The sequence below is a fragment of the Chiloscyllium punctatum genome, chromosome 17 (genome assembly GCF_047496795.1).
Source record: "Chiloscyllium punctatum isolate Juve2018m chromosome 17, sChiPun1.3, whole genome shotgun sequence".
Lineage (NCBI taxonomy): Eukaryota > Metazoa > Chordata > Chondrichthyes > Orectolobiformes > Hemiscylliidae > Chiloscyllium > Chiloscyllium punctatum.
The window spans coordinates 79139064-79283242 of record NC_092755.1 but is presented as its reverse complement, the minus strand read 5'-3'; the positions used below and the strand labels follow the sequence as shown (position 1 = coordinate 79283242).

At 49.1% G+C, this 144179-nt stretch overlaps 1 protein-coding gene across 1 annotated transcript; it reads left to right on the top strand.

The window, feature by feature from the left end:
* Nucleotides 1-36537: 36537 nt before the first annotated feature.
* On the top strand, nucleotides 36538-106776 carry stx2b (syntaxin 2b). Its single transcript, XM_072587671.1, has 10 exons — nucleotides 36538-36695; nucleotides 53575-53649; nucleotides 54221-54320; nucleotides 75872-75946; nucleotides 78369-78442; nucleotides 81831-81939; nucleotides 87927-88000; nucleotides 89936-90073; nucleotides 97182-97292; nucleotides 106572-106776. The coding sequence occupies exons 1-10, from the start codon at nucleotides 36666-36668 to the stop codon at nucleotides 106650-106652; spliced, it is 867 nt and encodes a 288-aa protein (XP_072443772.1). The 5' UTR covers nucleotides 36538-36665; the 3' UTR covers nucleotides 106653-106776.
* The last annotated feature ends 37403 nt before the right edge of the window (nucleotides 106777-144179 follow it).

Here is a 144179-nt window from a genome sequence, read left to right as displayed (position 1 = left end):
CTTTGACATGTCGGAGAAAGCAAGAGACTTTGTGGACAAATTAACTTGATCTGAACAATTCAGTCTGTACAATATAGTTATGTTGTTTGGGTATGTCTCTTTTCTCTTTCAAAAGAGAAAGTTGGTCAAGGCTTTCTTTTCCTTTCTTTTATTGCTAAAAATCGGGTCTAAACTATGTTCAGGAGAGGTTGGGATGTGTCCTTTCAATTTCTAAGTTAAGTTATAGAACAAAGAAGAAAGAAAATTTACAGCCTCAGGAACAGATCCTTCGGCCCTCCAAGCCTGAGCCGATCCAAATCTACTGTCTAAACCTGTCGTCCAATTCCTAAGCATCTGTATCCCTCAGCTCCCCACCTACTCATGCATCTATCCAGACGCACCTTAAATGAATCTACCGGGCCTGACTCTGCTGGCAACGCCATCCAGGCACCCACCACCCTCTGTGTTATACCGAATGGGTGGGGTACTTACCCTTTCTTTTCAAAATTCCATTGTTCAAGTTGTTACCAAATGGTGTATGTTGTTTCTTTTCTGCTTGTGTTTGCAATGCAGCTCTAGCGAGGAGGAGGGAAAATGGTTGGGATGGCTCGGTGACTACTTCCGGACAGTTTATGTCCAGTTCAGGTATTTAAATGCCCGGGCTACAGTATTGGCAGTGGGATGGGAAGTTGGGTTCTGGGATATGTCGATGCCTCCTTTGGGCACGGGGTGAATTCCCCTATTCAGCATTATTGGCATTTTATATGTGGGGCTTTTTTTTGGTTTTTGTTGTATATAATCTTTGATAGTTTTGTTGGTTTGTTAACTGTAGTGGGTTTAGTTTATGTAGGTTTTACATTCGATGGATCTTGTGACACTAAGGCTCAGTGATTTGTGGTTTGAGTCCCTCCTCTCTGGAATCTAAATGTTACTGCAGAAGGTTATGGCTAATGACTTGATTAAATATGTAACTGGAACATCAAGGGGAGTCACTCACCAATTAAGGGGAAGAAGGTACTTTTGAGTCTTAGAAAGGAAAAGGTAAATATTGCTTTATTACAGGAGACATACTTGGATGACAAGAAGCATCTGAAATTACAGCAGAATGGCTTTGATTGGGTTTACTTTTCATCTTTTAATACCAGAAATAGGGGAGTGGCTGTATTGTTAGGAGGAATCTCCCATTTAATTTACTAGAGTGTGTTAAAGACACACACAGGAGGTTTATAATTCTCAAAGCCCTGATAAATGGGAAGAATATAGTGTTTTAAATATTTATTGCCCTCCAGCTGAACCCCTCAAATTTCTAGTAGATGCATTCTCTAAACTAATCAGTCTTGAGTCCCGGCATATCATTATAGGGAGAGATTTTAACTGTCTCATGGATCCAACAGTAGACACGTTGCCCAAAGGTCCCTCGATACCCTCTGTACAAACTAAACAGTTAGTGGGTCTGTGTGGGGAGTTAGGGTTGGTGGACGTCTGGAGGCATTTCCACCCTACAGGCAGGGATTTTATGTTTTTCCCCAATCTGCACAGATGTCACACCAGGATTCGTTTTTTTTCTGCCCCCTGTGGTAACCCTGGATATGGTGACAACTTGTACGATCGGTAATATTACCATCTCTGATCAAGCTCCAGTGTACCTGTTGGTTAAGATTAAGGACGTTACAGTGGGTTTGAGGTACTGGCAAATGGATCCCTTTATCCTCAAGGATAATAAGTTTGTGGAGTACTTCTCTATGGAATTTCGGGCATTCCTAGACATTAACTCAGGCTTGGCTAGGAGCCCATCCGTCCTTTGGGAAACTGCCAAAGCCTATGCTGAGGGTGAGTTATTTCCTACTCTGCCAGCAGGAAGCGGCAGAAGGGTGAGCAACAACGTGTCCTCGAAGCCACGGTTGAAGGCAGCCGAGAAGGCTTACTTTAACAGGCCCTCATTGGTTGAGCCACAGAGGGTTACGACACTGAGGTCTGCATTGAATTCCATGGTCACGCAGACGGCAAAGAAGGAGCTGGCATTTGCAAAGCAAAGGTTATATGAACATGGTGTCAAGCCAGACAAATACTTAGTATACCTTGCCAAGAAAAGGAGAGCCCCTCAAGCCATTATGGTGATTAGGGAAGGGTCTGGAAACCTACCATGTGATTCCAAAAAGATTAATGTGGTGTTGCAGAGATGTTACCCTGAATTATACCAAGCTGTGGGTGGTGAGGAAGAGTGGGCCAAGATGGAGTCCTTTTTTAAGGATCTGGAGCTGCCAGGCGTGACCCCTGAACCAAAGTCTTTTCTCAATGCCCCCTTATCAGAGCAAGAGGTACAGGAGGCTGGGAAGCAGCTTCAGAGTGGAAAGTTGCCAGGTCCTGATGGACTTCCCAGCGAATTCTCTAAGGAATTTATAAACATATTGTCAGGCCCGATGTTCAACATGTTCAATGCCTCATACAGTTATGATCATCTCCCGCCATCTCTAAGAGATGCCAATATTTCACTTATCCTTAAAAAAAGGGAAGGTCACGGGGGATTATGCTTCATACAGGCTCATTTCACTCTTAAATGGTGACTTTAAAATCCTCTCTAAGACTCTTGTGTTAAGTCTGGAGACTGTGTTACCTTCTATTGTTAAAGAGGACCAGACGGGCTTCATAAAGGGAGGTAGATCCTCCAATAATGTTAGGAAGCTGCTCAATGTAATTCAAGTGTATCAACAACACTCAATACAGGGATTGGTGATTTCTCCAGATGCAGGGAAGGCATTTGGCCGAGTTGAGTGGCCGTTACTTTTCTATACTCTGGAGGGGTTTGGCTTGAGCGAAGTCTTTATAAGATGGGCAAAGTTTCTCTACAGTGACCCTCTCACTGCGGTCATCACCAATGGGGTATGATCAAACAATTTTGGCTGCCCCTTTCACCATTGTTTCTTACGTTGGTGATTGAACCGTTGGTGGAGGCCATTCATGGGGATTCGAATATACCAGCTCCAGAAGTGGGGTCAAAATTTACATCAGATTTTGTTGTATGTGGACGATGTCCTAATTTTTTTGTCAAATCCAGCAGTTTCAGTACCTCGCCTGATTCATTGCTTCTTGGTGTTTGGCACCTTTTTCAGGGTACAAGATTAATTTTGCAATATCAGAGGCTATGCCAATGGATAGTCTTACGAAGGTGCTAGGTCTTGAGGGCAAATCTTGATTCCCGTTTAAGTGGTCATGGGGGGGTTATATGTATTCGGGCATATTCATTACTCCAGTTCTTGATTGGTTGTTTAAAGCTAATTTTGTTCAATTATTAAACAAAATCAAACAACGATGGGAGGTGCTTCTGGTCTCATGGTTAGGTAGGAAAGCACCTATTAAGATGAATATTCTCCTCCCTTGGTTGTACCTTATACCGATCCTCCCCCTGATTTTCAATAAGCAAACACTCAGGAGGCTGAACAGCTGGTTCAGCTCCTTTATTTGGCTTCGTAAGTGGTCCCTTATTAAATTAGCTAAACTGCAATTGCCTCACAGATTGGGAAGAGTGGTTCCCCTGGATATTAAAAATTATCAACTAAGCTCGCTTTTATCTTACACAAGTGATTGGGCCTGTGGTTCGATATCGAAACCTCTCCGGCAGGGTGACCCCTTACAAGATTGCTGTTTTTGTACAAAATGAGGACAGTACGGGAATATTACCATAACCCAATAGTTATCAATACTGTTAAAGTATGGAGGGCAATTCGACAGAGGGAAGGCAATATCTTTTTTTACACATTTTGCTAGATTTTCAACCAGGGATGATAGATTCAGGATTCAAACATTGGGCAGCGAGGGGTGTGTCTTGCCTGGGCAGTTTATTTGAGGGAGACACAATGATGTCCTTTGATCAGTTGGCACAGAAATACGAGCTATCCAACAGGGACCTCTTTTTTTTTCAACTTAGGGATCTTATTAAAGAAAACTACACTTTTGACTGATCCCTACAAATCCAAGAAAGAGAGGAGGGTGCTCAGTGCTAAGAGTACACTTTCTGTCTGCACTTTATATCATCAGTTGGGCAGTGCCTCCTCAGATGAGTTTGATCGACACTGCGGGGTGTGAGAGAGAGAGAGTTAGGTGTTGAAGTCTCCTCAGAGGGATGGGAGGATATTTGGGAAAACGCAAGAAAGACATCAATTTGCAGTAGGAGCCGTGCCTTATAGTTGAAGATTCTCCACAGGGTCCACTTGGCTCTGGATTGTTTGTCAAAATTTAAACCAGGAGTATCTTCAACACGTCCCGAGTGTGAGGTTAGTGTGGACACTCATACCCATCGTCTCTGGTCCTGTGGGAGGCTTCAAACATACTGGAGCAGTATGGCTGGTGCAATGGAGGGGACTTTGGCTGTGAGGGTGGAAAGGGACCTGATCTCTCTTCTTCTGGGCCTGCCCAGTGTGTTCCCTGCAGATGCGCATAAGAAAAAAACTTTTCAATATCCTCACTTTCTGCGCAAGAAAGAATATCTTGCAAGGTTGGGTATCTGAAAAACCCCGGGTCTGTCGGGTTGGCAGAAGAGTGTTGTGGAGCATGGCCCCCTTGGATTTTCTCACAAATGTGATACGCCACAAAACTGAGAATTTCTATAAGACATGGCAGGCCTTTTTGGATTACCTGGACACAGATTTATCTGCCACACTAACAAGGGCTTTTATATAGCCATAACAAACTGTGCTTTGTGAGTCCAATAACCAGAGACGGGGAACTGTGAACGTATGAATAGGTAAAAGTTAATGCTCTCAATATTTGAAACTGACTGTTTTGTTTGGCTGCACTGTATTATTATTTATTAGTAGTTGGTGTTTTTATTATACATATTTTTATATACGTATTTATGCATTTGTACATGAGGGCGGATTGGGTTTCTTACATTTATTTTTGGTGTTCTTTCTTGGTATTGTTTTGAATTATTTTGTTTTGTATTTGTTGTAATATTTAAAAATCTATTTTTCAATAAAAATATATTTTAAAAAAGATAGTGGTAGTAATCTTCCAGATTTCCTTAGGTTTAGGAACATTCTCAGAGGATGGAAAACTGCCGTGTAAAACCTTTTATAATAAAAGGGAAGGAGACAATAAACATGTGAGAAACATCGGCCTGTGTTTGGGAAAGGAACATGTACAAAGAGGAAGCAGGGATCAGTGCTGGGGCCCCAATTATTTACAATATATATTAATGACTTGGATGAGGAAAGAGAATGTACTGAAGCAAAGTTTGCTCATGACACAGAAATAGGTGGGAAAGCAACTGGCAAAGAGGCTGCAGAACACAGCAGGAGGCTATTCAGCCCCTCGAATCTGTTCCACAAATTCAATGAGACCATGACCAATCTGTGGTCCTAGACCATATCATAGAATCTCTACAGTGTAGAAACAGGCCATTCAACCCAACAGATCCACACCGACCTTCCAAAGAGCGTTGCATCCAGACTCACTCCCCATCCCTTTAATGCTGCATTTCCAGTGGCTAATCCACCTAACCCTCCACATCCCTGAACACTACGGGCAATTCAGCATGGCCCATCCACCCTGACCTGACTGTGGGAGGAAACTGGAGATAATGTGCAAAGACAGTCACTTGAGGTTGGAATTGAACCTGGGTCCCCAGCGCTGTGAGGCAGCAGTGCTAACCACTGAGCCACAGTGCCACCCCAGCTCACAGCTATGGGCCCAAAGCCCTTAATACCTTAACAAAGATGTATCTATTTCAGATGTAAAATTAACACTTGATTCAGCATCCACTGCAGTTTGTGGAAGAGAGTTCCAAACCTCTCCCACCTTCTGTGTGTAGAAGTGCTTCCTAACATCTCTCCTGAACCCTCTGGCCCTCATTCCCAGACTTTAAGCCCTAGCTCTCGAATCTCCAACTAGTGGAAACAGTTTATGCTAATCTACCCTGTCTTTTCCTGTTAATATCTTGAAGACTTTGATCAGATCACACTTTAACCTTCTAAATTCTAGAAACAAAACAACCTAATTTGTACAATCACTCTTCATAACTTAAACCCTGAAGTCCAGGATATAGATAAGCTAAGCAAGTGGCTTGGAAGATGGAATATAATGAGGGAAGATGTGAGGTTATGCACTTTGGCAGGAAGAATAGAGGAGCTGAAGATTATTTAATAAAAGTAAAACTGCAGGAAGCTACAGAATGGAAGGATTTGGGATTCCTCACCAATGAATCACAAATAATCTAGTGTCCAAGTACAGCAGGTAATAAAGGGGAAAAATGGGATGTTGGCCTTTGCTTCAAAGGGAATGAAGTCTCCAGGGCACTGGTCAGACCCCAGTGGGGATATTGTGAATGGAGTTTGGAGACAGTACAGAGAAGGTCCACTCAGCTGATCCCAGGGACGGGGGGACTGTCGATGAGGAAAGGTTCATTCGGTTGGGCCTGTACTCATTGGAGTTTGGAAGAATTAGAGGTGACCTTATTGAAACATATAAGATTCTTAGGAGGTTTGACAGGGCGAATGCTAAGATTCATTCGCATTATGGAAGGGTCTAGCATCGGAGGACATCATCTTAGTGTCAGGAGTTGCATATTAAAGACAGAGATGAGGAGGAATTTCTTCTCTCAGAGAGGAATGAACTGTGGAATGTTTTATCACAGATGGCTACCATAGGCTAGGTCTTTGAGTATACTTAAGGCTGACATAGACAGGTTTTTAATCATAGAATCATACAGCTCAGAACCAGACCCTTCGGCCCAACTAAACCAGGTTTCCTAAACTGAACTTGCCAGATCTGTGTTTGACTCATATCCCTCCAAACCCTTCCTATTCATATACCCATCCAGATGCCTTTTAAACGCTGTAATTGTACCAGCCTCCACCACATCCTCTGGCAGCTCATTCCATACACGTACCACCCCCTGGGTGTAAAAGTTGCCCCTTAGGTCCCTTTTAAATCTTTCCCCTCTCACCCTAAACCTATGTCCTCTATTTTTGGACTCCCTTACCAGAGGGAAACCAGTTTTGCTGTTCACCTTATCTGGACTCCTCGTTAGTTTATAAACCTCTCTAAGGTCACTCCTCAGCCTCAGAAAATAGCCCCAGCCTATCCTTATAACTCAAACCCTCCAGTCTCAGGAACATCCTTGTAAATCTTTGTTGGACCTTTACTAGTTTTATAACATCCTCATAACAGCAGGGCAACCAGAATTGTACACAGGACTGTAATTTGGCCTTACCAATGTCTTATACATGCCGTAACATGATGTCCCAACTCCTACACTCAGTGCTCTGACTGATGGAGGCAAGCGTGCCAAATGCCTTCTTCACCATCCTGTCTGGGAGGAAGTGAGGACTGCAGTTGCTGGAGAGTCAGGGTCAAAGAGTGTAGCATTGGGAAAGCACAGCCAGTCAGGCAGCATCTGAGGAGCAGGAGAGTCGACGTTTCCGATAAAAACTCTTCATTGACTCTCCTGCTCCTCAGATGCTGCCTGACAGGCTGTGCTTTCCCAGTGCGTCACTTTTTGACTCTGTACTCATCACAGGTTCCGAGGTGCTCTGGAGAAAATTAACCTGCTGCAGTCCATTGTCCTGGACGCAATAACTGGACAAGTAATATTGGATTTAGTAACAATTTTAATTTGTGGTTTAATTAGGAATCTTAATCGAGCATGAACAATTTCAAATAATGATCATAACATCAACAATTCATTGTAATGTTTAAGAATGAAGGACATGACTCAACTGCGAGGTCAGGCTGACTTTAATAAAATGAGATAAGACAGAGATTGTCCACAGTAGACTGAGAAATCTGCTAAAGGGTAAGACAACTGAAAATCAACGGAAGATATTTAAAGAAACATTTAATACAATATAGAGCCAGTTTATCCCCATGAGAGAGAAGCTCTACAGTAAAAACAGCCAACATCGGACAACTACAGAGACGGTATAAAATTAAAAGGGCTTTCAAAAATGCAAAAAAGCTAGCACAGATCCTGATGAATGTCAAAGGTACAAACACCAGCAAGGGGTCACCAAGCAGCTGGTGAAAGGAGGACTGCCCAAGCTTATTAAAACCAACGAGAATATATGTAATGGTTACAGAAAGGAAAGTCGGATGGTCAGGGGGGGCGATGGAAAGGGGGGAATTGTCAATAATTCTGGGGAAAAGCAGACATGTCAAATAATTACTTTGCATCAGTCTTTAGAAAAGGAGAACAGTTTGCCACCAATGCCAAGGATGTTAACAGGGACCGAATAAAGTTAATGTGAGTAAAACATCAGTATTGAAGAAACTGAAGGAAACAGAGAGTGCCAACACCGTGGTCCTCATGGTTTCCACCCGAGGGTGTTGAAGGATGGAGGGGAGCACATTGTAGATGTCGTAACTATAATTTTTCAGAGTTCCACCAACACTGGAGTTGTCCCTCTGGACTGGAAAATTACACATCACTCAGCTTTTTAAGAATGGAGAAAGAGAAAATGGTCGAGAATCACAGAGCAGCTCACCTGACATCTGTGAAGGGGAAATTGTTGGAGTCTATAATTAAGGGTGGGGTAACTGAACACCTTGAAAATTTTCCAGGCAAAGCCAGCATGGAGTCAGGACAGATAGGCCATACCTGACAAATGTCATAATTGTTTGAAGAGGTGATTAAAGTAATGGACAGGGGAATGTTCATGGGTATTGTTTGTATGGATTTGCAGAAGGCATTTGATAAAATCTCACGATAAAAGACTGTTATCTTAAGGTAGAAGCGCACAGAATTGAGGGCAATTCCTGACATGGCTGTGAATGTTGAGTGGCAGGTGACAGAAAGTAGAGGCAGTGGGTGGATACACAAACTGGCAGGATGTGTCCACAGGGATCTGACTTAGAGCCTCAATTATTCACATTATTCATTAACAACTTGGATTATGACATGGAAAGTCAAATTTCCAAATTTGCTGATGACGTAAAGCGAGGCAGTCTTGCAGACAATGTGGATGATAGCATAACATTTCAAAGGGAGATTGATAAACTTGGTGAATTGGCAAAACTGGCAGATGGAGGAAGCAAGTGTGAGGTTATCAATTGTGAACTGAAAGAGGATGGACCAGGGTATGAAGTGAAATACAGTGAATATCCAAAGAGACTGTATTCTGATGAAACGTTAACTCTGCTTTCTCCCTGTGGATACTGCCAGACCTGCTGAGTTTCTCCAGCAATTTCTGTTTCTGTCTCATTTAACATTGCCCCACTCAACATGATTTAGTTTTAACATGTTCATTCTTTGAGGCGTCTTTATTCCCTTTGCATCACAGTTCTGTTTTATCATTATTTGCATCCTCTGCCGCTATTGTAAATCACCATCCAGTACCATGCTGCCTACATTCCCAGGGCTCTTGCTTCTGGCTTAGCTTTGTTTCCAACTCAATGTCACCGTGGACTTTATTCCCAATTCTGTTGTCTCCCCCATCAGGCCACATCTCCCCCACCCAGATCTAACGTCCTCCCCCTGGGTCCTCACTTCCCTCCTGATCTCAAACTCAGACCCTGAGCTCCATCTAGGGGCAGAGGTCAGTCAGTGCAGGTAGTCCTGCACAATTCAGTGTCTTGCCACAGGATGGAGTCCGATGAATTTAACAGCACTGTGGCATATTACATTTTCCTTTTAAATTTATGACATTTGTTTCATTTGTTAACGAAGGAATTTAGCCATTTAAAACATAGGTGGCACTGTATTAAATTGGGTACAAGTTTATTTTGTTTTCTCTGCTAAGAAAAGCCCTATGGAACCTAACTCCAATTTTAACACCGGTGTCAGTGGGAATCAATGTTTCCCTGAAAGTCTTTTCACTTAAAGTTGCAACCTTCCAGAACTCAATTCTAACTTTAAATGAGGACATCCCACATTTACAAGTTTTCTGATGATATAAAGTGAGATGAAAATGGGAAGAGGATGTGAAAAGAATTCTCAAGGATTTTGATAAGTTGAGCGAGTGGGCAAGAACATAACAGATGGAATAAAGTGTGGAAAAATGTGAAGTTTTACCCTTTGTAGGGAAAACCAGAACTGCATGGTATTTCTTAAATGGTGAGAGATTGGGAAATATTGATGCCCAAAGGGATCTGGCTATAGAACATAGAACATAGAAAAATACAGCACAGTACAGGCCCTTCGGCCCTCGATGTTGTGCCAATCCAAGCCCACCTAACCTACACTAGCCCACTATCCTCCATATGCCTATCCAATGCCCGTTTAAATGCCCATAAAGAGGGAGAGTCCACCACTGCTACTGGCAGGGCATTCCATGAACTCACAACCCACTGAGTAAAGAATCTACCCCTAACATCTGTCCTATACCTACCACCCCTTAATTTAAAGCTGTGTCCCCTAGTAACAGCTGACTCCATACGCGGATAAAGGTTCTCACTGTCAACCCTATCTAAACCCCTAATCATCTTGTGCACCTCTATCAAATCGCCCCTAAACCTTCTTTTCTCCAATGAGAACAGTCCCAGGTGCCTCAGCCTTTCCTCATACGATCTTCCTACCATGCCAGGCAACATCCTGGTAAACCTCTTCTGGACCCATTCCAGTGCCTCCACATCCTTCCTATAGTATGGCGACCAAAACTCCAGATACTCCAGATAAGGCCGCACCAGAGTCTTATACAACTGCAACATGACCTCAGGACTCCGGAATTCAATTCCTCTACCAATAAAGCCCAGTACGCCATATGCCTTCTTCACAGCACTATTTACCTGGGTGGCAACTTTCAGAGATCTGTGTACATGGACACCAAGATCCCTCTGCTCATCCACACTACCAAGTAGTCTACCATTAGCCCAGTAATCCATCTTCTTGTTACTCCTACCAAAGTGAATGACTTCACACATTGAATTCCATTTGCCACCTTACTGCCCAGCTCTGCAACTTATCTATATCGCGCTGTAACCTGCCACATCCTTCTTCGCTGTCCACAACTCCACCGACTTTCGTGTCATCCGCAAACGTGCTCACCCAGCCTTCAAGCCCCTCCTTCAGGTCATTTATAAAAATGACAAACAGCAATGGTCCCAAAACAGATCCTTGTGGAACACCGCTAGTAACTGCATTCCAAGATGAACCTATACCATCAACTACTACCCTCTGTCTCCTTCCAGCCAGCCGATTCCTAATCCAAACCTCTAATGCACCCTCAATGCCATACCTCCGTAGTTTTTGCATTAGCCTGCCATGGGGTACCTTATCGAACACCTTGTTAAAATCCATATACACCGCATCTACTGCTTTACCCTCGTCCACTTCCTTGGTCACCTTCTCAAAGAATTCAATAAGGTTTGTGAGGCACGACCTGCCCTTCACAAAACCATGCTGACTATCCTTGATCACATTATTCCGATCCAGATGTTCATAAATCCTATCCCTTACAATTCTCTCTAAGACTTTGCCCACAACAGAAGTGAGACTCACTGGCCTATAGTTACTAGGGTTATCCCTACTCCTCTTCTTGAACAAGGGAACCACATTTGCTATCCTCCAGTCTTCTGGCACTATTCCCGTAGACAACGACGACATAAAAATCAAGGCCAATGGCTCCGCTATCTCCTCCCTTGCTTCCCAGAGGATCCTAGGATAAATGCCATCAGGCCCAGGGGACTTATCTATTTTCATCCTTTCCAGAATTTCCAACACCTCTTCCCTACATACCTCAAAGCCATCCATTCTAATTAATTGTGACTCAGTATTCACATCGGCAACAATGTCCTGTTCCTGAGTGAATACTGACGAAAATACTGACTTTCTAGCCTTGGTCAGAAATCACCAAAAACTAACATGCAAGTGCAACAAGTAACTAGGAAAGCAAACAGTATGCTGGCATTCATTACAAAAGAATCTGAATAGAGGACTAATAATAGAGGACTGGAGTTGTATCGAGTTGTACCTTGGTGAGACCATATTTTGAGTATTGTGTACAGTTATGGACTCTAGAAGACAAAAATGAGGACTGCAGATGCTGGAGATTAGAGTCGAGAGTGTGGTGCTGGAAAAGCACAGCAGGTCAGGCAGCATCCGAGGAGCAGGAGAGTTGATAGGATTTGAGCAGAGGGAGTGGAGGGCTGTGCGTTGTGAGGGTGAGAGGTTGGAGTGGGGGAGGGAGGTAGACAGTTTGAGGTGGTTAACGTCTCGCTGGCAGTTGGAAATGAAGAGGTCGAGGGCAGGCAATAGGCCAGCGCGGGGTGTCCAGGTGGATGGAGTGTGTTGGAGGTGGATTTCCTGCTCCTCGGATGCTGCCTGACCTGCTGCGCTTTTCCAGCACCACTCTAATCTAGAATTTGGACTCTAGAAGACATTTACTTATTACCCCAGCTGATGGCAATATGGGGCAACTCAGATGCCAGAGTAAAACCTGACTTGATGGATCATAAGTTTTACTTTACAGTCTGAAATTGAGCTCTCTGTGTCTGTCCTGGTAAGTTCAAGACAAAAAAAAAAATCCCTCACCAACTTCTCTCCCTCTCTCTCCAGCAACAGTAAGGAGGTTATGCTGAAACTGTTCAAAACATTGATAGTTTTATTTTTGCAATTTGGTTACCGTGGCAGTCAGCCACTAAGAATATTTACAGGAGGCTATAAAAAAAGAACAGCAAATTTTATTACACATAAAGGAGATGAGAAAGAACCATTCGATACAATACAATTGAAATGGGCTTATGACAGCCGTCAGAAATAAAGTATGAATTCTTTTGCCCTCGATAACAATCTAATCGCAAGTGAAGCCTCAGCATAGGGCCTCCCTGCTCTGGGTTCAGATGGTACTTTGCATTCGGCTTTTTTCTGACCAAGTTCTGCAATCACTTGATGCCAGCTTCCTCAGACAATGTCTCTTCATGAGATCCTTGAACAGACTGCTAACACAGCTCACTTATTTTTTAACATGGATTCCTTAATATCTTCTCCCATAGCCTTCTGTTTCTGGAGCTTTCTCTTACTCACATTCACCATCGAGACTTCTTTTCTTGTGGTTTGACTGTTCTGGAAACTGCTGAACTACACTGCTGCTCTTTCAGTCTCCCCTGCTACCATCTGACAGAAATCTGCAAGCTCTCTGTCCTTCTAGATGGTCTTTCTAAAGGAACTGGCTTCTGCCTCTGCCTCTCTGTGTCACAGGACAACTTGGTGCGAAGCAGCAGCCAAATATTTCTCTCTTCCACTTATTGTTTTATAAAGCACTGAACTATTCATCTCAAAAATGCATGCAAACACATTACCGGACACCCGGAGGCCACACACACACACACAACTCAAAGAGAAACAAAGTTCTCCCCTACCTCACCAACACCACAAAAAGATCAAAGTCGGTGTCCATTTTCAAACAGGTGTTACCAAATAAGGATAATGGGTGGCAAGGTGGTACAGTGGTTAGCACTGTTGCCTCACAGCGCCAGAGACCCGGGTTCAATTCCCACCTCAGGCGACTGACTGTGTGGAGTTTGCACATTCTCCCCGTGTCTGCGTGGGTTTCCTCTGGGTGCTCCGGTTTCCTCCCACAATCCAAAAAATGTGCAGGTCAGGTGAATTGGCCATGCTAAATTGTCCATAGTGTTAGGTGAAGGGGTAAATGTAGGGGAATGGATCTGGGTGGGTCACGCTTTGGCGGGTCGGTGTGGACTTGTTGGGCCGAAGGGCCTGTTTCCACACTGTAAGTAATCTAAAAAATCTAAAACAAACCTATTGCCCCACACAGACTGACCCCTGGGATGGCGGGATAGTTCTTTCAGGGGAGATTGGGTCTGCGTTCTGTCGAGTTTTGAAAAATGAGAGGTATCTCAGTGAACCTTATCGGTAAAAACAATGACTGCAGATGCTGGAAACCGATTCTGGATTAGCGTGGTGCTGGAAAAACACAGCAGGTCAGGCAGCATCCGAGGAGCAGGAAAATCAACGTTTCAGGCAAAAGCTCTTCATCAGGATTTTCCTGCTCCTCAGATGCTGCCTGACCTGCTGTGCTTTTCCAGCACCACTCTAATCCAGTGAACCTTACAACCTTCTTTCAGGATCAATGGAAGAGGATGTTTTCCCAAGCTTGTGCTGAGGGAATGGGTGAGGAGAGGGGAATTGGGGGGAGAGGGGTCTAGAATCAGGAGACACCATACTCAGAGATGAAGGGAAAGAGAGATTTCTTCACTCAGTGAGGCGGGAGATGTTGACTTACTGCTCTATACACAGTGAGCCTCCCAGATATTGGAGTCGTCAAAGGATGTTGAGATTGCTTGGGAAAATGGCCTTGAGGGATCTGAGCAGCCATGGTCTAGCTCAATGGGGGGGTGCATGATCGAGAGACAGAATGGCCTCTATCTGTTCCAGTTTCCAATGTCGTGAATATGCGAGATCCTTCCTGCTGACCCTGACCGGGCCACTCGTGGCTGTGGACATTTCCACTGAACCGAATCCCAATTTTGGTTGCTCGACAAAGGAGCACAGTCCCAGCTTTTCAGCTCTATCCATCTTCCTGAATTCCCTTGTCCCTCATTTCCCAGAGCAAACCCACACCGACACGGGGAGAGTGTACGCACTCCACACAGACACGGGGAGAGTGTACACACTCCGCACCGACACGGGGAGAGCGTACACACTCCACACCGACACGGGGAGAGTATACACACTCCACACAGACACGGGGAGAGTGTACACACTCCACACCGACACGGGGGGAGTGTACACAATCCACACCGACACGGGGAGAGTGTACACACTCCGCACCGACACGGGGGGAGTGTACACAATCCACACCGACACGGGGAGAGTGTACACACTCCGCACCGACACGGGGAGAGTGTACACACTCCGCACCGACACGGGGAGAGTGTACACACTCCACACCGACACGGGGGGAGTGTACACACTCCACACCGAAACGGGGGGAGTGTACACACTCCACACCGAAACGGGGGGAGTGTACACACTCCACACCGAAACGGGGGGAGTGTACACACTCCACACCGAAACGGGGGGAGTGTACACACTCCACACTGACACGGGGAGAGTGTACACACTCCACACTGACACGGGGAGAGTGTACACACTCCACACCGACACGGGGGGAGTGTACACACTCCACACCGACACGGGGGGAGTGTACACAATCCGTACCGACACGGGGAGAGTGTACACACTCCGCACAGACACGGGGAGAGTGTACACACTCCACACCGACACGGGGGAGAGTGTACACACTCCGCACAGACACGGGGAGAGTGTACGCACTCCACACAGACACGGGGAGAGTGTACGCACTCCACACAGACACAGGGAGGGTGTACACACTCCGCACCGACACGGGGAGAGCGTACACACTCCACACCGACACGGGGAGAGCATACACACTCCACACAGACACGGGGAGAGTGTACACAATCCACACCGACACGGGGAGAGTGTACACACTCCACACCGACACGGGGGGAGTGTACACAATCCACACCGACACGGGGAGAGTGTACACACTCCGCACCGACACGGGGAGAGTGTACACACTCCACACCGACACGGGGGGAGTGTACACACTCCACACCGACACGGGGGGAGTGTACACACTCCACACTGACACGGGGGGAGTGTACACACTCCACACCGACACGGGGGGAGTGTACACACTCCACACCGACACGGGGGGAGTGTACACACTCCACACCGACACGGGGGGAGTGTACACAATCCGTACCGACACGGGGAGAGTGTACACACTCCGCACAGACACGGGGAGAGTGTACACACTCCACACCGACACGGGGGAGAGTGTACACACTCCGCACAGACACGGGGAGAGTGTACGCACTCCACACAGACACGGGGAGAGTGTACGCACTCCACACAGACACAGGGAGGGTGTACACACTCCGCACCGACACGGGGAGAGCGTACACACTCCACACCGACACGGGGAGAGCATACACACTCCACACAGACACGGGGAGAGTGTACACTCTCCACACCGACACGGGGGAGAGTGTACACACTCCGCACCGACACGGGGAGAGTGTACACACTCCGCACCGACACGGGGAGAGTGTACACACTCCGCACCGACACGGGGGAGAGTGTACACACTCCGCACCGACACGGGGGAGAGTGTACACACTCCACACCGACACGGGGGAGAGTGTACACTCTACACACAGACACGGGGAGAGTGTACACTCTCCACACAGACACGGGGAGAGTGTACACACTCCGCACCGACACGGGGAGAGTGTACACACTCCGCACCGACACGGGGAGAGTGTACACACTCCGCACCGACACGGGGGAGAGTGTACACACTCCACACAGACACGGGGGGAGTGTACACACTCCGCACCGACACGGGGTGTGTGTACACACTCCACCTGGACACAGGGAGAGTGTACACCCCCCACACTGACCATCTCTCCAAGCTAGTATGATGTGAGTGTCTCTGGTGTTATGAGGCTGCAGTGTTAATCACTGAGCCACCGCGCCCCTTTATTCTGAGACTGTGCCCTCTGGTCCTAGACCCTTCCATGAGGAGAAGCATCCTCTCAGCGTTGACCCTGTCAAGCCCCTTAACAACCCAATACCTTTCAGTGTGATCACCTCTCATTCTTCTAACCTCCCAGCCTGTTTAGCCTTTCCACAGAAGATATTCCCTCCAGGCCCGGGATCATCCCAGTGAACCTTCTCTGAGCTGTATCCAATAAAGTTATATCTTTTCCTAAACAGAAGACCAAAACTGCTCCCAGTGCTCCCGATGTGGTCTCCCCAGCGCCTTGTCCAGTTGCAGTAAGACTTCTCTACTCTTATACTCGAGCCCCTTGAAATAGAGCCCGAAATTCCATGGCCCTTCCTGATTACCTGTTGCCCCTGTGTGCTAGCTTCCTGTATTCTGTGTACAAGTCCTCCCCCACCCCCACACCCCCCCACCCCCCGAGTCCCTTTGTGTTGCAGCTTACTGCAGCTTTTCTGACAAGTGGAAAGTGGAGATTAGCCATTAGGGTAGCATTGATCGCGAGACTTCCTTGATGTTTAACATCAAAAAGTTAACAAAGACTGTTGCCGATTCGCTGTTTAGGAGAATATAGAGTGACTTTGGAAAGCAGCAGCCAACAAAGTTCTAAAGAAAAGGCGGGGTGGATTTTTATTGCTTTAATTGCAGGGAAAACAGACCTGAAAATGGCGAGTTTTGAGAAGCTTTGTAGCTCAGGTTGAGGTTCTGGATGCAGGTTTGCTCGCTGAGCTGGAGGGTTTGTTTTCAGACGTTTTGTCACCGTACTAGGTAACATCTTCAGGGGGCCTCTGATGAAGCACTGGTGGCATGGTCTGCTTTCTCTTTGTGCGTTTAGGTTTCCTTGGGTCGGTGACGCCAGTTCCATATGGAACTCTATCAACAGACACATTGACTCGGATCCCATTTACCACCCCCTGAGAAAAAGAACAGGAAATGATGTCACCACCAGAAATGACATCATGACCCCAAGGAAACTTAAACACATAAGTAGAAAGCAGGCCTCACCACTAGTGCTTCATCCGGTGGCTCACTGATGATGTTACCCAGTATGGTGACGAAACGTCTGAAAACAAACCTTCCAGCTCAGTGAGCAAACTTACATCCAGACCTGAAAATCCTGGTGGATCTATGCTGCTGTGGTATAATAACAGCCTCTGCACAGAGGGAATGGGTGTTTTTTTTTCCCATACCTTCCTGAAGTGGTGGAGGCTGGTACAATTGCAACATTTAAGAGGCATTTGGATGGGTATATGAATAGGAAGGGTTTGGAGGGATATGGGCCGGGTGCTGGCAGGTGGGACTAGATTTGGTTGGGATAAATGGTCGGTATGGACGGGTTGGACCGAAGGGTCTGTTTCCGTGCTGTACATCTCTATGACTCTATAAGATCTAAGAAAGCCAATCTATTATCTGTACATCTCTATGACTCTAAGATGTGGGCAGATGCTGGAGCCATTTGTGTCATTGCCGTACTGTTTCTCTCAGGCAGTAAGAGTCAGAAGTTGGAACTAAAAGTAGCACTTTCTGTATCTCTCTCAATGACTGTTTCTCATCTGAATCTGAAAAACGATCTGAGGGTTTCCTGTCATTCTGTGATCAATAATCTCATAAACTCAGTGATAGGAACCTGAAGGAACTGTAAAAAAGGCACTACATTCCATCCTTTTAGGTTGAACACAGAGTTTTCCACAATTTTCCATTTATCGCGTGACTCTCTGTGTGTGTGTGTGTGTGTGTGTGTGTGTGCGCGCGTGTGCTTGTGCATGTATGTATGTGTGTGTGTGCGTGTGTGAGAGAGAGAGAAAGAGTGAGATGACAGAGGGACTTAGAGCATATAACTAAATTTGCATTGTCGTTTAATTGATAAGCAGTTTGCCAGGTATTTGAAAAATAAATTTACCTGTAAACAACATATCATTTTGAGTTTCTCCAAAAGCCTGATGAACATCCTTCTGTTCTGTTTAACAGAAATAAAGTGAGACAAAGTGACCATTTTTGGTAATTGAATAAGACTTACACTTTCAGTCCAGTTGATGGTGAAGTGGGACTTGATTTCCAGTAAACACCCTCCTGAAGAGTCCTTCCATAGCAAACATTATCACAACTGTAAAACCTTCATTGTAAATTACCTTTGGAATTTTCATCTGCTTATCATTTCAATGAATGTCATACTCACCCGATTGAAATTCCCTAGTTTAGATTAAAGAGAAACAGGAACTGTTCATGAATCAATCATTTCCCTCCTTTCCTGCTATGTGGCACTTGGTTTTTTTTATCTGGAATATTCTGAACCTATATATTCATTCCTTGAACTTGTCTAACTCTTGCCACTGTCTCCACGTAACCTTATCTTTCTGGGGAACAACTTGTGTCTTCCACAGTGACTAGAGGCTAAAGCAGCTAGAGAGAAGAGCCCCCTCCTTCCCCCGAATTCCAACATGAACCAAATTCCCAGCCACACACTCTGTCTGTGTTTCACTCAGATGTAGTCTCCTTACCCGTTATTCTTCCCGATATATTTGGTCAGGGAATGTGTTTGGTGGGGGATATATTTGGTCAGGGAATGTGTTTGGTGGGGGATATAGTTGGTCAGGGAATGTGTTTGGTGGGGGATATATTTGGTCAGGGAATGTGTTTGGTGGGGGATATAGTTGGTCAGGGAATGTGTTTGGTGGGGGATATAGTTGGTCAGGAACGTGTTTGGTGGGGGATATATTTGGTCAGGGAATATGTTTGGTGGGGGATATATTTGATCAGGGAATGTGTTTGGTGGGGGATATATTTGGTCAGGGAATATGTTTGGTGGGGGATATATTTGATCAGGGAATGTGTTTGGTGTGGGATATATTTGGTCAGGGAATGTGTTTGGTGAGGGATATATTTGGTCAGGGAATGTGTTTGGTGAGGGATATATTTGGTCAGGGAATGTGTTTGTTGGGGGATATATTTGGTCAGGGAATGTGTTTGGTGGGGGATATATTTGGTCAGGGAATGTGTTTGTTGGGGGATATATTTGGTCAGGGAATGTGTTTGGTGGCATAGAAGTTGAGAGCAGAAGTCGACCATTTGCCCTCTGGGGTCAGCTCTTACATTTAATTAGATCAGGGCTGATCTGTTTGAGTTTTGAATTCCAAGGTTCTATCTAAGCCAACAACTCTTATATCACAGCTGAGGAAACTCCCGTGTCTGCCTTTAAAGTATTCAATCACCATCTCCTCTGCTTTCTGAGTTCCAAAGACAGGTTCTCAAGTTACACAAACGTCTCAGAGATTTCTCCTCGTCTCTGTCTTAAAACAGCAACTTTAATCTTTAATCACTGCCCCGGATTCTAAACTAACCCGGTGGAGGAAACATCCTTTCGATGTCCACCTTATCAAGACCATTCAGGATCTTATTCAACTCAGTCCTCACTATTCCAAATACCAGGGGAAACAAGCCCTGTCTCTCTAATGCTGTGTAAAGACAACCTACTCATTCCAGCAATCAATCGAATGAACCACTGCTCACTGTCTCCAACACATTTACAGTCTTCATTAAATACAGAGACTAAAACCGCACACAGTATTTGAGATGTGGTCTCACCAATACTCTGGACAGGTCATTCTAAAATAATGCACGTTTTGTCAACACAGATTGGCCATAATGTGATTAACACATTATGGACACTGCTTGGATAATTGCAAACTTTCTACTAAACGGGCAGAGTGATTTCCCACAGCACGAGGTTGCAGAGGAACGCAGCTGTCTTAGTATTTCAGAATGACCTGGAGAACTGAAGCATAACATCCTTACTTTTATGTTCATTTCCTCTCATAATACAGGACAGTATTCCATTATCCTTCCCGATTACCCGCTGTACCTGCTCACTAACCTCCCGATTACCCGCTGGACCTGCTCACTAACCTCCCGATTACCCGCTGGACCTGCTCACTAACCTCCCGATTACCCGCTGGACCTGCTCACTAACCTCCCGATTACCCACTGTACCTGCACACTAACCTCCGGATTACCCACTGTACCTGCTCACTAACCTCCCGATTACCCGCTGTACCTGCTCACTAACCTCCGGATTACCCACTGTACCTGCTCACTAACCTCCGGATTACCCGCTGTCCCTGCTCATTAACCTCCAGATTACCCGCTGTACCTGCTCACTAACCTCCCGATTACCCGTTGTACCTGCACACTAACCTCCGGATTACCCGTTGTACCTGCTCACTAACCTCCCGATTACCCGTTGTACCTGCACACTAACCTCCGGATTACCCGTTGTCCCTGCTCATTAACCTCCCGATTACCCGTTGTACCTGCTCACTAACCTCCCGATTACCCGTTGTACCTGCACACTAACCTCCGGATTACCCGCTGTACCTGCTCACTAACCTCTGGATTACCAGCTGTACCTGCTCACTAACCTCCCGATTACCCGCTCTACCTGCTCACTAACCTCCCGATTACCCGCTGGACCTGCTCACTAACCTCCCGATTACCCGCTGGACCTGCTCACTAACCTCCGGATTACCCGCTGTACCTGCTCACTAACCTCCCGATTACCCGTTGTCCCTGCTCACTAACCTCCAGATTACCCGCTGGACCTGCTCACTAACCTCCCGATTACCCGTTGTACCTGCTCACTAACCTCCCGATTACCCGTTGTCCCTGCTCACTAACCTCCCGATTACCCGCTCGACCTGCTCATTAACCTTTTGTACCTCCTGCAGTAGGATACCCAGATCCCTCTGCGCTGTGGAATCCTGCAGACCCTGTTTTAGTAAAACTCTGCGTTGTTCATTCTTCCTGCCAAAGTGAACAACTTCATATTTTTCCATATTATGCTCCATCTGATTGTTTTTTTGCCCACTCACCCAACCTATTAATAGCTTTACTGGAGAGGAGACTTTGGGAAATTTTGACCATAACATGATAGAATTTTAGGTAAAGTTAGAATGTGATGTCATTCATTCTAAAAAATAATCTCTTCGTTCTGAACAAAGGAAACTATATGGGAATGAGGGGCAAGTTGGCTCAGGTAGATTGGGAATCTAAGCTGAAAAAAGCAAAAAAAGGTCTTTGCTAGCTAGACCATACTTGTGGATCATTTGCTCAAAGGACAACGTTATTTCACTTGCGAATAAATCACCCAAAAAGGAGATTCACTGAGCTGCTCAGAGCTTTAATCCGGGCACCATTGTCCCCAGCGGAAAACCCAGCACATCCGCTCTCGGGGTAAGGAAGGAGTTTTGGACGTATTACCCTCCCTCTGCCGCATTACCCTCCATGCCTTAACAGTATTAATAATTATCGGATTACGGCAAAATTCCATGACCGTCTTCATTTTATCCAAGAATAGCAGACTAATGAGGAGACATTTTGTCGGGAGGCCTGTGTATGTAGCCACATTGACACCAGGTCCTTATAAGCCCAATCACTAACAAAAGATAGAAGGGAACTCAATCAGTATCTTTTAATATCTGGGAAGACCACTCCCCCCAATCCATGAGGCAACTGTAATTTAGACATCTCGATAAGAGGCGGTGCCAAATAAAGGAAGCAAACCATCCAATAACTCTCTGGAATGTTTGCCTTGGGAAAATCAAAGGGAGCCCCCAACTGTGAGAAACAAAACTCACTCACAGTTCAGTCGGAGACAAAGCCTTGGAAGCAAGAACATTTTAATCTGTATGGTCTTGCAAGAACGGGCGCTCGCGTGAGCAAGCAAGCGCACACTACAAAGCATGTACACACTCTTATTCAGTTTGCAAGTTGTGGAATCACACCTCCCTTTTTCCCATTAGTCTAGTCTCATCCTATCATAAGTCGATTACCTCACTTGTTTTTCTCTAATTTTCCTTATCTAGCTATCCTGCTGTCCTTGTCCTTGTTTGTTACAGCCTTCCTGTTATTTTATCCAGTTCCCCTTATCGTACCATAATGCCCTTACTGCTTCTTTTGTGGTCAGCTACAACACTTTCAAGTTATTTCTTAGTTTAAAACTATTTCTTCAAAAAACCTTCTATATTTGTTAAAATCTTAGCCTTAAGTATGCTGCAAGAATCCTGCAACTGTTTGTGTAATGTCCCCCACCCCCCTTCCCCCACAACACCCCACCGCCCATCGGCAAAAATAACATCTCTAACCACCACCACCTGCAGAAAACTACATTTCTAACCTCCCACAATTCCCCCTTTTTCTTTTTCTCTAACTGTTGTTTCTGCATTTGTTAAGTCTCCTTTAATTCATTTTCTTATGTTCTGCCCTCTTACGCCTTTTGGCGATGAAGTTCACAATCTTATACACGGTATCATTTTACGTTTGTGTTTTTCATCTCTTGAACTCTAGAAGCATTCTTTGACTTTCCCTTTGGTGCATATCACCTGCTGATTGTAAAAACATCTGATGATGTATTTGTTCCTTCCCCAAGGGATGTCATCAGTCGGCTCATTATCCATTTTAGGATATTGACCCCTACCACCAGACCCACTAATATCAATAATCCACAGATAGCTAGATTGACTAACCACCTTCCCCAACCACCCAACCAGTCAATCCCAATTCCCCCATTCCCAACCCTTTTCATTCCGGTACCGATTACCGGCCTTCTTTACTTTGGCGATTTTGTCTCGCACGTGTTTAGAGATTTCAGTAATGTTAGAGGAGACCTCAGGTATGTAAGTACAACACTCCTCCCCAATTAGTGCACAGGTACTACCTTTCTCTGCCAGAATATAATCCAGAGCCATCCTGTTCTGAAGGGCCGTTAGCCTAGTGGTAATCATTTCGGTCGTTGTGGCTGCTACATGGGATTGGGTTTCGGCCAACGCATCAGCAGTATTGTTGGCCAACTCTTCCAGGGAAGCCGCCAACTTTTGTATTTCTCCTCCTGCTCGAGTGGTCCCATACATAGGTATCAAAGTCCAGAGGAGGCGATCTCCTTCGGTTACTTTCCGGGTTACTCGCCTTCCTCCCTGTTTATTCCAAGGTATTTCTGGGGCTCTCTTTAACAGCCTCAAGTGGGGAATTATATCGGCAAGGTAGCAGCAGCCACTCCAACCTTTCCGTTTTTGGGGTAGTGTCTGAACTGGATGGTCCCAGGGAGGAGAGAGTCCATGCAACACCTACAATTGTCTTGGGATAGAGTTTTTAACCATTACTTAATAGTCTCTTACCTCAGTTCATTCTTATTGCTCAGCTTGACTTTCAGAGGGTTGTCTGTAGGATCGGCTTGCCACTCTGCCGAAGGGGAAGGAGCGTCCACGGGGCCCTGAACACAAGTGTGATGACTCCACCCTTTTTCAGCAGTTCGGACGGCTGTTCCAGTAGTCAGGAGGGTTAGGAATGGTCCCTCCCAGCTTGGGTGCAGTTTGGTATCTTTCCAGATTTTGATCAGGACCCAATCACCCGGTCATATCCGATGTACTGCGAACTCAAGTGGAGGTGTCTGGGTCATCAGACCCTTCTTCCTAAGGACAGACAAAGAAGAGCCGAGCGCCACAATATAGTTCTTTAAAAACTTATCATTGAACTCTACAGTTGGTAATTCCCCTCTTCCACCCAAGAAAGGTAATCCAAACATCATCTCATAAGGAGAGAGGCCTATATCACGTCTAGACGCAGTCCTAATGCGTAGCAACGCGATAGGTAAACATTTTGTCCATGGTAATCAAGTCTCGAGGACTAGCTTAGACAATTGCTTCTTTAAGGTTTGATTCATTAGTTCCACCCGTCCAGAGGAAGGCGGGTGCCAGGAGTGTGGAATTCTCAAGAGATTTCTAATCCCATTACTTCTTGTAGGATCTTACAATGGCTACCTTGGTCTGAATCTATACTTTCCACCACTCCATTCTAAAAGAGCTTTCACTACTCCCTTCGAGGTGGCTGAGGACATTGGAAATGCCTCCATCCACCCAGTTAGGTGATCCATTAGGACTAATAAGTACTTTTGTTTCCCTACTGGGGGTAATTCTGTGTAGTCTACCTGTATGCTTTGAAAAGGTCTTACCCAAGGGTTTCTTCCACCTCTTGGCCCCCCTCTCGTTACTTTCTTATTAATCTTTTGGCAAATCGGGCATCCTGCGCGTACCTGCTTGGCTCACATGTATATCCCTTTACATCCGTACTTCCTTAACACTATGTCATACATAGCCTGGGAGCCCCAATGACTGCCTTGGTGCAAGGTGGTTAGGATGTTTCTCATGACTGGTTTACTTAATAACTCCCTTCCATCCGGGAGGATCCATCTTCCTTCGGTTGTCTTAGTGGCCCCTATTTCCTGGAATTCTTTTTCCTCTTTTTCCGTGTACACAGGGTTCACAGAAGAAGACTCCACTAGGGGTGTGAAAACCCATATTTTTGTTACTGTAATGTTCATCGCTTGTCTGCTAGCCTATTCCCTCTTGCTTCCAGGGTGTTTCCCTTCTGATGCCCAGGTACATGGACTATAGCTATTTCCCGGGGTAATTCCAAACTTTTCAACACTTGTCCGATCAACTCTTCGTGTATTCATTCCTTTCCCCGGCTATTGATTAGTCCACATTCTTGCCATATTTTTCCGAAGGTACGTACCACCCCATAGGCATACTTAGAGTTGGTGTAAATTGTCCCATCTCGGTTCTCTCATTGTTTTAAAGCTTGGTTTAATGGATACAACTCACAGGTTTGGGCCGACCATGTGTTAGGCAACCAGTCAGCCTCAACCATTCAGTTCTCGTTACCGTCCACTACTGCATAGCCATTGTGTCTTTTTCCTTGTACTACTCTTGATGACCCGTCTATAAACAGTCTGTCCCCGTCATGTAAGGGAATATCCTTGAGGTCCTGTCTAACTTTGGTTTGATACTCTAGGATATCCAGACAGTCATGTTCTAATTCCCGTTTGTCCAGAGGTTCTCCCTTCCATAGGAAGGTAGCCTGGGTTTAGACAGGTGTCTGTTGCTAACACAAGGTCATCTCTCTCCATCAGGATGGCTTCGTATTTCAAGATTCGCGAGTCTGCCAACCATCTCCGTCCCCTTTGGTTTAGCACAGTTCTGACTTGATGGGGGGGGGGGGGGAGCTGTTACTAACAACTAAGGCCCCTCCAAAAGTAAGTTTACGGTTTTCCTCTAGCAGTATGGTAGTGGCTGCCACTGCCTGTATACATTCAGGCCATCCTCTCGAGACAGGGTCTGAGATCTTGGACAGGAAGGCTATGGGCTGTCTCTTTCCCCCTCCTTTCTGAGTTAACACTCCTAAGGCTGCTCCATCATTTACTGTCACAAAAAGGTGAAATGGTTTCTCTAGGGAGGGAAGGGCCAACACCGGAGCTCATATTAGACTACGCTTCAACTCATGTAACCCTTCCTTTTCCTCTTCTGTCCAGTGTGGTCTTTCATGTTCAGATTCTGTCAATTTGTAATATAACCCCTTCGTTTTCTGGGCGTATGCTTCTATCCATAATCTACAATAGCCCACCAGCCCCAAGAACTTCCATAATTCTCGTTTGGTGGTTTGGAGGGGCAGTTCTACTATCCCTTTAATTCTCTCGGGGTTAATGAGCTAGTGCCCTCACTAATAAGGTGTCCTACATATTTCACCTCTTTCTCTACATATTGCAATTTATTCCTAGATACTCTTAAACCCTGTTGCCCTAGGAAATTTAACAGCCTATTGGTGGCCAAACTCACGTCATCTCTCTTTTGTCCTGACACAAGTAGATCGTCCACATATTGTAACAGTGATGTCCCTCGAGGCATTTTATGTTGTTCCAGGACCTGTTCCAGTACTTGCCCGAGTAGATTAGGTGATTCTGTGAATCCCTGGGGAAGTACCATCCATCGGAACTGTTGCTTTCTACCAGTGTATGGGTTTTCCCACTCAAAAGCAAACATGTTGCGGCTTTCTGGGGCCAGAGGACAAGCCCAGAATGCATCTTTTATCTATTACACTAAACCAGCGGTGGTCACATGGTATTTTACCTAGCAAAGTATATGGATTGGGGACCACCGGGTGTCGTGCCCTAAGATCCTGCACCAATCGATAGGTTCCATCTGGTTTGCGGACGGGCAGTATTGGGGTATTAAAGGGCGACATACATGGTTCTAACAGTCCAGTTTTTACCAAAGAATCTATAACTGGTTGCAGACCTTTACAACCTTCCAGTGATATGGGGTATTGTCTAACCCGAACTATCTTATCTTCTTGAGGCAACGTAATTACCATCGGAGTAATAGTTAGATGCCCTGTATTACCCGGTCTTGCCCACACATCAGGGCTGATTTGTTCTTCTTCACTCGGTGTTAACATAGCCATCGTCACGGTCACTGCACTATTCTCCACCCTAATTTTTAAGCCTAATCAAATCCCTGCCTAATAGATTCCTTCCAATGTCAGGAATATACAGTAATTGTCCTGTCACTTCCCCATCATTTCCTCTAATTAGGGTTGGCTCAAAAATAGGCACCAAGAATTCTTCGCCTTTTACTCCGGAAACTCTGAGACTCTTGTTAGTCAATTTAACAACTTAGGGATGACCGTGCCGCTCCCATATCCACCAAAAACACTGCCTCCTCCCCTTCAGGTTCCACCTTTAGATTTATCAAGGGTTCCCAGTGGGTCTCAGGAGGAAGGAACCCCTGACTCCCCTAGTCCTCATCGAAGGTCATTAGGGAAACAGTTTCCCTTTCTCGTGCTAATCCCGGGCATTCCTGTTTAAAATGCCCCACTTTCCCACAATGGTAACACCCTGCCTGTTGCCTCCTTCCCCGGATGTCTGACCTTTGTCTTTCGTGCCCTCTTCTACCCTTCCTGTTATCCCCTGATCCCATTCTCCTTTTTGTTATTTCTTCTACTGCCACCACCATCACTTTGGCCTTCCGTTTCTGCTTCTCGTCTTCCCTTTTCACATACACTTTGTGCCACACATTAACAGCTCTTCCATCTGTCTTTCACTCCATCCACCTAATTTCTGTAATTCCTTTTGTATGTCCGGCCATGATTTAGTCACAAACTGGACCTTTAAGAGTCCCTGAGCTACCGGATCATCGGGATCCATTCCCGAATATTTCCTTGTGGCCTCCTTGAGCCTTTTGAGAAATGCAGAAGGGGTTTCATCCTTCTCTTGTCGTACTTCGAAAACCTTAACAAAGTTTTGTGATCTAGGCGTCGCCTCTTTAATTCCCAATATTACTATTTCCCTTAGATCCCACATTGATTCTCTATCGCGTGTTCGATTATTATCCCAGTGAGGATCGGTATTCGGGAATTTCTGATCTGCCGGGACTACATTTAGTCCAGCCGGATGCCTCTTTTCCCATTCCCGTAAGGCCGCTCTCCTGATCATACCTCATTCTTCCCCTGAAAATAGGGTTCCCAGAATTGTCATCAGTTCTCCCCAGGTATATAAATTGGGTCCTAGGAATTGATCTAACTGTTCGGCCAGTCCTACCAGATCCTCGATCAGACTTTTCATTTCCTTCTTAAAGACCCTAACTTCACTGCTAGTTAAGGGAGCGATTACATATCCGATTTCACCATCCCCAATCAGGACCTCTCTTAAGGGACATAATTTTATATTTTCCATTATCTCTGCCCCTCCTTTATGTGTGGTGGCTCGAGTGACTCTGGCCCCCCCCCCCCCCCCCCCCCCCCCACCAGGTTCTGCATCTTTTAGCTCAGAGTCCGTTTCTCTTTCAGTTACTGAAGTTGCTTCTGGTTCTGGGGCCGTAGGCTGGCTGTAGAGAGGGGATAGACATGTCTCTGGAGGAGGGTATGGGGGCGGTAAACAGGTTAAGGGCTCCCATGTTCATTCTTTCTTGCTCTTTCCCTGATTCTTCCGCCTTCATGGGATATAATTTTACCCCCGCACCCCTTATCCAACAAGCCGCATATTCTGACTCTTTTTGACTGTATGTTTCTTTCCGATTGACGTATATATATCGATCTTGGCACAGCCAATCCTCATCGGACCCATATTTGGGCCAAAAAATACCAGGCTCCTTAATGCTTTCTTGAGTCCAGACAAAACAACAATAGTTTATCATTACAGCCTTATCTCTTCCCCGCATCCGGGAGTTGTGTTCCCAATTTCCCAACATTCTCCCCAAAGGACTGTTGGATGGAATATATTGGAATATAATGTTATTTACAGGTCGATCGTTACACAGGCAACTCCCCGTGCCTCCCATTGTTGCTAATTTAATTAATCTTAACGAGGTCCGGTGTCACCTTCTTCCACACCCCCTTCAGGGTCCTGATTAGACACCTTACTCATCGATTAATCTGGCCAATTATATGCTTTATTTTATATCTTGCCAATTCCCCGTACTTTTCGTACATCCCCGACCACCAAGGCAATACTTAAAGGTCTTTTTCTTACCTTGGCCTGTGCACAGAGTTACCTGGTCGTTTCAGTTTGCCCCGTCCCGCGGCAATACCTGCAGCAACTACCGCTGCCTACCCTGGTCACCCGAATATATCTTTTAAGACCTTTCCTTACCCGGGTCTTGTGCACAAGAGTTACCCGACCAAACCCACCGCGTCTGCCCGTCTTATTTCCAGGGGTCTCCCAGCCTGGATCACGCTTTCCCAAACCATGAATGACAAGCAAGGGAGTTGGAAATCACCGAAATCGTTGAGGTGAACCTTCCCCATCGTCCCAAGAGTGTCGAGTGGTCGGAGTTTCAGATCCCGGACGAGCCCCCCAACTGTGAGAAACAAAACTCACTCACAATTCAATCTGAGACAAAGCCTTGGAAGCAAGAACATTTTAATCTGTACGGTCTTGCAAGAATGGGCGCCTGCGCGAGCAAGCAAGCGCGAACTACAAAGCAGGTACGCATTCTTATTCAGTTTGAAAGTTGTAGAATCACACCTCCCTTTTTCCCATTAGTCTAGTCTCATCCTATCATAAGTCGATTACCTCACTTGTTTTTCTCTAATTTTCCTTATCTAGCTATCCTGCTGTCCTTGTCCTTGTTTGTTACAGCCTTCCTGTTATTTTATCCAGTTCCCCTTATCGTACCATAAGTTTATGGTACGAAATGCCCTTACTGCTTCTTTTGTGGTCAGTTACAACACTTTAAAGTTATTTCTTAGCTTAAAACTATTTCTTAAAAAAACCTTCTATATTTGTTAAAATCTTAGCCTTAAGTATGCTACAAAAATCCCACGACTGTTTGTGTAATGTTCCCCACCCCTTCCCCCACAACACCCCACCGCCCATCGGCAAAAACATCTCTAACCACCATTGCCTGCAGAAACTACATTTCTAACCTCCCACACATTTGGGATAGAGCAAACAGGGAGAACATTCATTTTGACAAGAGATACCCGGCCAAGCCAGGATATTGGATGTGCTGCCCATTGTTGAAGATCTTGCTTGTCAAGCAAACTGCCTTAAACAACTGATCAAAGGCAGGAGTAACAAAGATGCCGAAGTTAAAAAAAAACCCTCTTGTGATCATTTGAAGGGGAACAGTGATTCGGCCTGCACCTCAGATATTCTCCTCAGAGCCCCCATAGGCACAGACTCCGATTTTGAGAAGTTAATCTTATAACCCGAAAAGGAGCCAACTACATTGATGCATTGTATAAGATGGGATACAGTGACCTGTGTGGATTTGACAGAAAAACCAGAACATCATCTGCGGCTAACATGATCCTATGCAATTTTGATCTTACTTTCGGGGTGGCTATAATAGGATCCGTAGGGATTCCCTCTGCCAGCGGCTCAATCACCAATGTGAACAGTAATGGTGAGAGGGGACAGCCTTGCCGACTGCCCCTACAAATAGCAAAGTTACTAGACCTCACACCATTGGTGAGAACTGCTGCCGGGGGTCAGCATAAAGGACCCTCACCCTCTTAATAAAATCCTTCCCCAGTCCAAATTGTTCAAGGGTGTCAAAAAGGTTTGGCCACTCGACCTAATCGAATGCCTTTTCTGCATCTAAGGAGACCACTAATCCCTAAACTGACTGTTGCTGGCACGTCAGGAGTATTCAGCAAACTCCTGACATTAGTACAGGATCTACAGCCTTTTATAAAACCCGTCTGCTCATCCCTAACATTGGAAGGCAGCACAGTCTCCAATCTTAACGCAAGAGTCTTCGACAAAACTTTAAAATCAGAATTCGGAAATGAGATGGGCCTATAGGAAGCACATTCCTCTAGACTCTTTCCCTTCTTAAGAATGAGAGAAATATTAGCCTCTCTCAGGGATGGTGAGAGATTAGATTCCCTACAGTGTGGAAACAGGCCCTTTGGCCCAACAAGTCCACACCGACCCTCCGAAGAGCAACCCACCCAGACCCATTCCCCTACATTTTCCCCTTCACCTAACACTACGGGCTATTTAGCATGGCCAATTCACCTAACCTGCACATTTGTGGACTGTGGGAGGAAACCCACACAGACACGGGGAGGATGTGCAAACTCCACACAGAGGCGTGAATTGAACCCGGGTCTCTGGCACTGTGAGGCAGCAGTGCTAACCACTGTACCACCATGCCGCCCAGATGATCGTGGCTGAACGAATCGTTATACATGTCTAACATTGGTCCTGACAGTATACTTATAAATTCTTTGTAAAACTCATTGTGGAGACCATCAGGCCCATTCTGCATCTGTTTAACAGCTTCCGGCACCTCCTGCACTGTTAAAGGGACATTAAGGATAGACGCCTGTTCAGAAGTGACACTTGGAAGGTCCAAGTTCTCAAAAAAGGATTCTATTTTAGCCCATCCACCCTCACAGTGCTCAGGCTGGTGGAGGTCAAAATAGAACTTCTGAAATGCTGCACTGTCCCGTCCTGAACTGAGGTAATGGGGAGGCTTTCTTTCTTCGAACAAGATAACACTAGAAACCTGCCCGGCACGATACTATATTCAACAGTCATTGTTTCACAAAGGATAGTTCCTTCCTTGCTGTCTGTGTTAGCACGGAATTCACGGGGGACCAAAGGGCCATAACCCACTGCAGCTTAACCAACGATGGCTTGTCAAAATACGCCTTTTCAGCAATCTTTAACTGTGCCTCAAGCAGGCGCTATTGCTCCCTCTTCTGCTTTCTGACTAGCAGGGTAAGTCTTTGCCAACTCCCAACGAGTAGACGGGTTGCTGGCTGTGTCCAAATTGATGGATAAAAATACCTTAAATTCATTGAGAATATATTCAATGAACTTTCTGTCCCTAAGAATAAAGGGATCCATTTGCCAATTCCGAGAGCTTGCAACACTGCCCTTCACCTCAGTCTCTGGATATACTGCAGCATGATCTGAAATAGTGATATCTCTAATTACACAGGATGTTACCAAATTCAAGGATAATGCAGGGGTTAGAAAAAGATCAATCCTGGTATGGCACTTGTGTTGGTTAGAAAAGTAGGTAAAATCTCTACCAGTGGGGTGAAAACATCTCCAAACATTGGGCAATCCCAATTCTGCACCTAAGTCTGTTTCGATTGTGGAGAACATGGTGAGGGGCCTTTAGACATTCTATCCACTGTGTGGTCCATAAGGTCATTATAGTCCCCCCCGATAATAAGCTGCCAGGATGCAACAGCCATCAATTTGGAAAATGTGTGTATCAAAGGTTTAAGAGGGTGTGCTGGGGGAACAATACACATTCAGGATATCATACGCTTCTCCATATACTGAGACCTTAAGAATGACAAAGTGCCATAGTCATCGTGAATCTGTTCTAGCAACTTAAATGGAAGCTTCTTCCTAGTGAGTAGGGGCACTCCCCTGCTGCTGGTATTAAAGGAAGTGGAGTAGCCCTAATCAAACCCACCCTGCTGCAATTTCAGATGTTCTTTATCACCGAGCTGAGCCTCATGCAAAAGGGTAATGTCCACACTCTCCTTTCAAAGACTACAAAGCAGCTTTTTCCTTTTAACTGGTGAATGGATCCCTCTAACATTCCAGGGACACCATTTGAGGGCAGAATTAGCCATGACTCTCTATAACACCATTTAATCGCCAAAAATGAAGAATTTGGTTTACCAACTGCTGAGTATAAACAAACCAAGATTCACAAAGCCAAAAAAACCCTAAGCTAAAACTACTACATTTAACATTTTACTAACCACTACTATGAAGGTATAAGATGTACTGTACCTTTAAGAGAGTTGAAGGACTTAGCAAGCACACAGAGTGCTGGAGAATTTATAATTAACATTTGGTCCAGCAGCTGGTAGCATCTCAGTTGCTATGAGACAAAAACAGATTCAAATTTGTCCAATCAATTTAAATTATGACCAAAAATACTACGCTCCAATCAAACCAATGAAACAATCCAATGTTTTGAGGTATAAAACCGAAAAAAAAAACTGAACAGTTGAGGGAGAACTGCCAAGCCACCAACATATGCAGACTGCCCAGAGAATAGCTCTCTTAAAGGTACCTTTATCTATCAATGACCCATGAAACAGAAATCCCCAAGAAGAAGAAAGAAGACAGAGGAAGATACAAAGAGAAGATTCAACAGCTGGCTGGTTTCAAAATTAAAATTTTTGGTAAATCTTAATTGGAGATTTTATTGGACCAGTATCATGGAAGGGAAAGTAAAAGATAGGTTAGAGAAAGGAGTTGTAAAATAGTTGTGAGTTAATTATTCTCTGTTAGACTTTAAAAAAAAATAAAGTTATTAAATTTTATTTTAATAGTGACCTTTAGGATAGGTTCTTGCCTCTGGAATTTTAATAGATTACAGCACGGGTTAAGTCATTTCTGTGTTGCTGGTTTAAATTAGCAGGGGAGGTTTACCCTGCGTCAGAACACTGCACATACAAAAAAACAAATGAACTAAACCAAATACTAAACACATAACATGGGGCTCTACCCCTTGCTCACAGGGGACACTTACATATCCCAAAAACACCATCATACCTCCTTCCAGTTTGAGCCGCATCCCAGGCTTAGGCCAAAACAAAAGGAGAGATTAAAATAGACATAATCTTAACAAGAAAGTTAAAAAAATGACACTTGACTCATCCCCAAACATACATTACCAGACACTAATATCAGAAAAAAGGTTCAACAACCTGTTCTTAAACAAGCATGGGAGAGAGAAAAAAGGATAAAGAAATGCTATTATCCAGGTCCCTTAAATTATTCTATTTTAAAGTGTCCAAAAACTTATTCACTTTTTCCGAAGAGTCAAAAGAGTGGACAGACCCATCATACATAAAGTGAAGCACCGCCAGGTACCTTAGATGCCAAGGTCTCTCAGTCTTCTCATGGCTTCATCAAAGAGCTTCCTTTTCCAGATTACAGCTTCTAAGAAGTCCTACAAGAACAGAATCTTGGAGCCTTGGTATGTTAAGGCCTGTGGACCTTTTCCCTTTTTTCTAGAGGCTTCGATAATTTTAACTTTGTCCCTACAAGTTGTCCCAAAACGAGGACGTTCTTCGTCCTACATCTGCTCTTGAGGTCATTGACCTGCTTCTGTAAGGTAAGGACCTGCTTCTCCAGTATTCAAGTTGCACTGGAATCACGCGAGCGTGCTGGTCCGAGCTGGGCCTGCACAGTGCAACGCAATGGGATCTTTCAACTTCTACCTGGCCCAATGCAGCCTCCAGGCCCAGAAATCAAGGCAGCCAGCTCACTGGCTGGTCACCCTCTAACCCCCTCCAACATCCCCAAAACGAGGACGTTCTTCGTCCTACATCTGCTCTTGAGGTCATTGACCTGCTTCTGTAAGGTAAGGACCTGCTTCTCCAGTATTCAAGTTCTTTCTTTTGAAGAACTGATCTCTGTTTCTGAAGCCACAATCCTCCTTTCAAGTTCCTCTGTTCTGCATCCTAGGCCTTCCAGCTGCTCTTTTATGTTTGTGAAGCATTGCCCATGATAAGGTCCAGTCTGGTGTGAAACTTCTCTTCAATCGACGACTCGATCATCTCTCTCAGCTTTGCAAACTCCATAGCCAGGGCCTAGTAAGTGAGTGACTCTGATGGTAGAGGGAGCTGAAGCTGTGGCCGTGGAGGCATCTGACCTCTCAGGTGAGTGTGTGTTGGGACTTGGTGGAGCCTGTAACTTTAGTCATGTTTCTTTGATAAAGCAGGCTTTATGAAAGAATTTACTTCAGGTCTGTAAGTTCAAAAGCTCTTTAAAGACCAAATTGCTATGGAAATGATTAAAGTGGGAAGGTAAGAGTGCTACTTTGCCTGGGTTAGGATGCAGAGCTCGGCAAAGCAAACCTCTCAGATCGCTGCCATCGTGGATAGCCCCTTCAATCATGTTTGAGATCTTTCCAAACCCCATCCTCCTGCATAAGCCTTCATCCCTGTACCATTCAAGAATCTATGTCTGTCCTAAACACACTCAGTGACTTGGGCTCCACAACCAGGTGGCTCAGTGGTTAGCAATGCTGCCTCATGGCACCAGGGAACCCGGTTCAATTCCAGCCTCAGTTGATTGTCCCACATTTGCCCCGTGTTTGTGTGGGTTTTCTCTGGGTGCTCCGGTTTCCTCCCACATTCTAAAAAATGTGCAGGTCGAGGTGGATGTGCCATGGATGTGCCCGTAGTGTTAGGTGCATTAGTCAGGGGTAAATGTAGGGGAATGGGTCTAGGAGGGTCAGTGTGGGCCTGCTGCGTGTGCAGGCTGTAGGGAATCCAATCGAAAGGTGAACCTCCTGTGATAATGGGCTCCACAGATTACCCCCCCCACACACCACCCACACACTCCACACCCCACCCCACCACCAACGCCCACCCCACACACCCCACACCACACCACACACCACCCCACACACCACCCACACACCCCCCCACACACCACCCACACCCCACACCCACAACCCACACCCCCCACCCACACACTCCACACCCCCACCCCCACAACCCACACCCCCCACCCACACACTCCACACCCCCACCACCCACACACTCCACACCCCCACCACCCACACACTCCACACCCCCACCCCCACAACCCACACCCCCCACCCACACACTCCACACCCCCACCACCCACACACTCCACACCCCACACACCACCCCACCCCACCACCAACGCCCACCCCACACACCCCACACCCCCACTCCACACCCCACCCCACACCCCCCACACCCCCACACCCCACCCCACCACCAACCCCCACCCCACACACCCCCAAACCCACCCCCACCCCCACTGATCACAGGGTTCTCCCTTCACTCTGGATGCTGCGCCCTCCCACTTTACTGGGCGGGGCTGCAGGCAGTGGGCGTGGTTAAACGGATGGGGCGGGGTTACATTGAGGGGGCGGGGATAGAACCATGGGGTGGGTTTACACGGTGTGGGCGGGGTTGCAGTTAGGGGCGGGGATTGATTTGGTGGGTGGGGTTACGGCGAGTGGGCGTTGGAAACACGCTGAATGGGCGTGGTTGGGGTGAGAGTGAGTGGGCGGGGTGAGTGTGAGTGGGCGGGGTGAGTGCGAGTGGGCGGGGTTACACGGCGAGGGCGGGGGTGGGAGTGAGTGGGCGGGGTGAGTGCGAGTGGGCGGGGTTACACGGCGAGGGCGGGGGTGGGAGTGAGTGGGCGGGGTTACACGGCGAGGGCGGGGTGAGTGCGAGTGGGCGGGGGTAGAGTGTGTGGGCGGGGTTACACGGCGAGGGCGGGTGTGAGAGTGGGCGGGGTGAGAGTGAGGGGGCGGGGTTACACGGTGAGGGCGGGGTTGAGTGTGAGTGGGCGGGATGAGTGTGAGTGGACGGGGTTACACGGTGAGGGCGGGGTTGAGTGTGAGTGGGCGGGGTGAGTGCGAGTGGGCGGGGTTACACGGTGAGGGCGGGGTTGAGTGTGAGTGGGCGGGGTGAGTGCGAGTGGGCGGGGTTACACGGTGAGGGCGGGGTTGAGTGTGAGTGGGCGGGGTGAGTGCGAGTGGGCGGGGTTACACGGTGAGGGCGGGGTTGAGTGTGAGTGGGCGGGGTGAGTGCGTGTGGGCGGGGTTACACGGCGAGGGCGAGGGCGAGGGCGAGGGCGAGGGCGAGGGCGGGGTGAGTGCGAGTGGGCGGGGTTACACGGTGAGGGCGGGGTTGAGTGTGAGTGGGCGGGGTGAGTGCGTGTGGGCGGGGTTACACGGTGAGGGCGGGGTGAGTGCGGGCGGTGACCTGTGCGCATGCCCGGACCCGGCAGCCCCCTCCCCCGGTGGCCGTGCTCGGTACCGGTTCCCCCTGCCCTCCCCGGGGCCGAGTGTTGATCTGGTGGATCCCGGGAGTGAGTCACTGAGCCCGGGCCGTCCCACCATGAAGGACCGACTGGGAGACCTGCACGCGGTAAGTCAGGGGCCGGGGGCCGGGGGCCGGGGGCCGGGTCAGCCCGGGCTGTGGGGGTGGGCTCCGGGACCCGGGACACCCCCGACCCCCCCCGACCCCCCCGACCCCCCCGACCCCCCCGACCCCCCCCACCCCCGTCCCCGCGGGCCCCCTCCCGGAGCCGGTCACGGACTCTCCCCCGGGCCCCGCCTCCTCTCGGGCCGGGACCGTTATCCGGCGTCAGCGGCAGGAGCGCCTCCGTCACCCCCCCCCCTTACACACCCCCCCCTTACACACCCCCCCCCTCACACCCCCCCCCTCACACACCCCCCCCTCTTACACACCCCCCCCCCTTACACACCCCCCCCCTCACACCCCCCCCCTCACACACCCCCCCTCTTACACACCCCCCCCCTTACACACCCCCCCCCTCACACCCCCCCCCTCACACCCCCCCCCCTCACACACCCCCCCTCTTACACACCCCCCCTCTTACACACCCCCCCCCCTTACACACCCCCCCCCTTACACACCCCCCCCCCTCACACCCCCCCCCTCACACACCCCCCCCCTTACACACCCCCCCCCTCACACCCCCCCCCTCACACACCCCCCCTCTTACACACCCCCCCCTTACACACCCCCCCCCTTACACACCCCCCCCTTACACACCCCCCCCCTTACACACCCCCCCTTACACACCCCCCCCTTACACACCCCCCCCTTACACACCCCCCCCTACACACCCCCCCCTACACACCCCCCCCCTTACACACCCCCCCCTTACACACCCCCCCTCTTACACACCCCCCCTCTTACACACCCCCCCCTCTTACACACCCCCCCCTCTTACACACCCCCCCCCTTACACACACCCCCCCCTTACACACACCCCCCCCTTACACACACCCCCCCCTTACACACCCCCCCCCTTACACACCCCCCCCTTACACACCCCCCCCTTACACACCCCCCCCCTTACACACCCCCCCCTTACACACCCCCCCCCTTACACACCCCCCCCCTTACACACCCCCCCCCCCCTTACACACCCCCCCCCCTTACACACCCCCCCCTACACACCCCCCCCCCTTACACACCCCCCCCCCTTACACACCCCCCCCCTTACACACCCCCCCCCTTACACACCCCCCCCTTACACACCCCCCCCTTACACACCCCCCCCCTTACACACCCCCCCCTTACACACCCCCCCCTTACACACCCCCCCCTTACACACCCCCCCCTTACACACCCCCCCTCTTACACACCCCCCCTCTTACACACCCCCCCTCTTACACACCCCCCCTCTTACACACCCCCCCTCTTACACACCCCCCCTCTTACACACCCCCCCTCTTACACCGCCCTGCTCTCACAACCCCCCCACACCCCATCCACACCCCCCCCACCTCACACCTCCCCCCCCCCACACCTCCCCCCCCCCACACCTCCCCCCCCCCCACACCTCCCCCCCCACACCTCCCCCCCCACACCTCCCCCCCCCACACCTCCCCCCCCACACCTCCCCCCCCCACACCTCCCCCCCCCACACCTCCCCCCCCCACACCTCCCCCCCCCCACACCTCCCCCCCCCCACACCTCCCCCCCCCCACACCTCCCCCCCCCACACCTCCCCCCCCCACACCTCCCCCCCCCCACACCTCCCCCCCCCCACACCTCCCCCCCCCCCACACCTCCCCCCCCCCCACACCTCCCCCCCCCCACACCTCCCCCCCCCCCACACCTCCCCCCCCCCCACACCTCCCCCCCCCCACACCTCCCCCCCCCCACACCTCCCCCCCCCACACCTCCCCCCCCCCCACACCTCCCCCCCCCCACACCTCCCCCCCCTCACACCTCCCCCCCCCACACCTCCCCCCCCTCACACCCCCCCCCCTCACACCCCCCCCCTCACACCCCCCCCCTTACACACACCCCCCTTACACACACCCCCCTTACACCCCCCCCTCTTACACCCCCCCCCTCTTACACCCCCCCCCCTCTTACACCCCCCCCCTCTTACACCCCCCCCCTCTTACACCCCCCCCCTCTTACACCCCCCCCCTCTTACACCCCCCCCCTCTTACACCCCCCCCCTCTTACACCCCCCCCCTCTTACACCCCCCCCCTCTTACACCCCCCCCCTCTTACACCCCCCCCCTCTTACACCCCCCCCCTCTTACACCCCCCCCCTCTTACACCCCCCCCCTCTTACACCCCCCCCCTCTTACACCCCCCCCCTCTTACACCCCCCTCCTCTTACACCCCCCTCCTCTTACACCCCCCCCTCTTACACCCCCCCCCTCTTACACCCCCCCCCTCTTACACCCCCCCCCTCTTACACCCCCCCCCTCTTACACCCCCCCCCTCTTACACCCCCCCCCTCTTACACCCCCCCCCTCTTACACCCCCCCCCTCTTACACCCCCCCCCTCTTACACCCCCCCCCTCTTACACCCCCCCCCTCTTACACCCCCCCCCTCTTACACCCCCCCCCTCTTACACCCCCCCCCTCTTACACCCCCCCCCTCTTACACCCCCCCCCTCTTACACCCCCCCCCTCTTACACCCCCCCCCTCTTACACCCCCCCCCTCTTACACCCCCCCCCTCTTACACCCCCCCCCTCTTACACCCCCCCCCTCTTACACCCCCCCCCTCACAAACCATCCACACACCCCCCCCCACCTCACACCCCCCCCACACCCCCACCCACCTCACCCCCCCCCTCACGCGCACCCCCCCCCTCACGCGCACCCCCCCCCCTCACGCGCACCCCCCCCCTCACGCGCACCCCCCCCCCTCACGCGCACCCCCCCCCTCACGCGCACCCCCCCCCTCACGCGCACCCCCCCCCCTCACGCGCACCCCCCTCACGCGCACCCCCCCCCTCACGCGCACCCCCCCCCTCACGCGCACCCCCCCCCTCACGCGCACCCCCCCCCTCACGCGCACCCCCCCCCTCACGCGCACCCCCCCCCCTCACGCGCACCCCCCCCCCTCACGCGCACCCCCCCCCTCACGCGCACCCCCCCCCTCACGCGCACCCCCCCCCCTCACGCGCACCCCCCCCCTCACGCGCACCCCCCCCCTCACGCGCACCCCCCCCCTCACGCGCACCCCCCCCCCTCACGCGCACCCCCCCCCCTCACGCGCACCCCCCCCCCTCACGCGCACCCCCCCCTCACGCGCACCCCCCCCCTCACGCGCACCCCCCCCCTCACGCGCACCCCCCCCTCACGCGCACCCCCCCCCTCACGCGCACCCCCCCCCCTCACGCGCACCCCCCCCTCACGCGCACCCCCCCCCCTCACGCGCACCCCCCCCCCTCACGCTCACCCCCCCCTCACGCTCACCCCCCCCCCTCACGCGCACCCCCCCCCTCACGCGCACCCCCCCCCTCACGCGCACCCCCCCCCTCACGCGCACCCCCCCCCCTCACGCGCACCCCCCCCCCTCACGCGCACCCCCCCCCCTCACGCGCACCCCCCCCCTCACGCGCACCCCCCCCCTCACGCGCACCCCCCCCCTCACGCGCACCCCCCCCCCTCACGCGCACCCCCCCCCCTCACGCGCACCCCCCCCCTCACGCGCACCCCCCCCCCTCACGCGCACCCCCCCCCCCTCACGCGCACCCCCCCCTCACGCGCACCCCCCCCCTCACGCGCACCCCCCCCCTCACGCGCACCCCCCCCCTCACGCGCACCCCCCCCCTCACGCGCATCCCCCCCCTCACGCGCAACCCCCCCCTCACGCGCACCCCCCCCCCTCACGCGCACCCCCCCCCTCACGCGCACCCCCCCCTCACGCGCATCCCCCCCCTCACGCGCAACCCCCCCCTCACGCGCACCCCCCCCCTCACGCGCACCCCCCCCCCTCACGCGCACCCCCCCCTCACGCGCATCCCCCCCCTCACGCGCAACCCCCCCCTCACGCGCACCCCCCCCCCTCACGCGCCCCCGCCCCCCCCCCTCACGCGCCCCCGCCCCCCCCTCACGCCCCCGCCCCCCCCCACATCCCGCCCCCCCCACATCCCGCCCCCACATCTCCTCCCCTCACCAGAACGTCTCTCCTCCCACCCTCCCAATTCTCACATCTCTTCCTAGATTCTGGACATTGCCCCACTCTAAAATACTATCCCCTCTTCACAATATCCTTGCCCGTACCCCGACACTGATCCTCAGGCACCATCCCTACCCCAATCCCTCACCACCTGGGCCATTCACCCCTGCCCTGTCTGGAGCTTTCATCCCAGACACTCTCACATTTAGGAGACTTCAGCCCCACTACAACCACCTCCTGCCCTTACCCCCCCCCAAAGAATTTGCCCGTGAAGCTGGGGAGGGTTCCTGCAGGAAATCTCCTGCAATAGGCAATGATTGGTTTATAAGTCATCTGTTATCTTCAGGTCTGTCTGTTGGGTTAGCCAGTTTTTGTTTGGTGTGTTCTTTCGGATGCTCAGTTCAGTCGTGGTTAACTTGGCACACTAATAGTCAGGAACTGGAGTAATAATTTTGAAATGGTAATCTGAATGATCTAGAGAATTGTAAAAATTAACATTGAAGTTCTGGCGCGAGGGCTGACGGGTGTGTCTGTAGACCGTGTGTAGCAGTGAACTGCGGATGGTGGAAATCAGAAACAAAAACAGAAATTGCTGAAAAGGCTGAGCAAGTCTGGCAGCATCCATGGAAAGAAATCAGCATTATCTTTTCAGGTCCAGTGACCTTTCCTCAGAACTGATGGTGCTGAACCCGAAATGTTAACTTTGATTTCTGTCATCGTAAACTTCGTATTGGAGATTGGATCTGCTTCTAAATGTCTTTAAAACAGAAACAGATGTCTACTGCTGGGCACTTTGGGCAGTCTCAAATAAAAACAAAAGTTGCTACAGGAACTCAGGTCTGGCCTTGTCAATGGTGATAGGAACAGTGTTTTGAGTCTAGTGTCATCCTCTTGTCTGGAGTCAAGGTGCCAGGTCAGAGTTTGTCCAGCGTTTTGATTTTATTTCAGCTTTCTTGCAGTCTCAGTATTTTGTTTTTAGTACGTACTATGAAATCCCCTTGTTGGAAGCAGAGGAGACCACCTGTGCTGAAAGATGTTCAGTTCAGATATTAACATTGTTTTGGAAAATGGGTTTATATGTAACATAGATAAATGTGGTTCTGTTCAATTAAGGTTTTCTTTAAGATCAAGTCAGAAGTCACACAACACTGGGTTACAGTCCAAAAGGTTTATTTGAAATCTCAAGCTTTTGGAGCACTGCTCCTGATCTGACTATGATCTGGTGTTGTGTGACTTTGAACATTGTCCACCCCAGTCCAATACTGGTACCTCCACAACACTTTAAGATAAATCAAGGTCAGAGTCTTCGTGAAAGAGTGACCTCACTGTGGTATTGCTCAGGAAACATGTGGCTGTGGACCCTGTAGTGTTAGTGGAAAATTGTTTGTACTGTAATTTTATTTTGACAGGTGGGTAAACACTTGTTTTCTTTTGTTTCGAAAGCTTAGAGACTGAAGGTTTACAGGGTTTGGAGATATTTGCCTGCTTTTGAAAGCAAGTTTAGTTTCTCTGAAAGAAGTTCAGGACCATGTAAGGAAAAGGCAGTGACTTCAATAGAAAAGTTTAGTTTGTGCAACTTCCAAAACAAGAGAGTTTGGTTCGAAATCTGCAGGTTATTAGAAGCTGAGAAAGTTGAAGCTCTTAGTTTTGAGAGTATATAGGTTTTTTTAAAAACTCCACAGTTGAGAGGAAAGAAACTGTGGGCAAGGCTATAAATAAAAGATTTGATGTTTTTCTCTAAACTTTATGGTGCTGAAAAATAGATTGAAAACATTGTTTTAAGATCTTTCTAAATGGATTTCTGTAGCTAACTGAGATTGTTTTTGTTTTCCTCTTGTGTGATAAAATATCTGTTAAAGAAACTCTGATCTTGTGTAACTCATAAAAGAAAAATCTATCAATCCCGATTTCACTCTGAAATCTCTCTTGTTCCACATCAACTGGGATTAGCATAACCCATAGTCAGACTGGTAGAGGTTCTTACACTGGGAGGTCAGGTAATAGCCGAAAGAGTTTGAGTTGTACAACATTTTTCATGACCTCCTCAAAAAAAAACTCGACAACCCAGAAGTGGTAGAAAGGGTAAATTTTCCATAGTCCCAGAGGGCTGCTATCTCACGAGATGGAAGACTGGTGGTGGTTTAACCGGAGGTCACCACTCCTCTGGTGAAGGGCACGTCTGAGAAGGCAAAACCTCATGGTAACCTCAGCCAGTGCACGGATTGAACCCACACTGTTATCGTCACTCTGCCTCACTAACGAGCTGTCCAGACGACTGAGCTTGATGAAACTTTTAAGCCAGTGCATAAGCAGCAAGCTTCTTCTAAACCACACTGTGGTTTTAAAGGTGTGACATTCAACCAGTTAGACCAACCTGTCTTTTCGTCACGTTAGATTTCTAACCACATGGCACAGTAGCACCATCAGATGTGCCGTTTCATTGGGTATGGCCAGCTGAACTGGGAGATTTCATTGACCTAGAAACATAGGCTATCTCTAACTTTGAACATTCTGTCAATGTTGATTAAAAGTTTAATAGCTTCACATATGATTTCATACTTAATGCAGCAGAATGAAGATTCCTTGGGATTATATTACTTAAGAATTGTGTTAAGAATCTGATTTAATTACAAATTGTTCAACAACAATAGATTGCATTGATATAGCTCCTTGTGTAAGACATCTTCAAGTGCTTCCCAGGAAGGTTAACAGACAAAATTGGACCTCAAACGTGTATTAAAGTACTATGTTTTAAGGAATGTCTTAAAGGGTCAAGGCATAGAGGGTTAGGGAGGGGATTCTCAGACTTGGGGACCAAGTAACTGAAGGCAGGAACACTAAAGGTTGGAATAAAAATCAGAGATGAGCTACACTCCAGAAACAGAAATGATAGAGTGCTCAGAGAAGATGTAAGACTGGAGGAGGACACCAAGATCAGGAGGGGCCCAGGAGGGATTTTAAACACAGATTGCAAGCAAGGTGTTACCAAACTGAGAGCTAGTGTAGGTCAGCCAGCACATGGGCAAAAGGGGTTTGGTACAAGTTTGGACTCAAGTAACAATATCATTTAGATAAAGTTTATTCGATTCAGTGTTTCTGTCAGCTGTGGTATGTGCTATGGGATTCTTTTAATATGAACTGGAATGTGTTAATGCAGATAGGTGGTGTTAATTTTATTTTTGAAAGTACCTTTGTCAAATCTCTCATCCCAAACTGCTGCTGGCTGTCACTTCAACCATCATCAGTCGGGGTGAGTGAGTTAATGAGATTACGTGATCTCGCACAGTCTGTGTTCCAATTTCTCATCTGAAGACTTTAAATAATCATTTATTTGTTCACAAGACTTGAAGTAACTTACATCGTCTCAGTACTTCACAATTAATTAATTATTTTTGAGAAAGAATGATTTTAATGTAGGAAACACAGCAGCCAACTTGCACCCAGGTTGAGCGAGGTTGATCTGTTGGTTTTCATCAAGATACCAGAGCGAATTCCCCTGCTCCTTTTCAAAATAATGCCATCAAATTGCTTACTCCCCCCTGAGATGGATTATAAATGTTTCAATCCAAAAGATAATGCCTTTGACAGTGTAGCATCCCATCAGTCCTGCACTGGGGGTATCAGTTTAGGATTGGTTTTACATGTCTAGAATGGCACTTGAACGCACTAGCTTCTGATTCTGAGGATAGTATTTATTACCCAGTGAGTTAATTCTGTATGTATGATCCTTCCTTTAGGAATTACAGATAGCTTTATTTTTGATTTCTTCCTTTGGGTCAGATCATTCCTCAAGCAGCCTTAGCTCAGGTTAACTGAAAAATGAGATTAGGAACTCAGGTGAGGAGCTTAAATGGTATCTACTTAGCTACAAAACCTACATCCTTTCAATATCTACTGTCTTCTCTGTTTCTGGTTTTTTGTATTTTCCTGATTTTAATCCCTCCACTGTTTGTGGCCATGCCTTCAGCTGTCTAACCCTAAACTTTGGAATTCTCTCCCTAAAGTGCTCTCCTCTCGACACTTGTTTAAACCTATCTTTAACTAAGATTTTGCTCACCTAATAAGGATAATAAGGATTATCTCCTTATGTAGCTGTGTCAATATGGAAGTGTATTTTTTGTTGCTGCACCATTCAAATATTCTTCATCCTCTCATTCAACTGAAAATGAGAATTTAGCACATTGTGGCCTGCTGTTGTGTGCAGCTCTCTCCTTTGTTATAACTTTATGCCAAGTGCAGAACACCCAGTACTGTTCAGAGTAACCGAGGTTGTAAAATCTGTGGCACTGTTCTGTGCTTGTTCTTTTATGTAAACACTGAGTATCAAATCCTAGGAAATACTTGACACCTCTTCACAGCATGTATCTTGTCCTTTCATTCGACTGATCGAGTTGAACTATAGGATTTTGCATACTGGATTAGTGGTGCTGGAAGAGCACAGCAGTTCAGGCAGCATCCAACGAGCAGCGAAATCAACGTTTCGGGCAAAAGCCCTTCAGGAATAAAGGCAGTGAGCCTGAAGCATGGAGAGATAAGCTAGAGGAGGGTGGGGGTGGGGAGAAAGTAGCATAGAGTACAATGGGTGAGTGGGGGAGGAGATGAAGGTGATAGGTCAAGGAGGAGAGGGTGGAGTGGATAGGTGGAAAAGAAGATAGGCAGGTAGGACAAGTCAAGGAGACAGTAACTGAGCTGGAAGCTTGAAACTAGGATGAGGTGGGGGAAGAGGAGATGAGGAAGCTGTTGAAGTCCACATTGATGCCCTGGGGTTGAAGTGTTCCGAGGCGGAAGATGAGGCGTTCTTCCTCCAGGCGTCTGGTGGTGAGGGAGCGGCGGTGAAGGAGGCCCAGGACCTCCATGTCCTCGGCAGAGTGGGAGGGGGGAGTTGAAATGTTGGACCACGGGGCGGTTTGGTTGATTGGTGCGGGTGTCTCGGAGATGAGATCTTCCGCCTCGGAACACTTCAACCCCAGGGCATCAATGTGGACTTCAACAGCTTCCTCATCTCCCCTTCCCCCACCTCATCCTAGTTTCAAGCTTCCAGCTAAGTTACTGTCTCCTTGACTTGTCCTACTTGCCTATCTCCTTTTCCACCTATCCACTCCACCCTCTCCTCCCTGACCTATCACCTTCATCTCCTCCCCCACTCACCCATTGTACTCTATGCTACTCTCTCCCCACCCCCACCCTCCTCTAGCTTATCTCTCCATGCTGCAGGCTCACTGCCTTTATTTCTGATGAAGGGCTTTTGCCCGAAACATTGATTTCGCTGCTCGTTGGATGCTGCCTGAACTGCTGTGCTCTTCCAGCACCACTAATCCAGTATTTGATTTTCAGCATCTGCAGTCATTGTTTTTACCTATAGGATTTTGCAGCCTTCCTGAAATCTGTGCTATTGTGAATGGTGAGCTGTTTGAACTTGGGTGCAGCTTTGTTGCTGACTTTGGATGAATTTGGTCCACACGTTGTGCTGGCACTGGGTTAAGTCTGTTCTACCATTGATTCTCACTACAAATGCAAAACACTTTGGAAGAACATCAAGAAAAAACAAGTGGGTGGGTGGGGGAAGTTGATAAGATCTGGTGGTTTTCACATTCTTTAAACAACACAGCTGTATCACTTTCAAACCACTAAAACTGTTTGTCTGTACCTTGCCTGAATTTGTTTTTACTTTAATGAAAAAAACACTCAAATTCTTGTTTTTCACTGATCTGCATTTTTGCACAGGTCAGTGTGTTGGAAATACACCCTTCCGCCTTGGACTGTCATCAGAGGGAGAAGGAAATGATTTTGCTTTTAGTGTGGCGTCAAGGCTACAGACATAAAATTAAATTTGATTGAAGCACTTTTTTTTTCAATGAACCATCCAGATGACTTGATAGGATTGTGTGTTGCTCTTCCCTAACCGCGCTTCCCCCCCCTCTCCCTGTCATCAGCAAAAGTACCACCCTGTCCCTGCTGTTTTCTGTTCTGACAAAGGGTCACTGGACTGAAACCATGAACTCTGTTTCTTCCTCTACAAATGTTCCACGCCTTCTGAGTTTCTCTAGCACGTTGAGTTTTTGTTTCTGGTTTCCAGCCTCTGCAGTTACAGTACAATACAACAAAACTCAGGAACAGGTCCTTTGTTCACCAGACCTGCACTGATTATAAAAGTTGGCAAGTTATGTTGTAGCTGTACAAAACTTCAGCGACACCACTTTTGGAATATGGACCAAAAGAATTGGATGATTTGCAGAGGGGACAGAGGAGGTTTACTAGGCTGTTGTCTGGTCTGGAGGGTTTTCGTTATAAGGAGAGATTGGATAAACTCGGGTTGTTTTCACTGGAAAAGTGGAGACTGAAAGGAGGTGCAACCTAATAGAGGTCCATAAAATTTGGGAAGGCATAGATAGGGTGGAAAGATCATGGACGTGAGGGCTCAGATTCCGGCTGAGTGGGGAAAGGTTTTCACCCAGACGGTGCTGGGTAGCTGGAACACACTGCCAATGGAGATGGTGGAAGCAGCATGGTAACAACGTTTAAGGTCTGTCTTGATAGACATGTGAACATGAGGCAAACAGAGAGCCAGATACAGCGTATGGGCATTGAATAGTGGGTCTAAATAAGGGCAGGGAATCGATCATTTGTTTTGCTACATTGTTGAATGTGTGTCTGTGGTCTTCATCTCAGGCTGATGTCAAGTTTGTCTTGTATCCCTCACAGTTAGCAAGGTCTTCCTCTCAGTGTGGGATTATATGGAATCGACACAGGATTCTTTCTTAGATCGTCTGCCACAGCCTACTCTTGTCATCTACAGTTGCTCCTTCGAATTGACTTAGAAATTTGGGGATTTTTCAGTTTCATGCACTTCATATCAAAATATGCGAAAATCCAGGAGGGAGAGGAGTCAAACTGTAACCCCCAACTTCCTGGGTAAATCTGAAGCAAATTTAGTACTTTATAAAAATGTAACTTTTAATTACTAAAATACAGGCACAAAAGATCTTTGAACAGTTGCTAGTTTTAGGAATTGGAAGATATGGAATAGATCAGATGTTTTTGGATTGAAAAGGATGCCACGCTGATTTATCAAGAACTGAAGTCAACAATGTTTTGTGTTGTAAGCCTCCAGATGTTTATAGAGAGGAAACTGACTTTGGAGATGACGGACAAAGCTTTCAAGGAAATGAGAGACGCATTTATGGTTCTTAATTACCTGAAGACATCGTTTTGAAATGTCTTGGGTGGCCTTTATGCTAAGGTGGCCCAGCACCCTTTTCTGGATTGAATTTTCTGCTTTACAGACTTGCAAGTCAGTAAGGGAGATACCCAGAATTTCTCAACAGAAGTTTGTGGGAACCTGAGTTTCTAAATACCGATATTACTGGTTATCTCGTAAAATCTGGATAGATGGACTGAGACCAATATCCAAAGACTCAGACCCAGGGTGAATGCAATCCCAACTGAAGTTTTACTATTAGGCTACAGCTTTTCACAATTCCATTTCATTGACTGGAAATCGAGTGGACTATGCAAAGTCGTCAAAATCTGTCCTTTGTTTCCAGACACTTGGCCAACAGTTTTTCTTCGTTGCCTTTTTGTTTAAAATATCACCTTTGCAGAGACTGTCTTTGGTTATCTATAGAGTCGTAGAGACATACAGCACGGAAACAGACCCTTCGGTCCAACCCGTCCATGCCGACCAGATATCCCAACCTAATCTCGTCCCACCTGCCAGCACCCGGCCCATATCCCTCCAAACCCTTCCTATTCATATACCCATCCAAATGCCTCTTAAATGATGCAATTGTACCAGCCTCCACCACTTCCTCTGGCAGCTCATTCCATGCACGTACCACCCTCTGCGTGAAAAAGTTGCCCCTTAGGTCTCTTTTATATCTTTCCCCTCTCACCCTAAACCTATGCCCTCTAGTTCTGGACTCCCCAACCCCAGGGAAAAGACTTTGTCTATTTATCCTATCCATGCCCCTCATAATTTTATAAACCTCTATAAGGTCACCCCTCAGCCTCTGACGCTCCAGGGAAAACAGCCCCAGCCTTTTCAACCTCTCCCTGTAGCTCAACTCCTCCAACCCTGGCAACATCCTTGTAAATCTTTTCTGAACCCTTTCAAGTTTCACAACATCCTTCCATAGGAAGGAGACCAGAATTGCAAGCAATATGCCATTATTTGATGATTTAGATTAGATTCCCTGCAGTGTGGAAACAGGCCCTTCAGCCCAACAAGTCCACACCGACCTTCCGAAGAGCAGCTCACTCAGACTTGCTCCCCTACATTTACCCTTGCACCTAGAACTATGGACAATTTAGCATGGTCAATTCTCCTAATCTGCACATCTTTGGACTGTGGGAGGAAACCCACGCAGACACGGGGAGAACGTGCAAACTCCACACAGTCAGTCGCTCGAGGCTGGAATTGCAGTGCTAACCACTGAGCTACAGTGCTTGTGTTTGGGATTGAAGATGTCGTTTAATTCCAGATCGCAGTTTAGATGTTAACTAGTGTTTGCCAGTTATTTTAAGAATAGATTTTGTTTCTGATCAATGGATTATTTTTGGAAAGCCTGACGAAATTCACTGTTAGGGGTTCATACAGAGTTCCTTGAAAGTTGTCACAGGTCGACACAGCAGTAAAGATGGTATATTTGCCGTCATTGCTCATCCATTGAGTATAAGCGTTAGGACATTGCATTGTGGTTGTACAAGACATTAGTGAGACCACTTCTGGAGTACTGTGTACATTCTGGTTGTCCTGCTCCAGGAAGGATATTATTAAATTGGAGATGATGCAGAGAAGATTTACAAGGATATGACCAGAACTGGAGAGGTGGAATAGGCTGGGATCTTTCTCACCAGATGTTCTGAGGAAGGGTCACCTGACGCAAAATGTTAACTTTGATTTCTGTTCATAGATACTGCCAGACCTGCTGAGCTTTTCCAGCAACTTCTGTTTTTGTACCTCTTTCACTGGAGATAAGACATTGAGGCCGTAATCTTAGAGGTTTATAAAATCACGAAGGACATGGATAAGATGAATGGCAAAGGTCTTTTCCATGGGATAGGAGAGTTCCAAACTTTAGGATGTAATTTGGAGATGAGAAGAGAAAGATTTAAAAGGGACCTGAGGGGCAACATTTTCCATGTAGGGTGGTGCATGTATGGAATGAGCTGTCAGAGGAAGTGGTGGGTGCAGGTACAGTTTCAACATTTAAGAGACATTTTAACTGATACATGAATAGGAAAGGTTTAGAGGGATGTGGTCCAAACGCTGGTGGATGGGACTCGTTTAGTTTGGAAAGCTTGGTTGGCATGGATGAGTTGAAGCAAAGGTCTGTTTCCTTGCTGTATGACTCAAGTTGTACAAAAAGAAAACAATTAGCCATTTGTGAGGTCGAGCCAGTGTGATTGGTGGGACTGGGGAAATACTGGGCGTTGATTATCAGCATATTCCTTCTGTCACAGCTATTGTGGTAAGCAAATAGGAAACCTGTTATTTACAAGCCATCTTTGGAATTACTCCAAGGTGTGCAGTTGCAAAAAAAAACACAGATGTTTTATTTTCCAGCTCAGCCTCTGTGGAGCTGGTTCACACACAGGAATACTTAAAGATGGCCCACAACCTCTTGGATAAAAATAGAACTTATGATGGCATCCATCAAGGTTAAAAGAAAACAGAAGATTAAACATCCTAGAGTGAGTGGTGGTAGTGAAAGGAATATTTGAAGTTTACAGGAAACTTCGTTAGAAGGAATGAAGTTCACTTATACAGGAAAGTGAGGTGGAGAGGGGCCAAATTTAAAAAAATCAAACATTCCAAATGATTTTGAGCTTAGTATTGCTTTATTGAGCAGCTGGTTGGAAAGAGATGATAAAGTCACCAAGTGATGCATTGCAAAAAGAAACCATCACAGGAGATTGCAAATTGACCCCCCCTCCCCTGCTCTTTCCTTGCAGCCTTGCATTTTAATTTCCGATTCTAACCAGTTTGCTCTGTAAGTTCCTGTTGAAGCTGCTCCCTTCACCCTTTCAGGAAGTACCTTTTAGATCATCATAACAGTGTAAATTCCGTTTCCCATCATCCCACCTCCTTTAGTTTGCTAATTTCTTTAAATGTGTGTCTCTTGTTGCTTACTATCCTTTCCTCCACTCGAAGCCGTTTCTCCTTATTTACTCTACCAAAATCCTTCATTATGTTGAATGTCTCAGTCTAATTATCTTTTTAACTTGCACTTTCACACTGAACAGCAACTCTGACATCTTCAGTCAGTGACAGTTTGAAAAGTTACTGAGGATAATATTTAAATGACTTGGCCAGTGGGAAACTTGCTGAGTCTCTTAACTCCTTGATTTTTATTTTCCACAATGTCTTTCCTGCTTTTCAGTTCGACTTCAAGTTGAGGAATTGCCTCCTTAACCACCTCCATCACAGAGTGCCTTATTCCACCTCTGTAGCATCATTCATCACCCTCCACTCCTGCCCCAGTCTATCTGCTGCTGAGTCTCTGGTGACACTTCTATTATCTACAGACCTGAGCATTCTGACACACTCCTGGTTGGCTTTGCTTCGGGTGAGGGATGGAGGATTGCATTACCCATATCCTAACCCCAAACTTCCTCATCCAACCCCACCCCCACCTACGCACCCTGCCACCTTGAAATTCAAATTTTCAAATTTGGGTTCATACTCCTCACCCTTCCCTAACAACAGCAGCTAGTCTGTATACTGTTGATGCATTAAACTGTGCAGAAGACTCTCTCTGCTTTTTGTGGGAGCTTTATTAAAGTTTTCACAATGTATTTGTTCTTTTCCACTGTGTGTTTGTGAATTACAGTCAAACTGGTCCAATTGGGAGAGTACATCCTGCTATACAATTGTGGGACATGACAGCACAAGAAGAGGATGGTTCTCTCTCACCCACACACCCACACCATGTACTCACCATCCTGACATTGGGAGGGATATGGAAACGAAGGGTCACACTTGTACAAATCAGAGCAATGATAAAATGACCCAGAATCTGAAAGGTGATGAAGAATCTGGCTTGCTCATTCTGAAATTGAGTCTAGTTGCATCACAAAGCTTCAGTAAACAGCTTTTTTTAAAATTCTTTCATGGATATGGATGTCGTTGGTTAGGTCAGCATTTACTGCAAATCTCTCGTTATTGATCCTTGGGGAGGTGGTAGTGAGCTGCCGCCTTGTACCACTGAAGTCCATGTGCTGTAGAGAAAGCCATGGTTCGATCTGGGGGAGAGTTCCAGCATTTTAACCCAGTGAGAACTTGCCGTTGGTGGTGGTTTTGTGTGTCTGCCGCTCCTGTCCTTCGAGGTGCTGGATGTCACCAGTTCAGAAGGAACCTTGGGGAGTGGCTGCTGTGCGTCTTGTGGATGGTACATGCAGCTCCTATTGTGCACCAGTGAATAGGGTGTCTATCAAGTGGGCTGCTTTCTCCTTATGTTGAGATTCTCGAGTGTCGTTTGAACTGCACCCATCACACTCCAACTTGTGCCTTTGTAGATGGCGGACTTTGGGAAGTCAGAATTTCCAGCCTCTGACCAGCTCTTATAGTCAAACTGCTTGTATGGCTGGTCCAGCTGAGCTTCTGGTCAATGCTGGTGATTGAGCTGTTAATTGTGGAGTACTCACCAAGGGCAATACAATTTAATTGGCAAAGGGAGACTGATCTTGTTGGTGATGGTCACTCTGGGACAAAAGGCAAAATTTTACGCACACGCTCTGAAGCGTGTGTGTGTGTGTGTGTGTGTGTGTATATACACACTGCAGTCTGGGTGCCATGCTGGTGTGTGCAGAACCATCGAGCTGTGTTGATTTTGTCTGAATAAAAAGGTGAATACGTTACAAATGTTGCCTGTCAATATATGGGCTGTGGGTAGATAAAGTCTTCAGTATTTATAACAGGAGGGTATGGCATTATTGCAATGAATTAAGAATAGCATGCCAGAGGTGATGAATATCATGAGGTTGTCGGTTTGAATGTTGGTTTCTGTGGTACATTGGTAACACAGATATGACAGGCAACTATAACCCAGAGAGCCGAACACACATACTTGAGCTAAAATTCCACTGCACCAGCTGAGGAATTTAAATTTAGTTAATGAAATCTGCAATCAAAAGCTGCATTGGGAATGGTGATCGTTGAGGTTCTCATTGTTTTAAGAATTTGGTTCACTTTAGGAAAGAAAATTTGCTGTTGTCTGATCAAATCTAATGTGTAACTCCAAACTCCCACAAACAGGTTTGACTCTTTTCCTGATGAAGGGCTTTTGCCCGAAACGTCGATTTCGAAGCTATTTGGATGCTGCCTGAACTGCTGTGCTCTTCCAGCACCACTAATCCAGAATCTTTCCCACCTGAAATGACCCAACAACCAGTCAGTTATACTCAAGACCGAGGCTCATCATTACCTCAGGCACTTAGGGATGGGTAACAAACATTGGCCTTGCCAGAGCTGCCCCCACACAGAATTAATAAATAAAACCTTACTCAGTGCTCTTGACCTCTCTCTCTTTCTGAAAGTGACAACTCAAAATGTATTTATCATTAAATCCTTATTTGCAGAAACGAGTTCAGCAACCAAAATGTTTGAAAGTGAGGGATAAAGCAAGAGCCAGTACAATGTTAAGTGGAAATAACAGGTTTTAGGTCCCAATGATGTAAATTCAGTACATTAATGGAAATAGATTGAAGATTAACTGAGCTCAGTAAACCATGCAGGCTACAGAAATAATCAAGAAACAGAGTTAATATTCTGTGTGACTGAAATGTGTTCCTTGGATTTTTAATTGATAATAGTTGGTTTTTCATTATCCATCTCTAGTACAAAGAAAACTATGATGATGAAGTCACTATTACTGTGGAAAAGGAGCAGTTTATGGATGAATTCTTCCATCAGGTAGGACATTGAAACTGGATCGATGGGGCGGGGACATCGGGGTGAGTTTTATTTAACTGTTGGTATCATTTGGCACCATTACAACTACTAAGTTTTGGCAAACATTCAATGTTGTATGTTTCCTGTTGTCATTGTTCTTTGTTCCTTTCCTCCTAAAGAGTCAAGTGCATTAGTACTGCTCTGTACCGATGCTGTTATAAAAATATCTGGCACCCACCAGTTTATCATTTCCCTGTCTTGCTGAGGACGAGCTCCCTGTTTGTGGCTTGTCTTTTCAACCCTTCACAGTTTGTGTCAAGACTCACTGACTGAGAAGCACAACATCATTATGTGCAGTGGGCTGCAGGCAGAGAGTGATCAAAGCTTGGCCCGTTCTGCATCCACTTGCAATAGTGTTATCAGTGAAAGTGTGGCTTATTATAAACAGGGCTCTCTGAAAAGCAGACATGTTGGGTTAAATATCAGACTGTACGGTGAAATTTTGTGATCGAGTTGTTTGGGCATTGTATGTTCAACTGGTGAACCGGCTATGCAAATACAACTTGTAACTACAGAAAAGATTGCATTCTAGGTTGAGGAAATCCGAGGATACATTGACCAAATTGCGGAAAACGTGGAAGAGGTGAAGAAGAAACACAGCGTCATCCTATCCGCACCGAACCCCGAAGGGAGTAAGTAACAGCTTGGAAAAAAATTCAAATTGCAGCTGTGTAAATGTTATGCAGATGTTCTATTTGTTGTTTGATATCAGTGACATGTGGGTTGGAATTTGCAGTAATGAAAATCCATTTGGAATTTAACCAGCTCGTACTCATAGTTCAGGAAATGGATGCTGAGCCTTATAGATTCCTGATGGGATCTGTAATAAACAGGAAATTACATCTGTTCGGAAGTGGCTGCATTATAGCCAAGATTTTTCTGTAAATTGCTGAAAACCACTAGGTAGAAGAAGCATACTCGAGAGCAGGGACTAAAGCAGCCTTGGCATTTGGACTTCATATGTTTGCTCTCGTGTTTTAGTATCAATGATGATGACAGTGATTCAGCTGTTTTAATTGGATTTCAAGGACTTTCTGAACCTAAGCTTCAAAATTTCCGGAACTTTAGGCAGGCTGAGGTTAAATTCAGTCAATATGATTAACTAGTTTGTGATGGATTCTGACCACCATACGATACAGGAGCAAAATTAGGCCATTCAGCCCACTACGACTGCTCCACCATTCGATCGTTGCTCATTGAGTTTCTCAACCCCATTCTCCTGCCTTCTGCCTGTAACCCTTGGTCAAGATACTGATAAAGAATCTATCTATTTCTGTCTTAAATACACTAAATGACTTGGCCTCCCTTTGTCACCAGCTGCTATCCTGAAAAAGATGCCTTTATCCCAACTCTGTACCTTCTACCAGTCAGCCAATCCTCTATCCATGCTACTTCCTTCCCCCTAACACCATGGGCTCTTATCTTATTTAGCAAGCTCCTGTGTAGCATCTTATTAAAGGCATTGTGGAAATACAAACAGATCGTGTCCACTGGGTCTCCTTTGTCAAACTTGCTCCTTACCATCTCAAGGAAGTCTAACAGCTTTGTCAGGCATCACCTCCCTTTGATGAATTTATGCTGACTCAGTCCTATTTTACCAAGTGCTTCAAAGTACTCCACGAGCTTAAATAATGAAAATTAAAAGCTTACCAACTACCGAGGTCAGGCTAACTGGCCTATAATTTCTTATCTTCTGCCTCATTCCCTTCTTAAAGAGACGTGTTACACTGGCTGTTTTCCAGTCCTCTGTGACCTTCCCTGACTCCAGTAATCCCTGAACGATCACCACTAATGCCTCTACAATCTCCTCAGCTAATTCCTTCAGAACCCTGGGATGTAAACCTGGATGATTTATCTGCTTCCAGTTTCCCCAGTCTTAGTGATAGCCATGATACTCACCTGTGCGTCCGACTTGATTGAAGTTCTGATATGCTACTGGTGTCTTCCACAGTGAAGACTGATGCAACGTACCCCTATTCAGTTCCTCCATCATTGTTTTATTCTCCATTACTACATCTGTAATGGTCCAATGTCCACTCTTGCCTCTCTATTATATTACTAGCGAGCTCACCCTCACATTTCATTTTCTCCCCTCTAATTGTTTTTTTTAATGTTATCCTCCACTAGTTTTTAAAGGCTTCCCAATCCAGTGGCTTCCCATTAATCTTCACACAGTTTACTTTTTCTTGCACTTTTATTCTGTCGCTGACTGCCTTAGTCAGCCATATTTGCCTTGTCTTCCCCTCAACACGTTTGTATCTTCTTTAGGATGAGTTTCTGCTATGCCTCCTGAATTAACCCCAGAAATTCTTGACATTGCTGCTCTACAATTTTCCCTTGCGATCAATTTTGGCCAGCTCCTCCCTCATGTCTTTGTATTACCTTTACTTAATTGTAATACCGTTGCATCTGATTCAAGCTTCTCCTTCTCAAACTCTGGGATGAATTCTCTCATGGTCACTGCCCCCAGGGGTTCCTTCACCTTAATCAAGTCTGCCTCATTACACATCTCCAAATCCAGGGTTGCCTCTTCCCTAGTGGGCTCTGCCATAAGCTGCTCAAAAAAACCATCTTGTGGACATTCCACAAATTCCCATTAGAATATAGAATGTTGAGCAGAGAATGGTACAGTACAGAAACTGGCCCTTGGCCCATGATGCTGAGCCAAACATGATGCCAAATTTTCTTGAGATCCACTAACAACCTGATTTCCTCATTCTATTTGCATATCAAAGTCCCCTATGATTGTTGTAATTGTGCCTTTCTGACATGCCTTTTCTAACTCCTGATTTATTTTCTGCCCCACATCCTGACTACTGCTAGGAGGCCTGTACATGACTCCCATTAAGGTCATCTTCCTTTCCTGGTTCCTAAACTCTTCACTTACACCCTTTGAACCGATGTCACTTCTTGCTAGTGACTTCAGTTTAATCCCTTACAAACAAGGCAACACATGCCCATCTGCCTGTCATAGCAATGTACAGCATGGAAACAGACCCTTCGGTCCAACCCATCCATGCCAACCAGATATCCCAACCCAATCTAGTCCCACCTGCCAGCACCCGGCCCATATCCTTCCAAACCCTTCCTATTCATAGACCCATCCAAATGCCTCTTAAATGTTGCAATTGTACCAGCCTCCACCACTTCCTCTGGCAGCTCATTCCATACACGTACCACCCTATGCGTGAAAGAGTTTCCCCTTAGGACTCTTTTATATCTTTCCCCTCTCACCCTAAGCCTATGCCCTCTAGTTCTGGACTCCCCAACCCCAGGGAAAAGACTTTGCCTATTTATCCTGTCCATGCCCCTCATAATTTTGTAAACCTCTATAAGGTCACCCCTCAGCCTCCGACGCTCCAGGGAAAACAGCCCCAGCCTGTTCAGCCTCTCACTGTAGCTCAAACCTTCTAACCCTGGCAATATCCTTGTAAATCTTTCCTGAACCCTTTCAAGTTTGACAACATCTTTCTGATAGGAAAAGACCAGAATTGCACGCAATATTCCAACAGTGGCCTAACCAATGTCCTGTACAGCCGCATCATGACCTCCCAACTCCTGTACTCAGTACTCTGACCAATAAAGGAAAGCATACCAAACACCACCTTCACTATCCTATCTACCTGTGACTCCACTTTGAAGGAGCTATGAACTTGCACTCCAAGGTCTCTTTGTTCAGCAACACTCCCTTGGACCTTACCATTAAGTGTATAAGTCCTGCTAACATTTGCTTTCCCAAAATGCAGCACCTCACATTTATCTGAATTAAATTCCATCTGCCACTTCTCAGCCCATTGGCCCATCTGGTCCAGATCCTGTTGTAATCTGTGGTAACCCTCTTTGCTGTCCACTACACCTCCAATTTTGGTGTCATCTGCAAACTTACTAACTGTACCTCTTATGCTCGCATCCAAATCATTTATGTAAATGACAAAAAGTACAGGGCCCAGCACTGATCCTTGTGGCACTCCACTGGTCACAGGCCTCCAGTCTGAAAAACAACCCTCCACCACCACCCTCTGTCTTCTACCTTTGAGCCAGTTCTGTATCCAAATGGCTAGTTCTCACTCTATTCCATGAGTTCTAACCTTGCTAATCAGTCTCCCATGGGGAACCATGTTGAATGCCTTACTGAAGTCCATATTGATCATATCGACTGCTCTGCCCTCATCAATCTTCTTTGTTACTTCATCAAAAAACTCAATCAAGTTTGTGAGACATGATTTCCCACGCACAAAGCCATGTTGACTATCCTTCTTCCTTTCCTGGTTCTTACCACCCTTCTTAAACAGTGGCACCATGGTTGCCAACCTCCAGTCATCCGGCACCTCACCTGTGACTATCGATGATACAAATATCTCAGCAAGATGCCCAGCAATCACTTTAGCTTCCCACAGAGTTCTCGGGTACACCTGATCAGGTCCTGTGGATTTATCCACCTTTGACTGTTTCAAAACATCCAGCACTTCCTCCTCTGTAATCTGGACGTTTTGCAAGATGTCACCATCTATTTCCCTACAGTCTCTCTCTTCCATAGCTTTTTCCACAGTAAATACCGATGCAAAATATTCATTTAGTATCTCCCCCATTTTCTGTGGCTCCACACAAAGGCCGCCTTGCTGATCTTTGAGGGGCCCTATTCTCTCCCTAGTTACCCTTTTGTCCATAATATATTTGTAAAACCCCTTTGGATTCTCCTTAATTCTATTTGCCAAAGCTATCTCATGTCCCTGTTTCACCCTCCTGATTTCCTTCTTAAGTATACTCCTACTTCCTTTATACTCTTCTAAGGATTCACTCGATCTATCCTGTCTATACCTTCCATATGCATCCTTCTTTTTCTTAACCAAGCCCTCAATTTCTTTAGTCATCCAGCATTCCCTATTGATACCAGCATTTCCTTTCACTCTGACAGGAATCTACTTTCTCTGGATTCTTGTTATCTCATTTCTGAAGGCTTCCCATTTTCCAGCCGTCCCTTTACCCGCGAACATCTGCCCCCAATCAGCTTTCGAAAGTTCTTGCCTAATATCATCAAAATTGGCCTTTCTCCAATTTCAAACTTCAACTTTTAGATCTGGTCTATCCTTTTCCATCATTATTTTAAAACGAATAGAATTATGGGCCGGATCTTTGGGTATTTCATTCCCAGCACTAATTCCCCCTCAGCCCCCTCTCTGCGATACCTATAACATTGAATCAGCCAATTTCAGTCTGTGTTACGAGCTCATTTTCCTTGTTTTGTACACTATGCAATGTAAGTACAACATCCTCAGTCTGGTACTGTCTGCGCCGGCTTCTCCTTATCTGCTGTGCCTGAAGTTAGATTCCTCATCCTTTCCACACTCTGACCTAGTTCTTATTCTGGAAATTTTAATCAGCTCTTCTGAACCCTCCACTGCCTTTTACTTGTTTCAAGTTGTTGTGACCTCTATGTGCACATTGAGGTAAAATCAGTTTGGCTATCTTATTCCAAATGCTTTAAGGGTACAAAGCCTTTAAGTGTTGAAATATCCGCTGCACCCAGTATGGTCTCCAATACATCTGCCTACTTGCAGATCATTTCAGAGAACATCTCTGGGACACCAGCACCAGTGAACCCCACTGCCCCGTGGCTGAATACTTCAACTCCCCCTCCCACCCCACCAAGGACATGCAGGTCCTGGGCTGTCTCCTTAGCCAAACACTAACCGCTGGGAGGAAGAATGCCCTATCCTCTGCCCTGGGACCCTGTAACCACACAGGAAATATGGATTTCACCAGTTTCCTCATCGCCTACCCCCCCACCCCCAACTATCTTATCCCACTCCAAGCCTCCAATTCAGGACTGCCCTCTTGACCTGTCCATCATCTTTCCCATCTATCCGCTCCACCCTCCTCTCTGACCTATCACCTTCTCCCCCACTTCCATCTATCTATCACACTCTCGCCTCTCTCCCCGGCCAACAAGCCTCGTTCCTGATGAACGAAATGTCAATTCTCCTGTTCCTTGGATGCTGCCTAACAAGCTCGGCATCTGCAGTCCTCACTTTCTCCTGCAAAGTCTTTTAGTTGTTATCACATTTCCATACTCTTTAAGCATTCCTTGGTACAATATGAAGTTTACGCATTCTGCCACTTCCTTTTATTTTCTGGTTAAAATCAACTCTGTCAGTATCCAACAATCCTACTCTCTCCATTCCCTTTGGATTTATAATTTTTCATGCAACTGAACCACCCCTCCCACTGTTTAGTTTAAAGCCCTATCCACAGCCCTAGTTATGCAATTCTCCAGGACTGTGGTTCCAGGATGATCCGAGAGGAGCTAGTCCCATTGGAACAGCGCTCTCCTTCCCTGCTCCATGGTTCCCATGTCCCATGAATTTGAACCGATTTCTCCCTCGCCAATCTGAGGCACATGTTTATCTCTTTAATCTTATTGAACCTCTGCGAATTAGCTCGTGGCTCATGTAGTAATCCAGAGATGATTACCTGTCTAATCCTACTCCTATTCGCTCAGAACCTCTTTCCTCCCTTTCTATTTACATGGACCATGATAACTGGATTTTTCCCCTCCCATTCCAAGTTCCTGTGCAGTCCAGATGAGATAGAACATAGAACGTTACAATGCAGTACAGGCCCTTCGGCCCTCGATGTCCCACTGACCTGTGAAATTAATCTGATGTCCATCTAACCTACACCTTTCCATTATTACCCATATGTATGTCCTATGTCCATTTAAATGCCCTTAATGTCGACAAGTCTGCTACTGTTGCAGGCTGTTCCATGCCCCTACTACTGAGTGGAGAAACTACCCCTGACATCTGTCCTATATCTATCACCCCTCAATTTAAAACTATGTCCCCTCATGTTAGCCTTCACCCTCCGAGGAGGGTGTCCACCCTATCTAACCCTCTGATTATCTTATACAAAAGTAGTTTCACATTTCTACTAGTTTCTTGTTCATTATCCCTTGTTCTGTTTCAACCCAGTATCGTCTCAGTTAGATTAGATTCCCTAAAGTATAGAAACAGGCCATTTGGCCCAACAAGAGTAACCCACCCATGACCTATTCCCCTACCCTTTATTTACCCCTGACTAATGCACCTAACATAATGGGCAGTTTAGCATAGCCAATTCACCTGACCTGCACATCTTTGGATTGTGAGAGGAAACAGGAGCACTCTGAAGAAACCCACACAGACGCGGGGAGAATGTGCAAACTCCACACAGACAGTCACCCGAGGCTGGAATCGAACCTGAGTTCCTGGCACTGAGAGACAGCAGTGCTAACCACTGAGCCACCATCCTGAACCTGGACGCCAGCCAGACAACACCGCTTTCGGGACACTTATTCCTGGCCACAGAGAACTGTGTGAGCTGAAAAATGTGTTGCTGGAAACGAGCAGCAGGTCAGGCAGCATCCAAGAAACAGGAGAATCAACGTTTTGGGCATCAGCCCTTCAGGAGAAGGAGAAGATGGGCTGATGCCCGAAACGTCAATTTTCCTGTTCCTTGGATGCTGCCTGACCTGCGCTTTTCCAGCAACACATTTTCAGCTCTGATCTCCAGCATCTGCAGCCCTCACTTTCTCCTCCACAGAGAACTGTCTGTTCCCCTCACTATATTATCACCGATTACAATGACGTTTCTGTTTTCTCCTCACTGGATGGCTCCCTTTGTCACAGTGCTTTGGTCAGTTTGCTTATCTGCCCAACAGACCCCACTCTCATCCACATTGGGAGCAAGAATCTCAAATGTGTTCGACAAGTTCAAGGGCTGAGCCTCCTTCAGCACTACCCCCTGGGTCCCTTGACCTGCCTCACTAATGGTCGCATCCTCCTGACTCTAACCGCTTGAGGTAGTGTTAATGGTGTGTGACTGCCTCCTAAAACACAGCATCCTGGTAACTCTTCCCTCCCCTCACTGATGTCAGTGATTGTAGCTCAACTTCAAGCTCAGTAACTCTGAGCCAGAGTTCCTTGAGCAATCAACTCTTGCTACAGATGTGGTCACTATGAACTGCAATGGGGCCCAGTGCCTCCCATATCATGCAGATACAACACATTACCTGGCCCTGCATCTCTCTTTTCTTAGCTGAAAATGTGTTGCTGGAAAAGCGCAGCAGGTCAGGCAGCATCCAAGGAGCAGGAGAATCGACGTTTCTGGCATGAGCCCTTCTTCAGGAATGAGGAAAGTGTGTCCAGCAGGCTAAGATAAAAGGTAGGGAGGAGGGACTTGGGGGAGGGGTAGGTGGAAGGAGGTCAAGGTGAGGGTGATAGGCCGGTGTGGGGGTGGGGGCGGAGAGGTCAGGAAGAAGATTGCAGTTTAGGAAGGCGGTGCTGAGTTCGAGGGATTTGACTGAGACAAGGTGGGGGGAGGGGAAATGAGGAAACTGGAGAAATCTGAGTTCATCCCTTGTGGTTGGAGGGTTCCTAGGCAGAAGATGAGGCCTCCAGTTTCCTCATTTGTCTCAGTCAAATCCCTCAAACTCCGCACCGCCTTCCTGACCTCTCCGCCCCCACCCCCACTTTGGCCTATCACCCTCACCTTGACCTCCTTCCACCTACCCCTCCCCCAAGTCCCTCCTCCCTACCTTTTATCTTAGCCTGCTGGACACACTTTCCTCATTCCTGAAGAAGGGCTTATGCCCGAAACGTTGATTCTCCTGCTCCTTGGATGCTGCCTGACCTGCGCTTTTCTAGCTCTGATCTCCAGCATCTGCAGTCCTCACTTTCTCCTCTCTCTTTTCTTAGTTCATTTTTAAATTTCCTACTGGTCACTTAGTTTGTAATCTGTAAATATTTTTCATATTTACTGTCAATCTGAAATTAACCTGAAAGTAACAGATAAATTTGGAGGTTTTAACCATCCAATGAACTTGTATTTTTCCTGTGATGTCACTGTTTGGTTTGTGCTGTGGTTGCCAGAAGAGTGACATTATTGTCAACTGGGAGCTTTGAGTACATCAGAACCTCGTCTGGCTCACGATCTTGGCTAGAATAATGGGGAATTAATGTTGTGTATGTCTTTGTACTGGTCTTTATAGAGTGAGAGTTCAAGACAGAGTAAAAGATGCAAATAACTCTGTCAGTTAATTGAAATTTCAGATTGTGAATAGAGCCTCCTTATAGCTTATTTAGTTTATTTAAGCCACACTTCCAAATATAAGCTGTTAGAGTACTTGATCACATTGGCTGCAGAGCTTTACGGTTGAAGGGTTTTCTGCCAACTGTGCAATTTGATGCAGCAGCCAGTTATCGTGCTAGAATTGGTTTGAGCTCTGCTGGCTAATTTTATGTAAAAGTTAAATATTAACATTTTGTGGTGAAATCATGCATTTACTTTATGGTCAGTTAAGGAGCTGAGGTTTTGTTGAGTAATTCATTTTCCTGACTGCTAAACTAGGTTTGTATTCCTTCAAAGTCAGGTGATGAAGGGCCAACTCCTGGAGCCGTTTCATATATTTAAACATTTAGGGTCAATATAGATAAACTATATCCTCTGAAAATGGGAGTCTTGAGGCAGGAGAAAGAAGCTTAACTTTTGAGCCAGGCAGATTAGGTAGGGGTGATATCAGGGAGCTCTCCTTCTCACACATAGGAATGGAGTGCTGTTCCTCAATAAGGCTGAGGAACAACTGAAAACTTCAGATCTGGGTGTGATGGACTTTTGTTGGCCGAGGAATGGAGCTAAAGATAGTTAAATGCAATTGTGAATCAGATCACCTCTGATCTGAATGAATGGTGGGACGGCATAAAGGCTGAATGGCCTGTGTGGGTGTGTCTGTGTGGTGAGTGTTAACGTTGAATCTGCCTGGATGGTCAAACATGGGATTGCTGGCACTTTGTCAGATTCTTTCTCCTTATTAGTCAGGAAACTGAGAGAATCATCCAGTGATCGAGTTAGATATTTCCTCATTTCTCTCCTGCACACCTCCCCTCACCCTCATCTGTTTCGTTTAATTCTTTTTCTCTCACTCGCCCATCTGTCCATGTTTATTCTCCTTTCCCTGTCTTGTCTCTCCCCACCCCTGCACCAAAACACACGTGCGCGCAGACACTGTTCAATGAGAGATTTCTGGAGATGCTTGGCCTCGGAGGCTATGAAGAGAGTACAGGAAAATAGCATTGAGTTGGATGATCGACTGTGATTTTCCTAATGGCAGACCAGGCTTGCTGGGACTGAAAAGCCTACTGTACGTTCTCCTCACTTTTTCTCTCCTCCTCTCCCATTTGTGGTCTTTGTCGACCTCTTTCTCTCCTCCCCCCCCCCCCCCCCCCCCCCCCCTCAATGCTGGTGAAATTTGCTCATTCTGGGTAAAGTTGAATACGGAAGCACACTGAGGATAGGGAGTTCCACTCTGCTATTGTGTAGCAATGAACACACAGCCATTGTTACTGCACATGAACACATTTCCCTCCTGACTGGACAAATTAGTTGAGTTTTTGTCACTTTGAAGAAACAAAATAAAGTTTTGTAATACTCCAGACTCCTGTCAGAACTTCAGGATGTTGAATACTTTGTGTAATCCTTCTCATAGGAAATGCAACAGCCAGTTTCCACAGAGAAAGCCAAACTGCCCTTGACTCAGCATGTCTGCAGTAAAACGAGGTCTGGATTGTTTTCCATTGTGAAGTGGGAATGAACCACGATATCATGAGATGGTTAAAAGGTCCATTGGATTTTCTAATGTTTGCTCTGCCCCGCTGATCTGACGTTCCTAGGCCAATCATCCTTTCCACCTTTGGTAGAGTGATTGGGTATGGTTGATATGTTTTGTTGAGCACGCAATCTGATCCGCTTTGGAGAAATTATTGTTTTTAATCTGTTAATTACAGGCATAAGGTAGCCTTGGCCAATGATTTGAGTTTGATAATGACGGCAGGAGTATTGAATGTCCTCCCATTAAAAAGCAGTAAATGTTCATTCAATTAATAACTCAAATGTTTAGCTTCAGGTCAGCCATGATTCCACTAATGGAGCTCAGGGATGAGGGGCTGAATGGCCTCCATTTGTTCCATTGTAACTTCTGTGATTTTGCAACTCAGATGAGGAAACATTTCTTCACTCAAAGGGCTGTCAATCTGTGAATTTCGCTGTAGATACTGGACACGGTCTATTCCAGAAAGCGACCGATGCCTTTAATACCTAAAGAATCAGGGTTATGGAGAGAAAGTGGGCAGTAGGACATTGTAGACAGTCAGCAATGATGGTATTGAATGGGGAAGCAGGGCTGAATGGTGTACTGCTGCTCCAAGTTTCTATGTTTTAATGTGAAGGTTTGATCATAACATGGGAACACGAGCTTCCCAGGCCCCTCAAACCTGTTCTACAATGGATCATTGTTGATTTTTAACTTGAAGTCCACTTTCCCAGATTATCCCCATTGTCCATGATTCTCTTCATGTCCCAAGATCAATCTTTCACCATATGCCTGATATATACATGATATCAACATGCTTCTGTCATGTTGTGCACACCAGCACTGCAGTTGCTGTAGCACAGAACTGTATTGAATTTAACAGCTGAATGTTTTGCCTTTGTATCCAGGGAGCAGTGCTTGTGTGCTTATCTTTGTCCCTGAATTGGTGAATCTGCAGCTAACATCTGATTGTGTAGAGAGTCTGGCTGCCAGAGAATGCTGATTATGTGCAAGGATATCACAGATGCTGTAGGGGAGTATGTGGTGTCGCAACACAAAGGTTTATCTCTTCCTCCTTTTGAAACCATCTTTAGCTACACTCGACATCTTCAAATACTCTGTGAGACCGGGAAGTCGTGTGACTGGTCCAAAATAACCCTTTCTTGTTTATTACGGTTTCAACAAATATTTCAGCTGTTTTTAGTTCCTGGAAGCATTGGTTGTGTAATGATGCCATTTTGAAATTTAGACATTGAATTTTTACATTGGTCTTGTAAGGGCTGTTGTGCAAGTGGCAGTGCCCTGTTATTGAACCAGGAAGTCCAATTTCAAAGACCCCCTACTCCAGGTGTGTGTTATAACATTTCTCAGCAGGTTGATTTAAAAGGCATCTTTATATTTTAGTGCAAAACTTCCCAAAGTGGAAGTGTGAGCAGAAACTTTGAGTCATGATTCTATTACCCAACACTGGTCTCCTTTGGGCACTGACCATGTTTTAACCATTCTACTCCCTCTCTAACAAGCTCCTGCTGTCTCAGGGCCTCACGATTTGTGAAAGTTTTCAAGCGTCAGAATGGAGTCACTGGGGGGAGGAGGAAGCGTGAAGCACTGAGCTAGGCCTACCTCTGAAACTCTCCTGTGTGCCCAGTCAATATGAAGGGGCATCAGAGCACCATGATTCAAGCTTTCCCCTCTTATTATTTTTGTTAATGTTATTGGTGGAGAAATGTGAAGTGGTTCAGTTCAGTCAGAAGAACAAAGAGGTAACACTAAATGGGTGTAATTTAAAAGTGTTGCAGGAACAGAACTTGAGGCCATTGTTTAAAAATAAGGGTCTTTTTTTAAATCTCTCTTCCTCATGGAGGAATGTCTAAATGTTTTTTAAGGCCGGGGGGAGGTATATTCTTGAGAAGCAAGGAGATGCCAGGTCATAATGAGTGGATGAGAATTTGTAGCAATCAATCCGCCCTGATCTTTAGATTAGATTACTTTTTTAGATTAGATTAGATTACTTACAGTGTGGAAACAGGCCCTTCGGCCCAACAAGTCCACACCGACCCGCCGAAGCGCACCCACCCATACCCCTACATTTACCCCTTCCTAACACTACGGGCAATTTAGCATGGCCAATTCACCTGACCTGCACATCTTTGGACTGAGAGAGGAAACTGGAGCACCCAGAGGAAACCCACACAGACACAGGAGAACGTGCAAACTCCACACAGTCAGTCGCCCGAGGCGGGAATTGAACCCGGATCTCTGGCGCTGTGAGGCAACAGTGCTAACCACTGTGCCACCGTGCCGCCCACTTATCTTATTGAATGGCCGAGCAGGCTGAGTGACCTATCTGTGCTGCTTTTTGTATGTTCAGTTGTCTGTGTGAGTCTTTGAAGGTCCTTGAATAGGTACAAAGGTTTCCAGTTTTATAAATTGGAACATAGCATGAAATAGCTTAGCTAAGGTATTGTGTTCAAACCTCTGCATCACTTTAGGATGCCAAGTTTTTAGAGAGAGTGCAGAAGTGATTACCCAAAATGATAACATCTGAGGGACTTCAGTCACAGATAAGCAGCCTCTTCACAGGCATGGTTACCAATATTTGGACAGGATGGGGTTTGAACCCAGGCCTCCTGATATAAAAGAAGGAACACTATCATTGCCCCACAGGAGCTCCCAAGAGGATTCAGTGATATGGAGAGACTAAATGAGCTGAACGTTAAGGAAAGGTTTAATCAAGAGCTGTTTAATATTACATGGGATTCTGGTTGGGTCTCTGAGGAGAAGTTGGTTCCATTGGCAGGGGGCTTATTAACCTCAGGACAGAGATTGAAGGTGATGGATAAAAGAATGAGGGTTTTACACATTGAGTTAAGATTTGAAATATCTGACCTGCAAACACAGGTGGAAGCAGGTTGAACAGTGTTCTCAAGGGAATTGAACATATTCTTGAGATGGGACCATTTTCTTTGAGAAACCAGCATGAAAGGACTGACTTTAAAACGATACTGCACGTCATCGTTGTGCACTGTTTCTGGTTATTATTTCTTAAACAGGTGTGTGCGATATAAGTTTCTTCCACAAGCCAAAGGACATTCTGTTAGATGAGGAATTTTTCCCATGTAAAGTTAAATGTACCACTGTGCTGTGAAAGTGTGATGATATACCCCTGTTTAAGGCCAGGTGTTCCACTTGCTGCACCTTCTTGAGATCAGACAAGGGGCAGGTTGTCATCACTGTCCCAAAGCAAAGGGGAGGAAATAGGGAAACGATTGATGACACCTGGGGGAGTTTGTTCATTAGCTGGGCATCTTGGTTGTTATTAGTAATTTGATTAACAAACTTTTATTCTGCTGTCAGCCTTTAAAGCTGCAGTTTGGTTCAGTGAAGGTGCGAGTGATCACCTGATTGGAACACGTTTAAAGCTTTAAAGCTCATGATCAATGACTAGGTTTTGTTGTAGCTTATCAAAAGCTGTAATATTGGGCATATGTTGATGTGTATTTATCTCTACCTGAGCGCCAGAAACTGATCAAAATCAGGAATGTGTTGTGATGACACTTTGCTGACAATCATTATGGATTCAGCACAGTTGGTTCCATCCATCCAGATGGGATCAGCTATTTCTCTATGTACTCCTCGATGCTGAGCTGGAGAGCTATCAGCTTTCTAAGTTGTGGCCAAATGCACTTTGCCTGCCATGCTGCTCATATTGCACTCTGAGTCATATTCAGCAGGGTTCTGTCAAACCCTGAGACCCATTTAAACCCATCCAGCAATTTGATCACAGCACATGCAAGTGAACACTGCAGCTCAGTATGAAATTGGTGCTTGACTAATGTGAGAATGTCTTATTCATGTTTTCGGAATTTCTGTGGTCATACAGAAATAACATTTCTGTTTGAGTTTGCTCTCTCAATCCATACTGCCCTTGCCCAACACTGACAAGAATACATCCAGTGTGACCTGGAAAAGAGTGAGATAATCCGCATGGAGTCAGCAAGCAAGCTGAAGGGTTACCCTTTGAATGGCAGCACCCTGGAAAGTACTGAAGATGAGAAGGGTCTTGGTCCTCTCTTCACAAACCCCTGAGTTTAGTAGGGCAGGGAGGTAAGGTGGTTAAGGCACTCTCAGGGTACTTGCCTTTCTTGGCCTAGAGGAGTGGGGAGGTTATACTGGAACAGTATAAAATGCTAATCGGGCAACATCTGGAGTACAGTTATGTTCACATTGTCAGAAGAGTATGATTCGTTAGAGAGAGTGTAGAGGAGATTTACCAGGCTGGAGGGTCTGAGTTCTGAGGGTGGATTGGACAATCTGGAGCTGTTTTGCTCAGGGTAGCAAAGGCTGAAGGGAGCGTGAGCAAGTATAAGATTGAGGGGCATCATCCTCCCACACTCCAAAGATGTGCTGGTCAGGTGAATTGGCCATGCTAAATTGCCCGTAGTGTTAGGTAAGGGGTAGATGTAGGGGTATGGGTGGGTTGCGCTTCGGCGGGTGCGGTGTGGACTTGTTGGGCCGAAGGGCCTGTTTCCACACTGTAAGTAATCTAATCTAATTAGGCACTTTCCCATTATTTATATCATCGAGAGCAATCCATCTCATCTCCCACTTCAAACATTTAGCTGGTATTGTTTAGAAGCTACTGTTTATTCCTTATATTTAACACACAATTATGCTGAACAGTGTCTGGACTGAACCTGATGTTGCACATTATAACATGATGTTTTAGACACTGACAGTACATTATTTACTCACTTTACTGAGTCAGTGCCAATATGTTTTATGGTTTCTTGAGTCATAAGATTAAAATTACCATTCAAGGAGCCTATGTCACCAGAAGCAAAGCAATCTTCATTGTCATGTCTGCAACTTGTAGCATCTACGCTACCATCTTGTAATAGAATTTTCCTGTTAAGAATGTGGTGATTCCACATTTGCATGCACTGGGTATCTTGAGAAAACTTGTCAATTTCCATCTGAAATCTTTCTCGTACTGTATTTGCACAGAAACTCAAAATTCTAATTTCAGAATAAGATTTTTTTTAAAAACTTTATATGTTTCACATTAATCGCATCGGATAAATACAATGAGGTTTAAAGTCTTAATTGAATGAATTGGTTTCTTGAAGCCTGGGCTTGGACTGAGTAATTAATCTCGAAGGTTCTGAAGATTTAGTTCAGATTGGTGACTCAATTTGCAGAGATGGCAGAATGTTTGTATTTCAAAAGATTGTTCGCGAATTCTATCACATTTTCCGAATGAGTGAATAAAGCTTGGAGAGTGAATATTTAAAACCTTTTGTTTCAGGTGATGGCTGGATCGATATAAATATTACCGCAGTGCTGTTCTGTTAGGGTGTCTTCATGAGGAAAAAGCAGCAACTGCTTGTGTGAATAGCAACAGAATTAATACCAGCTGTTGTTAGTTGCATTGGAAGAAAACGCATTGTTTCACAAGATTGTACACAGTCAGGCTAATGAAACCATAACTGAATTGTAACAATTATAAAACTTGAGGTTTTGAGCAAATCTCAGTTTGAAATTATAAAACTCGTCTCACATGTTGGGACTGGTAATAGAGTCCTAAAGTAGACCTACTGCATAATGTCTAACTATTCATTTTAATAAGCAAAACTTCATTCTAAATAATTGTCTGTCAAGATCTGGTGATAGTGATTGGCTGGTGCCAGAGTCCACGCATAAGCAACCCCAAGGGGCACATGGTAGTCGGGATCTCACGCCCATAGTGACAGTGGCACTGCCAAGGGTGTTAGCCAGCACACTTGACAATCCTATTGGATCCCAGTTACCACAAGTGCTCCTGAGATCATATGAAGCCCCTTCCTGCTCTCTTTCCCCATCACTGTAGTTTCTTAATGCTCTCTAATCCCTCAATCGACACCCCACCCCCACACACATCCCAAGTCTTTGAACCCACTGTCAGTATCCCCAGATCATATCACCTGCTCTGGCATTTCAAAGTCTCCCCCTCTAGATGCTCTTGAAGTCTGAGATCCCTTAATTAGATCTCAGAAAACCATTCCAAAATGCATTCTAATTGTTTCCCAGCACCAGCCCATTCAAAGACAGCCCCCATCACCAGTAAGTCACATTCCCAGGTAACAGGACTTTGCTCCAAGCCATACATTCTTATAAAAATCTTCATGTCACTGAAATGCCACAGAAGGTTTGGTTATTAATATTAAATGTAATATCACACTTGCTTCCTGTGACACTTTCCCCACTTTGTTAACAGCTCTTCTGTTTTGAAATAACATATCCTCAAATTCTGCAAAAAGCACCAGGAGATAAGTTAACCCATTAACTAACATCAGCATTCACTCCAGCAAATCCATATGCGTGTGAACATGGAAAGGTTCGCTGAATGAAACTGCGTAGTTTTGCCTTGTCATCTGGCAGTTTTGAGTTAGGTGGTACAATGATTGTCTGGGGTTTAATGTTCGCTGAGAATTGAAAGTGTGACACAGTCCAAGAGACTAAAATAACTATGATGTGAGATCCAATAACAAAGCTCATAGCTCAGCAACATTTGAGAGCATAAATTAGCCTCTGGTATGTGAGTACAATCTGTTGGATCTCTTTTACACTAGTCTTTACATGGGCCATAACATTTTAGGAACTCTGATGCACGAGTCAGATACTTGGTCTGCTCCACCAGGCAATAAAATCATGGTTGCCCCTCAGCCATTGATTTTGACAATGAAAAGAGTCAATCTAACTCCGCCTTGAATGGACGTAATGACCCAGTTTACCTTTTGTCGAAATAAGAAAATTCTAATGACCCTCATTCTCCACATCTTTGCCTTAATAGGGGCATCATTTTCAGTCTCCCCCACAAGACGCAACACCCTCTGCATATACACTCTTAAGAAAGCTGCCACAGTATCTTGTATGTTTCAAAAAGATCGTCTCTCATTTTTCAACGGATGTAGGCTCAATGTACACAACCTTTCTTCATAAAGTGAGCTTTTCATCCCAAGAGTGAGTTGAGTAAACCTTCTGTGAGCTGCTAGTGGCAATCAGAAGGGCTATGGTGAATATGTGGACAGGTCATTAAAGCTGGTAGGACAGGTTGATGGAGCAGATAATGAAGCATCTATTCCTATTAATAAGATCAGAGAGTATGAGAGAGAGGACAGCAATACATCTGGTTCACTAATGTCCTTTAGGCAAGGAAATTTGCTGTCCTTACCTGGTCTGGCCTGTGTGTAACTCCAGACCCACAGAAATAGGGTTGACTCTCAACTGCCCTCTGAAACGACCAATCACACCTTAGCATTGTGTTCCGTTCCGGGCACAACTTGACGCAAGATGTGAAGGTTGTCCAGAGAGCTCAGAAAAGATTTGAGGAACTTCAGTTGTGATGACGGATTTGAATAAAAATTTGAAATCTATATTGCCAAACAGTGGCTTGGATGAGACTAGTTCTTATCAATGACAGCTATGTATCCGGTGACACATTACGGAATCAAACACAGGCAAGTGATGTGGTCAGGGGAGGTTTGGGTGGAGCGGGGGGGGGCAGAGGAAGGAACTTTTGACCAGGTTACACTTTTCAACATATAATGCAATAGCTGCAAAGCTAAACACCCCAAAAGCAAGAAATGAACAGCAACATCAGCTGGTGTGATAGAGATAGGAAAGGTTATTCTCTGGGGACGGTGGTCTGTGCATTTTGATTAGACTGAACAGAGCCCTGACTCGGTGAGTAGCACTGTCGTCTTAGAGACAGAAAACTCTAGGTTCAAGTCTCTTTTTGGAGACTTGAGCACATCACCTATACTGCTGCTGGAATTGCCAATACTGAGTGAGCATTCCCTTATCTATGGCATTATCTTTTGGGTGGGTTGTTCAAAATTTATCTCTCCATGATCATTGTGTTTCTTTTTAAAAAAAAACCTGTCAATCATCTGAGTCATAGAGGTCTCCAGCACAGAAAAAGACCTGCAGCCCACCAAATCTGCCCCAGTCAGAAACAGCCACCTTATGATTTCAGTCCCATTTTCCAGCACTCTGCTTATAACCTTGGGTGCCTGGTATTACAAGTGCACATCCAAATGAGATGATTGTGTCTGCCTTCTACCACTCTTTTTTTCCCCACATCTCCTCGAAACCATCTGCCCCTTAACTTAAACCCGTGGCCTCTGATCATTTCTCCAAGGGGAAAGGTTTCTTCCCATCTGTCCCTTGTCCATGCTCCTCCTCATTTTAGACCTCTCAGTCATGTCCCCTGGCAGGCTCTTTTGTTTTCAGGAAAACAACTGCATTCTGTCCAATCTCTCGCTAACTAAAACTTTCCAGCCCAGTCAATATTCTGATAAATCGTCTCTGCATCCTCTCCATGTGCTGTCCCTTCCCTCTTCTAATGTAGTTTCTAGAATTTCAAGCAATACACTAAACACAATAACCTCCCTACTTTAATCTCCATGCCTTGGCTGATAAAGACAAATATCCCATATGCCACTCTAACCACTTACTATAATTGAGGTAAAAACAATGACTGCAGATGCTGGAAAGAAAATACTGGATTAGTGGTGCTGGAAGAGCACAGCAGTTCAGGTAGCATCCAACGAGCAGCGAAATCGACGTTTCGGGCAAAAGCCCTTCATCAGGAAGGGCTTTTGCCCGAAACGTCGATTTCGCTGCTCGTTGGATGCAGCCTGAACTGCTGTGCTCTTCCAGCACCACTAATCCAACACTTACTATAATTCTCCTGCTGCCTTAAGGGATCGGTGGATCAAAGTCCCTTTGATCTTCGTTACTTCCTTGGATCTTACCAGTTGTCATGTCTTCTCCTCATTGAAGTTTCAAAAAAAAATTCAATATGTGCTGTCCTCAAGAAAAGGTGATGAGCCACTGTCTAGAACCACTGCAGTCCATGGGGTTGTTAGGCCACTGCTACCCACAGAGCAGTTAGGGAGGGAGTCACAGGATGTTGGCCTTACATCAGGATGGAGTGGGGTTTGGAGGAGAGCTTTCAGGTGGTCGCATGCATCTACTGCCCTTTTCCATCTCTATGGCAGAGATTGGAAATTCCTGTGGAAGCAATGTTGGTGTGTTACTGCAGTGCATCTTGATGATATGGAGGTGCTGGTGTTGGACTGGGGTGGACAAAGTTAAAAATCACACAACACCAGGTTAGAGTCCAACAGGTTTAATTGGAAGCACTAGCTTTCGGAGTGCTGCTCCATCAGGTAGTTGTTGATCTTGTACCATCTTGTTGGAGCGCCCTCCTGCCCCCTGTGTGTGTGTGTGTGTGTGTGTGTGTGTGTGTGTGTGTGTGTGGGGTGTGGTACGCCCTCCTGCCCCCTGTGTGTCGGGGGGGGTGTGTGTGTGTGGTACGCCCTCCTGCCCCCTGTGTCGGGGGGGGGGGTGTGTGTGTGGTACGCCCTCCTGCCCCCTGTGTCGGGGGCGGGGGGGGTGTGTGTGTGGTACGCCCTCCTGCCCCCTGTGTCGGGGGCGGGGGGGGGGTGTGGTACGCCCTCCTGCCCCCTGTGTCGGGGGCGGGGGGGGGTGTGGTACGCCCTCCTGCCCCCTGTGTCGGGGGCAGGGGGTGTGGTACGCCCTCCTGCCCCCTGTGTCGGGGGCAGGGGGGGTGGTATGCCCCTCCTGCCCCCTGTGTCGGGGGTAGGGGGGGTGGTATGCCCCTCCTGCCCCCTGTGTCGGGGGGGGGGGGTGGTACGCTCTCCTGCCCCCTGTGTTGGGGGCGGAGGGTGGGGGGTGGTACGCCCTCCTGCCCCCTGTGTGTCGGGGGCGGGGGGGGGTGGTACGCCCTCCTGCCCCCTGTGTGTCGGGGGCGGGGGGGGGTGGTACGCCCTCCTGCCCCCTGTGTGTCGGGGGCGGGGGGGGGTGGTACGCCCTCCTGCCCCCTGTGTGTCGGGGGCGGGGGGGGGTGGTACGCCCTCCTACCCCCTGTGTGTCGGGGGCGGGGGGGGGGGGTGGTACGCCCTCCTACCCCCTGTGTGTCGGGGGAGGGGGGGTGGTACGCCCTCCTGCCCCCTGCGTGTCAGGGGAGGGGTGCGGTACGCCCTCCTGCCCCCTGTGTGTCGGGGGAGGGGGGGTGGTACGCCCTTCTGCTCCCTGCGTGTCGGGGGAGGGGGGGTGGTACGCCCTTCTGCCCCCTGTGTGTCGGGGGAGGGGGGGGGTGGTACGCCCTTCTGCCCCCTGTGTGTCGGGGGAGGGGGGGTGGTACGCCCTTCTGCCCCCTGCGTGTCGGGGGAGGGGGGGGTGGTACGCCCTTCTGCCCCCTGCGTGTCGGGGGAGGGGGGGTGGTACGCCCTTCTGCTCCCTGCGTGTCGGGGGAGGGGGGGTGGTACGCCCTTCTGCCCCCTGCGTGTCGGGGGAGGGGGGGTGGCACGCCCTTCTGCCCCCTGCGTGTCGGGGGAGGGGGGTGGTACGCCCTCCTGCCCCCTGTGTGTCAGGGGAGGGGGGGGAGCGGTACGCCCTTCTGCCCCCTGCGTGTCGGGGGAGGGGGGGTGGTACGCCCTTCTGCCCCCTGCGTGTCGGGGGAGGGGTGCGGTACGCTCTCCTGCCCCCTGTGTGTCGGGGGAGGGGTGCGGTACGCCCTCCTGCCCCCTGTGTGTCGGGGGAGGGGTGCGGTACGCCCTCCTGCCCCCTGCGTGTCAGGGGAGGGGGGGGAGCGGTACGCCCTCCTGCCCCCTGTGTGTCGGGGGAGGGGTGCGGTATGCCCTCCTGCCCCCTGTGTGTCGGGGGGGGGGGGGGGAGCGGTACGCCCTCCTGCCCCCTGTGTGTCGGGGGAGGGGTGCGGTATGCCCTCCTGCCCCCTGTGTGTCGGGGGAGGGGGGGGGAGCGGTACGCCCTCCTGCCCCCTGCGTGTCGGGGGAGGGGTGCGGTACGCCCTCCTGCCCCCTGCGTGTCGGGGGAGGGGTGCGGTACGCCCTCCTGCCCCCTGTGTGTCGGGGGAGGGGTGCGGTACGCCCTCCTGCCCCCTGCGTGTCGGGGGAGGGGTGCGGTACGCCCTCCTGCCCCCTGCGTGTCGGGGGAGGGGTGCGGTACGCCCTCCTGCCCCCTGCGTGTCGGGGGAGGGGGGGAGGGGTGCAGTACGCCCTCCTGCCCCCTGCGTGTCGGGGGAGGGGGGTGCGTCCGCCCTCCTGCCCCCTGCTTGTTGGGGCATGACACAGCACTAACCGGTGGGTTGCTTTGTCCTCACTGGTGTTGAGCTTTGTAGAGCAGCCCCCATCCAGGCAAGTAGGGAGTGTTCCATCACACCCCGGACTTGTGTCTTTCCAGTGGTGCACAATTACAATGTGACTACATTTCAGAATATTTTCTTTGACTGTAGAGTGTTTCAAAGGTTTGTGAAAGTCACTTTATAATACCAGCCTGTCTTAATAAACAAAATACTAGAGATATGTGGAAAGCAAAATTAAAGGCAGACTTTAATAACACATTGCTGACAATTTCCATCCGATACTGTATCAAAATTGAAATGGCTGATAAACATTTTGATTCCAGATTCCTTTTTACCAGTTTGCAAGATCATTAAATATTTTCTTTCTTTCTTTCTTTCTTAAAAAGAAACCAAAGAAGAACTTGAAGAACTTACGCTGTCAATTAAGCGAATTGCAAACAGAGTCCGAAATAAGCTGAAGAGTAAGTGTTTTTCAACAGGTCACTGAGGTATTTTGATTGTTTGCACACTATTTGAATGGTTGGTAAAAACCAAAGGTATTACGAGCAAGCTTTTTTAAAGTTGTGATATGAAAGGTTGGTGGAAGCAAATTCATTCATATACAATTTAAAGGAGAGTTTAAAAGTATTTGAAGATGGATAAATAAAGTTGCAGGGCTATGTGAATGATTGAGTCGTTCTACATAAGAGCGATCAGAAGCATGATGGACCAAGTGGCCTCTTTGTGTGCTGAATAATTTTAATGATGTATAGAACCATTCGGCACAACTCTCTCTGCTGTCTCTATCAAGAGAAATTTCTCAACGACTTGGCTAGAGTAGATGATCATGATCAGTCATAACGCCCTGAATTCCCTACACCTTGAAAAGTATTACTATTTGTCATCGTCCCCAGTATTTTACATCTGGAAGGCAAGTTTGAGATCTTTCTAAAAGAGGTTATAAATTGCATGTGTCTCCCTCTCATTAGAGTAAGCCATTGATATTTTTGTTGTTTGGAATTATATGTTTGGTTTTTAATTTCTGAAAAGTTTTTCTCTTCAATTCTAATAACTGGTTGAAACATTAATCATGGTCAAGACACTGTCGCATATTGTTTCAATGCATGTGATTCCCAAGTCCCAACCTTATTCAGGGTGAGAAAGACAATTCCATCTTTATTAATTGGTCTCTTCAGAAGCTTCTGATCCTGAATCCCTACAGCTTTGATTCTGTCAGAAAGGGCTCTCATGAGGAACTTTGGTAAAAAGACCTTGGAAGGTTAGGCATTTACAACGTAGAGTCACCTGTCATTTTCACACAGTCCTGCAACTTTATTTATCTCTCTTCAAATGTTTTTAAATTCTCCTTTAAATTGTATATTAATGAATTTGCTTCCGCCAGCCTTTAATATTGCAACTTGCACAACTTTTTAAAAAAATTGGCCCATGGAGCTACTGTCTCAATGGAACAGAGACACAGTTGGTGGTGGTTTAACCTGAGGGTCAGCAGACCTGAGGTGAGGGGAGAGTTTGAGAAGGAGAGAACTTCATGGAAACCTCAGCCAGTTCATTGAGGAAATTGCCTCCTTCAGGTGATTGTTCATTCATAATCTCTCCCTCCTGGACCCAGGGCAGTTTCCATTTGGCATGTTGTTATTGGTAGCCCTGAGGATGACTCCTGATTTAAATGGATATGACTGGCTCTATCAGTCTCTTTTCCTCCTCTTTTAAATGTGGACATTCTGAGACTGTTCCCACCGTACTGTTATTTTTCCAGCAGCTCAAGTCGCTATAGGAAAAGTCAGTTCTGCACAAATCATCTTCAGGGTATTTTTTTGGCTGAAACATTGAGTATCTAATCCGCAGAGCTATTTGTTTTGACCTTTTAGTCTGCTCTAGTTTGTTATATTGAACCTGTAGTTGATTTGAGGAGGGCAACTTATTCTGTGATATTTTGAACCAGTGACACTGAAGGAACGGCAATATGTTTCCAAGTCAGAATGGGGGAGTGGCTTTGGGGAAGCTTTCAGGCAATGGTATTCTCATGTATCTACTCCCATATCCTCTATCCAAGATGATTCCTGGGTTTGGAAGCTGATGTTGAAGGAGCTTGTTAGGAATTTCACTGTCCCTGATCGTGTGCTGAAACTGGGAAACTGCGATAGTCCCCACTATTGTGTACGTTTCTTTCCTAGAATGGCTCTCTTGAATGTTTAGCTTTATGCCCGAAGGTGATCAAAGTGAATATTTTTAAGATGATTAAATTTCTGATATTAGTTCTAAATTTCTCTTTAAATAGTTTGAAACCAGGTTTCTTTGTCCCACAAGCTGCATATCTTGCATGTTACACCACTCTGGGTTTAAGTTTTTTTTCTTCTGTACTATTAACCTGTCAAGGTTGAGATTCCCAAAGATTATGCAGTTTTTCCTCCTAGCTGAAACTTCTAGGTGGTTAGCTGTGTAGCTCGTCTCTCTGCTGCCTTCAAGGTGTGTGTGTGTGTGTGTGTGTGTGTGTGTGTGTGTGTGTGTGTGTCGCTGTAATCATGTGACCAGAACTTGCCATTTGATGTTTTATCTGATCAGCGTGAAGCAGAGGACTGTCCCTGATTTGGATCCTACTCTCTGGTGTTGCACCCCAACCTGCTGGTTTTATTGATTGCCATATTGGATGTATTCGTACACTGAGTCTGCTGAGAGTTTGGAACACTGTCAACCTTGACAATTCCAATTCCGTTCTTAAAGAATGATTGCCATCTAGTGTTTTATATTTCTGTGTATTTAATCTACCATTGCTACCTCAAACTCTTGCTGTAAAATTGTACATTAACTTGTACCTTGTATATCTGTCATTCTTACTTTGCTTGATACTTAACAACGATCCTCACCTTTTTGTTTCAATTGTAGTTATAGAACAAAGCATTAAAACAGAAGACAATGAAAACCAAAGTTCAGTAGATTTAAGGATACGCAAAACTCAGGTACAGTGCCATACTTACGGTGTTTCGAGTTTCACGTGGACCTGAAAAATAATGCCTTTTTCACTTTTTTGAAAGGGGCACGAATTTGGACATGCAAACCAGTTACCTTTTATGTAGACTGGGATGTTTTTACAGTGAAATAGCATTAATACCCTCCTGTTCTCAGGCGCACAAAACTGGTATAATGTGGGATCATCGCTAGTGCCCATACAAATTAGCAACAAGAGTTGGCCCACGTGAGCCTGATCCGCCATTCTGAAATCCTGATCTGATTGCTTCTCATTCCACCTCATGGTCCAATAATCTTTCAAAGACTCTGTTCCTACTGCTTTTGACAAAGACCGTTCTAAAGACATCTAACTCCGAGGATGGGGGAGAAAAAGTTCTCCTCATTCATCTTAAGTGGGTGACCCCATATTTTTAACCAGTTACACCTATTTACCGTCAGGATGGTATTGGAAGATCAGACAGGCCGAAGAGAAAGAAATAGGAATTAATTGGTGAGATAGGAGATTAGAAAGGTGAATTCTGGATTAGTGGTGCTGGAAGAGCACAGCAGTTCAGGCAGCATCCAACGAGCAGCAAAATCGACGTTTCGGGCAAAAGCCCTTCATCAGGAATAAAGGCAGTGAGCCTGAAGCGTGGAGAGATAAGCTAGAGGAGGGTGGGGGTGGGGAGAGAGTAGCATAGAGTACAATGGGTGAGTGGGGAAGGAGATGAAGGTGATAGGTCAAAGAGAAGAGGGTGGAGTGGATAGGTGGAAAAGGAGATAGGCAGGTAGGACAAGTCCGGACAAGTGATGGGGACAGTTACTGAGCTGGAAGTTTAGAACTAGGGTGAGGTGGGGGAAGTGGAAATGAGGAAGCTGTTGAAGTCCACATTGATGCCCTGGGGTTGAAGTGTTCCGAGGCGGAAGATGAGGGGTTTTTCCTCCAGGTGTCTGGTGGTGAGGGAGCGGCAGTGAAGGAGGCCCAGGACCTCCATTTCCTCGGTAGAATGGGAGGGGAGTTGAAATGTTGGGCCACGGGGCAGTGTGGTTGATTGGTGCGGGTGTCCCGGAGATGTTCCCTAAAGCGCTCTGCTAGGAGGTGGCCAGTCTCCCCAATGTAGAGGAGACCGCATCAGGAGCAACGGATGCAATAAATGATATTAGTGGATGTGCAGGTAAAACTTTGATGGATGTGGAAGGCTCCTTTAGGGCCTTGGATAGAGGTGAGGGAGGAGGTGTGGGCGCAGGTTTTACAGTTCCTGCGGTGGCAGGAGAAAGTGCCAGGATGGGAGGGTGGGTTGTAGGGGGGGGGCGTGGACCTGACCAGGTAGTCAAGGAGGGAACGGTCTTTGCGGAAGGCGGAAAGAGGTGGGGAGGGAAATATATCCCTGGTGGTGGGGTCTGTTTGGAGGTGGCGGAAATGTCGGCGGATGATTTGGTTTATGCGAAGGTTGGTAGGGTGGAAGGTGAGAACGAAGGACGTTCTGTCCTTGCTACGGTTGGAGGGGTGGGGTCTGAGGGCGGAGGTGCGGGATGTGGACGAGATGCGTTGGAGGGCATCTTTAACCACGTGGGAAGGGAAATTGCGATCTCTAAAGAAGGAGGCCATCTGGTGTGTTCTGTGGTGGAACTGGTCCTCCTGGGAGCAGATCCAGCGGAGGCAGAGGAATTGGGAATACGGGATGGCATTTTTGCAAGAGGTAGGGTGGGAAGAGGTGTAATCCAGATAGCTGTGGGAGACGGTGGATTTGTAAAAAATGTCAGTGTCAAGTCGGTCATCATTAATGGAGATGGAAAACTCCAGGAAGGGGAGCGAGGTGTCAGAGATGGTCCAGGTAAATTTAAGCTGAAAATATGTTGCTGGAAAAGCGCAACAGGTCAGGCAGCATCCAAGGAACAGGAGAATCGACGTTTCGGGCATAAGCCCTTCTTCAGGCTCATGCCTGAAACGTCGATTCTCCTGCTCCTTGGATGCTGCCTGACCTGCTGCGCTTTTCCAGCAACACATTTTCAGCTCTGATCTCCAGCATCTGCAGTCCTCATTTTCTCCAGGTAAATTTAACGTCAGGGTGGAATGTGTTGGTGAAGTTGATGAATTGCTCAACCTCCTCGCGGGAGCATGAGGTGGCGCCAATGCAGTCATCAATGTAGCGGAGGAAGAGGTGGGGAGTGGTGCCGGCGTAATTACGGAAGATCAACTGTTCTACATAGCCAACAAAGAGACAGGCATAGCTGGGGCCCAAACGTGTGCCCATGGCTACCCCTTTGGTCTGGAGGAAGTGGGAGGATTCAAAGGAGAAATTGTTAAGGGTGAGGAGCAGTTCGGCCAAACGAATGAGTGTCAGTGGAAGGGTACTGTTGGGGACGTCGGGAGAGGAAAAAATGGAGGGCTTGGAGGCCCTAGTCATGGCGGATGGAGGTGTAGAGGGATTGGATATCTATGGTGAAGATGAGGCATTGGGGGCCGGGGGAACGGAAGTCTTGGAGGTGGTGGAGGGCGTGGATGGTGTCTCGAACATATGTGGGGAGTTCCTGGGCTAGGGGGGATAGGACAGTGTCAAGGTAGGTAGAGATGAGTTCAGTGGGGCAGGAGTACAGACTGCCGATTTAGAAAGATGAAGATCTGACAGTCCAGATTGGTTATTTCGGGGGGAGAAAAACAACCCTCTGTATTAGCACTGCACATGTTCAAGCGGTTTGGAATGTTCTAACTTTCCCTGAATTATGTCTGTTTCCATATTAAGTAAGCTTTCTCTCACATGTACACACTTGTATATTACACACACATATGTGCAAGCTAATGGGTGTACACTCTGCAATGCACACAGGACAGTTGTAACTTACAAGAAAACATTGAGTTGTGCAGGATTTGAAAACCTTTTTTGGAGTGTAATTTAGCATCTTAAAATTAAAGGATAAAGTTGCCATTGTCCTACCAGAGCATAGAGCTGCTGTTTTGTGATACAGAGCAGGGTGACCTGGTTATGGTTTAATCTGAGGGTCACCACGCCTATGGTGAGGGTAAAGGTTGAGAGCAAGAGTCCTTCATGGTAACCTTGGCCAGTGCAGGAAGTGAGCCCACACTGGTAACCCTCTGCGTCACAAACCAACAGGCCAGCGAGCTGAGCTAGTCAAGCCCCATAATCATCTCATTATACCTTACATGGTAATGGAAGTGAGAAGACCTGAGGTGTAATGGTTATAAGGAGACTGAGAAGCTTTATCAAGTTTAAATCAGTGAGTCTCTGATTTCTCATCATGACAAGTCATGAACTAGACATTGGCTTCAGATGATCATCTAGGGGCTTCGATATTGACATAAAAACTGATTAGAAAGAGTCAGCCTATGGTCCATTTCTTTGTTTCCTTTAAATTATTCTATTTGTCTTTAAATTCCAGCACTCAACTCTATCCCGAAAATTTGCAAATGTGATGACTGAGTACAACGAGATTCAAATCCTGTTCAGGGAACGCAGCAAAGGCCGAATTCAGCGGCAGCTCGAGATCAGTGAGTGATGTCTGCTCATTCTGTTTTTACATTGATAATATGTAGATGAAGGCCATAGACCAATATATTCTGTATCTTTTAAATATTCTAACTTTATTTAAAACAAAGAATGGAACTGAGCACAAGTAAAACCTAAGACTTGTGTTTGAGGTTTTTGTACAATGTTGGAATTCAAAAGTGCAGGATCGTAGAATCCCTGTGATGTGGAAGGAGGCCATTCGGGCCCATTGAGTCCTCACCAACCCTCTGAAGAGCATCCCACCCAGACCCACGCAACCTCCCAGTATCCCCGTAACCCTGTATTTCCCATGGCCAACCCATCTCAGAACACAAGTACAGCACCAGAGCCTTTCCATGTTTGAATGGAGAGGAAACCCACAAAGTCTTGGAGAAGGTACAAACTCCACTCAGTCACCTAAGGGTGGAATCGAACCCAGGTCCCTAGCGCTGTGAGGCAGTAGTGCTAAGTTATCCTCCAGTTGTAAAAATTATTCATCAGACCCTCAACTGGCTAAATCATATTCTTGTCTGTGCAAGCATCTGGGAAAAGATAGGGCGACCTTGGAATAGAACACATACAGAACAGCTTTGACAGAATGGGAATAGAAAGGACAAGCTACATGGATGCAATGTTGCTATTTGGAATTATAAACAGAAAGTGCTGAATGTTCTCAAATCAGGCAGCCGTTGTTCAAGAGAAACAGTTAATGTTTCAGGAAGACTATCACTGGAACAAAGTTCCATTAAGGCTAGAGGGCGAGGAATGAATTGACAGATGTTTAATATGATGGTATTCAATGGAGAAAGAGAAATTAATCCTTCTGGAGGGAGTTCAGAATAGGGGGGGATGCGTGGGAGGGGCGTAATGTCAAAATTAGATCTTGGCCCATTCAGAAGTGAGATTGGAAAGTAGCACTTCATGCACAGCAGTGGAATTGTAGAGCTGTCTTTCCCTGGCAGGTGTGGGTACAGGGGGTCAGTGTGAAATTTGCACACTGCGTTTTGCTTAGGTAAGGGTGTCATACAACGCAGATTCAATCAATGTCTAAGGAAAGAGAATGCTACTGTTACCGTTTTTGTTTACATTTTTATATCGGTTCCTAAAAAAAAATTACTTCACAATAATGCTTTTGAACATTGTGTTGTATGATTTTTGAGAGTATAATGTGTGTAACTATGCGAGGGAGAAAGTGCCACTAGAGTGTGGGACTGTTCACTGCAATACAAACCTCAGTCTGGATAGTCATCAGTAAGTTGTAAAAGAGGCATCAGTCCTCTCATTGGAATGAAATATTCTTTTCAACGTCTTGTTTTTCCTTCTATGAAGAAAATCATCAGTTTATTTGTTAAAAACCCTTGGCTCTGACACAGGCTTTCGAAGTCCCGACGTTGGGTATTGCTTCCCTTTTGAGTTTTAGGATGCAAGTTTCCATTAAATTCTCTGTTGTATGTAGCTTGTTTCATCATTTGTTGATGAGCAGTGTGTTTGAGTTAACATAAAAGAGAGTTTTGGAATAGTCTGCAGCCAGTAATTTCCTACTCCATGGCGTGACAGTAACATAGCACACTGAGTTACATGGGAAGGCTATCCTAAAGCTATCTAATTGCCAAAGATACGAGATAAACCAAAAAATGTTACTGCTAGGTTTGTCTTTTGAGTGGTTCGAGAGCTGAAGGGTTACAGTCATATGGATCGAGAGAGAGACTGTTTTGGGGGTTGACCTATTACAAACAGAGTACGTGGTTCACGAAGGAAGCCCATCACCATCACCTCAAGGGTCGGCTCAACCAGCTGTGCCCACATCTCCTGAATAAAAACATAAACTGGAATTGTGTTTCTTGGAGCCAATTAAACTGGAGGTTTAACCGAGGTATTCAAAATCACGACAGGTGTGTACAGAGGGACTGTAGTCGAAGGACCAGTAGCCAAAGGGAATTGGCAAACAAACTAGAGGCAATATGATTTTTTGTTTTGTAGTGGTTGGTTAGGACTTGGACTTCATTGTCAAGCAGTAGAGCTGATCCAGCAGCAGCCTTTAAAATGGAATTGGAAGGAGAAAGCACAGCAGTGATATTGCATCCCAACCACATACAGCTACTTCACTAGTGACCTTCCCTCCATCATCAGGTCAACGATGGGGATGTTCACTGATGACCATGCAACGCTCAGCACTGTTTGTGACTCCTCAGATACTAAAGCAGTCCATACCCAAATGCTCCAAAACCTGGATAATATCCAGGCTTTGACAAGGAGCAATTGTAGCAACTGACAAGTGTCAGGCAATGACCAACTCCAACAAGAGAGAATCTAACCAGTTAAGAGTTGGCCACATTACTGTGGATCTGGAGACCAGACTGGGTTTAGGCAGATTTCTTTCCCTGAGGGATTAAGGGATTCAGTAATTTGTTTATAGTTGTCCTGGTCAGTGTCACTGAGACTTATTTACAGTTCCAGATTTATCAATGGGATTTCAATTCCACCAACTGCCATATGAACCAGTGTTGCTGATGTGTTAGCCTTTGCCTGTGGATGAATGGCTCATTTGACATTACCATGACACTACATCCCTCCTAAATTTCCAAACAATTGTTCGAATTGTTGTAATATTGGAAAACAGATGGCCTAGATATCTTTGGTAATTGTCCATGTTAATCTTTTATTGTTTGGAACTTCATCTGGTGAATGTGTTGGTCATGGTTCAGTGGTTAATGCCCTTGTCTCTGAGTCGGAATATTGCAATTTCAAGTCCCAATCTTGGCACTTAAGCGTGGGCCTGACTCTCCAGGATAATACTGAGGGAGTGCTACAATATCACAAGTGTCCCTTTCCGAATGATTTGTTAGGCAAGGTCCTGTTGACTCTGCCATGATGAAAATGTTCCAAGTTGAGGTCTCGAAGTGTAGCAGTGCTGACATCTCAGACCAGTTGTGAGGCTGGAGGAGATTAGAGAGGATTATTCACCTTGCCGCACTTAACATGTTAAATATATTTACTTCTGCATTGCTGAGGTTACATCGGGGAGGAGAGCCGATGAGCTCCAACAAAGCAATTAACTTTCTCACATTCCAAATCCGCTGACGTGCTTATTGTGGACTGTAGGTATTTAACATGCAGTGCTAAAATCCTCTAGCAGGCTGCATGCCAGAATGAAATAATTCAGCATCCACATCGATGTCCAATGTTTATTGAAATAATTCCAACTGATTGTGCAGAATCACTGATCTCATCTGATATGGAATGTGTGAAGCCAGATTTTTCTGTAACTTGATCTCTCCAACTGTCAATTGTTAACTGTTTTAACTTCCCATTTCCTTCCTGTCCCTTTAACTATTTAAATATATTATCACAAGGTAGAAATGCTGTGTGTTTTGAATTGTATTCGAAGTGGTTGTTAAGGGTGTTCATTGTGTCAAGATGCTTTCTTTAGTTCACTCCTTGGATATTTTAATTGATTCCCTCAGATGTTACTTGGCAACAGTCTCTGTGTGTCAGCTGCAGACTCTGTCCCTCTCCCTGACAGAACAAGCATGTTGAGCCAAGCTGTTTACAGCTTTCATTCATATTTGACCCTGATATGAGCTTTGATCCACTCTACCCCTGGATTTTCAGGTTGAAATGCCCATCCATGGCTCTGGATTTGCCGATTCTCTCACTCTAGGCCAGCCTGCCACCTTCTCCCCCCTCTGGGCCAGCCTGCCATTTTCTCCCCTCTGTAACCTTGGGCGACAGAGCTTTGTCACGTTCTAACTCTCTCCAGCTGTCGAGTATTTGCTGACCTGCACTCCTTCCCAGTGAAATGATGTCTTGATATTTCAAATGTTCATCCTGGATTCCAAATCATCCAAGGCCTTTCCTCACCCAATCACTGTAATCTTCTCCAAACCTCCAACCCTCCACAATCTCTCAACTAATTCTTGCATTCTGTGCATTCCCAGCTGTAACTGGTTCACCTTTGGTCATGCTTTCAGTTGTGTTGACCACAAGAATTAGGGACAAGAGTTGGCCATTCTGTCTGTTGGGCCCACTCTGCTGTACAATAGGATCATGGCTGATCTGATTGTGGCCTTAACTTCACTTTCCTGTCTGTCCCTACAAAGGACCACCCTTATAACATCCACCCTGTCAAGTCTTTTCAGGTTCTTGAATGTTCCAATAAGATCAGTGCTTCACTGCTGACAGTGTAGGCCAACCTGCTTAGCCCCTACAAGCTAACTCCATTATCCCAGTCATTAGTAAAGTGAACCTGCTCTGAACAACTTTCAATTACATCCTTCCTTAGATCAGGAGATCAAACTGTAGACAGTACTGTGTAGGTGTTGTCTCACTAAGGCCCTGTATAGCTGCAACAGCCCTGTCGACTTAACTAGGCTAACCTTTAACCTCCCGAAGTTTCTCAATCTTTACCTTGCTTTCCTCTTAAACATTTTTTTCAAACCTCCCTGTTTGGTCACCCACCCTAATGTCTCTTGATATAAGTCCCATGTCATTTTGTTTTATGCTGCTCTGTTGGGAACTGTTATTGTGTTAGAGTCAACATAAATACAAGTTGCTTATGCAGGGCATGTGGTGTTGGTTTTGAATGCTGAGCAATACCATTCCTGCATCAAATGGCTGACTGCGTGTGTTTTACAATTTGGTTCGAGAGCTTTAGTTTCCAGTCAGCAGCAAGCTTTCTCTCAACCCCAGTCAAGGTAAACATTCTTACAGATTGGATTCGACCAGGAGCACAGTGAAAATTCATTTCTTTTGTGGGAACTCCAACAGATGGGACTGAAGTCGCTAAACCACCTACAGCTTTTACAAGATATGTAGTAAAGGAGGGTCCTTAACACTATCCGCACAGTGTCGTCCAACCTCTGCTGAACTGTGTGATTGTATCCAGAAACAGGCAGATGCTATTCAGGCTCCCTTGCTGAGTTTTGCTGGTCTAAAGCCAAATGACTTGAGTCTTCAGGTTTTATAGTCATTTGAGCCCATTGATTTTACACGGTCTCTCTTCGTGAAGCAATCCAGACAGTGCATTCCCCACTCTTCCCCCCTGGAAACCCATCCATTTATTACCCTCAAATGCCCATCAGTTGACATTTGCAATCAATGATCATCTCCACTTCTGTCAGACTGATGGGGAATGAGATCTGGATAATTATCATTTACTACATAAAGCCATTCGACCTCACATTCCCTCAGCCTCTCTTGCCCAAAGTCTACAATTTGCAATCCCTGGTCCTTGTACCTTCCGCCAATGGGACAGCTTTTCTTTGCCGACCATACCAAAGCGTGTTAACTCGAGTCTAACTGAGGTCTGTCAATAACTCCTCTTAAAAAGAAAAATTCTGTAAATCTGACACAAAAACAAAAAAAAAATGAAATCACTTGGTCAGGCTCATTCTGTACAGAGAGGAAAAGAGTTAATGTTTCAGACCTGACAGAGTTCAAGGTTTGAAACTTTTATACAAGTATTGAGCCAGGAACAAGTCGGGGAGAGAGGGTCTGTGAATAGGTGAAGAGTACAAGAGATTTAAATGGCATTTAGATGATGGTGTGAGGCAAAAGGAAGCTGGCAAGGAAAGAAATGAGGTCTCTAACAACACCAGATCATCAAACATCATTTACAAAACGGATCCTCAAAGGACAGTGGAGTTGAGATTTTTAAAAAGCCAACTGTATTGGAATGAGCTTGAATGTAGTTTTCTTTCAGACACTCTTGGTGCCTGTACTATTGTTGAGTGCCTCATCCTAACTGATTTGAGTTATCTATTTGGGCTTCATAGTGACTGAACATCAGCCTTGTGCTGATTTAAAGCACTTGCATCATTGTTTTAAAAGATGTTCAAGATATCAAAGAAAAGGCAGGGACATGGCTTGTGATTTAATTTTTCATATTCCTTTCTTAAAAATCCATTTATGCAGCTTTGTAATCTTGATGTTCAGCCTGGAAAATGGATCAGAAGTCTTTGAATTCATTGTGTCAACTTTGCTTTGACAGCTGGAAGAACAACCACCGATGATGAACTGGAAGAGATGCTGGAGAGTGGTAACCCATCTATTTTTACATCTGATGTAAGCAAGCATTAAAGTTTTGTAAGCAAAGTTCAGCTGGCAATCAGCAATCATCAGGTCTGACGGCATTTGTGGAGAGACAAAGCAGCAACACTTCAGTTTGGTGACTCTTTGTCAGTTGTGATGGGGGACAAAGGGTCATTGAGCTGAAACGGAACCCTGTTTGACACTCCATGTTTTTTCCTGACCTCCAGAGTGCTTCCAGCATTTTCTGTTCTTAGAATGAAATTTACTTGGTTTAATCTCAATTGCTTTAACAGTTTGTGGAAAACATGATATTAAAAAAAAAGTGATAAAAGTAGGGATAGAATGAGATGAGTCTGTAAGTAGGAATCCCTTTGTGTCTCCTCATCCTCCATCCACTGTGGGAAGCACCCCGTATCTGAATACGAAGGTCATGGGTTCAAACGCCAAATACTGTTGAAATAAAAACAGAAAATGCTGGAGAAACTCTGCCAATCTGTGGAGAATTAATAGTTCAGTTGTGATTATGGCTTCTAGTCCTGTTCCAGACACTTGGGTCCAATATTCAGGCCAATTCAGGACTGAAGGAGTGCTGTCTTTCAGATGAGTCATTAAACCAAAGCTTTAAAGTGCCAATATGTGGCACCACAGGAACAATGTGGTAGTTCCTGCCATTAATGGAGTACCTTCATTCCCCAAACTTTGGTTAAATCAGTACACAAGCTGCATACCACGTGGCTAGGTAGGGTAGATAAATCTGGAGGTGGATAGATGTACACATCACATTAAATAGCACTTCGGTTCAGAAAAAAGCAAACAAAGTCCTGGCGTTCATTTCTAAAAGGACAGAACTGAAAAGTTTCAAAGTTATGTTGAGCTTGTATTGCACCTGGGTTTCGACCACACTTTGAGTCCTCTGGTCTGTATTCTAAGAGGGTGTGGAGGCACTGGACGAGGTGCCTACCATAACTAAATGGTGGTAATATCGAGTGAGACTATGATCACATCAGGGACTCTCTTCTCTCTCAGAAAATGAGGGGGGACTTAACCGAGATCTTTAAGATGATACATCTAAAAATACAGTAGAGTGGTGATTAAATCCAAGAGGAAAATCTGGAGATGATTCATTGCTGAGTGAGTGGTGAGACTGTGGACCTTCCTCCGGTAAAATGTTATCGAGGTGAATGCATTTCAGGGGGAGCTGGATAAACCTGAAGGGGAGGGGAGTAGAGACTCGGATGATAATATGAAATGGACAGTAGGTGAAGGTTTGCTTGAGCTCAAACACATTTGGTCAAATGATCTGTTTCTGTGCTGTATATGCAATAAAACCTCGGGACGTAAACATGGTGAAACAGGATAGATAATAGATGTTTCCACCAGCTGGGGTGTCTAGCAGTAAGATCTCTCACACAATATGGGGTTGATATTTAGGACTGAGGTGAGAAGGAATTGCTTGACTCAAAGGATTGTGAATCTTTGGAATTCTGCATTCTTCACCCCCCCCCCCCCCCCCGCCGGGATCTCCAGATGCCCCACTGTTGAATGTATTTCAGACTGAGATTGATAGATTTTTGGAAGCTAAGTGAATTGAAACATGGGGGTATTACAGGAAGACAGAGTCAAGGAAAGAGACACTCGATCACCCGTTTAAATGGCAGAGCAAGATTGAAGGGCCGAATGGCCAACTCCTCTTTCTTGTATTCCTCAATTCTGTCAAACCATTAGCATTGTCTGTAAACTGCTTTTGCACTTTACGTTATGCAGAATCAAAGCCTTTCCCATGCTCCAATCTCTGATCTAACTGTGGTAATTACCTGGGTGACCCAGTTTGAATGATGCTTCCTCAATGCCCTTCAGAACATGTGCAGAAACCACCTTGTCTCCTTTTTAAACTTCTGCGCATCAGAAAGAAGGAAAGAGAATCCCCAAAAATTGCAGCAATCAGCTCCCTAATCTTTTGTTTTACAGATTATATCAGACACCCAGATCACCAGGCAAGCTCTTAATGAGATTGAATCACGGCACAAAGACATCATCAAACTGGAAGCAAGCATACGAGAGTTGCACGATATGTTTGTGGACATGGCCATGTTAGTGGAACAGCAGGTGAAGTGTTTCAACGTTTATGGGTTTTTGAGGTGTGCTGTCCATTTAACTTTGAGTGTTGAATCCCAGAGTTATTTCTCCAGTTTAAGTAAATGAAAGCATGCATACGGTGTTTAAAAAATACGAAAGAACTATGGATGCTCTAAGTCAGAACTGAAAACAGAAATTGCTGGAAAAGCTCAGCAGGTCTGGCAGAATCTGTGCAGAGGAAGCAGAGTCAACGTTAACTCTGATTTCTCTCCACAGGTGCTGCCAGACCTGCTGAGCTTTTCCAGCAATTTTTTGGTTTTTGTTCTGCATACAGTTTGTTGTGAGGTATCGTAAAATGAGCCATTTGATCCATGTTACACTCCAGTATGTACGAATGAGAAGTTACGTCCTTGTAAACGTGCTGTTTCCTGACTTGCACTGTGCTTCCCACAGCAAAGATGTTTCAGAAGTTGGCCCAGTGCTTGATTGGTGGTGCCTGGACATTGTAGAATATATTCTCCGGTGCAGTTAGGGGGTGGGCTACAAATGCTGGCCTGACCATCTACACCCAATACCATGAAGGAATTAAATAGAAGAGACCTTTATGAAAGCAGTTCTTGAATCAGTGAAAGGCCAAGTGAGATTTCGACAGTAAGTTTGTTGGATTGTAGAGACAGTAACCATAGAAACCAAAGCCCCTCGCTGTTCACAGGAGTCACTCTGCTGCAGATCTTCATTGATGGCCTACAAGAGGATTGCTCGGTATTGATTGAACACCAGTGCAAAGCTCCTCCAAACGAATGTGGTCACAAACTGTAAATACAATGTACAGGACGTGTTTGTCAGGTTAGGCAGAACCTGGGGTGCAAGAAGCAGTGTTAATCATTTTTACCCATGATTATCATTATACCTAGAAGGTTTAAAGATGAATAATTGTAAGTATTGTTTGAAATTTGGCATTCTTGCATACGTCTTGATGAGTGCAAGATGGCTAAACTTCAGCATGTATAAGAGCACACTGGAAATCAGGCCCTGCTGTTCTCAGTTGTCACAAGATTAATTACTTTATAAACGTGAACAAAGCTCTTGGTTTCACTCCCAGGTTCACAGAGTACAGACCAGGTTTCTGTACTTTACCAGAATTACTGTCTTTTACAAGTGAATTGGTTCTAGCTACCAAAACGCAATTATGAGCTATCAACTGTAAAAGTCAAATTGCTATAGTCTTACCAGATCATAGGGCTGCACTCTCATTAGAGGGGGATGACTGGTGGTGGTTTAACCTGAGGATCACCACACTTCAAGCAAGGGGAAAGGTTCAGAAGGAGAATCCTTCATGGTAACCTCAGCTGGTGCAGGGATTGAACCCACATGGTAACATTCTGCATCACAAACTAGCTGTCTGACCAACTGAGCTAACCAATCCCCTTTAACTCTTCTGGTTAAAACTGTGACCCTTTATAAATACCCCCACTGCAGACAGATAGGCAAAGACAAGGAAACATTGTAAACCTTGTGGATAGGGACCAGTGATTATCCTTTTGGCTTGTCAGGACCTACTGCTACTTAATCTCTATTCTCCAGGTACTTTCACTAGTGGCAGGAGACTCAGAGCAACAGGTTCCCAACTTACAAAGTCTGACTTCTTGGTTAAGAGCTGCAGCTAATGAAAATTATCATGGCTTTCTTCAGGCTGAAGGTGTTTATTTTAAACTGTAGAGAAAGGACAGCTCCTTTGTGTCTGGAGGGCCAAATGTTCACACCCAGGAGCTGTTCAGGTACATGCTGCTTTGTGTGATCATTCCTGCCATTGCTTGAACAAGCAGCACATGTAATGAGTGTTGGTGTCCTTCAATTCTTCCCATAATCCTTAGTTTTAGAAACGGCCCTTTTCCCATTTCAGCCCACAATAAAAAGCACAGCAAAATAAAAATATTATGGTCTTTACAAAGTTTTAAATTCATATGGAACCATGGGAGAGGGGGGAATGGAAAAAATCAGTGAGAATAATCGAGTACATGGTGAGGAGAGGAAAGACTCACTGACAAAGTAATAATAAATCAGCGAGGGTGGGGCAAAAAGTGAATCCAGAGGAGGTGTAAAGGGTTCCAGAATGTTTGAGAACAAATTAAACCTTGGGCTCACATTTGCTGACTGAACCGGGATATTCAGCAAAGCAGTGAGCTGTATTATCTTGCAGTTACCTCTCCTGCCAGTACATTATATTTCTGTTTGGATCAGAATGCTGCATCCATTTGGGGAGCTATAGGTTTCACTTAAACAGCATCAACAGCAAAGTGGAGTGTTAGGAGACCAGCATGGAGGTATATTTTTTAAAAACTGGATTTTTTGATGCAGTTTCCATTCTCTTCCCTCCTTTCTTTAAAATTGTGTTTCTTTAATATAATATCAGAATCTGACCTGCTGCCTTGTAACCTCAGTGGTGTTTGTTTTTCATTGTGACTTTATCCTAAGGATCTATGAAATTTTCCTCCTTTCACAAAAGAAACATGATCTAAAGTATTAAATATTGCACTCACCTGCACCATGTCAACATTTAACCATGCCCTATTTAACACCGACATTTCTTGATAAATGTCGAAAATGGCATTGGAACACCTCCGGGACACCCGCACCAATCAACCACACCGCCTCGTGGCCCAACATTTCAACTCCCCCTCCCACTCTGCCAAGGACATGGAGGTCCTGGGCCTCCTTCACCCCCACTCCCTCACCACCAGACGCCTCATCTTCCGCCTCGGAACACTTCAACCCCAGGGCATCAATGTGGACTTCAACAGTTTCCTCATTTCCCCTTCCCCCACATCACCCTAGTTCCAAACTTCCAGCTCAGCACTGTCCCCATGACTTGTCCTACCTGCCTATCTCCTTTTCCACCTATCCACTCCACCCTCTCCTCCCTGACCTATCACCTTCATCCCCTCCCCCACTCACCCATTGTACTCTGTGCTACTTTCTCCCCACCCCCACCCTCCTCTAGCTTATCTCTCCACGCTTCAGGCTCTCTGCCTTTATTTCTGATGAAGGGCTTTTGCCCGAAACGTCGATTTTGCTGCTCCTCAGATGCTGCCTGAAATGCTGTGCTCTTCCAGCACCACTAATCCAAAATTTGATGTTTCTGCAGCCTGGTCTAAGTATCCCCTGGCCTCAACCCTGCTTCACCTAAAGATATTTGGTCTTTATCACATCTGTGCAACACCTCGCAGTTAGTTTGCTCCTTAACACAGTTTCTTAGAATTAGGTTTTATTATCACATGTACTCAAGTACTGGGATACAGGAGCACAGTGAGCAGTGTGCAAATTCGCCAGTCGCTGGCACCAACTCAGCTACAAAGGTACAAAGTCTTAGGCGTAAAGTGGAAAAATAAACCAAGTTAAAGTTCAATACTGCAGTTCTCAACCACAGGCCTGGATCTGGGCTCTTCTGCCTGTCACTGAGAATTGTTGATACAAATGTAACTTTGGTGTAAAGCTTAATACCAGGAATCCTGCCCAGTTAAGTTTTAATAATGCATTAAACATCAGCTCAAGATCAGTACCAGCTTTTTTCCAATTCTCTCTGTCTAAGAAACTTCCACTGCAGAGTAATTTGGGTGTTTAACACGCAGCACAGTTATCAACCTTAGCCCCTGAATTTTTGTTTTGGTTGGAGGTGTAACAAAATAAATGGGATGTTTCTTCTTTTGCTGATTGCTGCTGATGGGACAGTTACACAGGTAATCAACAAATTCACATGGTTCCATCCATTTCATCAATGGCCCTATTGAATCACTGTGATATTTGTGGAGCACGTTGACATCGAAACATGAAACAACTACAATTTTGCAAACATGAGTTTCCACCCAATAGAAGAGAACATGCACAGGATCAAAAGTTGTGATTTATTATTTTCACATGAAATTACACCATTAAGAATCTTTGAAAAACAATTATTTCACACCCACCTATTTAGGATTGTTCAGTTCTTTGCACTAGCTTGCCGTCAGAACTGAGCAGGGTAAGCAATTTGTACACTCGACTCCTGATGTATCTTTGCCAACTTAAGTGAACAACGTTTTGATTCCTGTGCCTGTTCAGTTTCACAATTATTTGTTATGCACTCGTGTCTTCTCTTGTAACTTTTCATCCACCATGCTCCTGTATTGCATCGGCATACCCATTTTTATACTCATTAATCCAAGCAAAAGCAACATACTGGACTGTGGAACTCTGAAATTGAAACACGGTGCTGGAGGAATTCACCAGGTCTGATAGCCACCACAGAGGCTAATGTTCCAAGACCATTCTGACTCTCCAAGTCTGTATGATGACATTGCTGCCAGACTTGCTGAGTTTCCTCAGCACATTCTGTTTCACTATTCCAGAGCTCTGACTTGAACAAGTGAGATGCTGATTTAAGCAGTTATTCATGCATCATTTCCCACAAGTGAACCGACAGAATAAAAGTTGGCATTCAATATTAAGCCATCAACTGAAGGTGTGATTTCAGATTTCTATCCCATTATTTCAGGAACACAAGAATTCCTAATCTGAGCACTGGTTAATTTATGAATGTTAAAACAAGGAAGGGATTTGGTAGAGTAAATACAGAAAAGCTAATTTCTCTGAGCAAGTCTAAAACAGGGGCATTTAGGTTAGAACTGGGTCACTAAGGGCCAGTGAAACCAAGAAACCTCTTTTGCACAAAAGGTAGTGTAAATATAACATTGTGCATTGCCCAAAAGGCTATGGATGTCCCTGGTCAGTTGAAATAAGTTGCATTTCCACCTTTTTGGAATATCCTAAGGCAGTAATCTCACTGGAGCTCTGAGAGAACAGGTAAGGATCATGGAAGGCTCACAGGGAAGGCAAGAGGAGAGGCTGAGTAAACCACCCCCCACCCAGTACACGTACCTATAAGCCAGTCCACCACCTACAAAGCACAAGTCAGGAGTGTGATGGAATACTCCCCACTTGTCTGAATGGGGGCAGCTCCAACAACACTCAAGAAGCTTGAACACCATCCAGGACAAAGCTGCCCCCGCTTGATTGGCACCACATCCACAAACACCCACTCCCTCCCCCACCGACGCTCAGTAACAGCAGTGTGTACTACTTACAAGATGCAGAAACTCACCAAAGATCCTCATACAGCACCTTCCAAACCCACAGCCAGTTCTATCCAGAAGGACAAGGGGCAGCAGTAACATGGGAACACCACCCCCTGCAAGTTCCCCTCTGAGCCACTCACCATCCTGACTTGGAAATATATCACCGTTCCTTCCGTATCACTGGGTCAAAATCCTGGGATTCCCTCCCTCAGGGCATTGTGGGTCTACCCACAGCACATGGACTGCAGCGGGTCAAGAAGGCAGCTCACCCCCACCTTCTCAAGGGGCAACTAGGGACGGGCAATAAATGGTGGGCCCAGCTAGTGACACCACATCCCACAAAATGAGTATTTTAAAAAAATACTTGGACAGTATAAACAGTGGGCTGTACTGTTAGGATGTTATTGGTACTGGAGATAAAAAAAAACTTCTAGATGCTAGAATCCAAAGTAGACAGACAGGAGGCTGGAGGAATACAAGCCAGGCAGTATCAGGAGGGAGAGGGACACAGCAAGGCAGGCAGTATCAGGAGGGAGAGGGACACAGCAAGGCAGGCAGCATCAGGAGGGAGAGGGAACACAGCAAGGCAGGCAGTATCAGGAGGGAGAGGGAACACAGCAAGGCAGGCAGTATCAGGAGGGAGAGGGACACAGCAAGGCAGGCAGTATCAGGAGGGAGAGGGAACACAGCAAGGCAGGCAGCATCAGGAGGGAGAGGGACACAGCAAGGCAGGCAGTATCAGGAGGGAGAGGGAACACAGCAAGGCAGGCAGCATCAGGAGGGAGAGGGACACAGCAAGGCAGGCAGTATCAGGAGGGAGAGGGACACAGCAAGGCAGGCAGTATCAGGAGGGAGAGGGACACAGCAAGGCAGGCAGCATCAGGAGGGAGAGGGACACAGCAAGGCAGGCAGCATCAGGAGGGAGAGGGACACAGCAAGGCAGGCAGCATCAGGAGGGAGAGGGACACAGCAAGGCAGGCAGCATCAGGAGGGAGAGGGACACAGCAAGGCAGGCAGTATCAGGAGGGAGAGGGAACACAGCAAGGCAGGCAGTATCAGGAGGGAGAGGGACACAGCAAGGCAGGCAGTATCAGGAGGGAGAGGGACACAGCAAGGCAGGCAGTATCAGGAGGGAGAGGGACACAGCAAGGCAGGCAGTATCAGGAGGGAGAGGGACACAGCAAGGCAGGCAGTATCAGGAGGGAGAGGGACACAGCAAGGCAGGCAGTATCAGGAGGGAGAGGGAACACAGCAAGGCAGGCAGTATCAGGAGGGAGAGGGACACAGCAAGGCAGGCAGTATCAGGAGGGAGAGGGAACACAGCAAGGCAGGCAGTATCAGGAGGTGCAGAAGTCGATGTTTTGGGTGTATCCCACCCCTAATCTTGAAGAAGGGTTACACCTGAAATGTTGATTTTTGCACCACCTGATGCTGCCTGCCTTGCTGCGTTCCTCCTGCCTGTCCCTACTGATGCTGCCTGCCTTGCTGCGTTCCTCCAGCCTCCTGCCTGTCTACTTTGGATTCTGGCATCTAGAAGTTTTTTTTTACCTCCAGTAACCGTGGAGGTCACTGTTTATATTGTCCAAGTATTTTTTTAAAATACTCATTTTGTGGGATGGAGGAAGAGAGTGTTAGGGTTGCCCTGCTGAGCTGAGAAGTTTAAGCAGAGAGATAGTGTGGTAAGTAGGATGGAAAAATCTTCAAGGTCAGAAGAAGTTATATTCAGTAAAGACTGGGTTATTTGCACCAGCCGTATTGTATTGAGAAGTTGGGGATTTGATGCATTCAAGGGTAGAGCAGAGAATCGAGTTGCATTGAAGCAGGATTTGTAGACTCTATTTGAAGGGAATTCCGCTTTTGTTTCGGCAAGTGGTTTTATTCATTGACAATGGCCGTGAACTTTTAGTGCTCAGCAGTTCCTGTTTCAGGGGTGAATGAATAAAAATAGTGGGAATGACAATGTGCAGGATATATTTCATAGTGTTTCTTAAAGTGACTTTGTTTTTCCTTTTTCCTAAACACAAAAGGGTGAAATGATTAATAACATAGAGACAAATGTGGTAAATGCAACTGAATATATTGAGCGGGCGAAAGAAGAGACAAAAAAAGCAGTTCGATACCAGAGCAAAGCAAGGCGGGTAAGTTTACTGTTGCCTAGCTTCCAAATTGTCATTTACAGCGCAGGAGGCCATTCAGCCCCTTGTGCTAGTGTTGGCTCTTAGAATGAACGTTTGTGCTTAGTCCTATTTTCTTGCCTTTTATAACCTTTCAATTTCTCATCCTCTGGTACTGTCTGTTTCCTTTTAAAATTGGTGATGGAATCCATATATAAATCTTTACAGGACAGTGCTCTATACCTGGCAACTCTGAAAATATTTCCCAATCTCCTCAATTGTCTGTGACTGGTCTCCATCCTATCCGAAAGATGTTGTGAAACTTGAAAGGGTTCAGGAAGGATTTACAAGGATGTTGCCAGGGTTGGAGGGTTTGAGCTACAGGGAGAGGCTGAACAGGCTGGGGCTGTTTTCCCTGGAGCGTCAGCGAGGGGTGACCTTTATAGAGGTTGATAAGATCATGAGGGGCATGGATAAATGAGCAAAGTCTTTTCCCTTGGGTGGGGGGAGTCCAGAACTAGGGGGCATAGGTTTAGGGTGAGAGGGGAAAGATAAAAGAGACCTAAGGGGCAACTTCTTCACACACAGGGTGGTCAGTGTTTGGAATGAGCTGCCAGAGGAAGTGGTGGAGGCTGGTACAATTGCAACATTTAAGAGGCATCTGGATGGGTAGATGAATAGGAAGGGTTTGGAGGGATATGGGCTGGATGCTGGCAGGTGGGACTAGATTGGGTTTGGATATCTGGGCCGCATGGACGGGTTGGACCAAAGGGTCTGTTTCCGTGCTGTACGTCTCGATGACTCTATGACCATCTTCCTTCCATGTCTTTGGCAGTGGTTTTCAGTGTGTGGCCTTGCGTTAATGACTCACTCCAGTAAATGTCCCAGAATCCCTCCATCTTAAAAACCTCTCTTCACTCCCTTCCTGACCTTCTCTGTTCCATGGAGAGAAGGCCAAACTTATCCAGCCTGCCCTCATTCCCAGGGTCCTTCTCTGGAATGTGTCTTATGCCTAAAGTTGCTGGGAATTGGGGAATGGAGGAAGGGAAGATGAGAACACTCCGATAGTTAGTTATACCTGCACAAAGGCCGATGGTTGTTAGAGATCAGTTACCTCAGCCCCAGGATATCATTGGGAGCTCCTCAGGGGAGTGTCCTGGGCCCAGCCATCTTCAGCTGCTTCACCCATGACCTTCCCTCCATCAGAAGGTCAGAAGTGGGGATGTTCACTGATGATTGCACAATGTTCAGCATCATTCAAGACTGCTCCAGTATGGAAGCGATCCACGTTTGAATGCAGCAACATCTGGACAATATCCAGGCTTGGGTTAATATGAGAAAAACAGTCCTGGAACAATTCAGGTCTGACAGCATCTGTGTAGAAAGAATCCGATCGTGTTTATATCTCTGACTCTTTGGAACTGTGGCCTGACGAGTACCATTCATGCCACACAATGACCAGGCAATGACCATCTCCAATAAGCGAGAATCTAACAATCGCCCTTGGCATTCATTGGCATCACCAACCCTCCACCAATCGACATCTTGGAGGTTATCATTGATCAGAAACTGAGCTGAACACTGGCTACTAGAGCAGGTCAGAGGCTAGGAATCCTGCAGCAAATAACCAGCCACCTGATTTCCAAAGATTTTCCACTATCTACAAGGCATATGTCAGGAGTGTGATGGCATACTCCTCACTTACCTGGACAGATGTTGCTCCAATAACACACGAGCACAATTCCATCCAGGACAAAGGAGCCCACTTGATTGGCACCCAGCCACCACCTTTTAATATTCACCACAGCAGAAATTGCTGGAAAAGCTCAAAGTCTGGCAGCATCAGTGGAGAGAAATGAATTAAAGTTTTGTGTTGAGTGACCCTTCCTCAGAACTGGTAGCTAATAAAAAGTTGATTTTATGCAGAAGATAGAGTTGGGGAGACAGGGGGGTGAGGGGTAAACAATAGGTGAAGATAGAGCCCAAAGAGAGAGAGGAGACGTTAGACAGACAAAGGAGTCAATAATGATCTGGCTAAGAGGATGAATAATGGGGACTATTATTAGTAAACAATGTATGTACTAGCAGACCATGTGATAACAAGGCCCGGGGATTGGGGCTTGGGCAGAGAAGATACCTCAAGGCCTAATATTGTTGAACTTGATACTGAGTCCAGAAGGCCCTTGAGTTCCCACGCAGAAAATGAGGTGCTGTCCTTCCAGCTTGTGCTGAACTTAACAGCCCACCCTGTTCCCTGGCTAACCTCTCTGTCTGCAGTGCAGTGAAGTGGCAGGCAGCTGGGAGCTCCGTCTTTTTTTGTGGACCGAATGTAGGTGTTCTGTCACCCAGTCTATATTTTGTTTCCCCAATGTAGAGGGAGACACATTGTGAACAGGGAATGCAGTAGACTAGATTGTGGGAAATGCAGGTAAAATGATGAGTTGTCTAGATGGTGTGTTTGAGCCCTTGGATACTGAGGAGGGAAATGGGTAGGTCTTACCCCTGTGGATGCAAGGTAACTTGTTGAGGGAGGTTTATGCAGTGTTGGGGAGTAAAGCAGGAGTGGGCCAGGTTATCCTCGAGGGAATGGTGCCTGTGGAAAGCTGACAGGAGAGGGGAAGGCATGTGTGTGTGTCTGTTTATGATCCCACTGGAGCTGGTAGAAATGGCAGCTAATAATCCTCTGGATGTGGAGGGTGTTGGGGTGGTAGATAAGGATGAGAGGAGCTTTATCGCTGTCGTGGGAGGCAAGAGAGAGGGATGAGGGCAGGCATGTGGAAGATAGGTCAGACCCAGCTGAGACTCCTGACAATGGTGCTAGGAAATCCTTAATTGAGGAAGAAGGTGGACATTTCAGAGCCCCCTTGTTGAAGTTGGCATCATCAGAACAGACACGATGGAGACAGAGGAACTGAGAAAATGGAATAGTGTCTTTACAGGAAACAGGTGTGACAATGTATAGTGAAGGTAACTGTTGGTTTGTAACAGACGTTGGTGACCAGCGTATCCCCTGAAGTGGGAACAGAATTCGAGGAAGGGTGAGGTCTGGAATGGACCAGGTGAAGGTGAGAGTAAGGTGGATATTGGAGACAAAATTGATAAACTTTTCCATGTCTGGTCAAGAGAAGGGAGCAATGATGTCATTAAAATATTAGCGGAAGAGTCATAAGTGGGGGCTGAAATCGGACTGGAACAAGGAATGTTCTACTTTCCCCATAGAGGGACAGGCATCACTGGGCACATGTGGGTACCTGTGGCCGTCCCTCCGTCCTGAAGAAAATGAGAGAAGTTAAAGGAGACATTGAGAGTAAGGATGGGCTGGGTCGGGCGGAGGACGGTGGGGGTGGGGGTAGGGGTGGGTGGGGACGGTTCAGACCTTTGCTGTAAGAAGAAGCAGAGAGCCCTGAGATGATCCAGGTGGGGGGGTGGACGTGCACCTCCATGGGAAAGAGGTGGCAGCTGGAACCTGCAAACCAGAAATTCCGAAACTGACAGAAAGCAGCAGAGAAAACTGGGCAAAGGGAGAAAGCATAGAGTTGAAGTAGGAAGAGACCACGTTCTGTGAGGCAGGAACAGGCAGAAGGAGTGGCTCTGCCCAAGCAGTCCCTATTAGTGGATCTTTGGAAAGGGGGAAGAAGTGAGCTGTGGTGGGGTTGGGGGGAATGTGAGGGTGGAGGGAGTGAAGGTTGGGGGGGGGGGGGGTGGGGGGGGGTGGGAAGATCATCGGATGAAATAAGGTTAGTGACCACTGTGAAGATAATGGCCTGATATTCCATGGTGGGCTGTTGGTCCAGGGGGAGATGGGAAGAGGTCTCGGAGCTGGCGCTCAGCCTCTGTGTAATGTAGAGGTCAGTCTGCCAGACAATGCCAACAGCACCACCCTTATCGGCACGCTCACTCCCTTCACCGGTGATAATTTGCAAATATTATAATGCTATTCCTGTCACCAGGGCAAGTCGAAATACTGCAGGGAGCAATGGCCATGTACAATCTGCACATAGGCATCTTCCAAACCCACGGTCACTTCCATCCAGAAGGACAGGGGCAGCAAATACATGGGAACACCACCCCCTGCAAGTTCCCCTCTGAGTCCCTCACAATCCTGACTTTGAAATATATCACTGTTCTTTCACTCTCACTGGGTCAAAATCCTAGAACTTCCCTCCTTAAGGGCATTGTGGGTCTACCCACAGCACATGGACTGCAGCGGTTCAGGAAGGTGGCTCACCCCCACCTTCTCAAGGGGCAACTAGGGACGGGCAGTCTCCTCCCGTGAATGAATTTATTTCTTTAAAAGTGTTTTGGTAAAAAGGGTCTGTCTTTTTGTCAACCTTTTGAAACCATTCCATTTCTAATCGATCCCTTTCTGTACACTCCCCGAAAGTGTCCTACTCCACACGTCTCTGCATTGACCTTCTAATCTTGGCCATCTGCCCAAATTGCCATCCACTTCATGTTATGCTCAGTTTGATAACGCCCTTCATCATCAAACATTCAAGTTTCAGTTCATTTGCAAATATTATAAAGCTGTTACTGGGATAGCTGTAAACACCGCAGGGAGCAGTGGGCCCTGACACCAGCCTCTTGTGGAATATCACAGGAAACCAACTTGCAGTGTGAAAATCATCCCCCACTATCGCCCTCCACATCCTTGCCAACATCAGCACGCTCCTCTGAATTCCACGTGAAGTTTGGTTTGTAAGATTGATGTCTTAAGATTCCTGTCACCTCTGATTCACCATCTTCAAATAGTTCTACGATAGCTTCCATCAGTACAGACAGGAGAGATCAAGTGAATCCTTAGAGTATAAAAGCAGTAGGAGTATAGCTAAGAGGGAAATCAGGAGGGCAATATGGGGACATAGCTTTGGCAAATAGGGTGAAGGAGAATCTAAAGGGATTTTATAAATTCATTAAGGACAAAAGGGAACTTAGGGAGAGAATAGGGCTCCTCAAAGATCAGCAAGATGGCCTATGTGTGGAGCCGCAGGAGATGGGGGAGATACTAAACGAGTATTTTGCATCAGTGTTTACTGTGGGAAAGGACATGGAAGATAGAGACTGTGGGGAAATAGTTGGTGATAACTTGAAAAATGTCCATGTGACAGAGGAGGCGGCACTGGATGTCTTGAAACACACAAAAGTGGATGCATCCCCAAGATTTGATCAGGTTTACCCTAAAACTCTTGGGGAAGCTCAGCCTCTTACTGAGATATTCACAGGTGCCAGAAGACTGGAGGTTGGCTAACTGAACAAAGAGACCTTGGAGTGCAGGTTCATAGCTCCTTGAAAGTGGACTCACAGGTAGATAGGATAGTGAAGGAGGTGTTTGGTATGCTTTCCTTTATTGGTCAGAGTATTGAATACAGGAGTTGGGAGGTCATGTTGCGGCTGTACAGGACATTGGTTAGGACACTGTTGGAATATTGCGTGTAATTCTGGTCTCCTTCCTATCAGAAAGATGTTGTGAAACTTGAAAGGGTTCAGAAAAGATTTACAAGGATGTTGCCAGGGTTGGAGGATTTGAGCTACAGGGAGAGGCTGAACAGGCTGGGGCTGTTTTCCCTGGAGCGTCAGAGGCTGAGGGGTGACCTGATAGAGGTTTATAAAATTGAGGGGCATGGATAGGATAAATAGACAAAGTCTTTTCCCTGGGGTCAGGGAGTCCAGAACTAGAGGGCATCGGTTTAGGGTGAGAGGGGCAAGATATAAAAGAGACCTAAGGGGCAACTTTTTCACGCAGAGGGTGGTATGTGTATGGAATGAGCTGCCAGACGATGTGGTGGAGGCTGATACAATTGAACATTTAAGAGGCATTTGGGTGGGTATATGAATAGGAAGGGTTTGGAGGGATATGGGCCAGGTGCTGGCAGGTGGGACTAGATTAGGTTGGGATATCTGGCCAGCATGGATGGGTTGGGCTGAAGGGCCTGAGTATATTTACTGTTGGCTGTTGCATCTTCTGTCCTCTACTGTATTGTCTAACAGCAGCAGGTGTGATGTGAGCGAGTTGTTAATTGGTTTGATGTTTGGTTCAGCACCTCACCCAAGTGAGTGTTGATGGCACACGCACACACATGATGCAGGAATGAAACGTTGCAAGTTCCCCACATGCTTCAGCTGGTCACAGATTATCATCCTCAAATCTTTCAGTACAGGAGAAGGCATTCAGCCCATTGTGACAGCTGTTTGAAAACACAGTCCAATTTGTTTCTCTCCCTCCCCCTCCCTCCCTCCCTCCCTCCCTCCCTCCCTCCCTCCCTCCCTCCCTCTCTCCCTCCCTCCCTCCCTCCCTCCCTCTCCCTCTCCCTCTCCCTCTCCCTCTCCCTCTCCCTCTCCCTCTCCCTCTCCCTCTCCCTCTCCCTCTCTCTCTCTCTCTCTCTCTCTCTCTCCCCCTCCCCCTCCCTCCCTCTCTCTCTCTCTCTCCCCCTCCCCCTCCCTCCCTCTCTCTCTCTCTCTCTCTCTCTCTCTCTCTGTCTCTCTCTCTCTCCCCCTCCCCCTCACTACTTCTATTCGTTGTTTAACACAGAGCAGGCCCAGTTGCATCAAATTGCCCCTGAGAGGCCAAAGTATCGAGTAAGACATGCTGAAGCATCAGTCACCATTATGTTTATTCCCTAATTGGGGCAGTCACAAGGATTGATATTGGGTACTTGTGGCAAATCAGGGGCTGGTCAAGAGACAGAGGTCCTTTGATTATTCTTTCCTGAATATTTCACCTCGATCTGTGCACTTTACTCCAGGTCTCTCATTCAGTGACGCAGCACAAACATTCCATGGAGAGGAGCTTTCCCCTTGTCTCCTGACCAATGTTTACTTCTCAGCCAATCTGACACCATTTAATAACATAACAAACTCAATATTTGTTTTGGAAGCTTGCTGTGTGCAGATTTGTTGTCACATGGGTTTGTATAAAACAGTAACTGTACATGCTAAACCGTGAGCTGACTAATATATTCTGGAAATCTGCTGGAGGAGCAAACATTTGTTCAACCTTTTGCTGCTCCTCCTTGGAATTCTTGTACCTCTCCACGGGATGAGAGACCTGGGTTTCTATGTGTGCAGATCATCAAAGGTGGATAGAACAGTTAATAAAGCATTCAGTGTCCTTGGTTTTATAAATGGAGCACAAGAGCAAGGAGATGATATTGAACTTGTAACAAGACCCTTGTTACACCTCTGCTGCAAAGATATAATTAATAAGGTTGCAGATGACATGCAAATTGGTGTTGATAGTGAGGAGAGATTCTCAGGCTGCAGTCTAATGTTGATCAGCTGTTAGACTGAGCAGAATAATAACAAAGAGAATGACAGTGAACAGAAGTCCTTAGAGAATGAGGCTGTGGAAATAATAATGGGGGAACCAGAAAGTGGCAAAAAAAAATTAAATACTGTTTAGCAGTTGTCGTGCTATAGGATATTAATAGCATTCCAAAAATCTCAAATAATGAAGTGGGGGAAGGAAATACACATAATAGCTATCACTTGAGAAAAACTACAAGGGAAACTAATGGGGCTAAAGGCCAATTTGACCTGGTGGGCTACATCCTCAGATTTTAGTGGGAGTAGCTACAGAGGTGGTGGATGTAACTATGAATAACCTTTTGAAGAAGCCTTCGATTCAGCAGAAGTCCCAGAGGACAGGCAGTTTTACAACGTAGCACCCAAATTCAAAAAGGAGGGAGATAAAAATACATTACTATAGGCCAGTGAGCTTAACATCAGTCATGGGGAAGATGTTAGAGTATTATACAGATGTCATAGCAGAGACTTTTGACGTACATAATAAAATCAAATAGAGTGAACGTAGTGTCATAAAGGGAAATCATACCTTCAAATTTATTGTGGCACGGTGGTTCAGTGGTTAGCACTGCTGCCTCACAGCACCAGGGACCTGGGTTCAATTCCAGCTTCAGGCAACTGTCTGTGTGGAGTTTGCACATTCTCCCTGTGTCAGTGTGGGTTTCCTCCGGGTGCTCCGGTTTCCCTCCCACAGTCCAAAGATGTGCAGGTTAGGTGAATTGGCCATGATAAATTGCTCATAGTGTTCAGGGATGTGTAGGTTAGGTGTATTAGTCAGGGGTAAATATAGAATAGGGGAATGGGGCTGGGTGGGTTACTCTTCAGAGGGTCAGTGTGGACTTGTTGGGCCAAAGGGCCTGTTTCCATACTGTAGGGAATCTATGATTCTATGAGTAATGGCAGATGGAATTTAATCCTGATAAGTATGAGGTGATACATTTTGGGAGGTCTGATAAGGGAAGGATATACGCAATGGATGGTAGATCTTCAGGGAGTACTGAGGAACAAAAGGAACCTTAGTGTACAAGTTCATCGATCCCTGAAGGAGACCTGTCAGCACAGTGGGACAGGTGGTGAAGGCAGCAGATTGGATGCTTACCTTCATTAGCTGGGGAGTAGCATATAGGAGCAAGGAAATCTTGTTACACTTAAAATTACAAAATAAAGATTGGTTAACCCAAAGATGGAGTACTGTGCACAGTTCTGGTCACCACACTATCAGAAGGATGTGATTGTACTGCAGAGGGTGTGGAGGGGATTCACCAGGATGTGGCCTGGTCTGGAAAGTCTCAGTTATGAAGAGAGATTGGATAGGCTGGGTTTATTTTCCCTGGAGCAGAGGAGGCTGAGTGGGAATCTGATTGAGGGAGACAGAATTCTGAGAGGCATACATTGAGGAGATTGTGAGAATCTCTTGCCCATGGCAGATTGGTCTGAGACCAGAGACTGTTATGTTTAAGGTGAGGAGGGAAGTGGTTTAGAGATTGGAGAGAATGTTTCTCCTCTGGAAGGTGGGAGAAATATATGGAAGGTGCTGTCTGAGCATGTGGTAGAGGCAGGTACACTTAACATTGAAGAAGCAGCTGGATGAGTCCTGCACATGCTTATGAACCAAATGCAGGTAAATGGGGTTAGTGTAGCTTGTTGGTCAGTATGGACGTTGTGGGCCGAAGGGCCGGTTTCTATGCTGAATGACTCCGTAGTTAAGAGTATAGAATTCCCTGCCTGAAAATGTGGTGGCTGGTTCATACAGGTGTTCAGGAGGGTATTGGGTGTTCATTTGGATAAAAACATGTGCAAGGGTATGGGCAAAAGGCAGGAGGTTGGCCTTTGGCACCAATGCTGAATTGAAGAGCAGGTATCAGAGCCAAATGGCTTCCTTCTATACCATAAGGATTCTAAGTCTCCATGTTAATAATTCCACTCAAATGATCATCATGGTTTTAATGGAGAAATAATGTTGAAAATGTAATTATTTTTCCCTTCTGTCTTCTCTTTCAGAAAATATTCTACATTCTGATTTGTGTTGTGGTCCTATTGGTCATCATTGCCATTATCATAGGAGTGACCGTCCCATCATAGTGACCACCCCCAATGGAACTATTCACCAGGAAGACTTACTAACAGGTCCTGCATTGCTGAATCAGGCTAATCATGCAGCTGAGCCTTCTAATATCACTCTCCCTCCCCCCCCCCCCCCCCCCCTCCCCACCACCCACCACCTCCATCCTCTCATATCTCTCTCTCTCCCCCCCCCCCCCACCCCCCCATCCTCTCATATCACTCTCCCTCCCCCACCCCCATCCTCTCATATATATCTCTCTCTCTCTTTTCCCCCCCTCCCCACCCTCCCATCCTCTCCTATCACTCTTTCCCCCCCCCCCCCCCCCCCTCCGATCACTCTCCCTCCCCCCATCCTCTCCTATCACTCTCTCTCTGGGATGATGCCAGTGTAGCAACAGTAAACAGCTATTGCCTGCAGACTGCGTCTGACCAAAGCATTTACTGCCATTAATTGACCAGTTGTACAGTTCTTGACCATTTTTATATGATTGAAATGTTTACTTTTTTTAAAATGTAAAGATTTGCTGTTTACAATATAAAGGTTGTGTTGATTGATGATGGTGACCATGTGGCTGCCATATGAGGCAAGCATCATCTTATTGACTCATGGGTAAAAGCTGGCTGCTTTCTCCATCACTCCACCTGGTGGTCAACAGGTGCTGACACTCCAGTGGTCAGTGCCCCTCTCTCTCTCTCTCTCTCTCTCTGTCTCTCTCACACATTCTGTATCTGTCTCTCTCCCCACCCCCTGTGCTCGCACACGTATTTTTATAAGAAGCATTAAGTTGTCACCTCTCTTCTTTCTTTCTTTCTTTTTCTCTCTCTCTCTCTCTCTCTCTCTCTCTCTCATGCTCATACACATGTATTTTTATAAGAAGCATTAAGTTGTCAACTCGAATGTAGCCAATGCATTGATAATAACTGGAAGTGACGGTCTGGAAGGGCTGACTGGATACCAGCAGCCTCACTTCCTGTTTAATGTAAGGGAGGACCACACGAGGGGTGCTCTACTGTAATGTGTTCATGTTGGACTTTGGCCAATGGTTAAAGCGGGCGTACACCCACATTCCACAACAATACTTCATCAGACAGGGGCAAACAGAGGGTTAAACCTCACGATTAAAGCGTGCACTGCCTCTCAGAACAATGAGGCTTGTTCACTGTTTTAGAAAGAAAGTTAAAAATCTACACTTTAGCAAACTTGCATTTAATAATTGTACTTTAAATCCTGCTTCAGCTTATGTTTACACGTTTTGAAAAAGGTAAAAGCCATGATGACAGTGTGTGTAGTTACAGGTGTCGTACACATTATCGTTAGGCTAAGTGAATGGATGGCATTGATAGTTTTGTACCTGTATGTATCCTTTAATACATTCTGCTAATGTGGACACTAAATGTTTAGTGTGTGACCGTGTGTGTACACACCCTGAGAAATGAAGACAAGCCAAGCAGACAGGTTTGAAGTGGCAACTGTATATTTCTGTTTAAAACAAAACTCAAAATAAATTAAGGATTGTTTTGAATAGTCTTGCAAATACAAAATTATTGATTTGCTAATCACTTACTGTGTATCTTCGTGTGTAACCTGAGCACAACATTCAATATGAGATTATTGTAGCCGTGTACAATGTTTGATGTGGTCTCTGAGATATTGCCTAATGTGTTATTTCTGTTATCACTGTTGATGGTCCGTTTTCCCATTGTTATGCTTTTTTAACATACACTTTCAAGAGTTATGTAATCTCTTCTGAAATGCAATATCCTTTTTCTTTGTAAAAAGAATCAAAATTGAGAATTCTGTATTCAATCCTCTGTAGATATTTCAGAATGTAAATTAAATTTGGATTGCATTGGTATTTCAGACTGTAAATTATGTTTTGTTTAATTTGGAAATAAAAAATATCAAAGTGATCTTAAGTAGCGTGTTTATGTGAGTGTACATAGAACAGTACAATACAGGAACAAGGCCCTTCAGCCCACCATGTCTGTGTCGCCTGGGGTGTCATTCTAAACTAATTCCATCTGCCTGCACATGGTTTGTATCCCTCTGTTCTCTGCCTGTTCATATGGCTCCCTAAATGCCTCATAAGTGTTGCTATTATATCTGCTTGCCCCACCTCCTCAGACACCTAACACCATCTGTGTAAGAGGAGACACCTTGAATATCTCTTAAACTTTCCCCCTCTCACGTTAAATACACGGAAAGGGTTACTTGAAGTGAAAATTTAAACTCAGTTGTGTGCATAATCAAGGAACGCATTATCAAACTCTCAAGACTGGGAATTGAAGTGATGTCAGTTGAATCGATCCTCAAGATGTGATATTTGACACTCACACCCTTGGAAAAAGATTGTCTATCCACCCTGGCTATGCCCCTCTCAATTTTCCATAATTCAATCTGGTCGCCCTTCAGCCTCCGAGGCTGTAGTGAAAACAATCCAAGTTTGTCCAACCGCTCCTTATAGCTAATACACTCCAATCCAGGCAACATCCTGGTAAACCTCCTTTGCACCCTCTCCAAAGCCTCCACATCCTTCCTGAACTGTGGTGACCAGTGTTCCAAATGTGGCCTAACTAGAATCTTATACAGTGCCACATAGCTTTCCAACTTTTATACTCAGTGCCTTGACTGATGAACACAAGCATTGACGCACACTGCCTTTATCACCTTATCCACTTGGTGCAACTTTCAAGGAGCTATAGACGTGCACCCAAGATCCCTCTGGATATGAATGTTCCTAAGGGGCCTGCCATTTACTGGATACTTTCCTCTTGAATGTGACCTCCTGAAACCCATCACCTCGTACTTGTCCAAATGAAGGTCCATCTGCCATTTCTCTGCCCAACTTTCCAATTTGATCTTCATCCTGCTGCATTACTTGACAAATTTCCTCACTACCCACAACTCCCTCAATTTGTGTCATCTGCAAACTTACCGATCAGAACACATATTTTTATCTAAATCCCTTTTCTATATATTACAGACAACAGATCCTTGCAAAATGCCACTGGTCACAGAGGTCCAGTCAGAATGATACCTATCCACCACAACCTTGGTCATAGATGACAATGCTGTATCCAACTTACCAACTCACTGGATCTTATGTGACTTACTTTTCTAGACCAGTCTGCCATGAGCAGCTTTGACAAATGCTTTAGTAAAGTCTTATGAGGACAACACCTACTGCCCTACCCTCAACAACCAACTTTGATACTTCCTCAAAAAACTCCGTCAAATTTGAGAAGTAAGACCTTCCCTGCACAAACCATGCTGACTGCCCCCAATAAGATCATTCTTTCCCAGATGTAAGTAAATGCTCTCCTGAACAATCTTCTCCAATTTTCCAACCACTGATACAAGACTCACCAGTCCATAATTTCTTGGATTATCCTTGGTCCTCTTAAACAAAGGACTAACATTGGGTATTTCCATTCTCTGGGACCTGGCTTGTTGGTAATGAGGATATAATGATCTCTGTCAATGCCCCAGCAATCTCCTTGCTTGTCTCCCTCCGTACCCTGGGATGGATCCCATCAAGGTTTGGGGTCTTATCTACCTTAATGTTTTTTCAAGACACTAAACACCAGCTGCTCCTTGTTATCAACATGCTCTTCCCTGCTCGAACTGTCATCCATGTCTTTCTCCTTGGTAAATATTGCTATGAAGAACCTCACCCACTTTCTCTGGCTCCATACATGAATTCCCTCCTTTGTCATGGAGTGCACCTACCCTTTCCCTAGCTACCCCCTTGCTCCTAATACATCCGTACAATGCCTTGGAATTCTCCTCAATGCCCTTTGCCAAATATATTTCATGGACTGTTATAGTCTTCCTAATTCTTGAGCTTTTTCCTGGTTCCTCTTCCTCTTCCTCTCCGCTCTGCTTTTCTAGCACCTCACTCTCTATTCTGATCTCCACATCTGCAGTCCTCACTTTCTCCTCCATGTTCCTCACAGGGCTTGTCTAATTTCAGTATCTTAAACCTTACATATTCTTCCTTTTCCTTTTGACTAAACTTTCAACATCTCTTGTCATCCAAGGTTCCTGAATCTTGCCCTCATCTTTTATCCTAACAGGAACATGCCAGTCCTGAGCTCTAATCAGCTGGCTTTTATAGGAGTCCCACATGCCAGATGTGGGTTTGCCCTCAAACAGCAGCATCCAATCGAATTCCTCCAGTTCCTTCTTTATACTGTTGTAATTAGCCTTCCCCCAAATTTAGCACTTCCCCTTGAGAGCCAGCCTCATCCTTATCTAGAACAGGCTTACAGAATTATGATCACTGTTCCCAAAACGGTCCCCCAGTGAAACCTCAATCACCTGGCCAGGCTCATTCCCCAGTACAAGATCTTGTATGGCCCCTTCCCTAATGGGAATATCTACATACTGTTTCAAGTCTACATGTTATAATGAAACAAACCAGGTTATGACTGGTTTTATGGAAAGGATAGTCTTATTCATTTAGTGAGCAAAGAAAATTTAAGGGGAAGTTGTTTACGATTATAAATATTTTGATAATGAGAAATTTTCTCTTTGAAAGGTGGACCAGAGGGCAGATTTTTTTTTTAAAAGAAGATAATTCCTTTCAAATAGCCTGCAAAAGAAGTAGATGATTTTTTAAAAAATCAGTGAAAGGACAGCAGAAGCAGTTTCAATGATCGCTTTCAAAAACAAGCACTTTGAGCAGTTCTGAGAAAAGACACAATCTAATTGTTTATTCAATAACTTGGCACAGGCCCAAAGGGCTGAATGGCCTTGATGTTGCAGGATTCTGCCAGTTATTCCGAGTGAGTGAAGTGGAAAATGTTTCTCTGCACATAAGCCTCCCCTGAGCTTCTCCTTCTCTCCCTGTCAACAATCTCAGATTAAAATCAATACCTTTGACCCAGAACACATCCTCTCCCTTATCCAAAGGGCTCTGATTGTAGCCATTTACTTGGCAAGTCAAATCCCAGACTGAACTCAACCCTGGTGGGTCATTTTTTAAAAAATTAATGTGCTGTCTCACTAAAACATTAACATGCAATTCTGCAGAGGGAGGTTCAGCGATAAAACAATTTATTGCAGAAAAGCAATGAAGATAAAAGATGATAAACTAAGCTGTTAACATATAATAGTTTAGACAATTCCAAAATGCAGCATTAAAATGTATAATCCCATTTTATCATGACACCATCCCTCTACAACTCTTCCAAAACTCTTCCAATCACATCTTGAGGATTGATTCAACTGACATCACTTCAATTCCCAGTCTTGAGAGTTTGATGATGCGTTCCTTGATTATTCACCCAACTGAGTTTAAATTTTCACTTCAAGTAACCCTTTCCGTGTTCTATTCAAACCCTTCTGATCTGGAGTTTCCAAACTAAAACCCTTACTTTGAGGTAGCCAATTTCCTAACTGTTCTGAACTGCAAGAGAAACCGTTCTTATATCGAACTGCAGCTAGGTCTTTAGTGACTTGAACAGAAACTTTGCAACCAATGGATTTTTCAGAAGCAAAAACAAATTTTTGGTTCTTCTAAGCCAAAAGCAACGCCTTTTACCTAAGGCCCTTAGTCAAATGCAAATCACTCCCAGGACTTCTGGGAAGGTGAATAAAACTTTAAAACACTTACTTCAGGGTTTGCTGAGAAGTGCAAGGGAGGAGCAAAGGACTTCTGGGAAGTTTTTCAGTGGGTTACTGTCAGGGGGAGGAAAGGGAACCGAGGGTCAGAGTAGGGATCCCCTGTGGCCGTTCCCCTCAGCAATACGTATGCCGTTTTGGATATTGCTGGTCAGGAAAGCCATAGTTGTCAGGTCTCTGGCACTAAGGCTCAGAAGGGAAGTGGGGAAAATAGAAAAGCACCAGTGGTACGGGACTCAATAGTTAGACGGATTGACAGGAGATTTTGTGGTCAGGACCGGGACTCCCGGAAGATATGTTGCTTCCCTGGTGCCAGGGTCCAGGATGTCGTCGATCGGGTTTACAGGATTCTGAAGGGGGAGGGTGATCAGCCAGAAATCGTGGTACATATTGGCACCAATAATGTAGCCAGGAAAGGGATTGAGGATCTGAAAAGTGACTACAGAGAGTTAGGTTGGAAGCTGAAGAGCAGTTTGAGTAGAGTAGTGATCTCAGGTTTGCCACCGGTGCCACAAGATAGTGAAGTGAAAGCTTAACACGTGGTTGCGAGGCTGGTGCAAGAGGGTCCTTGGCAATTACAGACCTGTCAGTCTTACGTCTGTGGTCAGCAAAGTTTTGGAAAGAATTCTGAGGGATAGGATTTATGCCTATTTGGAAAAGCATAGTGTGATTAAATTCTGGATTAGTGGTGCTGGAAGAGCACAGCAGTTCAGGCAGCATCCAAGGAGCAGCGAAATCAATGTTTTGGGCAAAAGCCTTCATCAGGAATACAGGCAGAGAGCCTGAAGCATGGAGAGATAAGCTAGAGGAGGGTGGGGGTGGGGAGAGAGTAGCATAGAGTACAATGGGCTGAGAAATGGCAGATGGAGTTCAACCTGGATAAATGCAAAGTGATGCATTTTGGAAGGTCAAACTTGAATGCTGAATACAGGATTAAAGACAGGATTCTTGTCAGTGTGGAGGAACAGAGGGATCTTGGTGTTCAAGTACATAGACCCTTCAAAATTGCCACCCGAGTGGATAGGGTTGTTAAGAAAGCATATGGTGTTTTGGCTTTCATTAACAGGGGGATCAGGTTTAAGAGCCGCAAGGTTTTGCTACAGCTCTACAAGACCCTGGTGAGACCACACTTGGAATATTGTGTCCAGTTCTGGTCGCCCTACTATAGGAAAGATACAGAGGCTTTGGAGAGTGTGCAAAGAAGGTTTATCAGGATGCTGCCTGGACTGGAGGGCTTGTCTTATGAAGAAAGGTTGACTAAGCTCGGACTTTTCTCTCTGGAGAGAAGGAAGAAGAGAGGAGACCTGATCGAGGTATACAAAATAATGAGAGGCATGGATAGAGTCAATAGCCAGAGACTTTTCCCCAGGGCAGGACTGACTGGTACGAGAGGTCATAGTTCTAAGATATTAGGAGGAAGGTATAAAGGAGACATTAGAGGTGTGTTATTTATGCAGAGAGTTGTGAATGCATGGAATGCGTTGCCAGTGGTGGTGGTGGAAGCACAGTCATTGGGGACATTTAAGCGACTGCTGGACATGTACATGGATAGCAGTGAGTCGAGGGGTACGTAGGTTAGGTTATTTTATTTTAGATTAGGATGAAACCTCGGCACAACATCGTGGGCCGAAGGGCCTGTTCTGTGCTGTCTTTTTTGATGTTCTATGATGCAAATCAACCCTCAGGATTCAGGAAGGCCCGAGCCACCTGCTCTCTGATGCACACTGGTTTAAAGTTGTGGCTGAATTCGAATTGAATTGATTGTCACGTGTCCCGAGGTACAGTGATAATCTTTGTCTTGTGAGCAATACAGGCAGGTCACAGAGTTAAGTAACGGAGATAGTAAATAATAGGTAAACAGCAGCAAAAACAAAAACACAGGGACAGGTGAATGTTAAGAGTTTGTGAGTCCATTCAGTATTCGAACAACAGTTGGGGAGAAACTGTTTCGAAACCGGCTGGTGCATGTGTTCGGGCTTCTGTACCTTCTCCCCGATGGTAGAGATTGTAGAAAAACATTGCCAGGGTGGGATGGATCTTTGAGAATGCTGGCGGCCTTTCCTTGACAGTGGGCCTGGTAGATGGATTATATCGGTGGGAGGTTGGCCTTTGTGATTATCCAGGCCGAGTTCACCACTCTCTGTAACCGTCTCCGATCTTGAATGGTACAGTTGCCATACCAGATAGTGATACATCCAGACAGAATGCTCTTGATGGCACAGCTGTAAAAGTTGGCAAGAGTATTCGCCATCATGCCAAACTTCCTCAGCTGCCTGAGGAAGAAGAGACATTGTTGGGCCTTTGTAACCAGTGCGTCCTCATGAAGAGTCCAAGAAAGCTTGTTGTGCATGACCACTCCCAGGTGCTTGACACTGTCCACTTGTTCCACCTCTGTGCTGTTAATGTGGAGGGGGACATGAGTAACATTTAGCTGAAAGTCAGTAATGAGTTCCTTGGTTTTGCCGGCATTGAGAGCTAGGTTGTTCTCAGTGCACCATTTTTCTAGATCTTCCACCTCCCGTCTGTAGTCTGTTTCGTCGCTATCTGAGATTTGACCAACTATGGTGGGGTCATGAGCAAACTTGTAAATGGTATTCGTCTGTAGAAATGCTGACAATGATTAAATCCTCTCCTCCATAAATAAAACGAAACCAACACACCATTTGTTCGGAATCCAACCCCTAAATGATATCTATGCGTCTCATACTCTGCATCAGAAAAGCTAACACCCCATGGCTTATGCCTGTACACTAAAGCCTGTGATCCTGTGGATTATACCAGCCTTTGGTTTTTGATTGGCTGATCCAAACCCTCCTGATAGTCAACCATAAGGCAGGACCAACAGGGTTATTGCTGCTTTGATTATCTTCATATCTTTCCAATAAATCCCCACCTCAACTTCCCCTTCCCTTCAACTCATCCCCATTTTAACTGCCACCTCCTCTTGGTTTGCCTTAATTTTATTTTTGGAAACTGCAAATGATTATATTGTACAGCAGTCATCAGTACCTGGAATGCCAACAGAAAATCAGGCCATTCAGCCCGGTTGGTCCATACTGTCATGCTGCACAACCACCTGCAACCTTATGTCAGCCAGCTCTAAGCTGACTTTGATCTCCCCCGCGTTAAATCTAACTTCTTTTTAAACGGCGGTAACCTGAAACAAAGATTTCCACATTTGTTATTCTCTCAGTAAAACTGTTTGTGATAAATTGCCACTTTGATTTATGAGCAATTTACTTCTGATGTGGAGCTGCTGGTGTTGGACTGGGGTGGGCAATGTTACAAATCACACAACACCAGGTTATAGTCCGACAGGTTTAATTGGAAGCACTAGCTTTCAGCACCACCTGATGAAGGAGCAGCACTCCGAAAGTTAGTGCTTCCAAATAAACCTGTTGGACTTTAATATATTTATGATATGTCAGTGCAGCCCATGTGGTGTAGGTAGACTCGGAATGTGTTCAGAGAGGGAACTCCAGGAGTTTGACCCAGTCGGGGTGAAGGAACGGCAATGTATTTCCAAGTCAGGATGGGGAGGGGCTCGGAGGGGAACTTGCAGGGAGTGATGTTCCTATGTATCTGCTGCCTTCGTCCTTCTAGATGGGAGTGGCCGTGGGTTTGGAAGGTGCTGTTCTGAGGATCTTTGGTGAGTTTCTGCAGTGTATCTTGTAGATGGTACACACTGCTGTTCCTGAGTGATGGTGGGGAGGGATGGGATGTATGTAGGTGTGGGGCCAATCAAGCGAGAGCTGCTTTGTTCTGGATGGTGTTCGAGCTTTTTGAGTGTCGATGGGGCTGCCCCCATCCAGGCAAGTGGGGAGTATTCCCTCACCCTCCTGACTTGGGCCTTGTAGATGGTGGAGAATTCATGCAGAACTCCCAGCCTGTGAATCGTTCTTGTAGTTCCAGTGCCTCTCAGTCTTTATGGGAATCTGAAGACCAGAATGGTGCATAGTCACTCCGAGTGGTTCATTGCCACGTTCTGTGAATCATTTGTCATTAGAGTAAATCTGCAGAGACAGCGCCAGGATAAATTTAACGACCCTATAAACCGCCACATCCAATTCCTGGGCTAGTCTCCAGATAATTAATTGGAACCTTATGGTGATGATACATTGAAGAACAAAGACTTAGCAATATGCAGTGTTGCTTTCTTTTTAAAAAAATAAATAATGCTAATGAGCAATTAACCTGCATGGGACAAGTCTGCCACATTGGAACTGAGCCCGAGAATGCAGACATTGAGACCACTGAGGCGCAGACACTTCTTTTACAAGTCAGGAGAGACCTTCGCCCATCTGTCTGGCCTGGATCCTGTCCCAGATCCCAGCAGGAATCTTAGTCTGACCCCATGATTCCCTCTTGTGTCTGTTTTAATGCAGCATTCTGATGTTGTTAATATTCAACCATGTGCTATTCCAAAATCAAAACAAATCACACCAAAACTAAAAAGGAACACTGTGGTAAGATGGTGCTGGGTCAACACGCTGGATCTGCCTCTGTCACTGTGCTATCCTTACACCTCATCCAGGGCAGCGTACCGAGTGATGGAGAGACTTGGAGATACAGGGAGGAGAATTGTAGGCTCAGGACTTTGTGGGAGCAGGAGTGAAGGTGGAACTTGGTGAGTATAGGGAATGTGTGTTAAGACACATGGAGAGCTGATTTGATGGCATTAAGGTTGTGGAGGGTGGAATGTGAGAACGCAGCTCAGGAAGGATAATTGTGTGATTCTCAATTGCTAATCCGGTGCTGTTGATGACATGAGAGAAATTTCATATGTAACAGATATAGACTGCAAAAAAAAAGACCCTGAGCTTCCTTATGCCTGTCACTTTAACACCTCACTGTGTTCTCTGGCCAACATCTCTGTCTCAACCAAGCTCAGCGCATCGCTTTCCACTTGCTGCAGACCTCCCGGTCTCGATATCGAGTTCAGTAATTTTAGGGGGTGAGCTCTCCATGTCCTTACCCCAACTCCCCACACACCAGGCCTTGCTATCACACAGTCTGACAGTACACACCAGCCATTGTCAGCCACTAACAGTCTCCATTAACAGTTGTTCACCCTCCCAGCCTGATCTTTATCCACTCCTTTCTCTGTCCAACTGTTCTTCACTCTCTGTCCCCACCTATCCTTTACTCCTTACTCCCTCCCCCCACCCTGCCTTCTGGGGTATGAACTGGTTCCTAGCTTCCATCAGTGACTGCACCCGAAACATTCACTCTGATTTCTCTCCACAGATTCTGCCAGACCTGCTGAGATTTTCCAGCAATTTCTGTTTTTGTTTCTAATTTCCAGCCCCTCCACTGTAAATCAGAACCAGCCCTCTTCTGGGGTAGTGGTAGTGTCCTTACCCTGGACCAAGAGACCCACGTGTTCCAGAGGTGTGTACTAACTCGGTGAACCGGCTGATGAGAAAAATATGGGCTCATTTAAAATGAAGATAAAGCAGAGCCCCAGGATGGGTTTGTGGTGGGGCAGTGGTGTGGTGTGCCCAGCTCTGGGCTCAATTCTCACCTGCTCCTGAGCTGTGTCGTAACATCTTCAAGTCAACTAATTAGAAAAATAAGTTCAAGTAAAAGGAAACATTTCTCCCATTGCTGTTTGTGAGATCTTTATTTCATGCACATTAGCTTTCATCTTCAGTGGGACTGACATGGTGCTACAGAAATGCAGATGCTGTCTTTCCTTTCTGCCATAATCTTTTTACAATAAGGTGACCCATTTAAAGATCTATTTGAGAAAAGGACAGTGGACAGAGGCAATTACATGAAAATTAAGTTTAATTCATTTGATTAAAAACCCTTGGATTAAGATGTCCCTTTCTCAGTTTCTGTGGAGACAGTGATTGAACATGGTAGATCCCAGGTGCGTCTCTGTGAGCTGTCAGCTCCAGGGATCTGGGCATTGGGCAGAGGGTCGTGTCTGTGAGTCAGCGAGTGACATTTTCCACAGCTCTCCAGTACATGGCTCACAGGATTGTGCAGTCTGTGCTTGTTGCCGCTGAGACGGGGATGTTTTGAGAACAGGGCTGGCTCGTGTTTGATACGACAAATGCTATACCCATCGAGTGCAGGATATTGGCTGATTCCCAACAGGTTATCCATCATTTCAACTGCAAACCAGGTATTGCTAAAAGAGAGAGGATGTGCTGAGTGAGAGAGAGAGGGAGGGCGGTTAAAGATTTCAAAATACTTTTTAAATGCAACTTGTGTTTAAGTTATAAGCTCATTATCGTTCTTACAGTAATCGACAGGGGAGAGTGCAGAGTAAGTCAAAGGTTATTTCTTGTTCCCTTGTGGGAAGGTGACAGTTGTAACAGCTCCCGAGACTGTTACACTAAACTTGCTAATTTATATTTCACTGGTGTTTCCAATGGTTGATGAAGGGCTGATGTGGAATTTCCTGATTCTATACCTTGCCCTTACATCAGTATTTAAATTAGTCTCGGTTCCAAAGTGAAATCTAAACATTTGTATCTGTCAGTATTTAAATCCAGTTAATGTTTTTGAGATCCTCCGTATTTGCAGCGTGATATTTGCATGTTCCTGACTGAATATGGAGCAGTGGATGGAGATGTTAGCCTCTCTGACAGCTGTCCGTTTCTCTGGGAGCAGAGTCCCCTCTGGCACTGTTACCCCAGAGACATGTTTGGGTGATCTTCCTGACTCACAGCTGAGACCAACTCGAGACTCACCCATAACCTGACAGATGCATTCAGTCCTCATACACGAAGTCACGCTCACACAGACACTGACAACCACACTTGCACTCACACATACAGACACGAACAAACAGGCTCACACTCACACAGATTCGGATATCCACACTCACAGACACAGACACAGATAAAAACATTCCTACTCATACACACACTTACAAGCACTCCGACAGTGTGGCACTCCCTCAGTACTGACCCTCCGACAGTGTGGCACTCCCTCAGTACTGACCCTCCGACAGTGTGGCACTCGCTCAGCACTGACCCTCCGACAGTGTGGCACTCCCTCAGCACTGACCCTCCGACAGTGCGGCACACCTTCAGCACTGACCCACCAACAGTGTGGCACTGCCTCAGCACTAACCCTCCAACAGTGCGGCACTCCCTCAGCACTGACCCTCCAACAGTGCAGCACTTCCTCAGCACTGACCCTCAGACAATGCGACACTCCCTTAGCACTGACCCTCAGATAATGCGACACTCCCTCAGCACTGACCCCCTGACAGTGCAGCACTCCCTCACTACTGACCCTCCGACAGTGCGGCACTCCCTCAGCACTGACCCTCCGACAGTGCGGCACTCCCTCAGCACTGACCCACCGACAGTGCGGCACTCCCTCAGTACTGACCCTCCGACAGTGCGTCACTCCCTCAGCACTGACCCTCAGATAGTGCGGCACTCCCTCAGCACTGACCCTCCGACAGTGTGGCACTCCCTCAGCACTGACCCTCCGACAGTGAGGCACTCACTCAGCACAGACCTTTAGACAGTGCGGCACTCCCTCAGTGCTGACCCTCCGACAGTGCAGCACTCCCTCAGCACTGACCCTCCGACAGTGCGGCACTCCCTCAGCACTGACCCTCTGACAGTGCGGCACTCCTTCAGCACTGACCCTCGGACAGTGCGGCACTCCCTCAGCACTGACCCTCCGACAGTGCGGCACTCCCTCAGGTCTGACCCTCCGACAGTGCAGCACTCCCTCAGCAGTGACCATCCAACAGTGCAGCACTCCCTCACTACTGACCCTCTGACAGTGCATCACTCCCTCAGCACTGGCCCTCCGACAGTGCGTCACTCCCTCAGCACTGACCCTCCGACAGTGCGGCACTCCCTCAGTACTGACCCTCTGACAGTGCGGCACTCCCTCAGTACTGACCCTCCGACAGTGCGTCACTCCCTCAGCACTGACCCTCAGATAGTGCGGCACTCCCTCAGCACTGACCCTCCGACAGTGTGGCACTCCCTCAGCACTGACCCTACGACAGTGCGGCACTGCCTCAGCACTGACCCTCCAACACTGCGGGACTCCCTCAGCACTGACCCTCCAACAGTGCAGCACTTCCTCAGCACTGACCCTCAGACAATGCGACACTCCCTCAGCACTGACCCTCAGATAATGCGACACTCCCTCAGCACTGACCCTCCGACAGTGCGGCACTCCCTCAGTACTGACCCTCCGACAGTGCAGCACTCCCTCACTACTGACCCTCCGACAGTGCGGCACTCCCTCAGCACTGACCCTCCGACAGTGCGGCACTCCCTCAGCACTGACCCTCCGACAGTGCGGCACTCCCTCAGCACTGACCCTCCCACAGTGCGGCACTCCCTCAGTACTGACCCTCCGACAGTGCGTCACTCCCTTAGCACTGACCCTCCGACAGTGAGGCACTCACTCAGCACAGACCCTTAGATAGTGCGGCACTCCCTCAGTGCTGACCCTCCGACAGTGCAGCACTCCCTCAGCACTGACCCTCCGACAGTGCGGCACTCCCTCAGCACTGACCCTCGGACAGTGCGGCACTCCCTCAGCACTGACCCTCGGACAGTGTGGCACTCCCTCAGCACTGACTCTCCCACAGTGCGAAACTTCCTCAGCACTGACCCTCTGACAGTGCGGCACTCCCTCAGCACTGGCACTCCGACAGTGCGGCACTCCCTCAGTACTGACCCTCCGACAGTGCCTCATTCCCTCAGCACTGACCCTCCCACAGTGCGGCACTCCCTCAGTACTGACCCTCCGACAGTGCAGTACTCCCTCAGCACTGGCCCTCAGATAATGCGACACTCCCTCAGCACTGACCCTCTTACAGTGCGTCACTCCCTCAGCACTGACCCTCCCACAGTGCGGCACTCCCTCAGTACTGACCCTCCGACAGTGCGGCACTCCCTCAGCACTGACCCTCCGACAATGCGGCACTCCCTCAGCACTGACCCTCCGACAGTGCGGCACTCACTCAGCACAGACCCTACAACAGTGCGTCACTCCCTCAGCACTGACCCTCCCACAGTGCAGCACTCCCTCACCACTGACCCTTAGACAGTGCGGCACTCCCTCAGTGCTGACCCTCCGACAGTGCGGCACTCCCTCAGCACTGACCCTCCGACAGTGCGGCACTCCCTCAGTACTGACCCTCCGACAGTGCGGCACTCCCTCAGCACTGACCCTCCGACAGTGCGGCACTCCCTCAGCACTGGCCCTCTGATAGTGCGGCACTCCCTCAGCACTGACCCTCTGACAGTGCGTCACTCCCTCAGCACTGACCCTCCGACAGTGTGGCAGTCCCTCAGTACGGACTCTCCCACAGTGCAGCACTCCCTCAGCACCGACCCGACAGTGCGGCACTCCCTCAGCACTGACCCTCCGACAGTGCGGCACTCCCTCAGTACTGACCCTCCGACAGTGCGGCACTCCCTCAGCACTGACCCTCCGACAATGCGGCACTCCCTCAGCACTGACCCTCCGACAGTGCGGCACTCCCTCAGCACTGACCCTCCGACAGTGCGGCACTCCCTCAGTACTGACCCTCCGACAGTGTGGCACTCCCTCAGCACTGACCCTCCGACAGTGCGGCACTCCCTCAGCACTGGCCCTCTGATAGTGCGGCACTTCCTCAGCACTGACCCTCTGACAGTGCGTCACTCCCTCAGCACTGACCGTCCGACAGTGTGGCAGTCCCTCAGTACGGACTCTCCCACAGTGCAGCACTCCCTCAGCACCGACCCGACAGTGCGGCACTCCCTCAGCACTGACCCTCCGACAGTGCGGCACTCCCTCAGTACTGACCCTCCGACAGTGCGGCACTCCCTCAGCACTGACCCTCCGACAATGCGGCACTCCCTCAGCACTGACCCTCCGACAGTGCGGCACTCCCTCAGTACTGACCCTCCAACAGTGCGGCACTCCCTCAGCACTGACCCTCCGACAGTGCGGCACTCCCTCAGCACTGGCCCTCTGATAGTGCGGCACTCCCTCAGCACTGACCCTCTGACAGTGCGGCACTCCCACAGCACTGACCCTCCAACGGTGCGGCACTCCCTCACTACTGACCCTCCGACATTGCGGCACTCCCTCAGCACTGACCCTCTGACAGTGCCCACTCCCTCAGCACTGACCCTCTGACAGTGCGGCACTCCATCACTACTGACCCTCCGACAGTGAGGCACTCCCTCAGCACTGACCCTCCGACAGTGCGGCACTCCCTCAGTATTGACCCTCCGACAGTGCGTCACCCCCTCACCAATGACACTCTGACAGTGCGTCACTGCCTCAGCACTGACCCTCCGACAGTGCGGCACTCCCTCAGCACAGACCCTACGACAGTGCAGCACTCCCTCAGCACTGACCCTCCCACAGTGCGGCACTCCCTCAGCACTGACCCTCCGACAGTGCGGCACTCCCTCAGCACAGACCCTACGACAGTGCAGCACTCCCTCAGCACTGACCCTCCCACAGTTCGGCACTCCCTCAGCACTAACCCTCAGAGATTGCGTCACTCCCTCAGCACTGACCCTCCATAGTGCAGCACTCCCTCACCACTGACCCTTAGACAGTGCGGCACTCCCTCAGTGCTGACCGTCCGACAGTGCGGCACTCCCTCAGCACTGACCCTCCGACAGTGCAGAACTTCCTCAGCACTGACCCTCTGACAGTGCGTCATTCCCTCAGCACTGACCCTCCGACATTGCGTACCATCCTCAGCAATGACCCTCAGATAATGCGACACTCCCTTAGCACTGACCCTCAGATAATGCGACACTCCCTCAGCACTGACCCCCTGACAGTGCAGCACTCCCTCACTACTGACCCTCGGATAGTGCGGCACTCCCTCAGCACTGACCCTCCGACAGTGCGGTGCTCCCTCAGCACTGACCCACCGACAGTGCGGCACTCCCTCAGTACTGACCCTCTGACAGTGCAGCACTCCCTCAGCACTGACCCTCCAACAGTGTGGCACTCCCTCAGCACTGACCCTATGACAGTGCAGCACTCCCTCAGTACTGACCCTCCGACAGTGCAGCACTCCCTCAGTACTGCCCCTCTGACAGAGCAGCACTCCCTCAGCACTGACCCTCTGACAGAGCAGAACTTCCTCAGCACTGACCCTCTGACAGTGCGTCATTCCCTCAGCACTGACCCTCCGACATTGCGTACCTTCCTCAGCAATGACCCTCAGATAATGCGACACTCCCTTAGCACTGACTCTCAGATAATGCGACACTCCCTCAGCACTGACCCCCTGACAGTGCAGCACTCCCTAACTACTGACCCTCCGATAGTGCGGTATTTCCTCAGCACTGACCCTCCGACAGTGCGGTGCTCCCTCAGCACTGACCCACCGACAGTGCGGCACTCCCTCAGTACTGACCCTCTGACAGTGCAGCACTCCCTCAGCACTGACCCTCCAACAGTGTGGCACTCCCTCAGCACTGACCCTATGACAGTGCAGCACTCCCTCAGTACTGACCCTCCGACAGTGCAGCACTCCCTCAGTACTGCCCCTCTGACAGAGCAGCACTCCCTCAGCACTGACCCTCTGACAGAGCAGCACTCCCTCAGTACTGACCCTCTGACAGTGCGGCACTCCCTCAGTACTGCCCCTCTGACAGAGCAGCACTCCCTCAGCACTGACCCTCTGACTGTGTGGCACTCCCTCAGCACTGACCCTCCGACAGTGCAGCACTCCCTCAGCACTGACCCACAGATAATGCGGCACTCCCTCAGCACTGACCCTACGACAGTGCAGCACTCCCTCAGCACAGAACCCTCAGATAGTGCGGCACTCCCTCAGCACTGACCCTCCGACAGTGCGGCACTCCCTCAGTACTGACCCTCCGACAGTGCGTCACTCCCTTAGCACTGACCCTCCGACAGTGCGGCACTCCCTCAGTGCTGACCCTCCGACAGTGCAGCACTCCCTCAGCACTGACCCTCCGACAGTGCAGCACTCCCTCAGCACTGACCCTCTGACAGTGCGGCACTCCCTCAGCACTGATCCTCCGACAGTGCAGCACTCCCTCAGCACTGACCCTCCGACAGTGCGGCACTCCCTCAGCACTGACCCTCTGACAGTGCAGCACTTCCTCAGCACTGACCCTCCGACAGTGCGGCACTCACTCAGCACTGACCCTCCGACAGTGCGTCACTCCCTCAGCACTGACCCTCCCACAGTGCGGCACTACCTCAGCACTGACCCTCTGACAGTGCGGCACTCCCTCAGTACGGACCCTCTGACAGTACATCATTCCCTCACTACTGACCCTCTGACAGTGCGGCACTCCCTCAGCACTGACCCTCCGACAGTGCGTCACTCCCTCAGCACTGACCCTCCGACATTGCGGCACTCCCTCAGCACTGACCCTCTGACAGTGCCCACTCCCTCAGCACTGACCCTCTGACAGTGCGGCACTCCATCACTACTGACCCTCCGACAGTGAGGCACTCCCTCACCAATGACCCTCTGACAGTGCGTCACTGCCTCAGCACTGACCCTCCGACAGTGCGGCACTCCCTCAGCACAGACCCTACAACAGTGCGTCACTCCCTCAGTACTGACCCTCCCACAGTGCAGCACTCCCTCACCACTGACCCTTAGACAGTGCGGCACTCCCTCAGCACTGACCGTCCCACAGTGCGGCACTCCCTCAGCACTGACCCTCAGATAGTGCGGCACTCCCTCAGCACTGACCCTCCGACAGTGCGGCACTCCCTCAGTAGTGACCCTCCGAAAGTGCGTCACTCCCTCAGCACTGACCCTCCGACAGTGAGGCACTCCCTCAGCAATGACCCTCCGACAGTGTGGCACTCCCTCAGCACTGACCCTCCGACAGTGCGGCACTCCCTCAGCACTGACCCTCTGACAGTGCGTCACTCCCTCAGCACTGACCCTCCGACAGTGCGGCACTCCCTCAGCGCAGACCCTACGACAGTGCAGCACTCCCTCAGCACTGACCCTCCCACAGTGCGGCACTCCCTCAGCACTGACCCTCTGACAGTGCGGCACTCCCTCAGTAGTGACCCTCCGACAGTGCGTCACTCCCTCAGCACTGACCCTCCGACAGTGAGGCACCCCCTCAGCACTGACCCTCCCACAGTGCGGCACTCCCTCAGCACTGACCCTCAGATAGTGCGGCACTCCCTCAGCACTGACCCTCTGACAGTGCGTCACTCCCTCAGCACTGACCCTCCCACAGTGCGGCACTCCCTCAGCACTGACCCTCAGATAGTGCGGCACTCCCTCAGTGCTGACCCTCCGACAGTGCGTCACTCCCTCAGCACTGACCCTCCGACAGTGAGGCACTCCCTCAGTACTGACCCTCAGATAGTGCGGCACTCCCTCAGTGCTGACCCTCCGACAGTGCGTCACTCCCTCAGCACTGACCCTCCGACAGTGCGGCACTCCCTCAGTACTGACCCTCTGACAGTGCGGCACTCCCTCAGTACTGACCCTCAGACAGTGCGTCACTCCCTCAGCACTGACCCTCAGATAGTGCGGCACTCCCTCAGCACTGACCCTCCGACAGTGCGGCACTCCCTCAGCACTGACCCTCCGACAGTGCGTCACTCCCTCAGCACTGACCCTCCGACAGTGCGGCACTCCCTCAGTACTGAACCTCCGACTGTGCGTCGCTCCCTCAGCACTGACCCTCCGACAGTGCGGTACTCCCTCAGCACTGACCCTCCGACAGTGCGTCACTCCCTCAGTACTGACCCTCCGACAGTGCGTCACTCCCTCAGCACTGACCCTCCGACAGTGCGTCACTCCCTCAGTACTGACCCTCCGACAGTGCGGCACTCCCTCAGCACTGACCCTCCGACAGTGCGTCACTCCCTCAGCACTGACCCTCCGACAGTGCGGTACTCCCTCAGTACTGACCCTCCGACAGTGCGTCATTCCCTCAGCACTGACCCTCCGACAGTGCGGCACTCCCTCAGCACTGACCCTCCGACAGTGCGGCACTCCCTCAGCATTGACCCTCTGACAGTGCGGCACTCCCTCAGCACTGACCCTCAGATAATGCGGCACTCCCTCAGTACTGACCCTCCGACAGTGCGTCACTCCCTCAGCACTGACCCTCCGACAGTGAGGCACTCCCTCAGCACTGACCCTCCGATAGTGCGGCACTCCCTCAGCACTGACCCTCCGACAGTGCGACACTCCCTCAGCACTGACCCTCTGACAGTGCGTCACTCACTCAGCACTGACCCTCCCACAGTGCGGCACTCCCTCAGCACTGACCCTCAGATAGTGCGGCACTCCCTCAGTACTGACCCTCCGACAGTGCGTCACTCCCTCAGCACTGACCCTCCGACAGTGAGGCACTCCCTCAGCACTGACCCTCCGACAGTGCGGCACTCCCTCAGTACTGACCCTCCCACAGTGCGGCACTCCCTCAGCACTGACCCTCAGATAGTGCGTCACTCCCTCAGTACTGACCCTCCGACAGTGCGTCACTCCCTCAGCACTGACCCTCCGACAGTGAGGCACTCCCTCAGCACTGACCCTCCGACAGTGCGACACTCCCTCAGCACTGACCCTCTGACAGTGCGTCACTCACTCAGCACTGACCCTCCCACAGTGCGGCACTCCCTCAGCACTGACCCTCAGATAGTGCGGCACTCCCTCAGTACTGACCCTCCGACAGTGCGTCACTCCCTCAGCACTGACCCTCCGACAGTGCGGCACTCCCTCAGTACTGACCCTCCGACAGTGCGGCACTCCCTCAGTAGTGACCCTCCGACAGTGCGTCACTCCGTCAGCACTGACCCTCAGATAGTGCGGCACTCCCTCAGCACTGACCCTCCGACAGTGCGGCACTCCCTCAGTACTGACCCTCCGACAGTGCGTCACTCCCTCAGCACTGACCCTCCGACAGTGCGGCACTCCCTCAGTACTGACCCTCCGACAGTGCATCACTCCCTCAGCACTGACCCTCCGACAGTGCGGTACTCCCTTAGCACTGACCCTCCGACAGTGCGTCACTCCCTCAGTACTGACCCTCCGACAGTGCGTCACTCCCTCAGCACTGACCCTCAGATAGTGCGGCACTCCCTCAGCACTGACCCTCCGACAGTGCGGCACTCCCTCAGTACTGACCCTCCGACAGTGCGGCACTCCCTCAGCACTGACCCTCCGACAGTGAGGCACTCACTCAGCACTGACCCTCCGACAGTGAGGCACTCCCTCAGCACTGACCCTCTGACAGTGAGGCACTCCCTCAGCACTGACCCTCCGACAGTGCGGCACTCCCTCAGCACTGACCCTCTGACAGTGAGGCACTCCCTCAGCACTGACCCTCCGTCAGTGCGGCACTCCCTCAGCACTGGCCGTCCGACAATGCGGCACTCCCTCAGCACTGACCCTCAGATAATGCATCACTCCCTCAGTACTGATCCTCCCACAGTGCGGCACTCCCTCAATACTGACCCTCCGACAGTGCGGCACTGCCTCAGCACTGACCCTCTGACAGTGAGGCACTCCCTCAGTACTGACCCTCCGACAGTGCGTCACTCCCTCAGCACTGACCCTCCGACAGTGCGGCACTCCCTCAGCACTGAACCTCCGACAGTGCGTCACTCCCTCAGTACGGACCCTCCCACAGTGCGTCACTCCCCCAGCACTCTCCCTCCGACAGTGCGGCACTCCCTCAGCACTGGCCCTCCGACAGTGCGGCACACCCTCAGCACTGACCCTCCGACAGTGCGGCACTCCCTTAGCACTGACCCTCCGACAGTGCGGCACTCCCTCAGTGCTGACCCCCCGACAGTACAGCACTCCCTCAGCACTGACCCTCCGACAGTGCGGCACTCTCTCAGCACTGACCCTCCGACAGTGCGGCACTCCCTCAGCACTGACCCTCCGACAGTGCGGCACACCCTCAGCACTGACCCTCCGACAGTGAGGCACTCACTCAGCACAGACCCTTAGACAGTGCGGCACTCCCTCAGTGCTGACCCCCCGACAGTGTGTCACTCCCTTAGCACTGACCCTCCGACAGTGAGGCACTCACTCAGCACAGACCCTTAGACAGTGCGGCACTCCCTCAGTGCTGACCCCCCGACAGTACAGCACTCCCTCAGCACTGACCCTCCGACAGTGCAGCACTCCCTCAGCACTGACCCTCTGACAGTGCGGCACTCCCTCAGCACTGACCCTCCGACAGTGCGGCACTCACTCAGCACTGACCCTCCGACAGTGCGTCACTCCCTCAGCACTGACCGTCCCACAGTATGGCACTCCCTCAGCACTGACCCTCAGATAGTGCGGCACTCCCTCAGCACTGACCCTCCGACAGTGCGGCACTCCCTCAGTACTGACCCTCCGAAAGTGCGTCACTCCCTCAGCACTGACCCTCCGACAGTGAGGCACTCCCTCAGCAATGACCCTCCGACAGTGTGGCACTCCCTCAGTACTGACCCTCCAACAGTGCGTCACTCCCTCAGCACTGACCCTCTGACAGTGCGTCACTCCCTCAGCACTGACCCTCCGACAGTGCGGCACTCCCTCAGCGCAGACCCTACGACAGTGCGGCACTCCCTCAGCACTGACCCTCCCACAGTGCGTCACTCCCTCAGCACTGACCCTCCGACAGTGAGGCACTCCCTCAGCACTGACCCTCCCACAGTGCGGCACTCCCTCAGCACTGACCCTCAGATAGTGCGGCACTCCCTCAGCACTGACCTTCTGACAGTGCCTCACTCCCTCAGCACTGAACCTCCCACAGTGCGGCACTCCCTCAGCACTGACCCTCAGATAGTGCGGCACTCCCTCAGCACTGACCCTCCCACAGTGCGGCACTCCCTCAGCACTGACCCTCCGACAGTGCGTCACTCCCTCAGCACTGACCCTCCGACAGTGAGGCACTCCCTCAGCACTGACCCTCAGATAGTGCGGCACTCCCTCAGTACTGACCCTCAGACAGTGCGTCACTCCCTCAGCACTGACCCTCAGATAGTGCGGCACTCCCTCAGCACTGACCCTCCGACAGTGCGGCACTCCCTCAGCACTGACCCTCCGACAGTGCGGCACTCCCTCAGTACTGACCCTCAGACAGTGCGTAACTCTCTCAGCACTGACCCTCCGACAATGCGGCACTCCCTCAGCACTGACCCTCAGATAATGCATCACTCCCTCAGTACTGATCCTCCCACAGTGCGGCACTCCCTCAATACTGACCCTCAGATAGTGCGGCACTCCCTCAGTACTGACCCTCCGACAGTGCGTCACTCCCTCAGCACTGACCCTCCGACAGTGAGGCACTCCCTCAGCACTGACCCTCCGACAGTGCGGCACTCCCTCAGTACTGACCCTCCCACAGTGCGGCACTCCCTCAGCACTGACCCTCAGATAGTGCGTCACTCCCTCAGTACTGACCCTCCGACAGTGCGTCACTCCCTCAGCACTGACCCTCCGACAGTGCGGCACTCCCTCAGTACTGACCCTCCGACAGTGCGGCACTCCCTCAGTAGTGACCCTCCGACAGTGCGTCACTCCGTCAGCACTGACCCTCAGATAGTGCGGCACTCCCTCAGCACTGACCCTCCGACAGTGCGGCACTCCCTCAGTACTGACCCTCCGACAGTGCGGTACTCCCTCAGCACTGACCCTCCGACAGTGCGTCACTCCCTCAGTACTGACCCTCCGACAGTGCGTCACTCCCTCAGCACTGACCCTCAGATAGTGCGGCACTCCCTCAGCACTGACCCTCCGACAGTGCGGCACTCCCTCAGTACTGACCCTCCGACAGTGCGGCACTCCCTCAGCACTGACCCTCCGACAGTGAGGCACTCACTCAGCACTGACCCTCCGACAGTGCGGCACTCCCTCAGCACTGACCCTCTGACAGTGAGGCACTCCCTCAGCACTGACCCTCCGACAGTGCGGCACTCCCTCAGCACTGACCCTCTGACAGTGAGGCACTCCCTCAGCACTGACCCTCCGTCAGTGCGGCACTCCCTCAGCACTGGCCGTCCGACAATGCGGCACTCCCTCAGCACTGACCCTCAGATAATGCATAACTCCCTCAGTACTGATCCTCCCACAGTGCGGCACTCCCTCAATACTGACCCTCCGACAGTGCGGCACTCCCTCAGCACTGACCCTCTGACAGTGAGGCACTCCCTCAGTACTGACCCTCCGACAGTGCGTCACTCCCTCAGCACTGACCCTCCGACAGTGCGGCACTCCCTCAGCACTGTCCCTCCGACAGTGCGTCACTCCCTCAGTACGGACCCTCCCACAGTGCGGCACTCCCTCAGCACCGACCCTCCGACAGTGCGTCACTCCCTCAGTACGGACCCTCCGACAGTGCGGCACTCCCTCAGAACTGACCCTCCAACAGTGCGGCAGTCCCCCAGCACTCTCCCTCCGACAGTGCGGCACTCCCTCAGCACTGGCCCTCCGACAGTGCGGCACACCCTCAGCACTGACCCTCCGACAGTGCGGCACTCCCTTAGCACTGACCCTCCGACAGTGCGGCACTCCCTCAGTGCTGACCCCCCGACAGTACAGCACTCCCTCAGCACTGACCCTCCGACAGTGCGGCACACCCTCAGCACTGACCCTCCGACAGTGCGGCACTCCCTCAGTACTGACCCTCCGACAGTGTGTCACTCCCTTAGCACTGACCCTCCGACAGTGCGGCACTCCCTCAGTACTGACCCTCCGACAGTGTGTCACTCCCTTAGCACTGACCCTCCGACAAGGCGGCACTCACTCAGCACAGACCCTTAGACAGTGCGGCACTCCCTCAGTGCTGACCCCCCGACAGTACAGCACTCCCTCAGCACTGACCCTCCGACAGTGCAGCACTCCCTCAGCACTGACCCTCTGACAGTGCGGCACTCCCTCAGCACTGACCCTCCGACAGCGCGGCACTCACTCAGCACTGACCCTCCGACAGTGCGTCACTCCCTCAGCACTGACCGTCCCACAGTATGGCACTCCCTCATCAGTGACCCTCAGATAGTGCGGCACTCCATCAGCACTGACCCTCCGACAGTGCGGCACTCCCTCAGTACTGACCCTCCGACAGTGTGGCACTCCCTCAGTACTGACCCTCCAACAGTGCGTCACTCCCTCAGCACTGACCCTCTGACAGTGCGTCACTCCCTCAGCACTGACCCTCCGACAGTGCGGCACTCCCTCAGCGCAGACCCTACGACAGTGCGGCACTCCCTCAGCACTGACCCTCCCACAGTGCGTCACTCCCTCAGCACTGACCCTCCGACAGTGAGGCACTCCCTCAGCACTGACCCTCCCACAGTGCGGCACTCCCTCAGCACTGACCCTCAGATAGTGCGGCACTCCCTCAGCACTGACCCTCTGACAGTGCGTCACTCCCTCAGCACTGACCCTCCCACAGTGCGGCACTCCCTCAGCACTGACCCTCAGATAGTGCGTCACTCCCTCAGCACTGACCCTCCCACAGTGCGGCACTCCCTCAGCACTGACCCTCCGACAGTGCGTCACTCCCTCAGCACTGACCCTCCGACAGTGAGGCATTCCCTCAGTACTGACCCTCAGATAGTGCGGCACTCCCTCAGTGCTGACCCTCCGACAGGGCGTCACTCCCTCAGCACTGACCCTCCGACAGTGCGGCACTCCCTCAGTACTGACCCTCTGACAGTGCGGCACTCCCTCAGTACTGACCCTCCCACAGTGCGGCACTCCCTCAGCATTGACCCCCCGACAGTGTGGCACTCCCTCAGCACTGACCCTCAGACAGTGCGTCACTCCCTCAGCACTGACCCTCAGATAGTGCGGCACTCCCTCAGCACTGACCCTCCGACAGTGCGGCACTCCCTCAGCACTGACCCTCCGACAGTGCGTCACTCCCTCAGCACTGACCCTCCGACAGTGCGGCACTCCCTCAGTACTGAACCTCCGACAGTGCGTCACTCCCTCAGCACTGACCCTCCGACAGTGCGGTACTCCCTCAGCACTGACCCTCCGACAGCGCGGCACTCCCTCAGCACTGAACCTCAGATAGTGCATCACTCCCTCAGTACTGACCCTCCGACAGTGCGTCACTCCCTCAGCACTGACCCTCCGACAGTGAGGCACTCACTCAGCACTGACCCTCCGACAGTGCGGCACTCCCTCAGTACTGACCCTCCGACAGTGCGGCACTCCCTCAGTAGTGACCCTCCGACAGTGCGTCACTCCGTCAGCACTGACCCTCAGATAGTGCGGCACTCCCTCAGCACTGACCCTCCGACAGTGAGGCACTCCCTCAGTACTGACCCTCCGACAGTGCGTCACTCCCTCAGCACTGACCCTCCGACAGTGCGGCACTCCCTCAGTACTGACCCTCCGACAGTGCGTCACTCCCTCAGCACTGACCCTCCGACAGTGCGGTACTCCCTCATCACTGACCCTCCGACAGTGCGTCACTCCCTCAGTACTGACCCTCCGACAGTGCGTCACTCCCTCAGCACTGACCCTCAGATAGTGCGGCACTCCCTCAGCACTGACCCTCCGACAGTGCGGCACTCCCTCAGTACTGACCCTCCGACAGTGCGGCACTCCCTCAGCACTGACCCTCCGACAGTGAGGCACTCCCTCAGCACTGACCCTCCGACAGTGCGGCACTCCCTCAGCACTGACCCTCCGACAGTGCGGCACTCCCTCAGTACTGACCCTCCGACAGTGCGGCACTCCCTCAGCACTGACCCTCCGACAGTGAGGCACTCCCTCAGCACTGACCCTCCGACAGTGAGGCACTCCCTCAGCACTGACCCTCCGACAGTGCGGCACTCCCTCAGTACTGACCCTCCGACAGTGCAGCACTCCCTCAGCACTGGCCGTCCGACAATGCGGCACTCCCTCAGCACTGACCCTCAGATAATGCATCACTCCCTCAGTACTGATCCTCCCGCAGTGCGGCACTCCCTCAATACTGACCCTCTGACAGTGCGGCACTCCATCACTACTGACCCTCCGACAGTGAGGCACTCCCTCAGCACTGACCCTCCGACAGTGCGGCACTCCCTCAGTACTGACCCTCCGACAGTGCGTCACCCCCTCACCAATGACCCTCTGACAGTGCGTCACTGCCTCAGCACTGACCCTCCGACAGTGCGGCACTCCCTTAGCACAGACCCTACGACAGTGCGTCACTCCCTCAGCACTGACCCTCCCACAGTGCGGCACTCCCTCAGCACTGACCCTCAGATAGTGCGTCACTCCCTCAGCACTGACCCTCCCACAGTGCGGCACTCCCTCAGCACTGACCCTCCGACAGTGCGTCACTCCCTCAGCACTGACCCTCCGACAGTGAGGCATTCCCTCAGTACTGACCCTCAGATAGTGCGGCACTCCCTCAGTGCTGACCCTCCGACAGTGCGTCACTCCCTCAGCACTGACCCTCCGACAGTGCGGCACTCCCTCAGTACTGACCCTCTGACAGTGCGGCACTCCCTCAGTACTGACCCTCAGACAGTGCGTCACTCCCTCAGCACTGACCCTCAGATAGTGCGGCACTCCCTCAGCACTGACCCTCCGACAGTGCGGCACTCCCTCAGCACTGACCCTCCGACAGTGCGTCACTCCCTCAGCACTGACCCTCCGACAGTGCGGCACTCCCTCAGTACTGAACCTCCGACAGTGCATCACTCCCTCAGCACTGACCCTCCGACAGTGCGGTACCCCCTCAGCACTGACCCTCCGACAGTGCGGCACTCCCTCAGCACTGACCCTCAGATAGTGCTTCACTCCCTCAGTACTGACCCTCCGACAGTGCGTCACTCCCTCAGCACTGACCCTCCGACAGTGAGGCACTCCCTCAGCACTGACCCTCCGACAGTGCGGCACTCCCTCAGTACTGACCCTCCGACAGTGCGGCACTCCCTCAGTAGTGACCCTCCGACAGTGCGTCACTCCGTCAGCACTGACCCTCAGATAGTGCGGCACTCCCTCAGCACTGACCCTCCGACAGTGCGGCACTCCCTCAGTACTGACCCTCCGACAGTGCGTCACTCCCTCAGCACTGACCCTCCGACAGTGCGGCACTCCCTCAGTACTGACCCTCCGACAGTGCGTCACTCCCTCAGCACTGACCCTCCGACAGTGCGGTACTCCCTCAGCACTGACCCTCCGACAGTGCGTCACTCCCTCAGTACTGACCCTCCGACAGTGCGTCACTCCCTCAGCACTGACCCTCAGATAGTGCGGCACTCCCTCAGCACTGACCCTCCGACAGTGCGGCACTCCCTCAGTACTGACCATCCGACAGTGCGGCACTCCCTCAGCACTGACCCTCCGACAGTGAGGCACTCCCTCAGCACTGACCCTCCGACAGTGCGTCACTCCCTCAGCACTGACCCTCCGACAGTGCGGCACTCCCTCAGTACTGACCCTCCGACAGTGCGGCACTCCCTCAGCACTGACCCTCCGACAGTGAGGCACTCCCTCAGCACTGACCCTCCGACAGTGAGGCACTCCCTCAGCACTGACCCTCCGACAGTGCGGCACTCCCTCAGTACTGACCCTCCGACAGTGCAGCACTCCCTCAGCACTGGCCGTCCGACAATGCGGCACTCCCTCAGCACTGACCCTCAGATGATGCATCACTCCCTCAGTACTGATCCTCCCACAGTGCGGCACTCCCTCAATACTGACCCTCCGGCAGTGCGGCACTCCCTCAGTACTGACCCTGCGACAGTGCGTCACTCCCTCAGTACGGACCCTCCCACAGTGCGGCACTCCCTCAGCACCGACCCTCCGACAGTGCGGCACTCCCTCAGAACTGACCCTCCAACAGTGCGGCACTCCCTCAGAACTGGCCCTCTGATAGTGCGGCACTCCCTCAGCACTGACCCTCTGACAGTGCGTCACTCCCTCAGCACTGACCCTCCGACAGTGTGGCAGTCCCTCAGTACGGACTCTCCCACAGTGCAGCACTCGATCAGCACCGACCCGACAGTGCGACACTCCCTCAGCACTGACCCTCCGACAGTGCGGCACTCCCTCAGTACTGACCCTCCAACAGTGCGGCACTCCCTCAGCACTGACCCTCCGACAGTGCGGCACTCCCTCAGCACTGGCCCTCTGATAGTGCGGCACTCCCTCAGCACTGACCCTCTGACAGTGCGGCACTCCCTCAGTACTGACCCTCCAACAGTGCGGCACTCCCTCAGCACTGACCCTCCGACAGTGCGGCACTCCCTCACTACTGACCCTCTGATAGTGCGGCACTCCCTCAGTGCTGACCCTCCGACATTGCGGCACTCCCTCAGCACTGACCCTCCAACAGTGCGGCACTCCCTCAGCACTGACCCTGCGACAGTGCGTCACTCCCTCAGTACGGACCCTCCCACAGTGCGGCACTCCCTCAGCACTGACCCTCAGATGATGCATCACTCCCTCAGTACGGACTCTCCCACAGTGCAGCACTCGATCAGCACCGACCCGACAGTGCGACACTCCCTCAGCACTGACCCTCCGACAGTGCGGCACTCCCTCAGTACTGACCCTGCGACAGTGCGTCACTCCCTCAGTACGGACCCTCCCACAGTGCGGCACTCCCTCAGCACTGACCCTCAGATGATGCATCACTCCCTCAGTACGGACTCTCCCACAGTGCAGCACTCGATCAGCACCGACCCGACAGTGCGACACTCCCTCAGCACTGACCCTCCGACAGTGCGGCACTCCCTCAGTACTGACCCTCCAACAGTGCGGCACTCCCTCAGCACTGACCCTCCGACAGTGCGGCACTCCCTCAGCACTGGCCCTCTGATAGTGCGGCACTCCCTCAGCACTGACCCTCTGACAGTGCGGCACTCCCACAGCACTGACCCTCCAACGGTGCGGCACTCCCTCACTACTGACCCTCTGATAGTGCGGCACTCCCTCAGTGCTGACCCTCCGACATTGCTGCACTCCCTCAGCACTGACCCTCCAACAGTGCGGCACTCCCTCAGCACTGACCCTCCGACAGTGCGGCACTCCCTCAGCACTGGCCCTCTGATAGTGCGGCACTCCCTCAGCACTGACCCTCTGACAGTGCGGCACTCCCACAGCACGGACCCTCCAACGGTGCGGCACTCCCTCACTACTGGCCCTCTGATAGTGCGGCACTCCCTCAGTGCTGACCCTCCGACATTGCGGCACTCCCTCAGCACTGACCCTCTGACAGTGCCCACTCCCTCAGCACTGACCCTCTGACAGTGCGGCACTCCATCACTACTGACCCTCCGACAGTGAGGCACTCCCTCAGCACTGACCCTCCGACAGTGCGGCACTCCCTCAGTACTGACCCTCCGACAGTGCGTCACCCCCCTCACCAATGACCCTCTGACAGTGCGTCACTGCCTCAGCACTGACCCTCCGACAGTGCGGCACTCCCTTAGCACAGACCCTACGACAGTGCAGCACTCCCTCAGCACTGACCCTCCCACAGTGCGGCACTCCCTCAGCACTAACCCTCAGAGATTGCGTCACTCCCTCAGCACTGACCCTCCCACAGTGCAGCACTCCCTCACCACTGACCCTTAGACAGTGCGGCACTCCCTCAGTGCTGACCGTCCGACAGTGCGGCACTCCCTCAGCACTGACCCTCTGACAGTGCGGCACTCCCTCAGCACTGACCCTCCCACAGTGCGGCACTCCCTCAGCACGAACCCTCAGAGATTGCGGCACTCCCTCAGCACTGACCCTCCGACAGTGCAGAACTTCCTCAGCACTGACCCTCTGACAGTGCGTCATTCCCTCAGCACTGAACCTCCGACATTGCGTACCTTCCTCAGCAATGACCCTCAGATAATGCGACACTCCCTTAGCACTGACCCTCAGATAATGCGACACTCCCTCAGCACTGACCCCCTGACAGTGCAGCACTCCCTCACTACTGACCCTCCGATAGTGCGGCACTCCCTCAGCACTGACCCTCCGACAGTGCGGCGCTCCCTCAGCACTGACCCACCGACAGTGCGGCACTCCCTCAGTACTGACCCTCTGACAGTGCAGCACTCCCTCAGCACTGACCCTCCGACAGTGCGGCGCTCCCTCAGCACTGACCCTCCGACAGTGCGTCACTCCCTCAGTACTGACCCTCCGACAGTGCGTCACTCCCTCAGCACTGACCCTCAGATAGTGCGGCACTCCCTCAGCACTGACCCTCCGACAGTGCGGCACTCCCTCAGTACTGACCCTCCGACAGTGCGGCACTCCCTCAGCACTGACCCTCCGACAGTGAGGCACTCACTCAGCACTGACCCTCCGACAGTGCGGCACTCCCTCAGCACTGACCCTCCGACAGTGCGGCACACCCTCAGCACTGACCCTCCGACAGTGAGGCACTCACTCAGCACAGACCCTTAGACAGTGCGGCACTCCCTCAGTGCTGACCCCCCGACAGTGTGTCACTCCCTTAGCACTGACCCTCCGACAGTGAGGCACTCACTCAGCACAGACCCTTAGACAGTGCGGCACTCCCTCAGTGCTGACCCCCCGACAGTACAGCACTCCCTCAGCACTGACCCTCCGACAGTGCAGCACTCCCTCAGCACTGACCCTCCGACAGTGCGGCACTCACTCAGCACTGACCCTCCGACAGTGCGTCACTCCCTCAGCACTGACCGTCCCACAGTATGGCACTCCCTCAGCACTGACCCTCAGATAGTGCGGCACTCCCTCAGCACTGACCCTCCGACAGTGCGGCACTCCCTCAGTACTGACCCTCCGAAAGTGCGTCACTCCCTCAGCACTGACCCTCCGACAGTGAGGCACTCCCTCAGCAATGACCCTCCGACAGTGTGGCACTCCCTCAGTACTGACCCTCCAACAGTGCGTCACTCCCTCAGCACTGACCCTCTGACAGTGCGTCACTCCCTCAGCACTGACCCTCCGACAGTGCGGCACTCCCTCAGCGCAGACCCTACGACAGTGCGGCACTCCCTCAGCACTGACCCTCCCACAGTGCGTCACTCCCTCAGCACTGACCCTCCGACAGTGAGGCACTCCCTCAGCACTGACCCTCCCACAGTGCGGAACTCCCTCAGCACTGACCCTCAGATAGTGCGGCACTCCCTCAGCACTGACCTTCTGACAGTGCCTCACTCCCTCAGCACTGAACCTCCCACAGTGCGGCACTCCCTCAGCACTGACCCTCAGATAGTGCGTCACTCCCTCAGCACTGACCCTCCCACAGTGCGGCACTCCCTCAGCACTGACCCTCCGACAGTGCGTCACTCCCTCAGCACTGACCCTCCGACAGTGAGGCACTCCCTCAGCACTGACCCTCAGATAGTGCGGCACTCCCTCAGTACTGACCCTCAGACAGTGCGTCACTCCCTCAGCACTGACCCTCAGATAGTGCGGCACTCCCTCAGCACTGACCCTCCGACAGTGCGGCACTCCCTCAGCACTGACCCTCCGACAGTGCGGCACTCCCTCAGTACTGACCCTCAGACAGTGCGTAACTCTCTCAGCACTGACCCTCCGACAATGCGGCACTCCCTCAGCACTGACCCTCAGATAATGCATCACTCCCTCAGTACTGATCCTCCCACAGTGCGGCACTCCCTCAATACTGACCCTCAGATAGTGCGGCACTCCCTCAGTACTGACCCTCCGACAGTGCGTCACTCCCTCAGCACTGACCCTCCGACAGTGAGGCACTCCCTCAGCACTGACCCTCCGACAGTGCGGCACTCCCTCAGTACTGACCCTCCCACAGTGCGGCACTCCCTCAGCACTGACCCTCAGATAGTGCGTCACTCCCTCAGTACTGACCCTCCGACAGTGCGTCACTCCCTCAGCACTGACCCTCCGACAGTGAGGCACTCCCTCAGCACTGACCCTCCGACAGTGCGGCACTCCCTCAGTACTGACCCTCCGACAGTGCGGCACTCCCTCAGTAGTGACCCTCCGACAGTGCGTCACTCCGTCAGCACTGACCCTCAGATAGTGCGGCACTCCCTCAGCACTGACCCTCCGACAGTGCGGCACTCCCTCAGTACTGACCCTCCGACAGTGCGTCACTCCCTCAGCACTGACCCTCCGACAGTGCGGCACTCCCTCAGTACTGACCCTCCGACAGTGCATCACTCCCTCAGCACTGACCCTCCGACAGTGCGGTACTCCCTCAGCACTGACCCTCCGACAGTGCGTCACTCCCTCAGTACTGACCCTCCGACAGTGCGTCACTCCCTCAGCACTGACCCTCAGATAGTGCGGCACTCCCTCAGCACTGACCCTCCGACAGTGCGGCACTCCCTCAGTACTGACCCTCCGACAGTGCGGCACTCCCTCAGCACTGACCCTCCGACAGTGAGGCACTCACTCAGCACTGACCCTCCGACAGTGCGGCACTCCCTCAGCACTGACCCTCTGACAGTGAGGCACTCCCTCAGCACTGACCCTCCGACAGTGCGGCACTCCCTCAGCACTGACCCTCTGACAGTGAGGCACTCCCTCAGCACTGACCCTCCGTCAGTGCGGCACTCCCTCAGCACTGGCCGTCCGACAATGCGGCACTCCCTCAGCACTGACCCTCAGATAATGCATAACTCCCTCAGTACTGATCCTCCCACAGTGCGGCACTCCCTCAATACTGACCCTCCGACAGTGCGGCACTCCCTCAGCACTGACCCTCTGACAGTGAGGCACTCCCTCAGTACTGACCCTCCGACAGTGCGTCACTCCCTCAGCACTGACCCTCCGACAGTGCGGCACTCCCTCAGCACTGTCCCTCCGACAGTGCGTCACTCCCTCAGTACGGACCCTCCCACAGTGCGGCACTCCCTCAGCACCGACCCTCCGACAGTGCGTCACTCCCTCAGTACGGACCCTCCGACAGTGCGGCACTCCCTCAGAACTGACCCTCCAACAGTGCGGCAGTCCCCCAGCACTCTCCCTCCGACAGTGCGGCACTCCCTCAGCACTGGCCCTCCGACAGTGCGGCACACCCTCAGCACTGACCCTCCGACAGTGCGGCACTCCCTTAGCACTGACCCTCCGACAGTGCGGCACTCCCTCAGTGCTGACCCCCCGACAGTACAGCACTCCCTCAGCACTGACCCTCCGACAGTGCGGCACACCCTCAGCACTGACCCTCCGACAGTGCGGCACTCCCTCAGTACTGACCCTCCGACAGTGTGTCACTCCCTTAGCACTGACCCTCCGACAGTGCGGCACTCCCTCAGTACTGACCCTCCGACAGTGTGTCACTCCCTTAGCACTGACCCTCCGACAAGGCGGCACTCACTCAGCACAGACCCTTAGACAGTGCGGCACTCCCTCAGTGCTGACCCCCCGACAGTACAGCACTCCCTCAGCACTGACCCTCCGACAGTGCAGCACTCCCTCAGCACTGACCCTCTGACAGTGCGGCACTCCCTCAGCACTGACCCTCCGACAGCGCGGCACTCACTCAGCACTGACCCTCCGACAGTGCGTCACTCCCTCAGCACTGACCGTCCCACAGTATGGCACTCCCTCATCAGTGACCCTCAGATAGTGCGGCACTCCATCAGCACTGACCCTCCGACAGTGCGGCACTCCCTCAGTACTGACCCTCCGAAAGTGCGTCACTCCCACAGCACTGACCCTCCGACAGTGAGGCACTCCCTCAGCAATGACCCTCCGACAGTGTGGCACTCCCTCAGTACTGACCCTCCAACAGTGCGTCACTCCCTCAGCACTGACCCTCTGACAGTGCGTCACTCCCTCAGCACTGACCCTCCGACAGTGCGGCACTCCCTCAGCGCAGACCCTACGACAGTGCGGCACTCCCTCAGCACTGACCCTCCCACAGTGCGTCACTCCCTCAGCACTGACCCTCCGACAGTGAGGCACTCCCTCAGCACTGACCCTCCCACAGTGCGGCACTCCCTCAGCACTGACCCTCAGATAGTGCGGCACTCCCTCAGCACTGACCCTCTGACAGTGCGTCACTCCCTCAGCACTGACCCTCCCACAGTGCGGCACTCCCTCAGCACTGACCCTCAGATAGTGCGTCACTCCCTCAGCACTGACCCTCCCACAGTGCGGCACTCCCTCAGCACTGACCCTCCGACAGTGCGTCACTCCCTCAGCACTGACCCTCCGACAGTGAGGCATTCCCTCAGTACTGACCCTCAGATAGTGCGGCACTCCCTCAGTGCTGACCCTCCGACAGTGCGTCACTCCCTCAGCACTGACCCTCCGACAGTGCGGCACTCCCTCAGTACTGACCCTCTGACAGTGCGGCACTCCCTCAGTACTGACCCTCCCACAGTGCGGCACTCCCTCAGCACTGACCCCCCGACAGTGTGGCACTCCCTCAGCACTGACCCTCAGACAGTGCGTCACTCCCTCAGCACTGACCCTCAGATAGTGCGGCACTCCCTCAGCACTGACCCTCCGACAGTGCGGCACTCCCTCAGCACTGACCCTCCGACAGTGCGTCACTCCCTCAGCACTGACCCTCCGACAGTGCGGCACTCCCTCAGTACTGAACCTCCGACAGTGCGTCACTCCCTCAGCACTGACCCTCCGACAGTGCGGTACTCCCTCAGCACTGACCCTCCGACAGCGCGGCACTCCCTCAGCACTGAACCTCAGATAGTGCATCACTCCCTCAGTACTGACCCTCCGACAGTGCGTCACTCCCTCAGCACTGACCCTCCGACAGTGAGGCACTCACTCAGCACTGACCCTCCGACAGTGCGGCACTCCCTCAGTACTGACCCTCCGACAGTGCGGCACTCCCTCAGTAGTGACCCTCCGACAGTGCGTCACTCCGTCAGCACTGACCCTCAGATAGTGCGGCACTCCCTCAGCACTGACCCTCCGACAGTGAGGCACTCCCTCAGTACTGACCCTCCGCCAGTGCGTCACTCCCTCAGCACTGACCCTCCGACAGTGCGGCACTCCCTCAGTACTGACCCTCCGACAGTGCGTCACTCCCTCAGCACTGACCCTCCGACAGTGCGGTACTCCCTCATCACTGACCCTCCGACAGTGCGTCACTCCCTCAGTACTGACCCTCCGACAGTGCGTCACTCCCTCAGCACTGACCCTCAGATAGTGCGGCACTCCCTCAGCACTGACCCTCCGACAGTGCGGCACTCCCTCAGTACTGACCCTCCGACAGTGCGGCACTCCCTCAGCACTGACCCTCCGACAGTGAGGCACTCCCTCAGCACTGACCCTCCGACAGTGCGGCACTCCCTCAGCACTGACCCTCCGACAGTGCGGCACTCCCTCAGTACTGACCCTCCGACAGTGCGGCACTCCCTCAGCACTGACCCTCCGACAGTGAGGCACTCCCTCAGCACTGACCCTCCGACAGTGAGGCACTCCCTCAGCACTGACCCTCCGACAGTGCGGCACTCCCTCAGTACTGACCCTCCGACAGTGCAGCACTCCCTCAGCACTGGCCGTCCGACAATGCGGCACTCCCTCAGCACTGACCCTCAGATAATGCATCACTCCCTCAGTACTGATCCTCCCGCAGTGCGGCACTCCCTCAATACTGACCCTCTGACAGTGCGGCACTCCATCACTACTGACCCTCCGACAGTGAGGCACTCCCTCAGCACTGACCCTCCGACAGTGCGGCACTCCCTCAGTACTGACCCTCCGACAGTGCGTCACCCCCTCACCAATGACCCTCTGACAGTGCGTCACTGCCTCAGCACTGACCCTCCGACAGTGCGGCACTCCCTTAGCACAGACCCTACGACAGTGCGTCACTCCCTCAGCACTGACCCTCCCACAGTGCGGCACTCCCTCAGCACTGACCCTCAGATAGTGCGTCACTCCCTCAGCACTGACCCTCCCACAGTGCGGCACTCCCTCAGCACTGACCCTCCGACAGTGCGTCACTCCCTCAGCACTGACCCTCCGACAGTGAGGCATTCCCTCAGTACTGACCCTCAGATAGTGCGGCACTCCCTCAGTGCTGACCCTCCGACAGTGCGTCACTCCCTCAGCACTGACCCTCCGACAGTGCGGCACTCCCTCAGTACTGACCCTCTGACAGTGCGGCACTCCCTCAGTACTGACCCTCAGACAGTGCGTCACTCCCTCAGCACTGACCCTCAGATAGTGCGGCACTCCCTCAGCACTGACCCTCCGACAGTGCGGCACTCCCTCAGCACTGACCCTCCGACAGTGCGTCACTCCCTCAGCACTGACCCTCCGACAGTGCGGCACTCCCTCAGTACTGAACCTCCGACAGTGCATCACTCCCTCAGCACTGACCCTCCGACAGTGCGGTACCCCCTCAGCACTGACCCTCCGACAGTGCGGCACTCCCTCAGCACTGACCCTCAGATAGTGCTTCACTCCCTCAGTACTGACCCTCCGACAGTGCGTCACTCCCTCAGCACTGACCCTCCGACAGTGAGGCACTCCCTCAGCACTGACCCTCCGACAGTGCGGCACTCCCTCAGTACTGACCCTCCGACAGTGCGGCACTCCCTCAGTAGTGACCCTCCGACAGTGCGTCACTCCGTCAGCACTGACCCTCAGATAGTGCGGCACTCCCTCAGCACTGACCCTCCGACAGTGCGGCACTCCCTCAGTACTGACCCTCCGACAGTGCGTCACTCCTCAGCACTGACCCTCCGACAGTGCGGCACTCCCTCAGTACTGACCCTCCGACAGTGCGTCACTCCCTCAGCACTGACCCTCCGACAGTGCGGTACTCCCTCAGCACTGACCCTCCGACAGTGCGTCACTCCCTCAGTACTGACCCTCCGACAGTGCGTCACTCCCTCAGCACTGACCCTCAGATAGTGCGGCACTCCCTCAGCACTGACCCTCCGACAGTGCGGCACTCCCTCAGTACTGACCATCCGACAGTGCGGCACTCCCTCAGCACTGACCCTCCGACAGTGAGGCACTCCCTCAGCACTGACCCTCCGACAGTGCGTCACTCCCTCAGCACTGACCCTCCGACAGTGCGGCACTCCCTCAGTACTGA

Bases quoted from the DNA above. Each gene is read 5' to 3' on its own strand.
- stx2b (XM_072587671.1), top strand. From the start codon at position 36,666: ATGAAGGACCGACTGGGAGACCTGCACGCG. The intron at 88,001-89,935 runs GTAAGCAAGCAT...TTTGTTTTACAG, and splicing joins CATCTATTTTTACATCTGAT to ATTATATCAGACACCCAGAT. The intron at 90,074-97,181 runs GTGAAGTGTTTC...TAAACACAAAAG, and splicing joins CCATGTTAGTGGAACAGCAG to GGTGAAATGATTAATAACAT.